At 46.4% G+C, this 144,179-nt stretch overlaps 5 protein-coding genes, 1 long non-coding RNA gene and 1 pseudogene across 8 annotated transcripts; 4 read left to right on the forward strand and 3 right to left on the reverse strand.

The window, feature by feature from the left end:
* Window positions 1-64,669: 64,669 nt before the first annotated feature.
* On the reverse strand, window positions 64,670-66,215 carry LOC112898139 (acidic leucine-rich nuclear phosphoprotein 32 family member E-like). The gene is made up of 2 exons (XM_025966527.1): window positions 65,951-66,215; window positions 64,670-64,803 (listed from the first exon to the last, which is right to left on the reverse strand). Exons 1-2 carry the CDS (start codon window positions 66,213-66,215, stop codon window positions 64,670-64,672), a joined length of 399 nt encoding a protein of 132 aa, XP_025822312.1.
* A 2,486-nt stretch (window positions 66,216-68,701) lies between these two features.
* LOC112897459 (WD repeat-containing protein 76-like) lies at window positions 68,702-72,090 on the forward strand. Its single transcript, XM_025965753.1, has 4 exons — window positions 68,702-69,474; window positions 70,207-70,610; window positions 71,397-71,495; window positions 71,585-72,090. The coding sequence occupies exons 1-4, from the start codon at window positions 68,812-68,814 to the stop codon at window positions 71,814-71,816; spliced, it is 1,398 nt and encodes a 465-aa protein (XP_025821538.1). The 5' UTR covers window positions 68,702-68,811; the 3' UTR covers window positions 71,817-72,090.
* Window positions 72,091-74,139: 2,049 nt separating this feature from the next.
* On the forward strand, window positions 74,140-75,371 carry LOC112897622 (zinc finger protein ZIC 2-like). The gene is made up of 2 exons (XM_025965969.1): window positions 74,140-74,414; window positions 74,710-75,371. The coding sequence occupies exons 1-2, from the start codon at window positions 74,325-74,327 to the stop codon at window positions 75,178-75,180; spliced, it is 561 nt and encodes a 186-aa protein (XP_025821754.1). The 5' UTR covers window positions 74,140-74,324; the 3' UTR covers window positions 75,181-75,371.
* A 13,513-nt stretch (window positions 75,372-88,884) lies between these two features.
* LOC112896624 lies at window positions 88,885-91,223 on the forward strand. Of its 2 annotated transcripts, XM_025964656.1 has the most exons (3): window positions 88,885-89,297; window positions 89,442-90,215; window positions 90,890-91,223. In XM_025964656.1, exons 1-2 carry the CDS (start codon window positions 89,214-89,216, stop codon window positions 90,150-90,152), a joined length of 795 nt encoding a protein of 264 aa, XP_025820441.1. In that variant the 5' UTR covers window positions 88,885-89,213; the 3' UTR covers window positions 90,153-90,215; window positions 90,890-91,223. The 2 variants fall into 2 exon arrangements, 1 of the variants encoding a protein (XP_025820441.1); XR_003229513.1 differs by lacking the exons at window positions 88,885-89,297; window positions 89,442-90,215 and adding an exon at window positions 90,269-90,368.
* LOC112896625 lies at window positions 90,654-93,954 on the reverse strand. Of its 2 annotated transcripts, XR_003229515.1 has the most exons (5): window positions 93,658-93,954; window positions 92,453-93,135; window positions 91,807-92,264; window positions 91,427-91,704; window positions 90,654-91,329 (listed from the first exon to the last, which is right to left on the reverse strand). It is a non-coding gene; the product is annotated as an uncharacterized LOC112896625 (long non-coding RNA). The 2 variants fall into 2 exon arrangements; XR_003229514.1 differs by having other exon boundaries at window positions 90,659-91,329; window positions 92,453-93,950.
* Window positions 93,955-95,635: 1,681 nt separating this feature from the next.
* LOC112898140 lies at window positions 95,636-98,379 on the forward strand (annotated as a pseudogene).
* A 1,165-nt stretch (window positions 98,380-99,544) lies between these two features.
* Window positions 99,545-105,003, reverse strand: LOC112897044 (alpha-soluble NSF attachment protein 2). Its single transcript, XM_025965229.1, has 9 exons — window positions 104,703-105,003; window positions 103,877-103,926; window positions 103,697-103,769; window positions 102,220-102,299; window positions 101,859-102,010; window positions 100,789-100,948; window positions 100,662-100,709; window positions 100,404-100,484; window positions 99,545-99,895 (listed from the first exon to the last, which is right to left on the reverse strand). The coding sequence occupies exons 1-9, from the start codon at window positions 104,845-104,847 to the stop codon at window positions 99,815-99,817; spliced, it is 870 nt and encodes a 289-aa protein (XP_025821014.1). The 5' UTR covers window positions 104,848-105,003; the 3' UTR covers window positions 99,545-99,814.
* Window positions 105,004-144,179: the final 39,176 nt, after the last annotated feature.

A 144,179-nucleotide genomic window follows, 5' to 3' on the forward strand; every position in this document is an offset into this window, starting at 1 on the left:
AGTTCAGGGTTAGATCTGAAAAATTCCACGGTGGGGCTGGATTGAGAAGATGTAATAGATCTGAGGGTTTTCTGCAAATTATGCAAGATACAGAAAATTACACGATAATTACAAAATTCTTCAGGGACTAAATTGCAAAAAGCTCGAAACAGTCAGCAATGGTGACCGGCGGCCACTGTTCTCCAAATTCCTGGCGATTCCAGGCGCGGGAGAGCGTGAGAAACGGTGCAAATGAAAGAGGATGACGAGGAGATTCGATTCCATACCTTACTTACCGCGGGGACGCATCATGGTAGTCGAATTTCACAAAGGAAGAGGCGGCGGCGGTCTGTTCACGGCAGTTCTTGGGCGGCGTTGGTCTGGGGCGGGGCAAGGGGAGGATGGGGCGAGGCACAGGGGAATGGCAAGGCATGAAGTTGGGCTAGGCCACAGGTGCAACGGGGAAAAGCGACAACGGCGGCTGTGCTGCGGCACTGGTGGCGGAGCTTCTATTCTGGGTAACGGTGCTGGGCAAGGGGTGGCCAGAAGGGGGAGGAAGGCGCGGCTGCGGAGGGGGAAGCGTGCACAGGGGCGGCGGCGCTGCAGCTGCGATGCAGCAGGGGCATGGCGGCGCTTGGAGGAGAAGAATGGGAGAGGAAGCCTGGGCGCTCGGGGAGAAGGATGCGGCGGCGGCGCTCTGGTGGTGCATGGACTCGGGCGCGCAGGGGCTCGGGCAGGGCGTTGGCGCACGGGGGGATGGCGACGTTCTAGTGGTGGCGCTCTGGGCAGGGGCGGTTCTGCTCGTCCTGGCGGCGGTGGGGTTGCAGAGGCGCAGGAGGATGAAGGGCAGTGGGGTTGTAGAGGCGCAGGAGGATGAAGGGCAAGGGCGCGAGGGAAGGCTAGGGCTGGCCATACGAGGAGGAAGGCGTGGCTGTAGTGTAGGGCAGAGAGGGTGCAGCGAACGTTTAAATAGACTTGGAGATATCGTGCTGGGCTCAAGCTCGGATGAGGATAAGGACACAGCGGCGCATCGGGCTAGGACTCGTTCTTGAGTCCGGATTGCCCACGGGAGACGAGATTGGGCTGACCAGCGAGTCCCACAATTTAGCGAGCAAAGAGAGGATAGAAGTGGTAACGGAAAGAGGAAACGAGAATGGCCGAGCGAGTTCAGTTATGGGCCGAAACAGGTTCGGGTGAGGGCCGAATATGAAAACAGGTTGATAGCGTTGGTCGAACATGGACGAGTTATTCGAGAGCGTGAAAAGAGAAGGAAAGGATCAGGCCAAGTCGTTGGAGCTGATTGTGATTGAACATCGTCGGAAAGACACTTAAGACAAGCCACGAGGCATCGTTTTCAAGCATGAATTGATCAGAAAAGAAAAGTTAGAGAATCGGGAGCTCGATGGGACATCTTAAGAATTCGGAGAGGACAAGGTTAAAAGAATGTACAACAAGGATACAGCTCGGTCCGACTACGATTAGAGTCAAAATAGAAATATTTTCCAGAACATATTTTTAAGCTTAAAATAAATCTAGAAAAGTTCAGATAAATATTTTAAACCACAAAAAATATATTCAGAATAACTCCAAAACTTTCTGAGGAAAACTTGGGAGATTAATTTGGGACTTGAGTATTTCCAATAAAATATTTAGGACTCAAGAAAAAGAATTTTAGAGCTTTTCAAATAAAAAAATGGATCTAGCTCTAGGATAAATAGAATAATTGCCAGAAAAATTTTTAAAATTCTCAGAAAATTCTATTGATAGATGAACGTATTGTAAGAGGTATTCATATTCTAAAATTAAATATTTTAGGGCGTGACAAGTATGAGGTCGCTGGACTAGGTGATAGATGTTGGTCCAGCTCAGCTCGTCCCGGCCTGCCAAAGCAAGCAACCAGCTTCATCGTTGTCATAAGCATCGTCTTATCGGCCACGCGGACTAGTTGTCAACTCGGCGCCATCTTATCCTTTAGTTTCCGGTGGCTCCACGTCATCGCCATCTTGGTCATCTTTACGTAATCCACATACACATGTTTACATGGCTCTGTGGGCCTTCTTGCTTATTCTTCTTGTATGCCAGCTTTCGGTTGGCTCCGACCCGGCGCAATTGCTGGCTCAAAAGCGGCAACGGCGAGTTGTCGACGATAGTCATCGAGTGCGGCCGGCGACACAGCGAGCAGGTGGCGGTGTGAGCGAGCAATGCTTAGCTCCAATTCCGGAGACAACTCTGGTTTTTGATGTTGCGTCAACCACTACGTGCACCGTGTGTGTAAGCCCATGAGTCCCAATCGGCTGGCCATGTACATCAAGTTGTATCAACCTGCCATGCATGGAATGAACTTTTGCTAGCTTGCTTCTATCTTCCTTTCGTCATCGGCTCTGATGACGTCAACAATTCTATCACCATGTCCATATTTGGTAAACAAGTTAACTTCAGTGATTCGATGACAATTCCATAGCCGATGAACATGGCTTCCCAAAACTGTCGGCCATGCCCCAACATCCCTCCATCACCAGAGCTGCTGTATTACTAAGCTCTGGAACAGTACCGGATCATCGTCGGCCTAGAATGTGATCTCCTTAAATCAGCCGAGTAGCTCCATGTAATCGTCACGGCGCACCGCCGCCGACATGTAATCGTCGAGTGACGACCCATTGAAAACGCGGTACCGGACGATCGGCAATTCTTGCAGGAGGGAATCCTCGGCGTCGGCTCTCCTGTTACACCATCGGCGACACCATCGCCATCTTCACCATGCGTGCCAGCATCCGGCCTTCATGGTGGCAGTAGCGCGCCAGCTCTGCCGTCGATCATCTCGGTGATGTGGGTCACCTCGTCGTCTGTGATGCTCAGTCTCGTCATCATCCTTATGGCCACACTCTGTCCCGTGTCCGTGTTGACATCGAAGGGGAAGTAGATGTTGGACCATCCGCCGGCACCGAAGCAGACGTCGGATCCCAGATAAGCACTAATAGCCTGATGTATCATTTGTGCCTTATAGGTTTAACCAGCACTAGTATCCAGTGAGAAAAACTAAATTGGCTGTTCATCCATCGTCAGTGGGATTGCCTTAGGCAAAAATACCATCTGAGTTAATTAATCCCACTTTTTAAAAATGTAGCCGATACAGCCATCTGAGATGTACCAAAGGAGTAATTTTCAATAGGCAACTAACTTCTCGTATTAGACCATGCTCCTTTTCCACCAACTCTATCGGCTATGACTCCATCGGCATCTTTATTACTTGATCAGCGGATGTGGCAACTCTGCAATAAATTAATACTCGATGATTGGATCCTGCTCAGCCTCTTTCGCCTCCATCAGTCGCAAAGTTATCCGTACAAGACCATGCGGCTTCATCGGTTGGTTTGTCATTGGCCGCAGGGCTGTCGTGCAGGTTGCCGTGCGACTCCGGCCGAATGTCATTGCATATTGTAGAGAACAAATACACGCACTAACGTACGCTGGTCTCGTATACGTGTCTGGGCGCCATAATGTAGTAGTGGCCATCCATCGGCCAACAAAGGTATTCCATCGACTGCAATATTAGCTCTATTATTAACTGCAGGAACGTTGTCGGTCAAAATCCACTGGCGAGCAGCGACAGGCAATACAAGAAGCCGGAAGGCTCCTGAGACTGCTGTTGGGCCCCGGTCCCTCAGTCAACGGTTTGAGATCCGGCACACGTCATGACTTCTGGGCTAGGCGTGCCACCTGACCTTATACCTGATCAGGAAGGTGTTATGTGTTAATTTTCTGCATGCACAGACACATGTAAACATTATTCCGAGCCGTGATCGGCTCATCGGATGATTTCCGGTATTGGCTGTAAAGAGCCGATTGTATTTAGTACCGGATCGGGCCTATAAAATAAAGCAAATATGTCCGATGGTAATATAAATCTTGCTCTGTAATCGTTAAGCTAATCCAATCTACGATGATTAAAGCTTTCACCACATAATCGGAACATCCTACACGTAACTGAGCCTAACAGATGCTGAAGGTAACAAAACAACAACCTAAACAGAGTCCTAAAAACCAACCAAAAGCCGATTCCTAGAACAATCCCTTTTCAAGCTGTTATAAAGTACCCAGAATACTGCTGGAACATTCAGTCCGTTTGAAGGGCCTAATCATGTAGATATTAAACTAAACCCTCGATTAACGAAGACTAACCATAACATATTAGATCTACTAAACAAGTACAAAGCAAAGCACTGCCCTTATACCCGAGATCAAGTACATGGACAGCCAGACGTTTACAGGAAACAAGCAAAGCATAATTAATATATGAATGAGCCGATGCTACCTTATAAACGGCAAGATAACTACTGTTACTCGTCATCTTTAGAATGAGGAACACGAAAAGTAAATAAGTAAGAACGATGCTGCCCCGATCACGCAGGACGTGATCGGGGCCGCACGGCGCTTACCCGAGAAACCCTAGAACAGGGGTGGCGATGTGCCAAGAGTTGTTGGTGAATGATTCAATTCCTTTATTATTTACCCGAGATACATATTTATAGTCCGTAGACTTTCCTCTCTTAACCAATCCTAACAAAACACGACACAAATCTTAACTATCTCTATCTAAACTATTTAAACATGCATACCTATCTAGATACACGGCCAACCCATGCCCAGAACACCTGCATGGGTCCGATTCGCAAGCCCATTATAACCATCCTTCAACCCATCTTGCTCCACGGCCCACCTTTCTGGCCCTCCTAAATTACGGCGATAACACATGCCCCCCTGGTTTCGGCAATAATTATTCCGAAACTATTTCCCTTTTAATCGCCTCATCTCTTCGACTTCTGAAATCCGTACAGGCGTGCCTCTTCAACTTTCAGGGGATGTGACTGCTCTGCATCAGGCTGCTTGGAAACCGTCATGGTGCCGATTCACCTTCCACTTTGCCTTTATAAACCTACCCCGGCAACCTTTTCTTAATCATCTTCTCTCTTCAGCCATTAGCAACCATATCCAACCCGATTTTTCTTTTTCTTGCAATGGCTTCTTCCTCTTCCTCTGCCTCTTCCGTCATCTCCTTTGAATCTGGATCCTCTCGAGAGCCTACTCCGGAAAATGATCCGATAGCCGCCTACGAGATCCTCGCCCCCCTGCATTGGGATGCGGAGGAATGGGACTTCCAATCTTGGTCAGAGGATGACGAATCCCTGACCAATAGCGAGGACCTCCTGCTACTCCTCGGTGATGAGCTGGAGGAAGATGACGAAGACGATGCATCTTGGGAAGAAGAGCTCTCCTCTTCGGAAGAAAGAGCCGATTCCTCCTCCTCCGAGGAAGATTCAATAGCAGGAAACTTCCTCCTTGGCGGATCATCGGAATATGTCAATGAGGACATTGAAGAAACCGAAGACGACGGCAGCTTCACCAGCGACAGCAGCGGAGACAATGATAGTGACGAGAACAGCAGCGGCGATGATAGCGACGTCAGCTCAGCTCCGCCAACCAAGCGTCACAAGACCTCCAGCGTCTACTAATGGTAAACTGTAGCACCAAGCCGATAAATCAGCTCTAGGAGCAATCAGCTCCCCTTTTGTACTTATTCCCTTATTGTAAATAATATCTTCTTTTTAATTGCAACAGTCTATCAAGAACCGATGGCAACGCATCGGTCCCCTTCCGCCAAATATGCCGATCCGGATTCGAACCGGTTCTTAAATTCACTTTATTTTCCGCCTGAATCCAGATCCCTCTCCAAAATAGATCTCTGAAGATTCCCCAAATCCAAGTTACTTTCCAAAACCCCTTTGCTCATAAACATGTCAGACCCGGGGCCACGGGGCTGCGTACATCAAGGAGTCCGTATTGGGCTAGGGGATAGGACGTGTCCTGTACCTTATTTATGTTGTATTCTACCCGCATGCGGAGTAGAACTAGTCGATACAGAAGGAAACTACTCGAGTTGTACTTGAGTACGGTTCCTGAGCTAGTATCAGGCTAGGATTCATGTAACCCTGTCCCCCTGGATATATAAGGGCGGGCAGGGACCCCCTCAAAACCAAGATCACCAGATCAACATCAAGGCAATACAAACCATCATACAGGACATAGGGCATTACGCATATTGCGGCCTAAACCTGTCTAAATCTTGTGTTGTCTGCACCTTCGAGTTCCTGATATCGGCGCATCCCAACCCAAAACCTACCACCTTGGGTATACCCCTCGGTGGGCTGCCGGATAAAACTCGACAGCTGGCGCGCCAGGTAAGGGGGTGCATCAGAGATCCGCTGGAGAACTCGATGGCTCTTTTCAAGTTCCCCAGTCCCGTGCTCCCTGAGGGCACAACTTTTGTTTTTGGCTCATGGGTCTGCGTTGCCAACGGCGCAGGCGGATTCCGTCGGCACATCGTCGACGACGCCATTAAGCTAAAAACACTCGCCGCAAGGCTCGATGACTTTGTCGATAATCTCGACGAGTTGCCTTTTTTAATTCTGCCAGGGAAACCGAGGCAGAATCTGTCACTACTGTTCCTTTCTCCGCGTTGGAGAAGGACTTGGACTCTCTGCTCCAGGCTAGGGGTTCCGATGCCACCGCATGTCGGGGGGCTGAGGATCACCTGGCCACTTGTGGGCTGATGATCACCACCACCTCCGAAGGACGAATCGTTCATTGGAAGGGGATGGATCTGTCTGATCTACTCGGACATGAAGATCGCTTGGTAGCCCACCTTGAACCTTTGCCTTTTCAGGAGGGTAGGGCGTTGGTTTCCATCACCGAGGGCTCGACTGAACTAGTCGAAGCCTCCTCTGAGGAACTCGCAACCCGCCAGGTGCTGATGGTGGAGGAGGGGGACGACGATGCCCTCATCCCCATCGGCGCACTTGACGGGATATCAGAAGACGAAGACACTGCCGATGCTGTCGATGAGAATGACGCCGAGCGCGACGCGCGGCGAGCCAGGAACAGAGCTCGTGCGGTTCGTAGAAGGCGGGCCAACGAGCGCATACGTTCTGCACAGCGTGAACTCGACGCTGAATTCGCCGCCGCAGATGAACGAGGCTTCAGGACTCCTGTGGCCAACATCGCTCGGGTAATAGTGCTACTCGAGCGAAGTAACGATCCCACCGTTCGACAAGCGCTCCGCTACACCCAACGGGCATGGATCCAGCTGGACCAGCAGACCCCGGCATCGCTCGTCGAGGACGAGCGCGTTGGAGACAGCCGGAGCCAGGCCCCAAGTCGACCAACAGGCGATCGCCCGCGACCCCAACGCAGTAATAACAATGATGGTGTGGGTGGGAGTCAGGTCACTGGAGGGAGGCGGCAGCCACCTCCGGCGAACAACCTGAGGCAGCCCAACCGCCCACGTCAACAACCGGACCTTCGCCAGAAGATCAATGACGGGCTCGACGTCCGGTCCGTCATCGACTCGAGGCGACGGGAACGCGAGGTAGCTGAGCAGGACGATGCTGACTGCAGCGATCGTTTTCCTGCGTTCACTACGAGATTCAACAGCTACAAGTACCCGGAGGGTTTCAAGCCGATCGGCATCACCAAGTATGACGGTAAGCAGGCCCCCCAACAATGGCTCCGCTATTACTCCACTGCCATTGAGGTGGCCGGCGGCTCCGACACTACCAAAGTCGTCTACTTTCCGATCGCTTTGGAGCCTGCACCGCTGACCTGGCTGGAAAGCCTCCCCAACGACTCCATCGACTCCTGGGAGGGCATCAAGAAGGTTTTCATCGACAACTTCCAGGGGGCGATAACCCGTGCAGGAACCCGACATGACCTCGCCCAGTGCAAGCAGGAGCGTAACGAACTCCTCCGGTCCTACACCCGTCGTTTCTTGGATGTGCGGGCCACCATCGCCAACATCACGGAGGAGGACATCATCGACTGCTTCTACAACGGCCTAACGGACCCAGGTATATATCATGATTTTGGGCATAACAGGCCGAAGACGGTTGCAGGACTACGTGACATGATGCACGACTGGTCCGAACAAGAAGAAAAGATGCGCGAGAGGTTTCCAAGACGCCCCGACCTCAACCAGAAGCGCAACAACGACAGCCGGGCTGACAAAGGCCAGCGGGACTTTTCGGGTTCTTCCTGAAAACGCAAGCCAGACGATCTCGTTGCGGCTGTGGAATGTCCTCCGCGGGGCAAGAAGTTGACCACACTGGAGCAGTTTGAAAAATTCCAGCAGAAGAAGTGCCCATGGTGCGTCAACTCCAAACACGCAGCGATCGACTGCTTTCAGCTCAAGCGCACCTTTGGCTCCCCTGGAAACGGCAAGAAGAACAAGTCGGCGGGCAAAGAGCCCAAAGACGAGGACTAAGAAGATAAATCTGAGACAGCCAAGTTCCAGGATACCTCCAAGACCATCAATGTTATCTTTGGTGGTGATGAAGATTTCTGTTCCAAGCGAGAACAGAAGTTGCTGCTACGGGAAATTCTATCCATCAAACCGGCGGTACCACGACCACTCCGATGGTCGGAGGTCCCCATATCATTTTCCTGTACTGACCAGTGGACCAGCTTTTCCGAGCCTGGGAAGTTTCCACTAGTGCTGGATCCCGTGGTCGCAGAAGTTAAGCTCACTCGGGTTCTTATCGATGGCGGGAGCGGACTTAATCTTATCTTCGCCAGTACGCTGAAGAAGATGGGTCTGGACCTGACCAACATGCTTGCTCCGAGCAAGGCTCCTTTCTACGATATTGTCCCTGGCAATGCTGCGCACCCGCTTGGAACAGTCGTTCTCCCAGTCACTTTCGGGACGAGGGAGAATTACCGAACCGAGTTTATCAAGTTCGAGGTGCCCAACTTCAAATCTTCCTACCACGCTATACTGGGGAGGCCGGCGCTCGCTAAGTTCATGGTGGTGCCGCATTACGTCTACTTACTTCTCAAGATGCCAGGACGCAGCGGCGTGCTCACGCTCCAAGGCGACTTGAAGAAGTCCTATGATTGCAACCAAGAGGCCATCCAGTATGCATCGACTTCCCGCGTGCCAGATGCTTCCGGAGAAGTACTCGCGGCCACACAGCAACTTCCTCAAGCCGAGCTGGACATCCCGACGAAGAAGGCGAGCCAATCAGGCGTCAAGTCGACAGGCGATGTGGCTCTCAAGTCGATCCAGCTCCAAGAAGGCGACTCATCCAAGACAGCCATCATCGGCGCGGGCTTGGGTGACAAATAGGAACTCGCGCTCATCAGTTTCCTGTAGGCTAACCGAGACATATTCGCATGGAAACCATCGGATATGCCAGGGGTGCCCAAGGAGCTGATCGAGCATAGTCTTAATGTGTACCCACAAGCTGTACCAAAGAAGCAACGACTTCGTCGTTTTGCCCCTGATAAACGGGAGGCTATCAAACGGGAAATAGCTAAACTCCTCGCGGCTGGATTAATAAAAGAAGTAATCCACCCAGAGTGGCTAGCTAACCCTGTTCTAGTATTGAAAAAGAATAATGAATGGAGAATCTGTGTCGATTATACCGATCTCAACAAGCATTGCCCGAAGGATCACTTTGGGCTCCCTCGCATCGATTAGGCTAAGATATGTATTTATCACTGGCATGTTACCTAAGTTGGATACTAGCACCCCCTATCACAGATGGATTTTTGGCGGTTGGCTGGGGCTTCATGCGGAAAAGATAGCGGAAAAGAGCCCAATGGGGCTCAATTCCAAGGAAGGCTTCACAGAAGTGGATGAAAATTGAGATGTGGCAAATTGAGTTAGGGTTGAGGTGTTGCAGCTCAATCCCATAGAAATAAAGAAGGCCACGGAAGAACGAACAAGTGGGGAGGGCTAGACCCCGTTTAGAAAAAGCGCAAAAGGATACGATCTCGTCGACGTTTTCCATCGGGAAAGGATCGCGAAGGGCAAGGCGCCAATTGATGAGATTTCTCTCTTGAAGCAGACCCCCCAGCACTAAATTTGCGAGATGGTGGCGAGAGCACTTACTAATTGACCACTCGCTGGTTGCTGCTTGCGCCTCTTTCAGTTCCTTCTGGTTGATTTTCTTCGGCGCCATTTCGGATCTGTTAAGTCAGGAGTTGTTCGCAAGATGCTCGGGGGCTATGGTCGACGGCTCGAGGGATTTCGACTATGCAGGGCGGTGCAAGAGTGGCAGCAGGGTGAGATTTAGTTGAGGTTTTTTGTTTTTTCTCTTGCAGCGGCATGAGATCTGAAGATATGGGAAGAACCCTAACTGACTGCGCAGTTAAATAACCAGCGGTCAGGCAGTGGTTTACTGTGCAAAAGGTGAAGCATCGCACAAGGGGAATACTTGGAATACGAGCGGTCTTTTGGTGGATTTTTTGGGCAGTTATTTGATTAACCATTTTTTCAGGGTTACTTGTCCCGAAAAAAGAGGTTTTTCGAATTTCGAGTTCAATTTCTGCCAATTACATCATCTTGGAATATATTTTCTCAACAGGGAAATTTTTGCCACGACTCTTGGGATCCTTTTTTCCAAAATTTGAGAGATTTGGATTCAAGGCTCGGGGACAGTGAGACACGTGGCATCGACTACTTATTTTTCGAAAGTGCTCGAAGGATAAGAAGAAAAAGACTCAAGACTAGTTTGACCCTCAGCTTGATTCTTCGATTCAACCCAAGGCTCGGAGGCTACTCCATATGGAGTGCGATTATTCATCGCACCCCATACAAAAGAAAGAATTCGGGGCATGAGCACCTCATAGCTTCGATGCAGTCAGAAAGGTACTCGAAGAGAAATTTCAAGACGGAGCTTCGAAAGAAGTCGAAGACTGCTTCAGAAGTACTCGAAGAGCCTGCAGTACTCAGCTACGAAGAGCTCGGGGGCTTGTCAGACCCGGGGCCACGAGGCTGTGTACATCAAGGAGTCTGTATTGGGCTAGGGGATAGGACGTGTCCTGTACCTTATTTATGTTGTATTCTACCCGCATGCGGAGTAGAACTAGTCGATACAGAAGGAAACTACTCGAGTTGTACTTGAGTACGATTCTTGAGCTAGTATCAGGCTAGGATTCATGTAACCCTGTCCCCCTGGATATATAAGGGCGGGCAGGGACCCCCTCAAAACCAAGATCACCATATCAACATCAAGGCAATACAAACCATCATACAGGACATAGGGCATTACGCATATTGCGGCCTGAACCTGTCTAAATCTTGTGTTGTCTGCACCTTCGAGTTCCTAATCTCGACGCATTCCAACCCAAAACCTACCACCTTGGGTATACCCCTCGGTGGGCAGCCGGATAAAACCCGACAAAACCCTAGCCACAAAATTCACCCTTAAGCCTTAGAACACACACTCGATCTTACGCTGCCAACCCTAGATCTATTCCCTAAGTCCTCGACTTCATCAAGGTTCCTGATGGCGGAGTCTTCGAATGCTGACGCGAATGTCTTTGGTCTGAAGGTAAAACTCCGACCTCTGTTAATTTAATGCAGTAATCATAAGATTCCTTGCGCTGTTAAATGGCCTTTTTCTGATTACTTTGTCCAATAATTATTTTCCGGACCAAAGTGGGAGGCAAATCCGATGCACCAGTTTCGGCCAGGCCTTGTACAGTCTCTCTGGCGGCAAGTTGAATCCTTTAGGCGCCTCACAATGGTTTAGGATTTTTTACAAGGGCCTGGACAACCCAATCTTCCTCCCTTATGCTGAGTCTGAAATCTTTGAAAGCCCAGCCACGTTCCGATTGGCTGACTTCGCCGATGATGCCGACACCCGGCGCCTGTACTCTATCATGATTCGCCCTTGCCTCCTCCCAGTCGGCATGAGCACTTCCAACTGGATCATCAAACTGGGATACGAGTTTTACCAGCCGGTTGTAGCAGCCCGGCAATTTGGTCTTGGGCAAGTTCCTCCACACTTCCTCCTTCATCATTTGATATCAAACAGGGTAGACCTTCCTGATGCCGTCACCACCCAGAGATGCTACAGTATGTTTTCAGACCTTTTCGTCCCAATTCCTATTGACCTCGCCTTCATTTCTTCGGCTGTCAGCTTCGAGGACTGGTGATTGATGTGGAAGACTCATGTTTTCCGGAGGGCCCTGGGGCCGATGCTGCAGCAGATTCACGCTGAGTATGAAATCCCTGAAGAAGAGGTATTACCGTCCGCCCATCGTTTCTCCTTTTGACTTCGCTGAATCCTTTTCTGATTCCATTTACTCTTTTTGCAGCAGGAGGATGGCCTGGAGCCCAAGAACGATGATGGATCTAACTTCCAGTTCTTGCCAATTGCCCCTATGGTTCTCTTTGGCAAAAACGCGCCTCCCCCTTCAAGAAGTATCATGCAGATCCAGCCCAGCACCGCAAAGCTGACCCCTAAGCAGAGTCGATCCTCTGACGTTGTTGCCCCCCGGGCTTATGTTAAGACGAGGAAGGTGCTTGTCAGGAAAATCTGGAAGGCAGCTGGGCCATCTTCCACCAGTCAATAAGCTCCAATTGCTAGCCAGGTTTGGATCACCTCTTTCATAATTGACCTTCTGCTCATGTACATTCTTCTTGATTACACTCCCCTTTCTTGCAGCCCGTCGTTGTGGACATTTCTAGTGGGGAGGAACCCCCATGCCAAAAAGACTCAGCTTCAGATGTTCCAAAAGACGTGGAAGCGCCTGTTAGTGCTCTGGTTACCCTTCAGGATCCTAACCCAAAAGCTCTGGAAGGCCCTACGGCACTGATTGATGCTCCAGTCGCCCCACAAGGTCTGCAGGAATCGGTTGTGGCCGCGTCGGTCGTTAGCTCCTCTCTGGAGGGGCCAGTTGTCGCCTCATTGACTCCCAATCTTCCTTTGAAAGGGGCGTGCCTGCAAGAGCCGACCGCTACTTTGTCGGCTGTCACTCCTCCTTCTGAGAGGGTGAACCCTCAAGAGCTGACAATCGCTTCTCCCGCTGTCAACGTTCCTCCTCCAGAAGGGACGCGTCCTCAGGAGCCGATCACTACTTCATCGGCTGTCGCTACTCCCCCCTCCCCCGGACAGGTATGTTTTATTACCAGATCATTTTCATCTTTTTCTGTGCTGCTCTACTCACATGCCTCCCTTCAGGGCCTGAACCTCTCGGAATTGCTCGTGTTTGATCCTGCATCTGTTGGATCGGCCATATTAGAAGCTGATGATCCTCAACCGGATTCGACCAGAGTCACTGGGCAGCTTCTCCGTGTGAAGGACCTTCTGTCATCTCCGATCGACGCCCTGGTCCAGGACTCCAGTGCTGTAAGGCAGATCCTCGAAGAGGTCAACTCTCAGCTTCCCGTGGCTCTTCAAATCAAGCTCGGGCCGACAGGGCACCTCCCTTTCTTTCGGGCAAGAGTAGCGCAAGCTCATCACAGGATTGAGACCCGTCGCTCTCAAACCTCCCTGAAGGCCAATATTGCTGAGAGGTGCCGGTTGGTTAACGAGAAGAAAGCTGTTCTGGACACCAAGGCTGACACGTCTGTGCACACTCAACGGCTTCTTCTTCTGGAGAAGGAACTAGAAGACCTCAAGAAGCGCATCCAAGAAGAAAAAGATCTTATTGCAAGCTCCAAACGGGAAGCAGAAGTCCTGACTGCTCAACTGAAGGTGGATCTGGCCGAGCTGAGTGCTCTGAGTAAGCAGTTGGTGCCAGGAGTGGATGAGGAAGACAAAGCAGTGATTGCTGAAGCTAATCGCGTCCATCTCGAGGCCATTGCTTCCATTGCTTCTTTAACAGATAAACTTGTATGTGTACATTTTACACTCTAAAGTCGATGGTCACACATCGGCTGTTCAATGGTCCCAATGTGTTGGGCACTTTAAAACCCTAGAGTCGATGGTCGCACATCAGCTATTCTATCAACTTAGTGTGCTGGGTATGAAGTACTTCTTTTTCCTCTTATATATGTAGGCTGACTGCACTTATCGGCCTTCTTTCCTTGCTCTTGCCTTGGTACACATCAGCAGTTTCGTATGTGCGGGCCATTGCGTTATGTCGTTTTATGCCCTCCCACATGGCCTCAGCTCTTTCTTATTCAGGCTCATTGGTCATATCGGCTTACAGCCTGATGTACAACATCGGCTTTACCGCTCACCATCCCACAAGCTCGGGAAGTATCTCTTGAGATGCTGACCGTTGACAGCCACCGGAAACTTGACGCTATCTAATTCTTCTAGCATATATGTATTCCCAGATAAGACTTGGTCAACTCTATAAGGCCCATGCCAAATTTGAGACCACTTGCCATACGCTGCATCTTTAGTCCCCAATGGTAGCACCGCTTTCCAAACTAGATCTCCAACTTGAAATTCCTTCGGCTTGACTTTCTTGTTGTATGCGCGGGCTACTTTGGCCTTATTTTCCTTGATCTTTTCAAGTGACCAAAGCCTGAGTTCTGTGAGGTCTTCCACATTATCATTCATCAAAGTAGCATACTCTTCGGCTGTCAAGTTGTTCTGGAATTCTACACGCCTTGAGCCGGCTGTAATTTCCCACGGTAAAACAGCCTCTTGTCCATACACCAGGTGATAAGGATAGGTTTTTTTTGCTCCATGGCAAGATATACGGTATGCCCACAACGCCTCTGATAAGACCTCGTGCCAACACCTAGGATACTCATCAATCTTTCTCTTGATCAACTTGATGAGGCTCTGATTGGATGCCTCAGCTTGTCCATTTGCTTGGGCATAATATGGAGATGACCTGATCAATTTAATGCCCATGTCGGCGGCAAATTTCTTGAATTCTTCTGAAATAAAGACCGAGCCTCCATCTGTTTTGATGGTCTGAGGGATCCCGAACCTATGAATGACATGTTCCTTGACAAAATTCATAATATCTTTGGATGCCACTGACTTCATGGGAACCGCCTCTACCCACTTGGTAAAGTAGTCCGTGATGGCCAAAATAAATTGGTGGCCTCTGCTGGATGGAGGATTAATTTTGCCGATCATGTCCATCCCCCAGCCTCTGAACGGCCACGGTTTGATAATGGGATTCATCACTGATGTTGGTACCATCTAAATCTTTCCGAACCTCTGACACGCTTGACATCCTTTATAATATTTGAAGCAGTCTTCAAGCATGGTGCGCCAGTAATACCCAGATCGCCTAATCAGCCACTTCATCTTGTGAGCCGATTGGTGAGTCCCGCAGGTTCCTTCGTGGACTTCATGTAAGAGCCGATTGGACTCAATCAGCCCTAGGCACTTAAGTAGCAATCGCTCCAAAGTCCTATAGAACATGTCGTCTCCTATCAGGACATATCTCAAAGCCTTGTAGCGTATCCTCCTGGGTGCCCCCCCGAGCCGAATCCTTCAAATAATTGAAGATATCGGCTCTCCAATCGCCTTGGTCCAGGAAGTGCACCTGAAGGCCAATTTCATATGTCATAGCCTTGTACCCTGAAGCCATCTGTGCCAAATCATTGGCTTCAGAGTTTCGCGCCCTAGGTATCCAGTAGAAATTTATGTACCTGAACTGGGTCATCAGCTCTTGGCATTGTACCCATAGCGGGAAAAGCCACTCGCTCTCACATCTGTAATCTTCTGTGAGCTGTGAGATTACCAATTTTGAGTCCCCAAAAATTTCCACTGCTTCAGCCCCGGCTTCCAGGAGCAATTCCATACCTCTACGCACCGCTTCATATTCTGCCAGGTTATTGGTGCAAGCGGTATGCAATCTGATTAAAAAAGAATACGTTGCCCCTCGAGGCGATACCAGCAAGATACCGATGCCATATCCACAAACTGACCCGTCAAAGTACATGGCCCATGCTCATATGGAAAGTACTGCTATATTAGTATTAACCCTCTCTGCAATAAGATCCGCCAATGCTTACCCTTTTACCGCCTTTGCGGGTTGATATCGGATATCGAATTCTGACAATGCAAACATCCATTTTCCCAATTGGCCTTTCAACACAGGAGCTAATAGCATATGTTTTATGACATCTGATTTGTAGATGATAATTACCTCGGCCGATAGCAGGATATGACAAAGCTTGGTGCATGTAAAAAATAGACAAAGGCATAACTTTTCAATATCAGGATACCTTGTTTCCGCGTCTAGCATCCTTCTGCTGAGGTAGAACACAACCCTCTCTTTGTTGTCATGCACTTGTATCACTACTGACGCGATGGAGGTGTCACCTACTGATAGGTACACATAAAATGGCCTATCTTGTTGGGGTGGGACAAGCACAGGTGGCTTCGACAGATACTCCTTGATCTCTTCAAATGCCCGCTGCTGCTCTGCCCCCCAGCGAAATTCTTCATTGGATTTAATTTTTACCAGCTCCATGAAAGGCTCAATCCGCCCAGAGAGATTGGAAATAAACCTTCTGATAAAGTTAATCTTACCAATAAGCTGCTGGAGCTCCCTCTTCGTAGTAGGTGGCACCATGGTGCGCACAGTTTCTTGACTTTTTAGGCCGATCTTGATTCCACTTTCATAAACTAAAAAACCCAAAAACTGACCGGCCGAGACGCCAAAAGCACACTTCTTCGGATTCATTCTAAGCCCGAACCTTCTAGTTCGTTCTAGAACTTGTCGTAAATTCTCCAAATGCCCTTCAACCGATGCAGACTTCACCATGACATCATCAATATAGATTTCCACCAGCTTGCCAATCAAGTCATGAAAAATGTAGTTCATAGCACGTTGATATGTAGCGTCAGCATTCTTCAACCCAAAAGTCATAACTACATATTCGAAGAGACCTACTGCCCCAGGTATTCTGAATGCAGTTTTGTTTATATCTTCGGGAGCCATAAAGATCTGGTTATAACCAGCATTGCCATCCATGAAACTCGAGATATCTGGCTTCAACTTCTTCCAGGCTGCGCAACCACTGAACCCTGCATTTCTGAGAATGATTGAGTCCATCAGGGCACCACCGCGGACGATGATACTTATCTTCTTCCTCCTCAAGGTCAACCCTCCTTTGTGGTGATCGAACCTGCTCTTGCTAAGTTGGAACAGGTCCCAAATGCCAAAAAACCAAGACCCCCTTGGCATCTGGTTTCACAAGTCCGCACTCTGGGCAGTCTCTGGTAGTAGGCAATCGACTCATGCCAGAATCCCAACAATACCTGAAGAACGGGCAATGCCAATGATCTCGCGCATCTTCATGTTTCTTCAAACGCTTTCCAGTATGGCGCTCATACTCTTCTTCCTCTGATTCTCGCTGGATACGCTGCTGGTACTGGTACTCGTACTTCTTGAGGAGATCAGAAGGAGTCAGGCGCTGATTCCTGACATACCTCACTTGTTCCGCTGTGACATATCCTTTTTCTTATTTTTGGGGCCGATCGCTATGATCAGCCTTTTTATTCTTGGTTTGGCGGTGTGGTGCCAACCTTGCCATATTTATGCCGAGCGTGAAATCCAATTGCCACCTTGCAGACCGATCGCAACCCTCTACCATGTTTAAACTCGAGACAGGTTGGGTATCGACCTTCATAGTAGTTTGGCCCAAGATCAATCGGCCCTGCTCGATAGCTGATTGGATCTGCCAACGGAGTTCTTTGCAGTCGCTTGTGCTGTGGGTGAAAGAGTCATGCCACTTGCAGTATGATCTCCCCTTCAGTTCCTGCGCTGTAGGAGGCTTATAACCCTCGGGTAACTTCAACTGTTTCTCTTTCAATAACAGATCAAATATCTGTTCGACTTTGCTACTTTCGAAGTCGAATCCCTTCACAAGCCCTTTCTGTTTCACCCATTTATAGGGAACGGGGTTTGCCCCCCGAGTCCATTCCGCAACTGCCACCTCCTGCTCATCCTCAGAGTCTTCAGCTTGTTCTGTGTCAACCAATGCCACTTCACGTTTGAACTTATCTTGATACAGCTCTGGGTGGCGCTGCTCATGCATTGTTAGCTTCTGCACCAGATGCGCCAAAGAAGTAAACTCCAATTGAAAAGCTAGATCCCTGATCGGCTTTAGCAATCCTAGAGATGCCAACTCGACCGCCTCTTTCTCTGAAATCCATGTCGAGTAACATCGGTTCTTCACTTCAGTTATCGCCATAATTTAGGCAGGCCAGAAAGGTGGGCCGTGGAGCAAGATAGGTTTGAAGGATAGTTATAATGGGCTTGCGAATCGGACCATTTACAGATGTTTTGGGCCAAGGTTGGTCGGGTATCTAGATAAAAATGTATGTTTAAACAGTTTAGATATAGATAGTTAAGATTCATGTTGTGTTTGGTTAGGATTGGTTAGGAGAGGCAAGTCTACGGACTATAAATATGTATCTTGGGTAAACAATAAAGGAATCAATCATTCACCAACAACTCTTGGCGCATCGCCACCCCTGTTCTAGGGTTTCTCGGGTAAGTGTCGTGTGGCCCCGATCACGCAGCATCGTTCTTACTTATTTACTTTTTGTGTTTCTCGTTCTGAAGCGTTGTAGATGGCGAGTAACACCAGTTATTTTAGCGTTTATAGAGTAGCATCGGCTTTTTCATGCGTTAATTGTGCTTTGCTTGTTACCTGTAAACGTCCGGCTGCTCATGTACTTGATCTCGGGTATAAGGGCAGTGCCTTGCTTCGTACTTGTTTAGTAGATCCAATCTGTTATGGTTAGTCTTTGTCAATCGAGGGTTTATAGGCTCTTCAAACGGATTGAATGTTCCGGTAGTAGTCTGGGTGCTTTGCAACAGCTTGAAAAAGGGATTATTCCGGGAATCGGATTTTGGTTGGTTTTCAGACCTCTGTTTATGTTGTTGTTTTGTTACCCTTAGCATCTGTTAGGCTCAGTAACGTGTAGAATATTCCGATTATGTGGTGAAAGCTTTAATCATCATGGATTGGATTAGCTTAACAATTACAGAGCAAGATTTATGTTACTATCGGATATATTTGCCTTATTTTATAGATCCGATCCGGTACTGAACACAATCGGCTCTTTACAGCTGATACCAGAAAACATCCGATGAGCCGATTACGGCTCGGACTAACGTTTACACATGTCTGTGTATGCAGGAAACTAACATATAACACCTTCCTGATTAGGTACAAGGTCAGGTGGCACGCCTAGCAACCAAGACGCCAGGATGTGTGCCGGATCTCGGGCCGTTGACCGAGGGACCGGGGCCCACCAGCAGTCCCAGGAGCCTTCCAGCTCTTCGTGTTGCCTGTCGCTGCTCGCCGGTGGGTTTTGACCGACAACAACTTCTCTGAAGCGTCGGATATATTCCGCCACGGTTTCCCCACGCTTCTGCCGCACTTGCGCCAAGTCGGCAATTCCTGCTTCTGCAGCTTTCGAATGATACTGAATATGGAATTGCTCCTCAAGCTGCTTCCAGGTGCGAATCAAATCAGGGCCTAATGATGTATACCACCCAAAGGCTGGCCCCGTGAGAGATTGCAAGAAAAACCTTACTCGCAAGGGATCCGACATCGAGATCATCCCTAATTGTGCTAGGTATCGGCTCACATGTTCAATAGAACTAGATCCTTCTGCTCCACTGAATTTAGTGAATTCAGAAAGTCGGTACTTAGGCGGTAGGGGAATTAAGTCACAATCACTAGAATACGGCTTAGTATAGCCGATTGCCCTCCTCTTTGGTAGAATACCAAACTGATCCCTCAGAATGGCACTAATCTGTTCCGCCGTCTGTGATCCTGAGGCCGAGTGCGCACTATCGTGACTCGGCCCAGTGGCATAGGTTGCTAGCCATGCTTGTTTATCTGCATCCATTCCAGGAACTCCTCCAGCTGACCTCTGTGCTGAATGTACCGGATTACTGCTGTCCAATACATAAGAACACATATATCCATGCGGGATCTCCTTGGGCGGCTCGCTGAAGAATCGGTGATCCACGGGATCACCTCCCACCTTGTAAACCATGTAGGCCGGAGAACCATGTGACTCTGCAGCCGCGAACGCATAAGGTAGTGGTGGCCTAGCTTGGAATGGCAATTTCCCTTTGTGGCTCCCCAAGGTTGGTCCCGTTGGAGAGTATTGATGCTTCATAATCTCCTGGACCACACGCAGGGCAACACGCTCGAAAGCGTTAACCAAGCTCTCAGAGTGTCAGCGTAGTGAGTGGGCCACCGCGTAGTTTACTTCTTGCCGTAGAGCTCTGGTACGGTCCTCCGATGGGGTGGATAGATCCACTCCATCAAGGGCACCTTCGGGTGAAAACCCCTTCCACTTGACGCCGTGGTGGTGGGTCCTCTCGAAAGAGCCGATGAGATCGGCTTCAAATTGAGCCTTAATCTCATCATATCTCTACTTATGTTCAGCAGGCAGCTCCTCGTAGGTGATCGGTTCATCCCTCGCCATCCCGTCAACAGCAGTCGATGGAGTCGAAGAAGATGATGAAGTCGATGAAGATGATGAAGATGGCGACGATGGTCCCACTAGGCGTGACAGAATGTGTTGTCGGACAAAACCCACCGGCGAGCAGCGACTGGCAACACGAGGAGCCGGAAGGCTCCCGGGACTGCTAGTGGGCCCCAGTCCCTCGGTCAACGGCCCGAGATCCGGCACACGCCCTGGCTTCTAGGTTGCTAGGCATGCCACCTGACCTTGTACCTGATCAGAAAGGTGTTATGTGTTAGTTTTCTACATGCACAGACACACGTAAATATTGGTCCGAGCCATGATCAGCTCATCGGATGATTTCCGGTATCGGCTGTAAGGAGCCGATTGTGTTCAGTATCGGATCGGATCTATAAAATAAAGCAAATATGTCCGATGGTAATATAAATCTTGCGCTGTAATCGTTAAGCTAATTCAATCTACGATGATTAAAGTTTTCACCACATAATCGGAACATCCTACACGTAACTGAGCCTAACAGATGCTGAAGGTAACAAAACAACAATCTAAACACAGGGCTAAAAACCAACCAAAAGCCGATTCCTGGAACAATCCCTTTTCAAGCTGCTATAAAGTACCCAGAATACTGCCGGAACATTCAATCCGTTTGAAGGGCCTAATCATGTAGATATTAAACTAAACCCTCGATTAATGAAGACTGACCGTAACAGATTAGATCTACTAAACAAGTACAAAGCAAAGCACTGCCCTTATACCCGAGATCAAGTACATGGACAGCCAGACGTTTACAGGAAACAAGCAAAGCATAATTAATATATGAATGAGCCGATGCTACCTTATAAACGCCAAGATAACTAGTGTTACTTATCATCAACAACGCTTCAGAACGAGAAACACGAAAAGTAAATAAGTAAGAACGATGCTACCCCGATCACGCAGGGTGTGATTGGGGCCGCACGGCGCTTACCCGAGAAACCCTAGAACAGGGGTGGCGATGCGCCAAGAGTTGTTGGTGAATGATTCGATTCCTTTATTATTTACCCGAGATACATATTTATAATCCATAGACTTTCCTTTCTTAATCAATCCTAACAAAATACGACACAAATCTTAACTATCTCTATCTAAACTATTTAAGCATGCATACCTATCTAGATACACGGCCAACCTTGGCCCAAAACACCTGCATAGGGTCCGATTCGCAAGCACATTTTAACAATCCTTCAACCCATCTTCCTCCACGGCCCACCTTTCTAGCCCGCCTAAATTACGGCGATAATAAGGACCATCTCCATCGGCTGTACATAATGATAGAAGAATAGGCAGCTAGGAAACAGCTGTTCCATGAGAACTGAGGCTGCATGTAATGGATGAGCTAATATGTTGTGATCAGCCGATAAGATCAATTATCTTTTCAGAGCCGATTGGGGTTTCCAGCATCAATAGAAGAAGTACGTTGTTGTTTTTTCCTTGGGTATAATTTCATCTTTAGAATATTCCTTCACCATAGCATGAGTCGTCGGCTCTTTAATAGCTGATAGAACTATATTAGCAGTCTAAGAGCAGGCGCCGATAAGTGCTTGTAACGAGCCGATAGTCAATGGACCGAAAAACAAAGAGTTACCGGCTGTGGGGTTCGATATGGCGTCAGCTTCTAACTTGTGTCGGCTATATTTATCCCATCAGTTATTCATATGTGAGAACAATAATATTTTATCTGAACATCCCTTGTATACTCTTGCACGTGTCTCTGGGCGGATGTCTTCATTAGCAAGACATATTCCAAGAGGTCAGTTTCTGCTCCCTTCATCGGCTACTCCATTGCCTCCTGTGTCAGCCAGCCAAGTAATCATAACCGAAGAGCACGTAGTCGATGATTACTCTAGATATATAATGTAGCCGACGCAGTCCGTAGCCGACATACTGCTCTTGTCAGGGACTTATCTCCTTTGGTTCCACCGGCCATTTGTCGGTCAAAACACGAGGAGCCGGGAGGCTTCCGGGACGGCTGGTGGGCCCCGGTCCCTCGGTCAACGGCCCAATAATCCGGCGCGCACCCTGGCTTGAAGTCGCTAGGCGTGCCACCTGATCCTGCACCTGATCAGGAAGGTGTGATGTATCAAATTCCTGTATGCGCAGACACGTGTAAAGGTCAGTCCGAGCCGTGATCGGCTCATCACTTCCTCCCCGGTATCGGCTATAGAGAGCCGATTGCATCAATACCGGATCGGATCTTTGGAACAGGCAATGTATATATATGCTTATCGACAAAATAAATCTTGCTTCATAAATATCAATCTAATCCAATCTACGACAACTAAGCCCTCATTGCACGATCGGAACATCCTACACGTGATTGATTCTAACGAATACATAAAAGTATCGGAACAGACAATCTAAACAGAGACCATAGAACCAGCCGGAGAGCCGATTCCTAGAGCAACCTCTATCCGAGCTACGATCCGATACTAAACATACTGCCGGAACTTTCAAATCGTTTGCAAGGCCTAATCATGCACATATTGAACCAAATCTCCAAATAAACAGAAACTAGCCATAACAGATCAGATCTACTGATAAAGACAAAGCAAGATGCAACCATCGTTTCCATGATCGAACATGACGATTGCTAAGCACACGTGAGCAACGAACAAAGCATGAACAGGATACACAAAAGATAATGTTACTCTATGCGCGCTAAGATAACCAGTGCTACTCACCATCTACAAGGCTTCAAAACGAGCAACACGTAAAACAAACGAGCAAGGGTGATGCTACCCCGATCATGCAGAGCATGATCGGGGCCGCATGGCACTTACCCGATGAAAAACCCTAGAATAGGGGAGGTGATGCACCGAGAATTGTTGATGAATGATTCTCTTTCTTGCTTATTCATGGTACATATTTACAGTCCGTAGACTCGTCCTTCTTAACTAACCCTAACCAAAACACGACACGAATCTTAACTGCCTATATCTAAATTTACATGGCCTTTCTGGCCCCAGTCACCCGCATAGGGTCCGATTCGCAAGCCTATCGTAACTGTCTTCTAGGCCCATCTCGCTCCATGGCCCACTTCTGGCCTGGTCAGATTATGGCTATAACACATGCCCCCCTGGTTTCGGCAATGGTAATTCCGAAATCAACCATTTAAAATCGCCTCGACCCTTCGGCTTCCAACCCGTACAGTCACGCCCCTTCAACTTCCAATGGATGTGACTGCTCTGTATCAGTCTCCTAGGGGAACCGTCATGGCACCGATTCACTTCACCTCTCTGTTTACCTTTATAAACTTACCCCCGGCATCTTCCCCAATCATCTTTCTCTCACAGCCATTAACAATTGTGCTCCTTCTTTTCTTTTGCCATGGCTTCTTCTTCTTCTGCCTCCTCTGTCATTTCTTTTGAATCTGAATCTTCTCGAGAACCTATTCCAGAATACGATCCAATAGCTGCTTACGAAGTCCATGCCCCCTACATTGGGATGCGGAGGAATGGGACTTCCATTCCCAGTCAGAGGATGATGAATCCCTGACTGATGGTGAGGATCTCGCACTCCTCTTCAGAGCCGACCTGGAGGAAGACGAAGATGATGCATCTTGGGGGGAAGACTTCTCCCCCTCGGAAGAAAGAGTCGATTCCTTCTCCTCCGAGGAAGATCCGATGGCAGGCAACTTCCTCTTTGGCAGGTCATCGGACGAAGCTTCCAACGACACCGAAGAAGCCGAAGACGATGACGGCTTCACCAGCAACAGCAGCGAGAATGATGACAGCGGCGACAACAGTAGCGATGATAGTGGTGCTAGCGTTGCTCCGCCGACCAAGCGCCGTAAGACCACTGGCATGTACTGGTGGTAGGCTATAGCACCACCATTAGGTTGTTTCAAGGAGCAGTCAGCTCTTCTTTTGTACTTGCTGCTTTGCTGTGAATAGAATCCTCTTTTGCATCAATAAATTTCTTGCACATAACAATCTGCTCAAGAGCCGATGGCAACGCATCGGCCTTAGAATATACCAATCCGGATCCGAAATAACCTTCCAATCTGCTTTACCCTCTGCCGGACCTCAAATCCAAAACAGACCTCTGGAGATTCTGGGATCCAGGTTAACTCCCAAACTTCTTTTGCTCATAAACCCTAGCCGCAAAAATCCTTCTTTGAACCTGAGACGCACACGCGATCCTGCGCCGCCAACCCTAGATCCACTCTCTAAGTTCTCGATTTGAGGCTTCCGATGGCAGAATCTTCGAACACCGCCGCCGCCGTCTTCGGTCTGAAGGTAAACTTCGACCCCATTAATTTAATGCAGTAACCGTAAAATTTACTGCGTAGTTAAATGACTCCCCCTTCGGCAATCTTGTTTTCTTGGGGTTTTTTCAGGCTTCCGATATCTTCTTACCGCACCCTTCTTCCCCCAATTCTTTCTGCCTCGGGCCTCGTTCTTACGAGAAGCCCATAGATCTGATTTCATCTGAAGCCAATCGGATCCCTTTCGTGAGTCACGACATAGATCTAGAGTCTTGGTCAGATAGCCTCCGCGCTTGGCCAAATCCTCCTGAAGGTTGGATAGTTTGGTATAACAGAATGACGGACGCCTACCAGCCCCTATGGGAATCCATCGGGATAGCCGATGCTCTATCTCTATCCCTTTCTCCTCTTAAAAAAGACGAGAACCTTCTGAAGACCATCGGCGACTTCTGGTCCGATGCCTTGAATTGTTTTCTTTTTGGGCATGGTCCGATGACACCAACACTTCTGGATGTTATGATGATCACTGGTTTAGACATATCATCAGCTTGCCCCTCTGCTTACAGGCTCTCTGTAGTCCCCTTCAAACTGTCTTTCAAAGCAGAATGTACTAACTGGAGTACATACTTGAACCAACACCAGAAGAGCAAGGGTCCTGTGTCGGAGAAAGAGCACACGGCCTTTCTACATTTGTGTCTTGAACACTTACTCTTCTGTGGCCCTTCCCTTGCTCCCACCAAGAATTACCTCCCTCTGGCTTACGAGCTGGCCAAGGGTCACCCTGTTGGCCTTGGTAAATTATTCCTTGGAAAAATTTACAGATACCTTCATCTGATGACTTTGAGCCTTCTTTCACAGAAGAAACTCAGAACTGGCGGTCCGTGGTGGTTCATCCAGTTATGGGCTCATCTTTACTTCCAGAGCTTCATCCCCAATTTCCCTTCTCTAGTCAGCAATTCTTTCCCTGACCTGAGTGGGAGGCAGATTAGGTGCACTAGCTTCGGGCAAGCTCTGTACAGTCTTCCTGGCGGGAAATTGAACCCTCCAGACGCCTTGCGTTGGTTTAGGATTTTTTACCGAGGCCTAGACAGCCCAAACTTTCTTCCGTATGTCAATTTTGAACTCTTCGAGAACCCAGCCATGTTCCGGCTAGCCGATTTTGCCTATGACGCTGACACCAGGCCATTATGGTTCGGCCCTGTCTTCTTCCGGTTGGCATGAGTACTTCCAATCGGATTATGAAGCCAGGGTATGAGTTTTACCAGCCGGTCGTAGCAGCCCGGCAGCTTGGTCTTGGACAAGTACCACCTCATTTCCTTCTTCACTTCCTGACATCAAATAGAGTAGATCTCCGTGATGCTGTAACCACCCAAAGGTGTTACAGTCTTTTTTCAGACCTTCCCCTATCTGTCCCTGCCAATCTTACCTTCACTTCTTCAGCTGTCGATTTTGAGGGGTGGTGGTCGATGTGGAAAACTCATGTTTTCCGAAGAGCTCTGGGTCCGATGCTGCAGCAGATCCACCCTGAATACGACATTCCTGCCGGAGAGGTATTGCCTCTTGACTAACGTTTCTTTTTTGACTTTTATTGAACCCTTTCTGATTTTGTTCTTTGTTTCTGCAGCAGGAAGATGGCCCAGAGCTGATGAACGATGATGGGCCGCCCTTCTGTTTCTTGCTGATTGCCCCTGTGGTTCTCTTCGGCAAAAATGCACCTCCTCCTTCGAAGAGCATAATGCAGATCCAGCCGAGCACTGCCAAGCTAACCCCCAAGCGGAAGCGATCTTCTGAAGCTGTTGCCCCCCGAGCTCGTTCTAAGACGAGGAAAGTCCTTGTCAAGAAGGTCTGGAAAGAAGCTGCACCATCTTCCCCTAACCCAGAAATCCCAGTCGCTCATCAGGTTTGGATCACCTTCCCTTTCTTATATGATCAGCCTTTTGTTCATGGCCGTCTTCTCTAATTTCACTCTTTCCTCCTGCAGCCTGTCGTCGTGGATGTCTCTAGTGGGGAAGAACCCCCACGCCAGCAGGGCTCAGCTTTGGAGGTATCGGAGGACGTGGACGTGCCCATTAGAGCTCTGATCACTCTTCGTGATCCTGATGCGACAATCCTGCAGGGTCCCTCTGCATCGGTTGACGTCCCGGCTGCTTCGCCAGGTTCGCAGGAGCTGGTCGTGACCGCGTCCCTTGTTAGCCCCTCTCTGGAAGGACCATCCACCGCCTCAGCCACTGCCGACCTCCCTGCGCGAGAGACACATCCAGCAGAGCCGACCGCTATCTCATCGGCTGTTGCTCTAGCAGAGCCAACCGCTATCTCATCGGCTGTTGCTTCCTCTTCTGGAGACGTGGCTCCTCTAGCCTCTACCGTCATCGTTCAACCTTCGGAAGGGACGCGCCCTCAGGAGCCGATCGTTCCTTCATCGGCTATCGCCACCTCTCTCTCGGGACAGGTATGCCTTATCCTTTTTAATTACTTCGGTCCTCTTCCGCAGTGCCTTGCTCACCCTCTTTTCCTCCATAATCTGGATCTTTCGGAGCTCCTTTCATTCGATCCTGCCTCAATCGGGTCGGCCATATTGGAAGCCGATGACCCTCCCCTGGACTTGACCAGCACTGCCAATCAACTTCTCCGCATGAAGAATCTTCTGTTGGGTCTGATCGACGCCTTGATCCAGGATTCCAGCACAGTGAAACAGATCCTTGATGAGGTCAACTCCCAGCTCCCTGTGAGCCTTCAGGTCAAGCTTTTGCCGGCTGGGTACCTTCCTTCTTTCCGAGCAAAGGTGGCAGAGGCTCGCCATAGGATTGAGACCCGGCGTTCTCAATTGCTCCTAAGGACTATCATCGCCGAGATGTGCCAGTCAGTTAACAAGAAGAAAGCCACACTCGACGCCAAGGTTGACACATCTGCCTCTGCCCAGCGGCTTCATCTCCTGGAGAGCGAACTAGAAGACCTCGAGGCTAAAGTTCGGGCCACAAAGCAACGCATTCAGGAAGAGAAGGATCTTATCACGGGTTCCAAGCAGGAGGCAGCAGTCTTGACCGCCGAGCTGAAGGCGGACCTGGCCGAGCTGAGCGGCCTGAGCAAACAAGTGGTGCCGGGGGCGGACGAAGAGGATGAAGCGGTGATTGCTGAAGTTGACCGCATCAGTCTCGACGCCATTGCTGCCATCAATGATTTCCTCCAGAAAACCTGCCCAAGATGAACTCTGTATTTTCATGTCGTGACCCTGAAGTCGATGGTCATACATCGGCTATTTGGTAACTTGTGGTGTTTAATTGCTACAAAAACTTCTAAAGTTGATGGTTTTACATCGGTTGTTCTAATGCCTTTTGTTAACATCTGGGCCGATCATACTCATCGGCCTCCTTTTTCATTTTTTGTCTTGCCAAAACGCCACCGACTTTGCCCGTGTCACCTTGCTTAACTTACTGGTCATATCAGCTAATTGGCTGATGGGTACCATCGGCTTTACTGCTCGTCGGCCCACATACTTTTGAAGTATTTCTTAAGATGCTGGCCGTTGACTGCCACTGGAAACTTGACGCCATCCAACTCTTCAAGCATGTACGCATTCCTAGGTAGGACATGGTCAACCCTGTACGGCCCGTGCCAGTTTGGGGACCACTTGCTGTATGCCGCGTCCTTAGTTCCCAATGGTAATACTGCTTCCCAGACCAAGTCTTCTACTTGAAATTTCTTCGGTTTGACCTTTTTATTATATGCACGGGCTACTTTAGCCTTATTCTCCTTAATCTTCTCTAGCGACCATAGCCTGAGCTCCGTGAGGTCCTCCACATTGTCACTCATCAGGGTAGCATATTCTTCAGCAGATAAGTCATTCTGGAATTCTACGCGCCTTGACCCGGCCGTAATTTCCCACGGTAACACAGCTTCCTGCCCGTAGACCAAGTGATAAGGGGAAGTTTTTGTCGCCCCATGACAAGATATACGGTATGCCCACAATGCTTCTGACAAAACCTCATGCCAGCGTCTGGGGTATTCATCAATCTTCCTCTTAATCAACTTGATAAGGCTCTGATTGGACACTTCGGCTTGTCCATTTGCCTGAGCATAATATGGAGATGATCTAATCAGCTTGATACCCATATCAGCGGCAAACTTCTTGAATTCTTCTGAAATAAAAACCGAACCACCATCTGTTGTAATGGTCTGTGGGATTCCAAATCTATGAATGACGTGTTCCTTGACGAACTGAATAACATCTTTAGATACCACCGATTTCATTGGAACCGCTTCCACCCATTTGGTGAAATAATCTGTGATAGCTAAAATGAACTGATGACCCTTGCTAGATGGAGGATTAATTTTGCCGATCATATCCATACCCCAGCCTCTGAACTGTAATATCCAGGTAGTTAGACAACTAGATATTAAATTGGATGTATTATATGTATGCATGTTATGGTGTATACAAGTGTACAAAGCATTAGGGGTATAATTGTAATTTAGGAATTATGTAAGTACTTGAGCATAATTATGTAAAAGTACTCTTAAGTGGTAAACCTAAATCATTATACAGAAGAACAGTGCAAAAGTTAAATAAAACATAAGGAAAATAGACTTTATTGGAAACTAAGGACCTATGTGTAATTAACACAAAGGTATAAGGACTTACATGTGAAATGGTAAAAAGATAAAAGTAAAACTCAGATTTACCTAAGGGCTAAAGTGTAAAAAGAACTAGTCATGATTACTGCAGGCAATCTTGCAAGAAGACCCTAAACATTAAAGCAAATTGTTTAAATTATAACCAAGAGTTTATAATTTGAGTTGTGTTCAAAAGATCAAAATAAAACTATCTCCTTTGAGATTTTGAATTGGACCCTAAAGCATTCTTGTAGGATTTGAAATTCTCTGCAACTTTGCTTTTGACATTTTTCTTATTAGGATTTTGTATCAACGGGAAACTTTAGTTTACAGACAGGTCCCTGAACTCTTTGGAAATCACGAACAAGTCCCCCTGACACCTCCCTGCTTCGTCTTCCTCTGGCACGCGCCGCTTCCCTCTCTGCGCCGCTCCTGCCACTGCCGCTCGCCGCCGATGCCGCGCCCCGAGCTCCACCTCCTGCTGACGTATCTTCCCACGCGTCATCCTCTCCCGGTCTCGACTTCTTTCCTCTCCCTTCCTGGCCGCACGCGCGCGCGCCACGGCGACCCGAACCCTCCGCCGGCCGCCACCTCCTCGTCGCCGTGGACAGGCCACCCAAGCGCCTTCACTCCTTCTCCCTCACGCGCAGCAACACCACTTCAATACCTACATTCTATTCTGCTACTCTCAGTGCCCAATTCCGCGCGTCCGAACTGCATTTCGCCGCCGACGTCCTCTTCCACTCCGGCCGCGCACGGCATCACCGTGGACAGCCCGCACCAGCTCACCCCCGCCCCAACCAACCCTTGCGCAAGCTTCCCCGTAGCTTGCTAGTGCTCCTCGACCACTCGTTGCCATCCAATTCCTACTGGAACTTCGTCTCCGACGAAGCGCCGCCGCCGCCACCTTCGGCCTCCACCGTCGGCAGCTCGCTCCGGGCACTCCCACGCCACCATGACCCCATAGCCAGCACCACATCATCTCTGTGAAGCTCCCCGACCCATCCATTGGCCTTCTAGTCCACCACCGCGACTCACCGACACTCGCCGGCGTTCTTCCTCACCGCCGCCGCTTCAGTCTCCGTCGATCCCCCTTGATCCAGCATGTTTTCATCCAATTGATTGCACGTACATGTTCTCCGGGACTCACTGGTTCTCGTGCACAGGTCCTTTGTCGACGTTCACCGCCGGAGCCTTGTCGTCGACGTTGACCCCGCCGCCGCCGTCTCGGGTCTCCGTCGAGCTCTACTCTTCCGACCACCCCAGCCCTCGACAAGTGGAGCAACAGGATCACCGTAAGCTCCTAAGCCTTTCCCTGCCCTTGGACCTCGCCGCCGGTGACCGCCGTCGCCGGAACACGGCCGCCTCCGCTTTGCTCTGTTTGGATCTCAGCCTAAGGGCCTCGTGTTAGAAGAATTGAAAGTCCAGGGTGTTTTCTGCAAAGCCATAGACTCAGGCAAATAGTAACCAGGGACCCCCATATGTAAATATTGCTGTCAATTTAGAAATGCTATATCTATTCGAGGAAAAATCATAAAAATATAAACTAAATTTTGTTGGAATCATTAGATAAAGATCTACAACTTTACTTAAAAGGTCAACTTCAGTTTCTGAATGTTTGATAATCAAATTTAATTGTTAATTTTAGTTACTTGTAGGCTTAAGAAATACATAGTAATTCATAGAAAAATGATAAAATAGTGAAACCAATTCTGTTAATCTTCTTTTAACATGTAGAATTGAAGAAAAATAATTGTTCCAATATTTTAGTACTGTTTTCGTACTGTACCAGTTTAATTAGAAATGAGGTATAGTTCACCTTTTATAATTAATTGTATAGATTCTAATTGCTCAAAAAAAATCATGAAAATATTTGTGAATACTGTTCTTTAATAATATGACATGTGATTAAATTTCCAACCACGAATTAGATGTCAAACATATTGGACATAACTTAATTAGTTCATAATGTAATAGTAATACCAAGATTATGTGAATAATTAGTATAGTCAATAAGTAAAGCTTTTGCATGTAATTATTAGGAACCACCCCATTTGTTGCTCCATGCCACTAGTTAGATAATTAGTGTAGCTAATCCTATTATTTAACGAGTTTAGATAAAACATATAATACCCGATAAATGACTGCCCAGTACAGGGTAGTTAAGTTGTTTGTCGAAGTATAATATTCCTTTATTTGGATTGCAACTTTATCGTGAATTAAAATGCAACCATTGAACTTCATCTTGCATAACATGTAGACTCAACCACTCTCGCTGACGGGGATTATCAGCTGATTCCGGATCAAGAAGGAGGTTATTCTGAAGACTCCGGAAATCTCGTCGCAGAATTCTCTGAAATCCCGAACCAAGGTTCGGAGGATATTAACTTGACTGACCCCAGCCCCACCAGCGAAGGCAAGCCCCGGATATAACCCCTACTTTATTACACTGCAACCTATATTATTTATATATATCTTTATGCATTAAGTTCTTAGGAGTTGTTTGAGAACCTTAGTTGCATAATTCCAGAAACCAATGTATTGTACACCAGAACTTGAGTCCGACTAGCTGCTATGCTTATAGGACCGGTAGAAGTCGAGTGATTTCCTGTCACTCGCGCGATATAGGAATTGTGATGTTTACATTCCTGTTATCATTATAAGGATGACGGACGGGATTTTGTGAGGTATCATATTAAGATGATACCCGTCTGTGTATGGAATTTGATAAGGTCGCAGTGTGTGGTAGCGGTGGTTAAGCGTTTGAAAGAACTAACCACATGCCGCGAAATATGGTAAGCGGTAAGCCTAGTAACCAATCGGCCCGAGGAGTGGACATACCACCCACCACATGTATTTGCTTCTTTTGGTTACTTTGTTCGACGTGTAGGCATATGTGTTGCTGGGCAACCAGGAGTACGGGTTTTGTAGTCGCGCTACAGACGTATGTCCTGCACTTTGGAAGTGCGTATGTCCTGCAGTCTCTTGTGGTGGCACTGATCCACGAGTCGGAATGAAAGGCAAACGGTTGCTTCGGAACAACCCTTTGGTGTTCCAAGCGTGTGTGTTAGGTTTATCCTTGCAAGGTTTTGAATCTCGATTCAGGAATCATCCGCCTCTCACGATGAATGAGACTGCTTACCCCCTTTACCACATAGAGTAACAAGAGTAACTTTGTGATTATGAAAGATTATGTTTGATTAAGAACTCTACCATGTTTTGATTAGCTATAGGTGCTTACCTAGAGTGGTTAATCAACTAGAACCTGAAAGCTAAAAGTTGAAAGTAAGGATCTACTCTTTGTTGCTTTTCAGCTGAAAACTCTACCAAAGCTAAAAGCCTGCATAAGTCTAGTTACATGGCTAAGTATACCATGAGACGGGTAAGCCTTGCTGAGTATTAGTATACTCAGCCTTGCTTTTGTTGATTTATCCCAGGTAATCTTCCTGATGAGCCAGCTTTCATTACACCGTGGCCCTACCCATTGCCTGATGGTTGGTCGGTAGAGTGGGATCCGTCCCCGACCAACACCGATTCCGTCGAGTGATATCATGCCAGGGCTAGCATGATGTCTGTAATAACGACGTGTACAATGTTTACGTTTTTCCAACTCCGCTGCTTTATCTTAAGACTTAAACTTGTTTTGTAATAATTTCCTTTGTGAGAACAAATGATGTTTTGTATATTATTGTACTATAACTGCCTGTGGTGTAAAATGTATTGGCATTATATCTCTGGACTCACCTTCGTATGAGGTACCTTGTTGGATCCTGCGTTCGGTGGTTTATCGGGACGTTACCCGACAGGCCAAAGGATTATACCGTTTGAAGCACGAAGTAGCCCTCCAGAGAGGACTCGCGTACTTGAGCCGGTGTAATTCAGGTTGGTTCTGCCACATGAACGGCCATGGTTTAATGATGGGGTTCATCATGGATGCTGGCACCATCTGGATCTTTCTGAACCTCTGACATGCTTGACACCCTTTATAATACTTAAAACAATCTTCAAGCATGGTGGGCCAATAGTACCCCGATCGCCTAATTAGCCACTTCATCTTGTGAGCCGACTGATGAGTCCCACATGTTCCTTCGTGGACTTCATGCAGGAGCCGATTGGATTCGACCGGCCCCAAACATTTAAGCAACAACCCCTCCAAGGTCCTGTAAAACATATCATCCCCTGTCAGGACATACCTCATGGCTTTGTATCGTATCCTCTTGGGTGCCACCCGAGCTGAATCCTTCAAGTAATTGAAGATATCGGCTCTCCAATCTCCCTGGTCCAGTAGATACACCTGATGCTTTAATCCATCGGTTTTGTACCCTGAAGCTAGTTTCGCCAGATCATTGGCCTCTGCATTTCGACCTCTAGGTATCCAATAGAAATTTATATACTTGAACTGGGCTATTAGTTCCTGGCATTGTACCCACAACAGGAATAACAGCTCACTTTCGCACCTGTATTCTTCTGTGAGTTGGGAGATTACCAATTTTGAGTCACCGAAGACTTCTACTGCTTCGGCTCCGGCCTCCAGAAGCAATTCCATGCCTTTATGCACCGCCTCGTACTCTGCAAGGTTGTTGGTACAGGTAGTAGGTAGTCTGATCGAGAAAGAATATGTTGCCCCCCGAGACGATACCAGCAGGATGCTGATGCCACATCCGTCTCCACAAACTGATCCGTCGAAGTACATAGCCCAAGCTTGTACGGAAAGCGCTGCTATGTCGGTATTAACCCTCTCAGCAATGAGATCCGCTAACGCCTGCCCCTTGACTGCTTTTGCGGGCTGATAACGGATATCAAATTCTGATAATGCAAACATCCATTTTCCCAATCGGCCTTTCAGCACAGGAGCCGATAGCATATGCTTTATAACATCCGATTTGCAAATGATGATTACCTCAGCCTATAACAGGATATGGCGAAGCTTGGTGCATGTAAAAAATAAGCAGAGGCAGAGTTTCTCCATATCAGGGTACCTTGTTTCTGCGTCCAGCATTCTTCTGCTGAGATAAAATACCACCCTCTCCTTGCCATCATATAATTGTACCACCACTGAAGCAATAGAGGTGTCGCCGACTGACAAATATATGTAAAATGGCCTATCTTGTTGTGGTGGCACCAACACAGGCGATCCCGATAAATATTCTTTAATTTCTTCGAATGCCCGTTGCTGTTCTGCTCCCCAGCGGAATTCTTCATTGGTTTTGATTTTCACTAACTCCATAAAGGGTTCAATCCGCCCAGATAGATTAGAAATAAATCTCCTGACGAAGTTAATCTTGCCAATAAGTTGCTGGAGCTCCCTCTTGGTAGTGGGTGGCACCATAGTGCGTACAGCTTCCTAACTTTTTAGGCCAATCTCTATTCCTCTTTCATGAACCAGAAAACCCAAAAACTGTCTGGCTGACACACCAAAGGCACACTTTTTTGGGTTCATCCTGAGCCCGAACTTTCTAGTTCGTTCCAGAACCTGCCGTAAATCATCCAGATGTCCCTCGACTGATGCTGACTTTACCACAACATCATCGATGTAAATTTCCACCAGATTGCCGATCAAATCATGGAAGATGTGGTTCATGGCACGCTGATACGTAGCACCAGCATTTTTCAAGCCGAAGGTCATAACCACATACTCGAACAGGCCCACTGCTCCAGGCACTCTGAATGCAGTTTTGTGTATATCTTCAGGGGCCATGAAAATCTGATTGTAACCTGCATTACCATCCATGAAACTTAAAATTTTTTGGCCGGCAGCGGCATTGATTAACGTCTCTGCAATAGGCATTGGGTATTCATCCTTCGGAGTGGCCCTATTGAGATCCCTGAAATCCACGCACACCCGCCATCGGCCATCCTTCTTCTGCACGGGCACAACGCTAGAGATCCATTCGGCGTATCTGCAAGTCCTGATAAATCCAGCTTCTAACATCTTCTCCACTTCTTTCTTCACTTCAACCAGGACATCGGCTTTCATCTGACGTGTCCGCTGTTGGAATGGTCGAAATCCACTCTTAAGAGGGAGCCGATGCTCAACTATACTTCTATCTAGCCTAGGCATCTCTGTGTAATCCCAGGCGAAGCAATCGGCATATCCCTTCAGCAAAGTTATCATGGGCTCTCATAGGAATGGGTGCAATTTCCTACTTATAAACATTGGTCATGGCTTATCCCCAGGACCAATATCTATCTCCTCAAGTTCGTCAGCCGATGTGAAACCATATCCTAGCTTCCCATCCTCCGTTAGATCAATGCTACAGATGGAAAAAGAAGATAGTAAAAAGAATTCCATCCGATCGTTAAGATTGGCCGTTCCACGCATCCCATTATTTTCCAAGTTTTTACAAAAGGAATAAGGCCGGCTGCCAGCGCTGGCCATCCCATAACAACAACGCAAAACACTTGACATCAAAAATTCATTTTTTTTGGGGCCGATTGCAGGAATCGGCCTTCATAACTCTGCTGTAACGTCCCGTTTCATGCGGCTCCTTTATTCTGTAAGGCCGGTGGATAAGACCAGCCTTACTCCATTTTTTGTAGCCTCGATGCGATCACACCCTTCTAAGCTCATCCCTGAAATCGGCTCCTGATCTTCCGCATCCCAGATGCTCATGGCAACATGCAAAATTTCAATCAAGTCGTCTGCCTGGACCACTTCCACCTCGTCTCCATCCCACTGGATCAAACATTGATGCATTGTAGAGGGGATGCAACAGTTAGTGTGAATCCAGTCCCTGCCAAGTAAAACATTGTAGGTACTTTTGCTGTTGACGACGAAGAACGAGGTCGGGATGGTCTTGTTTCCAATGGTGAGGTCTACACTGAGGACGCCCTGAGCTTCTGAAGTCTGCCCATTAAAGTCACTTAGCGTGATATTAGTCTTGTTCAGGTCTCTGGTGGACCGCCCCAAACGGTACAAAACTGAGTATGGCATGATGTTAACTGCCGCTCCCGTATCCACCAGCATTTTATTAACGGGCTGACCATTAATATACCCTTTAAGATACAAAGCCTTCAGGTGCTTGTAGTTCTTGGCTGGTGGCTTCTCGAATATCACCGGCCGTGGTCCCAAATCAAGCTGGGCCACCGATGGCTCCTCATGGGTCCGAGCATGGAACTCTGCAGGAAGTACAAAAATCATGTGTGTATCAGCCGATACCTTCTTATCGGCTTTTGTTGACTTGGGCCGCCATTCCTTTCTGGAAGGGCGCGACTCCTTCTCCTGCACATAATGGACTTGTTCTGCCAGATCCGGTCGTGCTTTTCTTAAGGTCTTGATGTACTTGGCCTCGGCTTCTTCCAAGCTACGTAGCCGCTGAACCCTGCGCTTCTGGGAACGATTAAGTCCATCCAGGCACCAACGTGGACGATGATACCTATCTTCCTCTTCATCTTCCCTTCATGGTGATCGAACCCGCTCTTGCCGGGTTGGAGCAGGTCCTAGCCACCGGAAAACTGAATCCCTTGCATCTGACTTCACTGATCCACACTCTGGGCAATCTCTGATAGTAGGCAGCCGGCTCATACCTGAATCCCAACAGTACCTGAAGAACGGGCAGTGCCAATGATCACAGGCATCTTCGTGCTTTCTCAAGCGCTTTCCAGTGCGACGCTCATACTCTTCTTCCTCAGATTCCCGCTGGAGGTGCTGCTGGTACTGGTATTCATATTTCCTGAGAAGATCAGAAGAAGTTGGCCGTTGATTCCTCACACACCTTACTTGTTCTTCTGTGACATACTCTTTCTTCTCTTTTTGGGGCCGATCGCTGGGATCAGGCTCTCTGTTCTTGACCTGGCGGTGTGATGCCACCCCCGCCATGTTGATGCCAAGCGCGAAGTCCAGTTGTCGCTTTGCAGACCGGTCGTAATTTTCTACCATGTTCACACCAGGGAAAGGTTGAGTGTCAACTTTCATGGCGGTCTGGCCTAGGATCAATCGGCCCTGCTCAATAGCCGATTGGATTTGCCGACAGAGCTCCTTGCAATCACTCGTGCTGTGGGTAAAGGAGTCATGCCATTTACAATATGATCTTCCTTTTAACTCCTGCGCCGTGGGAGGTTTGTATCCTTCTGGAAACTTCAACTGCTTTTCTTTAATAATAAGTCAAAAATTTGTTCGACTTTACCCACATCAAAGTCAAACCCCTTTGCAGGCCCAGTTTGCTTTACCCACTTGCAAGGTACGGGATTTGCGCCGCGAGCCCATTCTGCAACTGATACTTCCATTTCTTCCCCGGAGTCATCAGCCTCTTCTATATTAGCTAGCGCCACTTGACGCTTAAATTTTTCTTGGTACAGCTCAAGATAACGCTGCTCATGCGTCGTCAACTTCTGGACTAAATGCGCCAGAGAAGTGAATTCCAATTGAAAAGCCAGATCTCTGATCGGCTTCAATAATCCCAATGATGCCAACTCAACAGCTTCCTTTTCTGAGATCCGTGTTGAATAACATCTGTTCTTCATCTCCCTGAAACGTCGAACAAACTCTGCCACGGTCTCTCCACACTTCTGTCGTACGTGCGCCAGATCGGCAATTCCCACCTCTGCAGCTTCTGAATGATACTGAATATGGAATTGTTCTTCCAGCTGCTTCCAGGTACGGATAGAGTCAGGACCTAATGACGTATACCACCCGAAGGCCGGTCCTATAAGCGATTGCGAGAAGAACCTTACTCGCAACGGATCTGATATAGAGATCATACCCAACTGTGCCAAATATCGGCTCACATGTTCAATAGAACTAGAACCTTCTACCCCACTGAATTTGGTAAACTCAGGGAGCCGATACTTGGGTGGCAATGGAATTAGATCATAATCACTTGGATACGGCTTAGTATAGCCGATCGTTCTCCTCTTTGGTAATATGCCAAACTGATCCCTCAGAATGGCGCTGATTTGCTCTGCTGTTTGTAACCCAGGGGCCGAGTGCATACTGTCGTGACTCGGCCCGGTAGCATAAGTTGCTAGCCATGCTTGCTTGTCTACGTCGGCTCCAGAAACCCCTCGAGCTACTTTCTGTGCAGAATGTACCGGGTTATTGCTGTCCGGTATATATGCACACATGTAGCCATGTGGGATTTCCTTGGGTGGCTCGCTGAAGAACCGGTGATCCATGGGATCACCTCCCACTTTATAAACCACATAAGCTGGAGCACCATGTGATTCCGCAGCTGCGAGCGCATAAGGCAATGGAGGTCTGGTTTGGAACGGCAATTCTCCCTTATGACTTCCCAAGGTAGGCCCAGTTGGAGAATGATGATGCTTCATAATTTCTTGGACCACACGCAAAGCTACACGCTCGAAAGCATTGACCAAACTTTCAGAATGTCGGTGCAATGAGTGAGCCACCGCATAATTTACCTCCTGCCGCAAAGCTCTGGTATAATCTTCAGATGGGGTAGACAGATCTACTCCGTCAAGAGCACCTTCGGGTGAAAACCCTCTCCACCTAACACCGTGGTTGCGAGTCCTTTCAAAAGAGCCGATGAGGTCGGCTTCAAATTGAGCCTTGATTTCGTCATATCTCTGCTTATGCTCAGCAGAGAGCTCCTCGTAAGTGATTGGATCGTCTCTTGCCATTCCACCATCCACGATTGACGAAGTCAACAGCAATGATGAAGTCGATGAAAATGATGGTGATGATGATGAGGACGAAGTCGATGAAGATGGTCCCACTGGGCGTGCCAGAATGTGTTGTCGGTCAAAACCCGCCGGCGAGCAGTGACAGACAACATGAGGAGCCGGGAGGCTTCCGGGATGGCTGGTGGGCCCCGGTCCCTCGGTCAACGGCCCAGTAATCCAGCGCGCACCCTAGCTTGAAGTCGCTAGGCGTGCCAGCTGATCCTGCACCTGATCAGGAAGGTGTGATGTATCAAATTCCTGTATGCGCAGACACGTGTAAAGGTCAGTCCGAGCCGTGATCGGCTCATCACTTCCTCCCCGGTATCGGCTATAGAGAGCCGATTGCATCAATACCGGATCGGATCTTTGGAACAGGCAATGTATATATATGCTTATCGACAAAATAAATCCTACTTCATAAATATCAATCTAATCCAATCTACGACAACTAAGCCCTCATTGCACGATCGGAACATCCTACACGTGATTGAGCCTAACGAATACATAAAAGCATCGGAACAGACAATCTAAACAGAGACCATAGAACCAGCCAGAGAGCCGATTCCTAGAGCAACCTCTATCCGAGCTACGATCCGATACTAAACATACTACCGGAACTTTCAACTCGTTTGCAAGGCCTAATCATGCACATATTGAACCAAATCTCCAAATAAACAGAAACTAGCCATAACAGATCAGATCTACTGATAAAGACAAAGCAAGATGCAACCATCGTATCCATGATCGAACACGACGATTGCTAAGCACACGTGAGCAACGAACAAAGCATGAACAGGATACACAAAAGATAACGTTACTCTATGCGCGCTAAGATAACCAGTGCTACTCGCCATCTACAAGGCTTCAGAACGAGCAACACGTAAAACAAACGAGCAAGGGTGATGCTGCCCCGGTCATGCAGAGCATGATCGGGGCCGCATGGCACTTACCTGATGAAAAACCCTAGAACAGGGGAGGCGATGCGCCGAGAATTGTTGATGAATGATTCTCTTTCTTGTTTATTCATGGTACATATTTATAGTCCGTAGACTCGTCCTTCTTAGCTAACCCTAACCAAAACACGACACAAATCTTAACTGCCTATATCTAAATTTACACGGCCTTTCTGGCCCCAATCACCCGCACAGGGTCCGATTCGCAAGCCTATCGTAACTGTCTTCTAGGCCCATCTCGTTCCATGGCCCACTTCTAGCCTGGTCAGATTATGGCGATAACAGCAACATGACAGAGACGATAGATTAAAGGAATATCAGCCGATGCAAGCTTCATCAAAGCTAGGATAACTGTGATTCTACCACATTAACCAAGAGATCAAATGATGCAGCCTTACGAGATAAGGTAGAACCGATAACTTGTGTATGTGAGATAGAGACAGAGCAAGGAAGCCTAAAAGAACAACGTTACCAGATCTATTGTACGTTCGATAACTTGGGCCGGAGGAATCTTGGACTTACCCCTTCGCCGGAGATCGAAGCGATGCAGCCCCACGTCACGTGCCAAGTCCGGCTGGTGATAAAATAAAAATAGAAAAGTAAAGGGTGGCGATGCACCAAGTTGTATATAGAAAAGTAAAGAGTGGCGATGCGCCGAGTTGTATTGATCGTGAGATGATTGTTTACAGTAGTCGGGGGTACATACATATTTATACCCTGAACTTCCCTTGACGCCTACAGCCCAAAGGGCTCAAAGCTTCCTAATTACTAGACTCCTAGTAAGTCACGCCAACTAACTGATACATATTCTCCTAATTTAAAAGGGAAATATACTAAGATACATTGACTCTCACTTCCCTTACGTAGAGTCTTTACTAATTAATCTTCTTTCTCCTTTGAATATGTTTCGACCAAGGCAATTAAATTAGGAAATAGTTTATTCCCAACAGGCCAAACATCATCACATGGCTGCATCCGTGCTTCTTGTCTTTCAAGGTTACGTGCACCCTTTCTTGCACACGTATTACCATAAATGGGCTTCTTTATTCGGATAACCTTCACGTATGTACGCTGGCCTTATCCTCCTGTGTGATCATCACGTACTCCTTCATGCTCGTGTCGACTTGCTTCGTTAATTCTAATCCTTTCCAATTGCCAGCCGATAGACTAATCTCGGTCCAGCTACGCATCGTATTTGACACTTTTTGAACAGCGTCACATTCAAGAAAACATGTTGATCAACCATGTGTCCCCATGAGCTTCAACACATGGGTACATGACAGCCGGCTTTCCTCCAATCTAGATTTGCCTGTCAAAATCCGCCAATCTAGATTTGCCTGTCAAAATCTGGTGTCAACAGACTCGTAATATGCTGACCTGAATCACTATTGTGGCCGTGAAAGTTCTTGACAGGGAGGCAAGTATCAATTCTCAGGCTTCAGGGGGCAGGGGTGGTGCGGCGGCGGGCAGCGAGGGGCGCGGCCGGTGCTGGCTCCAGGGGGCAGGGGGGGTGCGGCGGTGGGCGGTGCAGAGGCGCCGTGAAGGCTCCAGGCGCCGGGGTGGCGCGGTAGCAGGCGTGCGCAGGGACGGCGGGGAGGCGGGCGGTGGCCGGCGCATGGGCCGCGGCGGGCGCAGGGGTGCCGTGGAGGTGCGTGGCGGTCGACGGCCGCTCCCGGGGCGTGCCCAGGGGTGCTCGAGGAAGAAGATAACGGGTGGACTTGTGCTTTATTTTATGGTTGCTTTATTTTTAGCACCGCATTACGGTGCTGTTTGGTTGGGGAATGCAAGCGTTAACGTAAACGTTAACCACTTACGCTGTAATCGGATACAAATCAAAAGATCACCCGCTTTGTTTGGTTCAGCTCAGTAATGGAACCGGAAGCAAAGGAAGAGAGAAGAAAGAGGGATACGATAAGTGCCCCGCCATGGAATTCGTCGATTTGATGATTTGCTCATGAGCCCATCTCTCAAATTAGCACCACGTAGCTCAACGTCTTCCTCTCCTTCACGTGCTGTCACTCAGCGTCCAACCATTGACTGCCGCCTTCAGTGGCCTGAGCGCCGCCTTTCGCACCGTGCCACACCGGCCAGGTACTCCGGTGCAGCCTGCCGGCGGGCGGTGGCCGGAGCCACCATTGCCGTCGCCACAGCTCAGGGCAACCTCCGCATGTGCCGTGTTGTCCTTGCTGCACGGAGGGGAATCGTTGATTCCATGCACCGGCCTCTGCTGAGAGTCGAGCGCGAAGTCCAAGCTTGACAACAATGGCAGCGATATCAGATTACGCTCAAGGAGGAGCGGTATCAGATTTCTGCATGCCCGTATTCGTTTACAGCGTGATCTGTTTCCAGGGTGCCAAAACAAACAGAATTTAACAAAATCAGTTACCGCTAGGATCTGATAACGTTACAAAAACCGGAACCAGACACCACTTTGGATGTGGTAGGTTCCAACACTTGAAGACAAATTTCATACAATGTCTATTTGGTTGTCGATGTATCCCTTATCCAAATGTGTATTTTTATTCTTAGTTCCATGTAATTTCAATTTGTAAGTGAATTTTAAGATGCACAGACGTATATATATGAATAATTGTTGATGATTACTGTTTTGCATGTATACGTGATCAGAGAGAAAACTATGATGTATGTATGGCCTATTTCCTGTTCTATTTTTCTTTTTTTTTGCTTTTTTAATTCATCATCAGTGACACGTTTTGTTAAAACGTGTCACCTATGACGGGTCATTGGAGAAGCGTTTTGGTAAAACGCATCACTGGTGATGAGGGTCATTGGAGACGCGTTTTGACAAAACGTGTCACCGATGAGTCTTAAAGGAGACGCGGTTTCTACTAAAACGCGTCACCGATGAGGAGTCATTGGTGACGCAGAAAAACACGTCACCAATTATGTTCATATATCAGTGACAAAAATTTGGTGACGCGAATTTTTTGCATCACCGATGTGTGTTGAGCCGCGCCTCTGATAAGGGTTTCTGGCATTGTGAGTTCTCACTGTCACCAACGTTCAACTCATGTTGAAGCAGCAAGGGGCAGGAACCGATAAATGCTGTGCAGCTAGCTAATAATGTAGCTTCATTTCATTTCCGGCGATGAGATCCAGAGCTAGGAATAGTTTTGGGGTAGGAGGTATGGTATATCTAGAGAGAGCCTTACAGAATGACATCATTTGGTCTCAGGTATAACCTCTGAAGCTTTCAAGCAGATTAGGTAATTTGGGCCACTCCGAATTACGAAGAAAATCACATCTGCTGGTTTTGAGTTCCAATTGCTCCTGTTTTGGCAGCATCAGCGTCAAAACAAAAAGGAAGAAAAAAAGATGTATGGGAAAAAAAACAATCCGTACGAGCCTAGCATGGTGAAAGTGGAACCATCACCCCCGATTCCAATCTGAACAATAAGTAGAGTACAAACCAAAACATAATAAGTAGTCGAGGATAGTCAGGTCTAGAATTGATTGGCACTAAAGTAAACATTTTTAGAGCCTTTCTTCCAGGCCACTTAAACAAAATTTGAGCTTGTTTAGAAGCATTGGTTCCCGCCACCAGGATCCTGTCCTGTTCCACTGGGTGGCTACCTAGCGCTAAATCAAGGTTCGCTGATTAAAGTCTACCTACCTAGTGCTAACCATCGTACTAGAATTTTGATGATAGCTAGCACATCAAATGGTCATCAGGTCTTCCGATCATCAACACATCAAGAGACCTCTGATCCTCAGTCTGGACTCTGGAGTGGACCAATGCATGAACGCCTGAACTGGCACATAACCAAATATCACTTCTTACTCGGTCAGATAGGGCATGTCCTCCGCATCCTGCTCCGGTGTCCAGAGGAAGTGAGGAACACCTTATTGCGTCCCACACAGGCAAGATGGCCAACTCGATATGGATGCACAGAAGACAGGCTTGGAGCCTCGTTCATGTATTCACTTTCAAGGCGTGCTTTGCAGGAAGTGGAGATACTATCATTTTTTAGATCAGTAGAGGTGATTTATATGTCCCTTTCGGTTCCAAGGAGAAGTTCGGAGTCATTAAATCCCCAGCTTGCCCTGCAACCATGGGATTAAGCATAGACGGATGCCGCTATCAAGTTGATTGCATAAACTATGCAATAAGGAAAAAATGCAAACAGAAACAGATCTGATTTACATTTTTTCTACTATCTTCATTCTCAAATAGATACCCTTCTTTAATATGTGCAGTCAAAGGATAAATGTTCAATTGCTAACATACCCAAAGTGCTGTAAATTTATCTCACACAAACGGTATTAGTAGATTTGTCATAAAAATACTTTTATAATCATTAGTAAAATACATTTACAAATGTTCTGACCAAAGATGTGTAATGGAGACCTTTACAGAAGGTTAAGTAGCGAAGTGCTATGAATGAATAAACAGCTACTCCACACATGTAAATGGTACTGTTCCAAATCTCTTACTGCGAAAGCTGCACCAAAAGAAGGCTGGCCAGTGTGGCCACGTCGCCTGCTGTTTCCGGCTGAGATTGCGTGAATTTCGATCATTTTGCAAAAAAAGCCTTCGACCTTAAGTACAATCAACCCGCAATCCGGCCTCCTCTCCAAGGTAATTTTGCGAAAAAGCGTATAACTTTTCTCAAAATCAACCCGCAGTCCTGTTATCGGTCAAAAACCACCGGCAAGCAGCGACAGGCAACACGAGGAGCTGGGAGGCTCCCGGGACTGCTGGTGGGTCCCGGTCCCTCGGTCAACGGCTCAGAAATCCAGCACACGCCCTGGCTTGGTGAAATGCTAGGCGTGCCACCTGACCTATACCTGATCAGGAAGGTGTAGAAGTCGTTATCAGTTATTTTCCTGCATGCACAGCCACGTCAAACATTAGTCCGAGCCGCGACCGGCTCTTCAAATGACTCCCAAGATTGGCTAGAAGAGTCGATGGAGCCTCTGCACTGGGTCGGATCTATCTTTGTATCAGGTTAGACCTTCGGGTAACTCTCAGAATCGGCTAAAAGAAGCCGATTGCCCCGTTTAACAGATCGGATCTATTAATATTCGAATGTCTTGTACGAATCCGATAGAAAAGATAAAAGCATGCTTTGTAATTACCAAGCTAATCCAATCTGCGACAGTAAAGGTTTTCACCGTGTAACCGGAACATCCTACGCGTGGTTAAGCCTAATGAACATAAAAGATAGCAGGATGCTAACCTAAAAAGAGGCCTAAAAACTAACTAATAAGCCGATTCCCGGAACAATCCCTCCTTAGATTACAATAAAGCACAAGACATGCAGCCGGAACATTCAACCCGTTTGAAGGGCCTAATCATACGGATATTAAACCAATTTCTTGTAGTACAAAGAACTACCATAACAGGTTAGATCTACTAAGTAAGAACAGAGCAAGACGCTGCCCTTGCACCTGGGATCATGTACAAGGGCAGCCAAACGGTTACGAACAGCAAGCAGAGCATGGATATATTATTAAGAATTAATGCAGTATCATAATCGTTTAAGATAACTAGTGTTACTCATCATCAACAACGCTTCAGCACGAGAAACACAAAGATAAGCAGATAAATGCGATGCTGCCCCGACCATGCGGTGCATGATCGGAGCAGCATGTCAGTTACCTGGAGAAACCCTTGGGAGAAGGGATGGCGATGCGCCGAGAGTTTGTTGTGAATGTTGGATTGTTTCTTTATTGAATCTCACGATACATATTTATAGTCCGGAGACTTGATCTTCTTAACTAACCCTAGCTGATTACGATACAGTCTCTTAACTTACTATTTTAAACTATCCTTACTAGATACACGGCCATTCCGGCCCTTAATACGCTCACACAGGAGCCGATTCGCAAACCATTACGATGATCTCCTTCAGCCCATGTTGCTCTCGGCCCATCCTTTGGCCCAGTCAAATTATGGCGATAACACATGCCCTCCTGATTTTGGCAATGATAATTCCAAAATCATTGCTTCTTCGACTTCTAAGACTTGTACATGCACATGCCGCTCCCAATGCCATCGGACGCACATGCTGCCCCCCAATGCCATCGGACGCGGCCCTTCGACTTCTCCCTCGGAAATCGTCATAGCGTCGCTTCGCCTTCCATCTCTGCCCTTATAAATTGGCATCAGCGGATCTGCTTCTATTCATCCCCTTCCTCTGTGCATTAACCGCACCAACATATTCTGCATCCCCCGGCAATGGCTTCCTTTTCCTCTGCCTCCTCCGATTCCTCTTCCTCTTCTTCCATAATCTCCATCACCTCTCTTGGCTCCAAAACCTCCAGAGAGGCTACGCCGGAGTTTGACTCAGTAGCTTCTTACGAAGCTCTCGCTCCTCTGCATTGGGACGTGGAGGAGTGGGACTTCAGCATTTGGTCAGAGGACGATGAGTCCCTAACCGACGATGAGGGCCTCCAGATTCTCCTTCATGGGGACCTGGACGAAGGCGACGAAGATTCCTGGGGTGACGACTTCTTCTCTTCCTCAGAAGAAGATGCCAAGGACACTTCCACCAATGACGACTCGGCAGCAGGAGGGTTCCTGTGTGGCGGATCATCGACTTCTGAAGACGACGGGAACGCCAGCGACAACGCCAGTCATAGCAGCGATGATGACACCAGCGCGTCCCCCCATACAAGCGACGCAAGTCCTTAGGGACTTACTGGTGGTAGTTTGTAGGGTCTTCCGCCATTATGCGCAGAGCCGGTAGATCGGCTTCTTTTGTAATAATTTCTTGTAAATGAACCCTTTTATTTCAGCGAGCCAATGTCTGAAAATCCAATCTTCTAAAGCCCGATGGCATCGCATCGGCCTTTCTCCTTGAATTGTCCGATCCAATCCCAGGCCTTTCTTTTGTTCCGGATCAGAAATCTTAGAGATCTTCAAGAACTCGAGTACCCTTCAAATGATCTCGCCAATAACAAGAGTACTCTGTCAAGATCCATCCCTACTTTTCTTTTGCCACCTGACTATGTGCCAAGGCAATTTGTCTAACTCTTCCTTGAAATTGGCTCTTTAAGGAAATAGACGTGCCCCTGTTGTTACTACTTTCCCCCAATCCCAAATCAAGTCGAAAAATATGATTACCAAGAAAAACCCGCAAAGAAGTCGAACCTTTTCTTTTAAGATCAAGAGACCCTTGTAGTTTGCCTGATTTGAGTCGCACTGCAGAATACATTATGCCGACCTTGATAAGACACCTGCAATCGACTTCTTTGCTTGTTATCGAAGCCCGGGACTTGCAGGGTCCGATTATTGCTTCTAAAGTCGATGGCTTAACATTGGCTATTCAATCTTCAGTTCCGGGTGCGGACCTGCACTGCAGCCTGATATGCCACGAGGTACCCAATCAGATCGACTTGATGTACCGCAAAGTACTCGATTATGTCAACTTGCAGCCCGATGTATCACATCGGCTCTCCTTACAAATACCCTGATTGTGTTGGTCCATAGCCTGATGCAATACATCGGCTTCATCACTCGTCTTCCCACATGCTCGGGAAATATTTCTTGAGATGTTGGCCATTGACGGCTACCGAAAATTTAACTCCATCCAATTCTTCAAGCATGTACGCATTCCCTAGTAGAACTTGATCAACTATATAAAGTCCATGCCAATTTGGAGACCATTTACCATATGTTGCATCCTTAGTCCCCAATGGTAGCACCGCTTCCCATACTAAATCCCCAACCTGGAATCCCTTCGGTTTAACCTTCTTATTGTACGCGCAGGCTACCTTGGCCTTATTTCCTTGATCTTTTCCAGCGACCAAAGCCTGAGTTCCATAATGTCTTCCACATTGTTGCTCATTAGAGCGGCATATTCTTCAGCAGTCAAATCATTCTGAAACTCTATCCGTCTCGAACCGGCCGTAATTTCCCATGGCAATACGGCCTCCTGCCCATACACCAAATGATATGGTGAAGTTCTTGTTGCCCCGTGGCATGAAACACGATAAGCCCATAATCTTCTGATAACACTTCATGCCAACGCCATGGGTATTCATCAATCTTCCTTTTTATCAGCTTGATCAAGCTCTGATTGGACGCTTCGGCTTATCCGTTTGCTTGAGCGTAGTACGGAGATGACCTGATCAATTTAATCCCCATGTTGGCAGCGAACTTTTTGAATTCGTCAGATATAAACACTGACCCTCCATCTGTTGTGATGGTCTGAGGAATTCCAAACCTATGAATAACGTGTTCTTTGACAAAATTGATGACGTCCCTCGATGTTACTGACTTCATAGGAACAGCCTCTACCCACTTGGTGAAATAATCTGTGATGGCCAAAATAAACTGATGGCCTTTACTCGATGGAGGATTAATCTTACCAATCATGTCCATGCCCCAGCCTCTGAATGGCTAAGGTTTGATGATAGGATTCATTGCTGATGCTGGTACTATTTGTATTTTCCCAAACCTTTGACAGGCCTGGCATCCCTTATAATACTTGAAGCAATCTTCCAGCATATCAGGCTAATAATATCCCGAGTGTCTAATCAACCATTTCATCTTGTGGGCTGATTGATGAGTACCACACGTACCTTCATGGACTTCATGTAAGAGCCGATTGGATTCAATCGGCCCTAAACACTTAAGCAGTAGCCCTTCCAGAGTCCTGTAAAACAAGTTGTCCCCTATCAATACATACTTCATGGCTCTGTAACGTGTCTTCTTTGGTGCCACCCGAGCCGGATCCTTCAAGTAATTGAAGATATCGGCTCTCCAATCCCCCTGGTAAAGCAGGTTTATTGGGAAATCAGCTCTATCCGCCGTATCCTTGAAACCTGAAGCCACCTGGGCAAGATCATTAGCCTCCGAATTTTGTACTCTTGGTATCCAATAGAAATTTATATATCTGAACCGGGCCATTAGCTCTTGACATTATCTCCACAAGGGAAACAACAACTCACTCTCACATCGGTACACTTCCGTGAGCTGAGAGATGACCAGTTTTGAATCTCCAAAAACTTCGACTGCTTCTGCTCCGGCTTTAAGAAGTAATTCCATACCTTTGTGCGCCGCTTCATACACGGCTAGATTATTGGTGCAAGGTGTTGGCAACCTGATTGAAAAGGAATATGTTGCCCCCCGAGGCGAAACGAGCAAGATACCTATGCCAGAACCATCTCCACAGACCGCTCCATCAAAATACATTGCCCACGCGCGGATGGAAAGCGCTGCTATGTATGAGTTGGTCCTTTCTGCAGCGCCTGCCCTTTGATCGCCTTCGCAGGCTGGTACCGGATATCAAACTCTGACATAGCAAACATCCACTTACTGAGTCGGCCTTTCAACACCGGGGCCGACAACATATGCTTGATAACATCTGATTTGTAGATGACAATTGTCTCAGCAGAAAGCAGGATGTGGCGGAGTTTCGTACAGGTAAAGAATAGACAAAGATATAATTTCTCAATTTCAGGGTACCTGGCCTCTGCATTTAACATCCTTCTGCTGAGATAAAAAAACAACTCTCTCCTTGCCATCATGCACTTGTACGATGACCGAAGCGATGGAAGTGTCACCTACCGACAGATAAACATGGAATGGCTTACCCTGTTGGGGTGGTATTAACACAGGCGGCTTGGATAAATATTCTTTGATATCTTCAAACGCCTGTTGTTGCTCTGCCCCCAGCGGAACTCGTCATTGGCTTTAATTTTTACCAACTCCACGAATGGCTCAATTCTTCCTGACAGATTGGAAATAAATCTCCTGACAAAATTGATATTGCCAATGAGTTGTTGGAGTTCCTTCTTTGTAGTAGGTGGCACCATTGTTCTTACAGCTTCTTGACTTTTTAGACCGATCTCAATTCCTCGTTCATGAACTAGAAAACCCAGGAACTGACCGGCCGATACACCAAAGGCGCACTTCTTTGGATTCATTCTAAGCTCGAACTTCCTGGTTCGTTCCAAAACCCGTTGTAGATCTCCTAAATGCCCCTCAGCCGATGCAGATTTCACCACCATGTCATCAATGTAAATTTCAACCAGCTTACCGATCAAGTCATGAAACATATAATTCATGGCCCATTGGTATGTAGCACCAGCATTTTTCAACCCAAAAGTTATGACCACATACTCGAATAATCCCGTTGCATCTGGTACTCTGAATACGGTCTTATGGATATCCTCTGGAGCCATAAAAATTTGGTTATAACCAGCGTTGCCATCCATGAAACTCAACATCTTGTGACCAGCAGCTGCATTAATCAACGTCTCCGCAACCGGCATCGGGTACTCATCCTTTGGTGTGGCTCTGTTGAGATCTCTGAAATCCACGCAGACTCACCACCGGCCATCTTTCTTCTCTACAGGCACAATACTGGAAATCCATTCAGCATACCTGCATGTCCTGATGAAGCCTGCTTCTAACATCTTTTCGACTTCTTTCTTGACTTCTTCTAGGACTTCGGCCTTCATTTGCCGCGCTCGTTGTTGGAACGGCTGAAATCCTGGCTTAAGAGGGAGCCGATGCTCAACAATACTTCTATCCAACCCGGGCATCTCTGTGTAATCTCAGGCAAAACAATCCGCATATTCTTTCAGCAACACTATCATCGGCTCTCGCAACTCTGGACTCAACTTCCTGCTGATAAATGTTGGCCGCGGCTTATCCCCAGGACCAATGTCGATTTCTTCCAGCTCGTCAGTAGATGTGAACCCATATCCTTGTTTCCCTTCATCCATCAAGTCGATGCTGCAAATAAACGATGAGTACGATGTAAAAGGATTCGGCCGATCACAGGGACCGGCCGACTTGTTCTTTTCATTAATTTGTGCCACTTTACAATCAACATATGGCCGGCTGCTTGAGCGGGCCTCTTTGTGATCATTATAATGATGTAACATGGTTGACAAAAACAATTCACTTCTTATTTTTTGGGGTCGATCGTAGGGATTGGCCTCTCCTGTTACCTTGGTACAGACTAACTTTGGCACCCCCTCTACTCCGTAAGGCCAGTGGATAAGACTAGCCTCACCCCTTTTTGTAGCTTCCACGCGGTCGCAACCTTCCAAGCTAATCCCTGGGATAGGCTCCTGGTCTTCTGCATCCCGGACACTCATGGCAGCATGTGAAACTTCAACAGAATCATCCGCATGGACTACTTCTACTTCATCTCCATTCCATTGAATCAGACATTGATGCATCGTAGAAGGAATACAGCAATTGGCATGGATCCAATCTCTCCCAAGCAGGACGGTGTATGAGCCCTTGCTGTTGACAACAAAAAATGAAGTAGGGACAGTCTTGCCTCCTATCATCAAATCCACGCTGAGGACTGCTTGCGCCTCCGAAGTTTGTCCGTTGAAGTCGCTTAACGTGATGTTCGTTTTAATCAAATCCCCAACAGAATGCCTCGACCGGCGCATCACTGAGTACGGCATTATATTAACCGCCGCTCCTGTGTCGACTAGCATCCTGCTGACAAGCTGGCCGTTTATGTAACCATTGAGATATAAAGCCTTCAGGTGCCTGTAATTCCTCTCTCGGGGCTTCTCAAATATGACTGGCCGTGGCCCCAAGTCAAGCTGAGCCACTGGCACCTCCTCATGGCCTGATGCATGAAACTCTGTAGGGAGAATAAACACCATGTGTGCATCAGCCGATGTCTTTACATTGGCTTTCGACTTCTTGCGACGCCATACCTTCTTAAAGGAACTCATCTCTGCTTTTTGAGGGCGGTGAACTTTCTCAGCCAAATCTGGTCGCGCCTTCCTCAGTATTTCCAAATATTGGGCCACGGCTTCTTCCAACCTGCGCAACCGCTGCACCCTCCGCTTCTAGGACCGGTTAAGCCCATCAGGGCACCAGCGTGGTTGGTGATACTTGTCTTCCTCATCTTCTGAATTTCCCCCTGTGCATGTTGACTCGGCTTGTCTATGGCGAGGCTGCTCAGGTCCCAAACGCTGAAACACCGAGGCACTTCTTACATCTTGCTTCTGAGACTTGCACTCTAGGCAATCCTCAAGGGTGGGTAGTCATTTCATACCAGAATCCCAGCAGTACTTGAAGAACGGGCAATACCAATGATATCGCGTATCCTCTCGCGTTGGAGACGCTGTTGATACTGATACTAGTATTTTCTCAGAAGATGAGAGGAAACCGGTCATTGATTCCTAACGTGCCTGACCTGTTCTTCGGTGATATAGTCCCTTTCTTCTTTTTGGGGCCGATCGCGGGAATCGGCCTCCTGCTTCCATGCATGCTGACGTAATGTATGTCCTGCCATGTTAATACCGAGCGTAAAATCCAACTGATGACGTGTTGATCGGTCGTACCCTTCCACCATGTTTACATTTGGGAACGGTTGAGTATCAACCTTCATGGCGTACTGCCCCAAGATCAATCGGCCTTGCTCAATAGCCGATTGTATCTGTCGCCGGAGTTCCTTGCAGTCACCGGTACCGTGAGTGAAAGAGTTATGCCACTTGCAGTATGATCTCCCCTAGAGCTCCTGAGCTGTTGGGATCTTGCAACCTTCAGCGAACTTCAACTGCTTCTCCTTCAAGAGTAAGTCAAATATCTATTCGACTTTGCTCACATCAAAATCAAATCCTTTTGAAGGTCCGTGTTGTTTCACCCACTTGCAGGACATGGGTTTTGCCCCCCGTGCCCACTCCACTACTGCTATTTCTTGGTCATCCCCAGAATCTTCGGAGTCTTCAGCGTCAACCATTACTACTTGACGTTTGAACTTGTCTTGGTATAATTCTGGGTGGCGTTGCTCGTATACTGTCATCTTTTGTACCAGATGTGCCAAAGAGTTGAACTCCAGCTGGAAAACTAGATCTCTGATCGGTTTTACCAATCCTAAAGATGCCAATTCCACCGCCTCTTTTTCTGAAATCCAAGTCGAGTAGCACCGGTTCTTAACTTCTCTGAAACGCTGGATGTATTCTGCCACCGTTTCTCCTTTCTTCTGGCGGACCTGTGCCAAATCAGCAATCCCAGCCTCTGCAGCTTTTGAATGATATTGTCTATGGAACTGTTCCTCTAGCTGCTTCTAGGTGCGCATAGAATCAGGACCCAATGATGTGTACCATCCAAAAGCCGGCCCTGCGAGAGACTGCGAGAAAAACCTCACTCGCAATGGATCCGACACCGAAATCATCCCTAACTGCGCCAGATACCGGCTCACGTGCTCTATGGAGCTGGATCCTTCCGCTCCACTGAACTTGGTGAACTCAGGCAGCCGATACTTGGGTGGCAGAGGAATCAAGTCATACTCGCTTGGATACGACTTGGTGTAGCCGATTGCTCGCCTTCTTTGGAGAATGCCAAATTGATCTCCCAAAATGGCACTAATCTGATCCACTGTATGAACTCCTGGGGCCGGGTGTGTACCTTCGTGACTCGGCCCTGTCGTGTAAGTAGCCAGCCATGCCTATTTGTCGGCATCGACTACAGATGTTCCTCCAGTTATTCTCTGCGTAGGTTGCACTGGGCTACTGCCATCTGGTATGTACGCACAAACATACCCATGTGGTACCTCCTTTTGGGGTTCACTGAAGAATTGGTGATCAGCAGGGTCACCTCCCATCTTGTACATGACGTATGCTGGAGAACCACGTTGCTCTGGAGCTGCAAATGTGTAAGGCACTGGTGGCCTGGCTTGAGAAGGCAACTCCCCTTTGTGACTCCCTAAAGCAGGTCCTGTGGGAGAGTACTGGTGTTTCATAATCTCCTACACCACATGTACCGCGACGCGCTCAAGGGTGTTCACCAAACTCTCAGAATGTCGATGTAACGAATGAGCCACCATGTAGTTGACTTCCTGGCGGAGAGCTCGCGTGCGTTTTTCTGTAGGAGTAGACAGATCCACTTCGTCGAGTGCACCTTCAGATGAAAATCCCTTCCACCTGATGCCGTGGTGACGGGTCCTTTCAAATAAGCCGATGAGATCGGCTTCAAAAGCAGCCTTTATTTCATCATACTTCTGCTTGTGCTCATTAGACAAGTCTAAGTAAGTAATCGGATTCTCGTTCGGCATCTTGACAACAGAAGTCGATGTAGCTGAAGAAAATGATGCAGTCGGTTGTAGTCGATGTAGTCGAAGTAGTCGATGAAGTAGTCGATGTAGACGATGAAGTGGTTGATGTAGTCGATGAAGTGGTCAATGTAGCTGATGAAGTTGTCCCACCGGGCGTGCTAGAATGTGTTGTCGGTCAAAACCCACCGACGAGCAGCGACAGGCAACACGAGGAGCCGGGAGGCTCCCAGGACTGCTGGTGGGTCCCGATCCCTTAGTCAACAGCCCAGAAGTCTGGCACACGCCCTGGCTTGGTGAAGTGCTAGGCGTGCCACCTGACCTATACCTGATGAGGAAGGTGTAGAAGTCGTTATCAGTTATTTTCCTGCATGCACAGCCACGTCAAACATTAGTCCGAGCCGCGACCGGCTCTTCAAATGACTCCCAAGATCGGCTAGAAGAGTCGATGGAGCCTCTGCACTGGGTCGGACCTATCTTTGTATCAGGTTAGACCTTCGGGTAACTCTCAGAATCGGCTAAAAGAAGCCGATTGCCCCGTTTAACAGATCGGATCTATTAATATTCGAATGTCTTGTACGAATCCGATAGAAAAGATAAAAGCATGCTCTATAATTACCTAGCTAATCCAATATGCGACAGTAAAGGTTTTCACCGTGTAACCGGAACATTCTACGCGTGGTTAAGCCTAACGAACATGAAAGATAGCAGGACGCTAACCTAAAAGGAGGCCTAAAAACCAACTAATAAGCCGATTCCCGGAACAATCCCTCCTTAGATTACCATAAAGCACCAGAAGCCGGAACATTCAACCCGTTTGAAGGGCCTAATCATACGGATATTAAACCAATTCCTTGTAGTACAAAGAACTACCATAACAGGTTAGATCTACTAAGTAAGAACAGAGCAAGGCGCTGCCCTTGCACCTGGGATCACGTACAAGGGCAGCCAAACGATTACGAACAGCAAGCAGAGCATGGATATATTATTAAGAACTAATGCAGTATCATAATCATTTAAGATAACTAGTGTTACTCATCATCAACAACGCTTCAACACGAGAAACACAAAGATAAGCAGATAAATGCGATACTGCCCCGACCATGCGGAGCATGATCGGAGCAGCATGTCAGTTACCTGGAGAAACCCTTGGGAGAAGGGATGGCGATGCGCCGAGAGTTTGTTGTGAATGTTGGATTGTTTCTTTATTGAATCTCACGATACATATTTATAGTCCGGAGACTTGATCTTCTTAACTAACCCTAGCTGATTACGATACAGTCTCTTAACTTACTATTTTAAACTATCCTTACTAGATACACGGCCATTCCGGCCCTTAATACGCTCACACAGGAGCCGATTCGCAAACCATTACGATGATCTCCTTCAGCCCATGTTGCTCTCGGCCCATCCTTTGGCCCAGTCAAATTATGGCGATAACAAGTCCAACCTTCCCAGTTCAGGGAAATTGCAAAGAAAACCTTGAGTTTTTTGAAAATCAACCCGCCGTCCTAGTCCTCTCTTAGGATTTTTTAGAAAAACTCTCGGATTTTGATTAAATCAAACTACAACCCGTTCCATTCGTTACTTCTACACGAGCAACATTATACATACAATTTGAACACCAAAATGCGTTAAAATCAAAATTTGTTTAATATAAAATTTGATAAAAAATTCAAAAACTACAACTTCATTATAGAGGAAACGCTTTTTGCAATTCGTTTAACCAAATGCTCCCTTCTATTTGCTGAAAATCAATCCGCAGTCCATAGTATTATTCTTGAAAAAAGAACCTCGATTATCTTACACAACTAACCCGCCACTATCTGAGGCCCTATTCTTGTAACGAAAAAAACGTTACCACAACAACATAAGATCCTATTTTGTTAAAAACATAATATCGTACCAACGTTCTTCTATGGCTTCTCATGCTACCTCCACGCAATAACATGCCATATTATAATATAGCCCTTACTTCTTTAAAGAAAATACCCTCACGTCTATTAATTGCCAAATCTCATGATTGAAAGTCCAACTCTCCTCATTTTGCAATTAAATTAAGCTTCTGGCTAATTATACTCCGCCCTCCCCAAAAAATAATTTTACCCCTCCTTTCACCACAACAAATATAGAAAAGAAATGTCATAGTTCCATTTTGATACCCAAAATAATATATTACCTAAATAATAGTGTCACGACAACAGAGTGCCCAAAATATATACCAAGTGCAACAACAGGCTTTAGACCATAACACCTATGCAAAAATAACGAAGCGACGGATTTGCCTTACCTATGTTGATTAAAAAAGTGTACATTTGCCTACATACAATAATTACTATATGCATGAACTAAAATTTATATCAACTACAGTACTGTGCCACGAAATACTAGCCAAGCGCGGCAAAGCCGCGCGCCTTTCTAGTTATAGATTGTTTTGGCTTTTTTTACATACATGATATTTGCTATGCATCTACGTATACGCTATGACGCTATGTCTAGATACATAGGAAGTACTGTGCATCTAGAAAAGCCAAAACTATCTATAATTTTGAACGAATGGAGTATTTCTAGATAAAGAAACAAATAAAATGTGATGTCATACCTGAATGTAGTCGAAGGACAAGAATGCTGTTGAAAGCATGAATTGTTGTAGTTGCGGACACTTAAAATTCCAACAGTACTAAAACGAGTTCCAACAGTATTAAAACGACGGCACAGATGAGAGTTTGTTAGCATATCTGCATGTAGTTATGCTAGAACAAGGGGTAAACCACGACTCTACCAAAGGAAGCACACAGAAAATGAATTATATGCCACATGACCATTTGAATGACATTCTAGCAGTAATGTGGTGGACAAATACGTCCAACCAGAAATAATTGATTCACAAATCACAAATCACATCCCACAGATGCATTATATGGAGAGTGAATAAACTTTGTGAAAAGTAAAACCTTGTTGTTGCAAGAAAGCTCCCGCTTGGTGAGAAATAAGCTGAATGAACACTATGTTCATGTTTGACAACCTTCAAGCTCTCTGGTTTCAGCACTTTCATGCGTCTTAAATACCATAAACAAGCCGTACTGTCCAATGAACTAGTTGCAAGCATATTTGGGTTCTCTAGATTAAAATCTATTGAGCCAATGCAATCATGATGCAGTAGCCACTTGCTTGAGACTTTACCCACTCTCTCATCGAAAGGCTTAAGCTGGCCATTCTCTTCACCAAAATACAAACAAGGGGCATTATCTGGTGCTTGGCAAAGGGAGAATGCAGCTCGCACAGATATGTCGCATTGAAAATCTCCTTCTCCACGTCCATGAGACAAACGCCACCATCATGGGTACAGCTGTAGATCTGGAAGACAAAATAGTCAATATGAAGGCACACAATGCTGAATTTCTTAGTTAGTCGCGGAAACATGAGAACCAAAAGAAAAGAACCCAATCTTTACTGCTAAAGAAGAGCATCCCAATATACACATGAAAAGTGGGATAGCAGTCCTCCCAATTCAAATCATTGAATACATTACTACATACAGCATCATATGGATTTCAAATGTACTACAAAATTATTAGAGAAATTACCGATTATAATATTGTGACATCACTTTCGGACATTAAAATCACACAAGCACAACATGTTTTCATCCTTACTATTTCGTGTTGGTGAAGAGTACCGTTCGGAACGAAGAAGCATCACAACAGCCCATGGAACACCAGCGATGAAAGCTAACAACCAAGACACCTTTGGAGCGGAAATCAAATTTCTATTCAACTGGGATCAACCGTCCCATCAGTTATAGTTACATGGGTACTTGTAGGGAACTGTTCACCTACCCCTTCCATTATTACACCTTTTTACCCTTCAACGACTATATTCCTCGAATATTCCGGGGGCGTACATTAATTTCCTCTCTGACCCTACTTTACAACTCAGCATGCCCCTCCGAGTTGGCCTTCAATCCCGAGGCTTCGGTAGGATATCAGCGAGTCGTTCGACCCCGTTTCCTCCAAGGGGCTTCGTCAACTCCGACCTTCGGATAGCCCTCGGCACAAACCCTTCGGCCTGCCACTAAAGCCCCTCACGCCTTGGGTCGCCCGGCTGACAGTTGACCTTGACCTTCGGCTCGAACCCTTTGGGTGGATCCGAAGGTGGCGTGCCCAACGGTAGCCCCTCAGGGACGAGAGCCCTCCTTGGGAGGCCTGAGTCCTCGATACTTTGGCGCGTGCAACGCGGCCTGAAGCGCTGCCCTTCGGATCTCCTGCCCTGAAGCTGTTGCTTCATGGGAAGACCCGCAAAGATCCTGCCATGGACAAGAAAAATAGGAAAAAGGATAAGAAAAAAATGAAGAACAGAAAATGGTAGAAAAATCAACGGAGGGGAGGAAAGGACAATGGAAGCCCCTCAGCAAACCCTCAGAATCACACGAGTTGTAGCTAGTGACGGTTATTTTTGAGTGGGCAAGATTGTCTTTTTACTGTTTGAATCACACTCGTGACTATATAAGCCCCTCCTATAGCTAATTTTACCACACACCGCCCTATTTCAATCCCTTCAGAGCTCTCCCCCCTATTGCTTGTCATCCGCACTCTCGCGCCCTTCGTGATCTCTTGCTTCCCATCGGGATCATAAACCAAGACCTCACTTCATTCTTCTTAACGCTGATGACTCCGAAGGTTGATCGCCCGAAGCCGTCTCTGACTACTATTCTTGGTTCGAGCTCGATGACCAAGACCCTTGTTGCCAATATGGTAAGTTGAGGCTTGATTGCCGATGGCCTCGGCCATGCTCCCCCGATGCAAGATAACCACCAACCCCGGATGGATGAAGTCGTTGTTTATCGTGACTTCTTCTTCATGGGCCTTCGGTTCCCTATGGACCCAGCGCTAGTACAGATCTTGCAAGCATTCAACATATACCTTCATCAGCTGACACCCAATTCTTTCGTTCATTTGAGCTATTACTTTTAGCTAGCAAAAACCTATCTCCTGCAATCGGTAGCCGAAGGCTTTGCCTTTGCTCACCGTGTTCATTATCAACCGAAGACAATCTTAGTTTCGACCGACAGCCAAGTTTCATCTTCTGAAGGCTAAGAGTCTGAGGCACAATATTGTTGCTACAACTTTATTTACCGTGACTTCATGTCCAGCTCCATGACGCGTATAAAAACAAGTGGCCTTCGGAGTGGACCTCGTACTGGTTTTACCACAAGATCTCACCCGATGCCTCCGGCAAGATCCTCTCCATTGTTGTCAAGAAGATCGAGAACTTGCCGATGGTCACTCCCACTTTCGACCTAGAGGAGAAACCGGAATACCAGGCCTTCATCGACATGATTCCCGAAGCGTTGAAAGTATTCAGTACTTGCAACCTTACCAAAGAGTATGTCGCGTGCCGATTCTGGCCTCTGCGAATCGGGTGGTCCATCTCTGAGTGGGAAGATGGTGATGAAGGCATCCCTATGCCAAACTTCAGCTCCTCCTTCGGCTTCACGAAAGAAGGTACTTGGTGCTCTTCGTGTGTTTTCTTTGGTTACACTGCTCTTTCCAAAGACGCTTCTCTTGCTTACATAAACTTTTGCTTGTCGCAGCGGTCAAAGTCAAAAGCAACGAATGATGGGCTGACGAGATTCTCGGCGCTGAGAGCATAGGCGAGTACAAAAACATTCTTAAGAAGTTGGGTGGGACATGGATGAACCGCATGTTCTAATTTTTCAAGATCAAAGCCCCCAGCGCGCCGCGGCTCTGAAGCATCGGGAGGCGGAAGAGAAGAAAAAAAAGAAACTTGCAAAAGGGACGAGGGCCTCCGAAGGTGCCAGCGGTTGCTCCTCCACCGCGGCCCTTGAGAAAAAGAAGAGAAGGGGTGCCCCGAAGGCTGGTGGGAGCAAACGATTGCGCCTGGAGAAACTTATCTTCCCTAAGTCCCCTCTTCGAGCCACGGGTGACTCCAAAGATGCCATGGATGTCGAACGGAGTCCCATTGCTGACACTCATGTCGCTGCCGCAACCTCAATCACTGATCCTTTGGTGATCAAGAGCGATCAAGAGTCAGAGAGGGATGATGAAGCCGCTCGCATTTCTGCCGAGGTCATTGTTGATTCGCCCGCGCCGGCTACAAGGCCTCGTGAGGCTGGCTCGGTGGAGGTTGCACTGAGCTCACGCCATGCCTTGTCCAGTTCTTTGAGTTCTAGCTCATCATACTCGTCCAGCAGCAGCCAAGGGAAAACCACTTCATTTGAAAAGGATGCTGCTGCAACATCCGCAAGCCCCACGCATGAGGCTCCAAGGAATGACGATGCTGCCCAAGGAGAACTACGAAGGACGGACAGGGCTTTCACCACCTGCCGCCTACCACACAAATCCGTGGGGTGGAACACAACCCAAGGTAACTATCAAACCTAGGTACCATGCCTAAACTATCTAGTCACTTACTCCTACCTCGCGCTAAGGTAAAGAGCACACGCAAATAAGTAGAACTTGCTACTTACGCCGTCAAGGGATCCCGCAACTAGAGAGATCAAGTATTCAAGTACTAATAAAGTAAAGGAGAGAAAGCAATATTACCGACGAAAGAGAAGGAAATTACTCAAACCGAAGCTTCATTCTTCGGAGGTACAAAGTTGGAGAGGGGCTGACACTCCAGCTCCTCTCCGGACTCTCACCTCGCCTCTCTCCCTATTTTCTAAGGATATGTCGGCAGTGCTAAGCTTCACCTTGGACTTGCTTCAATTCTCCGTGCTTACAAATGGATTGATGCATCATTTTTATAAGCTAAGGGAGTGAGGAGATACTTGCAAGCAAAGGGCAACGCAGTTGGCAACAAAGTGGGGCTAGCCGGCCTAGGCGGGGCTGGCCAGCCATCCAATTCACCGACCTTGGATCGTGCCGCCTGGCTTTTTGCTTGCAACGTCGGTTGGACTAACTGCCAAGTTGATTTGGTCCGAACAGCCGAAAAGTGAGGCCGGCCTGGGAATTTGTCTCCAGGCGTTGGATCAACCACCATTGTGTGATGGACGGTGTGGAGTAGCTCTTCCAAGGCAGTTTGAAGTCGGTTGGACGTTATCCATGCGAAAGGTGGGTCCTTTGATCCATGTGACCAGTTTATCCATCCCTCCACTTGTCTTAACTTCCATGCAATGGGTGGTATTGATCCTCTTTTGTGTTTCTTTGCATGCAGATGTAGGTCCAACTGTAACACCCTAATGTAATTTTCCCTAATTTTAATGAATTTATTTTGGCTCAAATGAAATTTCCAGGGTTTTCTTTAATTTTGTGGCATTTAAAGTAATTTTATAACATAAGAAAATAAAATTTTAATATAAGATCAACTTGTTTGTGCATTCATGATGGTGCATGGTTTTATTTGTCTGAGTGCTAGGAGTTTGAGTTCAAATTTCATTTGAATTCAAATAGTTTGAGTTGAGTTTGAAAAGGAATAAGAAATGGAAAAGAGAAGGAAGAGGAAAGCAACCAAATCCAGAAAAAACCCAACCCGGCTCTCCTCTTCTTTTCCGGGCCCAGCCCGCCTCCTCCACTTTCCCTCCCGCTCTGGCCCAAACCTCGCTCTGGCCCAGTCCAGCGCCAGCCTAGCCCAGCTCCTCCGATCCTCCTCTTTTCCTCCGAGACCCAGCAGGCCAACGGCGGCCCGGTTTCTCCGATCTCGTGTGGAACGCTCTCCTCCTCTCTCTCTCTCCCGCTGACAACTCGGACTCACCTGTCAACGCCCCTCTTCCTTTTGCACATGCTGTAGTGTCGCGTAGACCACTCTAGTGGCCGGAACACCACCCCGGCGCTCCGTCGCCGCCGCTCGCCGTGGCGAGACCCAACCCGGCCCCAATCCGCCGCACTGACTGCCCAGACGGGTTCGCCGTCGTTCACTCTCTCTCCCCGACATAGTCCCGACCACCCAGAACCCCCGGAGGACCGAGTCCGGTCGACTCCGATGAATTTCCGGCGAAGCCCCGCCACGAAAACACCTCGCCGGCGACCCATCCGGTAGGCCCGAGCTGGCGTCGCGCGAGGGCCGTCCGATCGGTGTTGAACGCGTGAGATTAGATCGGCTTACCGGTTCGGCCTGCCAGAATTGCTAAAGAACCCCTACGCTTTTCAAGAATCAACCCGCAGTCCTATGCCATTCAAAAGTATTTACGTTTTAGTCCTGTTTCTTCTGTTCAGCCCCCTGTAGTTTTTCAAAATTGAACCCGCCGTCCATGCCGTGAGTTTTAGCAAGTTAGACCCCAGATCTACCCTTATTTATGTTTAGGTCCCTGGTTTTTTGTCCAGAAACCCCTGAAAGTTCTGTTTTCTCGCAGAAAAGCCCCTGGACCTTGTTTTAACCCTAGATTTCGCGTCTTAGCTCCGTTTTAGTTGATTCTTGCGCCCACGCGATCGTTGTAACGCGTAGAATAGCTCTAGACTAGTTTTGTATGTTGTTTTCTTGTATTGGTGTACTGTTTCTTATAGTTTGCTATTGTTTGCATGTGTGTGCATGTGTGGACCATGTATTGCTGTTATAATCGTGAGTAGACGTCGAGCCACCGGAGCAGTACCAGGAGCCATCATCTTCTGAGCAGTTTGAGCAGCAACAGGAGAATTTCGAGGAAGGCAAGTATGACATGAACCTCCTATCACTTTTAAATACAAATTTCATATTGCATTTTAATTCTGTATGCCCATAAGGATTTCCTAGCCACCTTTATCCTTATATATATATATATCCTTGGGTTGCATTGTGGTTAGTTTTGCTAGGTGCTGCGCTCTCACCTATGTTGGTCCTTTTTAATTAAATTTGATTAATGAATCTATACAACTTAATCCTAAGAGTGGCCCTCTGTGCTGTGTGCTTGAGTGGCTCACGTCTCCTTAAAAGATGTTTTTGATAGAAACTTGGTTTAGGGGGCCAGCACGGTGCTTAGTGCTTGGTCGGCCACTCTCCATAAGGACCGGTTCATAGAGCGACAACCTGGGACAACCGCGCAACCACAAGACTGGAATGGGACGGTCTTGACTTACTAATTAGGTCGTGTTGGTTCGGGAGTAACTTATCTGCGTGGGCAAGAGGGGTGGTAGGCTTCAATGGTCCCTGCTCCTCTGGCTTAGTCTGTGCTGTGTGCTTGTACCCCCGGAGGTGGGCCCCATCGTCGCTGATCCAGAATCCTTAGCGGTTACAACTTACCAACGTGATCCTTTGTAACGGTCTTGTAGTGTGCTTGCTAGCCATCTCACCTAAGGAAGTGTGATGAACAACTAGCGTAGCTCACGACTTGTGGGTAAAGTTGTGCAACCTCTCGAGAGTGTAAAACTGATATATCAGCTGTGCTCACAGTCATGAGCGGCCCAGATCCTCCGTCTGATTAGTGGGGTTTACCTTGGTGGTTTGGTTGGTTTTCAGTAGTCTCATGATTAATTCTGATTAATGATTATGTAACTTGGGTTATGGTAATTCATTCACTCGTAGTAAATAGCTTTGATAAAATTTGCCAAGATTAAAAGCTAATGCAGTTGAGTCAGCTAACCTTAGAGCCTCATACTCGTGTTATACTTGTTGAGTACAAGTTGTGTACTCACACTTGCCTCTTCCTCTCTTCTGTTCTCTTTGGGATATCTTCGACTGCTGCTCAGTACCAGGCGACGTGGAGAACTACATCAGCAGACTCGACGATTTCTAGGCGTTGTCTCCCAGTTGACGTCCCTGTGGCGCCCTATTCTTCATGTATTTATTTTACGCTTCCGCATTCCTTGAACTGATTCTTGATTCAGTTATAATAAAGATATTCATTTATAATTTATACGCATTTATCCGAGATACGTGTTGTGATATCTTGATGATTCTGTTGTATATATGCGTGACTTGATCCTGGCGCATATATGATTGCTCGATTTATGTTCTTATAAATCGGGTGTGACACCAACCTTGCATGATCAGCCCAACTTCAACTCGCCACTTCAGAAGCCCATTGGAGGGAGTATATGAGGCCTTCCGGCCTTAGCTTCGCTTTCAGCATGTCTCCCAAGTGTTTGGGGTCCATTGGTGAGTCCCCAAGGGTGTGATGATGAACGGGAAGTGTTTTGGGAAGGTCAATGGCCGGCCGGCCTAGTTCAGGCCTGTCAGCCAGGCAAGGTCGTGACGGTGATCTTCCCGGAGGCATAACTTTTTTGTTTGGACTCCAAATTGGGTAATCCAAGTGTCCATTTCGATCATCTCGAAGAGCTCTTCCACATGGTGCAGTAAAATATGCAATTTGAGTAACCTTTGCACCATGTCCATGTGTCCTTTGTGTTGAAATGTCTAAATGAACCTTCATTCATATGGCCTCAACTGCTACTTCACCAATAATGGTATTTGTGCACCATATTACCTATATTCCTCGCAAAATATGTTGGGACACAAAACTTGTGGAACTCATTAGTTGAAATAAAACTTTATGTCAGCACTACTTCAAGTTCCATCATTATTTGCAATGGTTGGCGGCCAAAATGGCGTATAATGGCCGTCAACAACTATGAGGCACATATTGTAGCCCCGTGTACTTTGGCCAGTGGGATGGATCAAGGTAAGGTTCGAAACTAGGCTCCCACACTTTTATGGTGTTGGACCTTGCATATAAGGGACTTAAATAAGTGGGCTTGTGAAAGAAATGCAGCTTGACCTGCACGCGGTTACTAGGTGAGAACACAGAAGGTGTAATAATTGTGGTGCTCCAGTTCTTAGGTCCACTTTGCAATGGCGTCCTCCGTGGCTCTCTCCTCCTGTATTTGTCCCACCCGCCCCTCTAACCTCAAAAATCATTCTTTGTGGACCGTAAGGCTGTCCAAGCTGGTTTACAGATTTGGACTCAGCATCTTTTAGATGTTCATCCGCTATCGCTCCCCAATGTTGACCATTATCCAACAAGTTCCGTGCTTTCTGCCATCTGTTAACAAATTACTAGTTGCATTTTTCAAATGAGTACTTCACAATTCCTGCAACTGGTCTTGACCTAATACCTTTGAACACATTGTTCAGTGACTCTGAGTTGTTAGTGGTCATGATGCCTTACCGCCTACCTCCTTCATCGTAAGCAAGAGCCCATTTGTCCTTATCCTCCATTTCTCCCTTCAACCACTCCTTAGTGTTCTCGTTCAAGTCCTTTTCCGAATCTGTAAGTTTCTCTTCAAAAAACCTTCTCACTGCGCACAGAACACAATAACTTAAGCTTCCCAATCACTTCCTTCTTTTTCTGATGCCTGCACATATTGGGCGCGAAGTGACGCATGGACCACCTATGCACAAGAGGTGGAAAGCCTTCCATATGATCTTTTACACATTTAAGGAGGCCACGATGGATCAGAAATCATACAAACTTACCTTGATGGACCCAATACATATCGTCGAAGTAACTTCATATACCATGACCAGCTGTTGTTGTTCTCTCCTTTGATCAAAGCAAAAGCTAGAGGGACAAGTTGCCTCTCTAGATCCACCGCAACTACCATCGTGAGTGCACCCTTATATTTTCCCGTTAGAAATATGGCACCCACGAGAATCATAGGTCCGTAATGTTGGAATGATTCGGCACAATAGGGGAGACACCAAAACACCCTTTGTAGAACATGCTTGTACACTCCATTGTGAGGAAGCATCATGTTTCCAGTGTACGTGAACCATCGGATGCCTGGATTGAAATGAGACATACCGAACAACACCCGCGGAACCCTGCCGTAAGACTCCAGCCAATCTCCCCACAAAAGAGCCGTAGCGTGGTGCTTTGCATGCCATGCTTTGGAGTACTTCACCCGGTATCCACTAAAAGTAAAGATCGACTCCATAAGGGAAGGGGCCAATGTTTTGCTATCCTTCTGAACAATAACAAGAATCCGACAGCCCAGATAACGTGCGGTGCACTGTGCATTAACTTGCTTCGGCTTAGAAGAAGAACAAGTGTGAGGTTGTCTTACATTGGTGATCTTCCATTGACTCATGCCTCTAACTATCCAAGTCCAAGCACCCCAAAGACATCCTTGCTTGCAGAGTACATCATAACAAACTCTTTTGTCCGAATGAATCACATTAAATGGACGATGGTGCCTCACAACATAATTAGCCAAGAAAAACTGCAACTCTTCATGGGAATAAAACTTGAGGCCCTTACGAATCTTTGGATTCTCACTATCAATTACAGACTCACTTTCAAAAAAAAAAAATTAGAGTCACAAATGGCTCTATGGATCATGCTAAAGTCCTTAGCATTTGAAATCGTCGGAATCTCAACATGTGCTTGCTTCAACAAGCGTAACTCTTCGGCGGTATAAGAAAATCGTCCATCATCATGATTGCCATAACTAGGCATTGACCCCTCTCTAAACTCCTCTTCCTCATCATTTTCCTCATCTCCATCTTCTTCTTCTACCTCCACCTCCACCTCAACTTGGCCTCCAACTATGTTGTCCTGCGTTTCTTCTTCCTCATTGTGTTCATCATCAACATCATCACCAATATCGTATTCATTTTCCTCTGAATCTAAAGAAATATCACCATCATCCATATCCACCTCCTCTTCCTCAAAGGTACATTCATCAAAATCATCGGAAGTGACGGCCATATCAAAATCCAAAGCACAAACCCCAGAAGAAACTATTGGGACATCTTAAGAGATGGTAGAACCCTGAGTATTGAGAATATGGATTTTATCTACTCTCTGAACTGTGTCATGTGTTCTAGTTCTACTTCGACAACCACCTCCCTACAAACCACATTTGCATGATCAACTATATCCTTGTACTCCTACAGTTTGTCTCAGATTCTAGTTTCATCAAAACATAATGTGACCTAGCTTTCCCATAGTCAAATCGGCCTCTAAGAGAAATTTTCTCAACTCCAGAACAATGTTTGGCCATTACACGGTCTATCGAATCTTTGAAGCATGGAGAACTATCGAACAATTCAACATCTTCATTCATATCCTCAAACTCTCCATTTTCCTTAACAATACCGCCATGAAACAATCGAACTAATCGGTCCATCTACAAAATATAAACAAATCCTTATACCTTGACTCATTGCAATGCAATGAACATCTACACAAACCTACCCACATTGCCTATTGTTCATGAATCAAGCCTACATTGGCATTTACACTACACAATTTCATAAACTACATAAATCAACACATGCCACTACTTCCACACGTTAAATCGCAGGCAGAGTAACATCTACGTACTACCTAAACATCCGATCCAAACTAATCATTCATCCACAATCCTATTTTTCAAATCAAAACACCAAACCCTAGCCAATACTACCCACGAATATCTAAAAATCTAACCAGTGAAACGAGGAGAAAATGATGGCAAAACCTTCAGGGAAGGGGGGATCGTTTCCCCACTTTTCCCACCCTAAATCGCCGGATTTGGGGGGATTTGGGCTAGCGGCGGCAGCCGACGGCGGAGAGGTCTCCCCTCGGGCGTGGGCGGGTGAGGGAAAGAGTGGGAGGGAGACTTGGGTGGGCCAGGTACATTAAGCCTGTCACGCTAGCCCGCCTAGCGCGACAAGGTCTATCGCGCCACTGCATGTGGCGCGACTGGCCCGCCACGTAGACGCCACACTGGCACGGGCGGCCAGCGTGGCACCCCTTTCGCTAGTGTATGCAGTGGCGCGATAGCGGCTGCCTGTCGCGCCATCCATGCTGGCGCGGCCAAACGAGCTACGGGGTGCAAATAAAATTTCAACCGGGTTACATTTAAAAGTATCTTTTAAAAAGGTTAAAAATTGAAAAAAAATCTAAGGTAGCAGAGGATAAGGTCGCGGAGATGTCCGATTTTTTTACTGGCTGCGGACGGCGGCCGTATAGAAGCATTATTACAGTAGAAAGTTTAAGTTTTAAGTAGATTTCATATAATCTCAATGTTTTGAGCGAGTATCATCTTTATCTCTGGAATTAAGAAATTGGAAGGTTTAAGCAAGTACCATGTCCTTGAAAAAAGAAGTTCTGCACATGTTGAATCAAATTTTAAAAAGAAGTTCAAGATAAAAGTAAAACTAGAACAAGTTCGTTGAGTTTCTGGAATTTCTCCTATTGAAATAAAAAACTTTGGAAGTTTTTATGATTCAATTGAAAGAACATAAATCAATGAAATCACAAGATTTACCAGTTTACAAAAATAATTAGTCAGGGTGATGATTTTGCAGTAGAATATAGACATAGGGTTTAGTCACTAGTGTATGTAAACATATGAATTGTTACGCATCATGATCATATTAACTTTAAGATGCCATTTTAGATTTTATTTTTCTCCTTCAATACCTATTTTCTCTCCTATAATAAAGTGGATTCTATTAGTATTAGTGCATTTTTTAGATGAATTTGTACTAGAAGTTCAAAACAACTGAGGTGGAGCAATTGAGTAGTCACTCGAGCACCTCGAGTGGAGAAAAGAAAGTAAAGCCAACGGAGAAATAAAAAAGGTTGGAGGCAAAGGGAGATAATGTAGCCGTTGGACTCTCTCCCACGCCATCAAACAGTGCCATGTGAATTCAAATACACATGAGGATTACTTTTATATAAAATAATTTGATGATATATTTACTCAAATGATTTTCCAATGGCGGGGTATTTTATTATACTCAGGGGATCTAGTCCTGGCAACCCTGGGCACCTGCCGGGCTACGACGCTGCGACACAAAAGACTGTAAGGCGCTAGGTATTAAAGGCGGAGATGTGAAGGTGGAGCTACTGCGAGCTTCGCTCTCTCGTTCAGCCCGAAGCTCCCTCGTTCAGCCCATTGTTGTACTTAAATATAGTCTAATCTTTCTCTGTTCCAAAAGGGTCAAGGGGTTTTTAAGTGTTTTCTTTTAAAAACACTGTTCCTATAACTGTAGTGATATCGAAGTTGAAAATTGTAGTTTGACGGCATTGATGCTACTGTGGACTGTGGCTGGACCTTGGGCGCACTATCTTCGAGGCGGTCTGTTCCTTGCATCACTGTTTTGTGGGCCCTTATCGTGGTCCAGTTTCCCGCCACTCTCCTCCCAGCGCCGCAAAACTTCCCGCCATCCCTCGCAGCACCCGCCGCCGCCTCACACCCCAAACAACTGCCCACGACCGCCGCGCTCAGCCAGCCCCTCCCTCCACGCGTCCCTCCACTCATCCCTCCCCACCACCGCCTCCAAAAGCTTCCAGAAAGAATCCGTCCACCGACATGGCGTCGCCACCGGCGGAGGCCGGCCTCACCGACTACGAGCGCCGCCGCGAGGAGAACATACGCCGCAACGAGACCATCCTCGCCTCCCTCCGCCGGAAGGCCGCCGAGCTCTCCGCCTCCGTCCGCCCCTCCCCCAGCCTCAAGCGCCCCAAGAAGGAGCAGCCCCGCGCGAGGCCGGCCGGACCCGTCGTCCTCCGCCGCTCCCTCCGCACCCGTGGCATTGCCCCCGGCGAGCCCTCCGCCTCCACCGGCGCCAACACCTCCCCGGCCACGCCGCCGTCCCCGACAAAGCCCCGCACCACCCGGTTCTCCTCCTCCCTCGCCTCCGCCCTGCGAGAAGCCACCGCCATCAAGCCCCCGCCGCGGTTGGAGGGCGGGATCTGCGCGGCAGACGGGTTCGACGCCGGGAGGGAGCTGGTGCTGCGTTCCGTGAACGTGAGGAGAGTGGTGCCGGAGCGCATACTCTCGGTGCGGATCCTGCCATTGGCCGACCGGACCGTGGTGGCCGCTGGGAACAAGCTTGGACACATCGGATTCTGGGATGTGGATGGTCTCGTGGAGGATGACGGGGACGGAGATGGTGCAGACGGGGTGTTCGAGTATTTTCCCCACAGGGGTCCTGTCGGGGGTATTGTGATGCACCCTGACGCGCCGAGGAAGGTGACTGTTTTCTTCTTCTTTGCTCTCGTGCTTGATTTTTAGTTATTATTTTGCCATTTTTTTCCTGTGAACCTATTGGTGCATGATTCGGTGGTTTAACTAGGTATTTTGGTCTAACATCCTAAATCCTAATTGGTTTGGCTTTCCGCAGTTCCTAAGGTTTTACTAATTGATCAATTACATATTTGCTGATCTGAAGTGCTGAAATGTGGATATGTAATTTTTTTATTCCAATCTTGTTCACGTGGATCACAATTTTGAGCACAGTTACTGCATTGGGATTAACTAATTGAAAGGGAGTGTTGCTACTGTTTAATTGTAACTATATGCTAGAACATGGAGCGAAAGAGAAAAGCCAGGAAAGTGGGTAAAGCAAGACTGTGCAATGGTGCTATGCTGCTATGACTCATGGAGATTAAATAGCCCTTAGCACTGGCAGCCAACCTTCCTCTGTATTAGATAATTTAAAGTAAAGCTCTTTTTCCTAGAAATATCCGATAGGGATGTATTACAATAATTCTGCTGTGCTGTTCACATACATGCCCTCAATAGAATCACCGATTTCTGGCTTGTATCTGGCTTCTCACAACACAGATGACAGGTTGAACAAATAATATTGGCATGCATATAAGGACATTACAGTTTTGCTAAATGGCAATTTTTTTCATGTTTAATATTTCGATATTCATTTGGTGCTCTGACTCTTTTATATATGACAAACTGGACCTGCAGATTTACAGTTGTAGTTATCAAGGTGAAATTTGTCTTATGGATGTTGAGAAGGAGAACTTTAATATGATCCACTTGTGTGACTATCCCATTTTCTCGCTTTGTCAAGCACCAAATAGTCCCAGCTCCCTATATTTTGCTGAGGGAAATGACTTGAAACTTTACGATGAAAGGACGGGTAAGGTGTCAGCTACATGGAATTTACATAACCATAGAATCAACTCAATAGACTTTCGTCCGGAAAACCCATACGTGTTTGCCACAAGCTCAACGGATCGAACAGTATGTATTTGGGATATGAGAAGCATGAAAAAGAAGGGTCTGGAGAAGTTGAAAGTATTGGAGTACAGCAGAGCCATTCAATCAGCTTATTTCTCACCCAGTGGCAATATGCTTGCAACAACCAGGTGCCCATTTTCTTTTTTCCAAGCTGTTTATATTTGCTTCTTTGGCTGGCTGTAGTATGAGTCATGCCCTTTCTAATTAAAACAGATCTATCTATTTGGTTTAACAATGAACATGTATCTTAAATTGAGATCATGGCTAAAAGCATATTCATCTCACTGTCATATGTAGTCTGATTGTGCCAATCAGCATCACTCAGACACCTGAGTATATGAAACATTTGCAAAGTCAAATACCTGGATCCGAGTAAGATTATGACATTTGTGTCAGATTTCAGTGACATTTCCATGCCCTATCAAATTTTGACTGATTTGGACTCTAAAGTCAGTGTTGCACTCCTACTCTTTCCATGACCATGTAACGTGGGTGCTGATAGACTGCATGGTTTTTATTGTTAGCTCATTAGCATTATCTTGTTAATCTTTGCTAGATTTGAGCTTCTTATTTTACTTTTAGCCTATACTGTATCCTGGGATGTTTAGCTTGGGTGTAGTACTTGGCATGAGTAGAACCTGACTTCAGTCTCTAGAAATTGTGCCTTTGTTATGCTACTATAAATATCTTAGCACGTTCACTAGCAGCATCATAGCAGATCTGTTTCTTGGAACTATATTAAGAACAACTTTTTCATTCTCTAATACTCAAGACTGCTTATTCCATTTTCTGGTCCACCATAGTTTCTATGTTGCTATCACCTCAACTTGTATTTCTTGTAATCATTAAAGATACTTTGTTTTACCATTCACATGCTTTAATGGTGTAAATGACCTTATTCTTGCCATTTGCAGCCTTGATGACACTGTCCAAATTTTTAACACGGATAACTTTGATGAGTCATGTATTCTTAAGCATGATAACAGGACAGGCCGATGGCTGTCCACATTCAAGTAAGATGTGCTCCTCACCTGTAGTTTCGCAATCTTTCGCAACTATGCCATCATTATTTTCAGTGATGAAACTTGATTCGTGCTTGCAGGGCGATCTGGAGCTGGAACGACAACAACCTATTTGTTGGGAACATGAAAAGAGCAATAGATGTTATCTCAGTTGATCACAGTGGGAAGAGCCTCTCGGCTTCATATGCGGCGTTTCTTGAGAGTGAACACATGACAGCCATCTCATGCCGGTTTTCGCTGCACCCCTACAAAGTTGGCCATCTGGCTGGTGCAAGCTCCAGTGGTAAGGTGTTTCTCTGGACCAGAGCTTGAAGGATCCAGTGGTAAGGTGTTTCTCTGGACCAAAGCATATGAAGCAACAAGATCTTCACGGACGGACCTGTGAAATCTGTTTGCCTGTCCTGCTATGCCCATGTTCCTGACCGGGGAGATCCAACTCGTGGTTGAGTACAACACCTGATGCTTGTTTAGCATCATCGTGCTATCAAATGTATAACAGTGAAGACCGCATAACCATTTGGTATTGTAATATGTGATGGAGCTGATGCCTTATCTAATTATTAACTAGCCAATTTACCCATGCGAATGCACCGGCTACCATCAGTCTGTTTTATCTTTAATTGTTTGGAAGTTTCTTGTTGAGGATGATTTCGAGTACGCCTTCCTAATGATTGTTACTTATGTAAATAAAACTAGCCAGTCTACTGAATCAAGCCTGCACCATACTATGCATTTCCGTGTTACTCTGTCATTGGATGGAAGGAGAAGCGTTAGGTGATGAGCTAGCTACTCGAAGCGCAGCTGCATGGACAGTGCCATCTATCTATAAACTCTAAAAGCAAGCAGAGAAAAAGAAATTGCAAGGTGGGACGATTTGCTCCCATGGAATTTTGTTCTCACATATACGCTTTCATAAAGTTGGAAATCAGTTTTTTATATGAGCAATGAAATAACCAAGATCAGTGAAACAAGTACTTAGAAGGAAGGGCTAGCGTTTTCATTATATGTTTGTATGAAAATTTAGGTATTGCATATGCAACAGTGGAGCGCATACAATTGCATTATGATTTAATTTTCTTTGCGAATTATTTTAGCGATTCCAAATTATAGGCCACTTTAGTTTTGTTCTAAGTCAAGCATTTCTAACTTCGATTAATTTTTTACAAAAATAAATTAACATCTAAAAATGTCAAATAAATGTGATGCCAATAAGTGTTTCATGTTGGATTTGCTAAATTAATTTGATGTTGTAAATATTAGGAGGATTATTTTTATAGATTTGGTTGAAGTTACAGAAGTTTGACTTAGATAAAATTAAAATAACATAATTTTGGTGAACTAAATGTAACTTGTAAGGTTCCTTGTGGGGAACATATCCACCCGGGTTCGAATCCTCGACTCGGTATGAATATTCATATTTTCTATATTTATTTTAGAATTTAACCGGCATCATTATTTTTATAGTAGTAGGATTTGCATGTGTGTGTGTATATATATGAGTTTTTGCTTATGCACAATATTTTTTTAAAAAATAATATAATTTGAATCGGAGAGATCAGAATATCCCGGTCAAGCATGCCGGCTTGGCATGCTTTGCTCGCTTGATCGCCACTGGCCGTGCTGGCGCGCTGGTCCTCCATCGGTCGGTCTAGCACATGGATTGACGTTTGCCGCCTGTCCAAGTAACGGTTCATTTCAAAGCAATTGACTACTGTTTTAAAGCTGGAATACTTACCGTGGCGGTCGATACAACCTCTTGTTGGGATAAACGTACGATGCACTAATTAATCCCTCGTCTTGTCATGAGCACTAAGAGAAATATCCACCAATAGATATGCAGCGGAATAATAACAATCACATGTACAAAAAACACAACGATTTACATGGAAAAACTTCTTCAAGCTAAGAAGTAAAAGCCCACGAGACCAATCGGTCCACTCCAAGCTTCCACTATAGTCAACAAATAGTTACAAGTATTCTTCTCTAGAGGATTACACCGGCAGTAACACATTTATCATGATGCAACTTGGCATCAACAACAACAACCACAACGTCTAGCAACATGTATGACAGCTGTCAAATAGAAAAATTACAGATTCTGCCCCCTTTGGTAATTAGTTTATGTCTCACAAACTACAGGTCCACTGTGCACAAATCTAGGTAGGCAAGTAGATCCACGAGTTCCCTAACCGCTGATAAAGTTTCAGCTCAATCGAACATTGTTTCACCATCTAAACTGCTCATCTACCGAAACTGCTTTGTGCTTATGGATGAAAACGGGATGGGAAAATCCCATACCGACTGGCACCGTATCCCATATAAACCGACCGTATACCATTTTGGCAGGAAAAACGGGAACTGGAAAAAAGGGGAAAAAATAGCGGTAACAGGAGCGGAAACAGGGAAGGTCTTTTCCTGACTGTTTTCGTGGTTACTGTATTTGATCCGGGAATTCCCGTTGGTTATTCCCGTATTATATGGACCTCCACCTCATATTGAGCCCACGTAAACATTCAGCCCAAACCAGTCCCACGCTCCCTCTCGGTCTCTCGGCCCGCGGCCTCCCAACGCCTCCAGTCCAACAAAACTCAACACTCGACAGACCACAGCCCCTCCAAACCCTAGCTTCCCCCCACTCCTCGTCTCCCCGGCCCTAGCTTCCATTCCACTGCCGCACGGCACGGGCGCACGCACGCCTGGCCGCCTCCTCTTCCACCGACCGCCGCACGGGCGCACACCGTAGCACCCCCCCCCCACTCCGTCGGTCCAGGGATCCACAGGAGGAGGCGGCACCGGCGTGGCGGCGCACCAGGCTCAAAAATGCCACCGACCGGAGGTGGTTCTGCTTCAGCTGCTGGCTCGTCGGCGTCCCAATGCTCGCTCATCCTAGAGCCGCCATTGCCATTGATGGTGCATACCACCACTCTTGCTCCTACTCCGACATCACGTACCACCACTCTTGCTCCTACTCCTAGAAGTGTAGAACGTGTGAATCTGTGAAATGTGATGCTGTGAGCCTGTGACCTGTGAATCTGTGAACTGTGATGCTGTGACTTGTGAATCTATGAGTAGAATGTGTTAGTAGATGAGTAGAACGTGATGCACTGATGACTGATGTAGTGTAGCTTGAAAGATATAGTCTGAATTGAAAGATATACTCTGACTATTGTCTTCATTTCTTTTATTTTTGTTGGCTGGATCTAAGAGGTCAAGGTCAACCAATGGAAGCCCTCCCCGTAGTCAAGAACATGGCTTGTGTTTGTCTAGTGCAACTCCTGCATCTAGCCCAACACCAATTGCTGCATTTTCTTTGCCAAGTGGAGGTAGCGGCAGTGGTGGTGTTGGTGGCAGTGGCACTGGTGGAGCAGCTGGTGGTGGCAATGGCGGTGCAGCTGGTGGCAGCGGCAATGGTGGTGCTACTGGTGGGCAGCAAGGTACAGATACTGCAAATCCAATCATTGTTGAGGGTGATGAGCCTCTGCCAAAGGGAAAGAAGCAGAAGAAGTGCACAAGTGCACATCTGATGTATGGCAGTATTTTACCAAGAAGAGGCTGGTCATCGAGGACAATGGGAAGACATATGTTCAGTTGTGGGCTCATTGCGATTTCCCAAGATGCAAGCACAAGGGCAGACGTGAGAGCAATTATGGAACAACGGGATTTTGGACCCATATGAGGGTGGCACATAGTATAGTGAAGGGCCAGCAGCAGCTCAAAGCTGAAGCAGACAATGGAAAAGGTGTCACTACTGTGGTACCATACAGGTATGGTGAAGAGGATAGCCTCAAAAATTTTTACTTGGCAATAGTGATGCATGAGTATCCATTTAATATATCTGACCATGAGTATTTTGTTGAGTTTATCAAATCCCTGCGTCCTAGCTTTCCAATCAGATCTCGGGTTACCATTAGGAAAGAAATTATGAACATGTTCTTAAAAGAAAAGGAACAGCTATATGCATACTTCAAATCTGTCTCTTGCCGGTTTAGTGCCACCATGGACATGTGGACTTCAAATCAAAACAAGTCTTACATGTGTGTCACGGTACACTGGATAGATGACAATTGGTGCATCCAGAAAAGGATTGTCAACTTTGTGCATGTAGAGGGGCGTCATACTGGGACCAAGTTGTCTGAGACATTTACTGAACTCATGGTTAAGTGGTATGTTGACAAGAGATTGTTTGCTTTGACCCTAGACAATGCATCAGCAAATGAAGTAGCAGTCAAAGATATCATCACTGATTTAAGGGCCAATGCTAGTGCTCCATCTTTGGTATGTGATGGACTGTTTTTTTCATGTGAGGTGTGCTTGTCACATACTGAACCTAGTTGCTCGAGATGGTCTGAGTGTAATCACACCCACAATTGAGAATATTAGGCAACTTGTACTTGCTGTCAAAGGATCTCCATTGCAATAGGAGGAGCTCATGAAGCGTGTGTAACGCCCGCGTTTTTATCTTATTTAAATTACATTATCAATCACTCGCTTAAAAATCTTTTAAACCTTTTCCGCCGCTTGAGCTCCTGAAGCCCACCTCCTAATTTTCCACCGTTCCGACATCGCGCAGTCTCTTCCTCTTTTTCCGCGGAGCTGTCCGCCCCTTTTCCTTTTCCACCAACCCTGCCGTCCTGTTACATCACCATCGTGTCGTGGTCGGCCGCGTGCGCCTGCCCGGCCGCGACCGTCAGCGCCACGCGCGTGTTCTATCTTTTCTTTTCTCATATTTTGTTTAAATCCATTTTATTTCTCTCTTCTAATTTTTTTCCCAGACTCTTTTTTTTTTGCGCTGGCTTCCTCTTTCTTTTCTCCCCTGTGCTGCCTGCTCGAGCTGTAGCCCGTTCCTTGCGCGCACGCGCGGGCCAGCGCACGACCCGCTGCTGCCCGTGCACGCCAAGCCGGCGTGCGGCCCGCTGCTGTGCCGGCCTGTCCCGTCCCGTCCCCTCACCCTCGCAGCTCGCGCTTTGTCCCTGAGCATCCCGGCCGCCATTAATGGCGAGGCTCCTGTACTGCCCGTGACCCCCCCCCCCACGCCGGCCACCCCCCCTCTTCCTCTCGGCCTATAAATCAGACCCCAAGCCGCCCCTCACTCCGCCCACACCGCCCCAACACCTCTCCCCCTCTACCTCACGCTGCAGCTCGCCGCTGCTGCTCACCATTGCCGCCCACCACCTATCACCGTGGACAGCCCTCCGTAGACCGTCCCCGCACAAGGTGAGGGCCGGAACCGGACCCCCTCGGCCTCCTCTCTACTTTTTCCCCCTCCCCGGGTGTTGCCATGCTCCAGGGGGCCGGCGCCCATGGCCTGGCCGCCCCCCTCCTACTATTCCCCTCCCTCCTGTTCGGTCTCGAGGAAGAAGGAAGGCAGACTTGTGCATAACCCCCTCAACTTTTCCTTCTTATGCAGTCCGCAGCCCCCATTTCATGCGACATTACGTTCTAAATCGATTCCAAACTCGACCACGCATCAAATATTCTCTCCAAGTCCCAAGATCCACATCCAACAAATATAATAGCCTCCTCTATTTTTAATAGAAGCTCTCTATTTCCCTTTTTAGCTCATCGGCGAACTTTGTTTTATTGTGTGATTGTTTGTGTGTTGTAGCCGACGGTGTGACCGAGGAGGAGCAGGACCGCGAGCCGGAGCCCGAAGACCCATACCTCGAGGAGGAGCTTCCGGAAGGCTTTGAGGATGGCAAGTCCAATCCCATCCTTTGATGCATATTTATCCCAGTTTTATAAACGCAACCTATTGGCCTGTTTTATAAAATGCATGTTTTATTGCAAGAGAGACATGGTTGGATAGCCACCCCTTGATTGTTATAACTATTCCTTGATGACCTAGGTTAATGTCTATATAGGATTTGCCCTGTTGGACGTTAACTACTGCTAGAGATGCTTATTACCTTTTATTCCCTTAATTATATTTTAATCATGACCATAAAGCGCTTTACCGAAAATAAGGGTGTGAGTGTTTTAAAAGATAAAATGGGATTTTGGGAAAATCAAATAAAGATATAACCCGATGAGATGGACGGTGTTTTCTGTGTGAAATGCCACTGGTGTGCTTGTACCTTTGTGGTTGAGCATGGTTGGGAGATGTCCGTCTTGTCAATGTAAGGATGAACTGAGGTGTCATCTTGCCTAACCCACTTATCGTACAACCACTCGACCGTTGTGTGGGCAACGGCTTAGCATAAACCCCACTAGTTGTCCTGCTAGCCAAAAGGAGAGCGGGTGAGCAACGGGAGATTATGGAGAAGGGATACGATCTGTGTGAGTTATGTCCCGGTTATGACTTTGTTGATAGGTCATTGACCCCATGGTTGCTTCCGTGTTGGCTAGTTAGATTCAGCTAAGGTGGGTAATGGCTTTGTTAGGATCCGCCGCGACATTAAGGTGGTCGTAGTGCGGTACCCTACTTGTGGGTAAAGTGTACAACCTCTGTAGAGTGTAAAATCTATTCGAATAGCCGTGTCCACGGTATTGGACGAGCTACGGCATGGTCACTTCAATAGACATTTTGGGATGATTGGTTTTGTGTCGTGAGTTGTTTTGAAAGTGTCCGGCAGTTGTGCAGTGAACTACTGTGGATGAGGAGTCCGGTAGTATTAAAACTTGGATCCTTTGTGTAGGATCAACCCCACTTATTATTCGATTACTATAGAAATGTCTTGAGAAAACTCTTTTATTAAATGAACCCTTGCATGTGTAAAACCTCGCTTTATCGCAAATGAACCCTAGCCTCCTCCTTGATATATCCATGCATGATCTTTCTTATTCCCCTCCGCGGGTGTGGTTGGATTTGTTGAGTACGTGTATACTCACTCTTGCCTAGTTTTTACAGAGGAGGATCCGAACTTCGTCCCTGAAGACGTCGAGTAGGTCGTCGTCCTGCACCCAACCTTGCCTGTGGTTCAGGGTCTCCACAGGAAGCTTACCATGGCGCAAGACTCTGATGTTATCTTAGATTTCGTTGGCACTTTGGTTTGGTTTGTAGTCCTTATGTTGTCCCTCTTGATAGTGGCGCTTCAGTGCCCGCTACCTCGACGGTTTGTACGGTAATGAACCATCTGATGTAATAAATGTGTTATCAGCCTCCTGGGACTGATATTTGTATCACATTTAATCACCTCTGTTGAGGGGACGCTTCAGCGTGCAACTAAGTGTGAGCTGGATACAAACAAGGGTCTTTCACTTGATGTTTCGACAAGATGGAATTCAACCTATTTGATGCTTCGAGATGCCTTGTACTATAAGAATGCATTCATGAGGCTGAAATCATCTGATCGTCGAGAGGTATGAAAAAATTACTCCATCTCCTAGTGAATGTACCATGGCATTCAAACTTTTCAAATGCTTGAAGAAGTTCTTTGATCTCATTGAACTATTGTCTGGTACTTTGTATCCCACTGCAAATCTGTTCTATAGATAGTTTTGTGAGACAAAAATTCTGCTAGATGATTGGTCTATTAGTCAAGATACCACTATTAGTGCAATGGCTACTTCTATGAGTAGGAAGTTTGAAAAATATTGGAAGAAGTCATCCACTACACTAGTTGTTGCTTGCTTTTTAGATCCTAGATATAAGAAAAGGCTTAGTTCTACATGAGAAAATTCTATGGCAATGCTTGTCAAGTTCATGTTGATGAACTTGTTGATGTCATCAAGAAACTGTACCAGTTCTATGCTGCTGAAGCACCCTCATCTTCAAGGCCTAAAAGTGGGTCAAATGAGCCTAGGGATACTGATACAGCAGACCTATTAGTTGACAATAGAGATGAGGAACTAGAGAGCTTCTTGTACGAGTCTAGTGGAGCTAATGGTGATGATATGAATGAGATGGAGAAGTATATGGCAGATCAGCCTCTGAGGCTTAGTGGTCAGTTTGATATCTTGGCATGGTGGAAGAACCTGAATGAAGAGTATCCTGTTCTTGCAAAAATAGCTCATGATTTGCTGGCTGTACAAGTCTCAACTACAGCTTCTGAATCTGCTTTTAGTGCTGGTGGACGTGTAGTTGATCCTTTCCGTAGCCGCCTTGATCCTGAAATGGTTGAAGCGTTAATATGCATGAAAGATTGGGTTGCTGCAGGAAGAAGAGGTTAGAAAAGCTCCTCAGTTTGCTATACAGAACTATAATATGAGTTTATGACCAATGTTTGCTAATTTATGTGTCTTGGTTTAACTTTGATTTTCAGATAAGAAGGTTGGTTCAATTGTTGGTGATCTTGAAGTTATTGAGGCCCTTGCTTCAAAGCTGAGGTGTGAGGTATTGTGCCTGCCAAGTTCCTTTAGAAATTTGATATTTTTCTTCTTGTTAGTTCTTGAAGTTGCTGTATACAAATTCTACCAAGAATATCTATATTTTGCTTCATGTGATTCCTGTATATTTGACTAATTGACTCTACTTGTTAACTTGTAGGACGATGATGTCGCAGACAGTGATGAAGAAGTTGATGGGCCACTTGCTGATGATCTGGATCTCAATGACTACTAGCAAAGTTGTGATCTGTTGGCTACTAGCTACTTCTGCCCAATGTGGCATGTATCTTTTATTTTTAATTTGGACCTTTGAATTGTGATCTGATCTGTACTTGGCCTGTTGGTGACTTGACTCTTGAAGTATGTTGCCTGTGTCGTGTGGGTGTGGCTCCTGGCTCGTGGCTTGGTTGTTCGTTGCTTTTCTGGAGACTTGAATGTTGCATGCATGTTTGTTTATCAAATTATCTATTCTGTGTATTGTTTGCATATGAATGATGCATGGTTGTAACTATTGTATCGAGCTTAATGTTTTGTGTGGTTACATGTGTTGGTGTTCCAAATTTGAGTCATCGATTCCCGATCGTAATCGACATGTTCCCGATCAATATGTTCCGTTCCCGATATCCCATAATATTGATTTCATTTTCCCGTCTGCCTTTCCCATTCCCGCTCCCGTTCCTGGCAAAAAATACAGGAGTAGGAACAGTTAGGGGGTTTTCCCGACCGTTCCCGACTGTTTTCAACCCTATCTGTGTTGCGGTCACCCAAACTGAAAAAATCCCTCTCAAATCTGATGCTCTGTTCAACCAATTCCCAAACCAACTGATCAGATCGAAGCACTCTAAGTGTAGAATGAGCTCACCAAGTTTTCCGCAAATCCAAGCACGTTTGAGCTCCAATCACTGACTTGAAACAGATCGGTTCAGAGTCACCAAATCTGGGCAGACCTTCTTCTCCTTCTTCCTCTCTTCTCTCAAGTTGTGTTGTGTGTGTTCTGCTCTCCCCTCCCACAAGTGACGTCTGGAGCTGGGGGATGGAGAGGAGCTAGGGTTTTTCTTATACTTTATACTTCCTTTTGAAGTCACCTCAACCGGTGGATCAAGCACCAAATCAACGGTGCACAAGCACTAGACTTGTGGGCTGTTTTGCTGAGTTTGATGGGCTCCAAATCAATATGCTTTGACCTTAAGTGAAAGGTTGCATTTTTACTCAAGTGGATAGCATTTTGGTTGTCATAAAACAGTACATACTTATCTTGATCAAACCCAGGTTCATTGACAAACTTTTTCAGCCACAATAGCTCTTTGCTTGCCCGTGTCGCTGCAATGAATTCAACTTCAGTTGTAGACAATGCAACACATTTTTGCAACTTGCTTTGCCATGACACTGCTCCCCCTGCATAGGTAATCAAATGCCCTGAAGTAGACTTTCTGATATCAGCATCCCCATCTATATCTACATCTATTTATGCAACTAACACAGGCACACTTCTCCCAAAACAAAGCTTTAGATTAGTGTTGCCCCGGAGGTACCTCAAAATTCACTTCCCAGCTTCCCAATGTGGTCTTCCTGGATTAGATATAAATCTGCTCACAGTACTAACCGCATGAGCAATATCAGTTCTTGTACACACCATAGCATACATCAAACTTCCAACTGCTGATGCATAAGGAACATGCTCCATTTCCTTCTTCTTCTCATCAGTAGTATGGCACTGCTTAGTGCTTCACTTGAAATGAGCTACAAGTGGACAGCTCACAACTTTTGCATTGTCCATCTTAAATTTGCAAAGTACTTTCTCAATATACTTCTCTTGTGATAAGTACAATTTGTTGGTACTTCTGTCTCTCTCAATTCTCATCCTGTGAATTTGCTTTGCTGGCCCCAAGTCTTTCATAGAAAAAGACTTGCTCAACTATTTCTTCAACGCTGCAATCTTTAAGATATTCTTACCAACAATCAAGATATCATCAACATAAAGCAACAAGATGATAAAATCATCACCTGAAAATCTCTGAATATATACACAATGGTCTGAGCTACTCCTCTTGTAGCCTTGCTTCCCCATAACTGAATCAAATTTCAAATACAATTGTCTCAGTGCTTGCTTCAGGTCATAAACACTCTTTTTTAGTTTGCACACATAGTCTTGTTTGCCTTACACAAGAAACCCCTCAGGCTGCTCCATGTAAATGTCTTCCTCCAAATCACCATGAAGGAAAGCTGTCTTCACTTCCATTTGCTCAACCTCCAAGTTGGGTCTAGCTGCCAAGCCAAGGACCACTCTAATTGATGTCATTTTTACCACAGGAGAAAAGACTAAATCAAAATCAACACCTTTCTTTTGGCTGAATCCTTTCACAACAAGCCTGGCCTTGTACCTTGGATGTGGCGTGTGCTCTTCTTGCTTGATTTTGTAGACCCACTTATTTTTCAAAGCCTTCTTGCCCTTGGGCAACTTCATCAACTCATATGTATCATTCTTATGCAAGGAATCCATCTCTTCTTGCATAGCTTTCATCCACTTCTTTTTATGCTCATCTTCCATTGCATCTGAAAAACACTCAGGTTCCAAACCGTCAGATCGTAACACCACATACTAATCTGATGAATACCTGGTGGAAGGAACTCGATCTTTGCTGGATCTTCTGAGTGGAACTGCTGGTGGATCTTCTAGTACTGTGGCTACGGATTTGGATCATCAATTTCAGCATCAAACTCATGCTGCTAGGGAGCATTTTCATCACCTGTACCATGCACATCATCTTGTGCATCATCTGCAACATCACCTTCAGCTTTTTGTGGAGCTGGAGCTACAGGAACTGGGTGTAAATCAACCAATGGCTCTTTGCTGAGGAACCTGCACCTCTGTCTTCACAATATCTTCAATTGTTTGATCTTCAACAAACAAAACATCAGAGCTTCTCACAAACTTCTTTGCTATTGGATCAAATAGTTTATATCCAAACTCATTCAATCTATAGCCAAGGAAGATACATTATCGTGTCTTAGCATCAACTTTCAACCTTTCATCCTGAGGAATGTGAACAAAGGCCTTGCACCCGAACACTTTCAGGTGATTATAAGAGACATCCTTGTTATACCAAACCCTGTTAGGAACATCTCCCTGCAAAGGATAAGATGGCGAGAGATTGATAAGATAAATTGCAATCATCAAAGCCTCACCCCAATAGCTCTTAGGTAGTTTTGCATGTGACAGCATGCATTTCACTCTCTCCATAATTGCCCTGTTCATCCTCTTAGCAATACTTTTTAATTGTGGTGTCTTTGGAGAGGTGAATTGGTGCCTAATCCCTTGCTCGTTGCAATATGCATCAAATGGCCCAATATACTCTCCTCCATTATCAGTGTGGATGCTCTTGATTTTCTTCTCAGCTTCTCTCTCAACTGAGGCTTGGAATTGCTTGAAAACATCTAGCACTTGATCTTTGGACTTCAAGGGAAAAGCCCAAACTTTCCTGGAGAAATCATCAATGAAAGTGATAAAGTATTTAGCACCACCAATTGATCTTACTGATGTTTAGCAGACATCTGAATGCACAAAGTCTAGTAACTCTGGCTTCTTGTGAGGAGGTAGACTCTTAAAAGCAACCCTGTGTTGCTTCCCAGCTAGACAATCTGTACATTTGTTCAAATGTACACCCTTCATCCCTTTCAACAGATTTTTCTTCACTAGCACGGTCATGCCCTTCTCACTCATATGCCCAAGTCTCTTGTGCCATAGAACACAAGGTCTTCTTTCTCTAATGCATTGACAGAAACTGTCGGTGTTTTGTTCACCAGCTAGTAAATTTAGCACCACACTTCTCCATGGCTCAGTGGCTAACAATCAAAGGCAAGGATTTAGACTGGTTCGGGCAATCACCCTACGTCCAGTATGGGGTGGTGTTCTTCATATTCTTCACGTTCAAATGCTAGGTGCTTGCAATGGGGCGCTTGCAAGCGGTGTGCGCATGTGTGTGTTTTCACGTGTTGTCTGCTAGAGAGAAGGCCCAGCTCCCCTTTATATACGTGGTGGGCTGAGCTACATTGCATGAGAGAAGGGGGTGTCCCGAGCCCTAGGGTCGACGCCCTGGGAGCGAGGTCGGCTGATCTACACGTGTCCGTCTAGGGGCCCCTCCGGTGGAACGTGCTCCGCCGCTTCCCGTATCATGACCTATCCGCACAGATCGCGGCACCGCCTGGCACGTCCTTGGGTCCGCACGCCCCTCCCCGCGGTAGGGGATAGCGACGTCGTACTTGTGGCACGCCCCCATCCTGATGCGCCGGTGGTAGCTGTAACACCCTAGGTGATTAGAATACTAAACAAAAAGATCATGAACTTAGCATCATAATTAAATTTGGGAACAATGCATTCTTGCATATGTGTATGTGCATGTGTATGTATGTGTGTGTATAAGACTTTTTCATATTATGTTTGTAATCTTTCATGCTCCACTTGTCATGACAAATGTAGTATAAAAACACACTTATATTGTAATGCTTTACAAGTTTACTTCAAAGACCATTTGCAATTTCAAATTTTAAACCCATAAAATGACTAGAAATTCAAAGCCTAGTAGTCATAATTTTAAAATAACTTTTAACCACTGCTCAAACAAACTTTTACATAAAATAAAAGTTGTAGACAAGGAATAGCTGACATGGTTTGACTGCGATAAGCATTTTTAATTGACCAAGTTTTAATAGCAAGCATTAACTAAGTGTAAGTATATGCCAACCCTTAAATAAATAACAGAGATAACTAACAACAACATAAATAAAGAACATCAATTTAAATCATCTTAAATTCAATTATCATGTGAGGATCCAAGCCGCTCTTAACCGTGAGCACGGCTGATATATCAGTTTTCACTCTGCAGAGGTTGTGCACTTTACCCACAACTCGTGTTTTCCTTAACGCCTAGGTTTGCAAGGCCGTTAAACACTTCCGAGGTGAGTGGCACAGAGTCACTACGAGGTCTTTACAAAGATTCCCTAGCTTATGACAATCCGCTAAGGTTTCAAGTCAAAGCGGTCACAACTCTCCCTAATGAGGCAGACGCCTTAACCAGGACCATATCATACCCTCAAGAGGACCGAGCTATACCCCGACGATGCAACCCCTCTTGCCCTTTCGGTAAGATTATCATAAGCTAAAGTTTCTAATTAATTAGCCAAGACCATAGCCATTTAGTATTGTGGTTGCATTGTCTTCCTGGGTGGTTCTCCATGTTCCAATTAATATAGTGATCTTAAAGTTATCACCGAAAAAGGTATTCCAGAACATGAAGTAAAACCAATGTAGCGTGATTTTTAGGTTATCCAACCAAAGTCTAAGTAAAAGCAACTAGCGTAGATGCAACATTAATATAAACACCCAGGTTTAATCAAGGAAGTTAAAAAAAAAACTAGACATATCCTTAGTTTGGGATCCATCATATTATAGATACATGCATGCATATAAAGTAAAATGTGTGTATTTAGAAAGTTATTAGGACCGGAATATGATCAAAGGCTACTTGCCTTTCTCAAAGTATAGCTGCTGCTCAGGGGCGTCTTCAAAGCCTTGCTCTTGCGGACCCTCAAACTGCGCACCGTCTTTCGCAACACACAGGTATATACAAACAAATAAGTATAATAAATAAGAAACAGTACACCAAACAATATGAACAGCTCAAAACAACATTATAAAGCTATTGTATACGTCGCAAGGGTCGCGTGAGCGCGAGAATCGATGAAAACGGAGTTAAAACGGAGAAGTTATGACTAAAACATGATTCTAGGGGCTTATTTATAAAAGATTTGAAACTAGAAGGGCTCTGAACAAAGAAATCGAGGGCTAAAACATAATTAAACCTTAAATCTAGAGGGGCTAGGGATGGCGGGTTCTATTTTAGAAAAAGATAGGGGCTTAAACAGAAGAAAAAGGATATATTCGTGAATACTTTTGAACTGCCGTGGACCGCGGGTTGATTTCGGTAAAGCTCAGTGTTTCTTTTGCAAAAAGGCCTAGGGTTTGCGCGGGTTTTGGCTCGGGTTAGATTAGATCTAACCTGTCAGATCGGGATCCGACGGCTGCGCGGGGCTGGGGTGGCACGGGCAGCGGCGCTGGCGCCGGCGGCGGATTCACCGGACTTGGCGAAAAACGGCCGTCCGAGCTCGATTTCGAGCGTGGGCTGCACGGGAAGAACGCAGGCGCTACAGGGATCGCATTTAGGGGCTCGGGTTGGCGAGACAGGGGTGAAGAGGGGCGCATGGCAGCAGCGCGCGGCCGCGGAGCTTCGGCGAGGAATTGCGCATGCGGGAAGGCGAGGAAGAGGGGGAAAAGGGGCTGGTGATGCTCCTTACCGCAATGCGGAGCTCTTGGGGCACTTGCTCGATGGCGGAAAGCGGTGGAGCGGTGGCGCGTCGGGCGGCCGAGGTGCGGCGGTGGCGGGCTTGCGCGGCTAGGGTTGGCGAGGCGAGGACGGCGGCTGCGGGTTGAGGGGATCAAGGGTGCGGGGCGGCGGCTTTATAGGGGCGGCCAAGGGGGCCTCGACGTGCGGGCTCGAGTCGCCGCGCGGGCGGAGGCGGCGTGCCGTGGCAAGACTCAGGGTCGAGCCCGAGTCTAGCTCGAGGTCGGGGAAGGACCCAACGGGCGATAAGGGAGAGAGGGAGAGAGGAGCACCGGCTTGGGTTGGGAGAGAGGGGGTGACGCGGCTAGGCCGGCTGGGCCGCGCGGGGGTGGAGAAAAAGAAAAGGCCTCTTGGGCTGGGCCTTGCGGGAGGAAGGGGAGAGAGGGGGGAAATAGAAAGAGAGAGTGGGCCGGTTGGGCCACGGGGAAGAAGGAAAACAGAGAGGAGGAGGAGAAGGAAGTGGGCCGGGCTAAAAGAGAAAGAGCGGGAGAAAAAGAAAAATATTCAAATGCATTTGAATTTGAATTTAAAATTTAAATTCAAATGGAAGACAAGAACAATGCAATGCGGCATGAAATGCACAAGACCTATATTTCCTTATATTTCTTTTATGGTTAAGTAAATTACTGTTAATTCACGGTAAATGCTCTAAAATTAAAATAATTTGAATAAAAATCTTATGAATTCTGAAAAGAATCTAGCAAAATTTATTTAGATTCCTAATTTAAAAATTAGGGTGTTACACAATACTCTTTGACATAGAGTAAATTCTCCATCTCACCCTTCCACGCTTGGTAATTTGTACGATTCAATGATATCATTCAGCTGGTATTTGCTTCCATCTTCAACACAAGCCAAATCAGCAAGTAATCAAGTTGAACACAAGCTGAAATCAATATGAACCAAAAGCTCTAGTACCACTCTGTTAGGATAAAGGTAGCAGCGATGCACTAACTAATCTCTCATCTTGTAACAAATATTGAGTAGAACATCTAAGAACAGATATGTAGCGGAATAATAACAATCACATGCATAAAGGACACAACGATTTACGTGGAAAAACCTCCTCAAGGTAAGGAGTAAAAACCCTCGATCCACTTCAAGCTTCCACTATAATCAACAAATGGTTACAAGGAATCTTCTCTAGGATCTATAGATGATTACACCAGCAGCAACACATTTACCATGATGCAACTTGGCATCAACAACAACAACTAGCAAAATGTATGATAGCTGTCAAACAGAAAAGTCACAGATTCTGCCCCCTTGGGTAATTAGTTTATATCTCACAAACCACAGCTCCACTGTGCACAAGTTGTGGTAGGCAAATAGATCCACGAGTCCCCTAACCACTTACAAAGTTTCAGCTCAATCAGACACCGTTTCACCATCCAAACTGCTCATCTACCGAAACTGCTCTGTGCTGAAACTGCAGTCACCCAAATTGACAAAACCTCTCTCAAATCTGATGCTCCGGTCAACCAATCCCCAAACTAACTGACCAGATCGAAGCACTCTAAGTGTAGAACAAGCTCACCAAGTTTGGCGCAAATCCAAGATGTTTGAGCCTCCAATCACAGACTTGAAACAGATCATTTCAGAGCCACCAAATCTAGGCAGACCTTCTTCTTCTTCTTCTTCTTCTTCTTCTTCTTCTTCTTCTTCTTCTTCTTCTTCTTCTTCTTCTCTCAAGTTTTGTGTGTGTTCTACTCTCCTCTCTCATATGTAAGATCCAGAGCTAGGTGATGGAGATGAGCTAGGATTTTTCTTGTACTTTATACTTTCCTTTGAAGTGACCTTACTTTATACTTTCCTTTAAATACTTTCCTTTAAACTGACCTCAATCATTGAATCAAGCACCAAATAAATGGTGCTCAAGCACTAGACTTGTGAGCTGTTTTGCTGAATTCGATGGGCTCCAAATCATCCTCCATATGGAGGGATAGCCCAACACCTCTCAGTAGAAACCAAACACTGCAGTCCACTAAAAATATATCCGGAGCGTGGGGTCTGGTTGCTATGGACGACGCTCGCCGTCGTCTCGCTGACCGGCCTCGGCCGCAATGCGGATTATCTACGCGCGTGCGTTGCTACGCACGCAGCAGGCGCCCTTGATCGGTGGTGCATTGAGATTCGAAAACTGTAGCATTAAATCTAGCTAGCTTTCATTGTGGAACAAAGCTGTTTCGCTGTGATAGAAAAATTAGCTAGGAATGAGGAGATGAACGTTCACACTATCTGACACCCAAGTTCCGGTTCTCCAGTGGTAGAGTTAGGGCCTGTTTAGATCATTTTGCAAAAATGCAAAAAAATTTTTTGCAAAGGAATCTTACCAATTTGAAGTACTAAATAAAGTCTATTTACAAAACTTTTTATATGGATGGGTTGTAAATCACGAGACGAATCTAATGATGCTAATTAATCCATGATTAAGCAATAATTAGCGGATGGTTACTGTAGCATCACTGTTGCAAAACATGGATTAAGTAGGTTCATTAGATTCGTCTCGCGATTTACAACCCATCCATGCAAAATGTTTTGTAAATAGACTTCATTTAATACTTTAAATTAGCAAGATTCCTTTAGCATCTTTGCGTTTACAGCTTTTTTGCGTTTTTGCGGAAGGAACTAAACAGGCCCTTAGTAAAAAAATATTGCACACGCATTTAAGGTATTGGGCGGTGGAGTGGGCCCTTTGAACAGTGGTTCATGCAAGTCGCGCACGAGCTTGAAAAGGTAAAAGGGGAAAAAAAGAGGGCCTAGCCGGAGCGAGGTAGGAGTAATTGGCTAGCCGAAGTGGGATTTGGGTGGCTCGATCTAGCAGCTCTAATGCTGCGATGCTCGATTTAGATACAGGAAAAACCGCATCTGCAACCTGATTTTACCCAGGGCACTCGTGATTCGCTTTGCGGGAGCAAGAAAAGGGAAAGGGTAGAAGGCAATATCGCTGTTGGGGAATCCGCTGCAAGAGGTATGAGCTAGACCACCTGGTAGAAAGGGGGCGGGTGGCCTGTGGTCTACGTATTGGGCCAAAATTGGCCAAGGCATGGATGATAAGAGGCTTGATTCCTCACTGACTGGCTCCAAGGCATCTCAATCATGGTCTTCCGACTCTGGATGCCAGGGTGAGGTGCGTTCTCCCATGAAGTTACCTGCTGTTTTTTGATACAAATTGCTGAGAATTACATACACCTTCGATGCATTATGACTTCGACCATTTACCAGGTAGTAATAACAGACTCAGGTCTCTTGGTTTATGCGCTTGTTTGGCCAGGTTGTTCCGAGAAAGAGACCGAGAAGTGGGGTAAACCTGTCAAACATAAAGGAAAAAAATGGTAATGAAAATGTACTGGTTTCTTCTAGGTGCTCAATCAGCCACCTGCATGATTGTATTGCTGGGTTAACTGACCGGAAGAAGGAATTGGTGAAGTCAATAGGCTTTGAAGGGTTGCTCTTATTTCCAAACATCAGGCAGCTAAATAGGAGGTTCATTCTCTGGTTAATGAACAAAGTTGACCCACTCACACCAGCCATGGTAATTGGCTCGACAAGAAAGATTGTGTTTGACAAAGAGGATGCTGCCCGGGTATTTGGAATCCCAAGCCAAGGTTTATCTGTTGCAGACAATGGGAAGCCGGGGAATGAGGTGGTTGCCTCAATAAAGAGGGCGTATTTGGGAATAGATCCAAAGGACAACCATAGCATAAAGGCTGCTCAAGATGTGATCGAAAGGAATTACGACAGGTCAATGACTGATGAAGACGAGACAGCGTTTAAGGTGGCCTTCGTGATCTACGTCATGGACACGCTCTTATCCCCAGGTGCCAAGTATGACTACGCACCTGTAGACTACTGGAATTGTCTCCAAGAACCCTCAAAGATACCAGCATTTGACTGTGCCATGAAGTATGAATCGAACTGGAGTAATTTGTGCCTGTTTTATTGGCACATTCAGTGGGGATTTGAGTGTCCCGTGGTCGCTTGAGGTGTGTGAGTTTTCCGGACCTGGACAACAATCCATGCTTCTGTTCAAAAATAGTGAATTCATGTAAGTCTCTCATGCCTGTGTTGGAACAATTACTTACATATATCAATTAATATCTGCAGTTGGGAGTAGATGATGCAACGGCATGGTTGCTAAAGGAACTAACTCAGTTGTCCGGTAACGAAGGGGTTCTGCCAGATACTCTTAAATGTTGAAGTAAGTTTCGCATGATACAAAAACTAAACAACACTCCTTATATATATTAGCTTAAGACCTCTGAGTTGTTAGAGATAGGTTTCCAAAATTGGTAGAAGTTGTTAAATTTAAAGACATACTCCATAAGTTCAACAAATTAGCAGTGGTGCTGCAATGCGCCGCCTATTCTAATGAAACAAACAGTAATAACATAGAAAGCTGATAAATTTACAAATTCAGCACTAGATATGATAATAGACCTACATCTATGTTATATAATCAAACCGGACAAAAAAGTAATAGTAATCAAGGGGAAAAATTAGCAATGCTTATAAGTTGCTGCCTAATCATTCGTCCTTATTGAGGTTTGAACATACCAACTGCTAACACACAACCACTGCCCAGGAGCAAAGACAATGAGGGTTTTTTTTTCAAATGGACCCAGAAAGCCATTTAATACTAGTGGAAGCCATACAAGTTCATGCCACTGACTTAACGCTCTTATTACATAATATCATTTACACGCTTTTTCTTTCTATTAGGTGGGTTCCCCTTGTCTAGCCAGTCCGCTGCGGGTATACTAGCTTCTACAAGGTCTTGCTTCTTCTTCTTCTTCTTTTGTCCAGACAACCAAGACTTAAGCCCTGTGTTAGGAGGTCTTCGGCCTTGACAGTCCTAGGAGGACAAGCAATGGGCATCACTCCAATATTTGATACATGTTCTATTTGCTGTGGAGCCTGGATTTCAGACGCTGCTTGTGATGCTTCAGCGCTGGTAGACAATGCTTGTATAGCATGCAGTATACCTGACTCCGTAACTGATGCCTTGCCACTAATCACTTCAATTGTCTTGGTTAGGAGAACCTTCTTCAGCAAACTTTCTGCATGCTCACCACCTATACATGTGACCTCATTTTCCACATGACACTGCGCTGCTTGCTTTGTCCACCTTTTCTTGTCCACTTATCCAACAAGACCAGGACCTGTAAGTTAATACAAAGGGTCACAGGAACTGCATTTTATATATATCCTACCCAAACTCACGTGTTCATTTATAAAAGTATGTTTAGATTATAGTACCTTTATTATATGCCGACAAAGCATGCCCATGTGTTCAAATAACCCACATTCACAGCATATGTCATCGTCGCTCTTGTACGCAACCGTAACCATTTTTGGGTCTATTAAGGATTTGTCTTTGTTCTTGACCAAGACATACTTCCATCCATCTTCAATCGCATGAATAGCATACTTACCTGACTCAAACAACTCATCATAAAATTTTTCATACATTGCTCTAGTATAAACCTCCTTTGCATGCTCTTCAAACGGAACCCTACTCGCAATTGCCTTCTGACCTATTGGATTTGATTTGAAGCAAATTAAAAAAGGAATTACATACTCAAACAATGAAGCTAATTTGAATCAAATGAATTTGAAGATAAAGAAAAACAGCATACCAATTTAGTGACATGCTTCTCTCTTCCTTCTTCGTCTTGTCTGTCCGACTGGAATTCATTGAATTTACTTACAAACCGATGCATGGGCGCTGCCCTTTGAATGAAAGGCTTCAGCATATGATTAGCACTTTCACTACGTTGCGTGCTAGTCATTCCGGCGCAAAATGTAGTCATAAAATACGGCTTCGCCCACTTTTGTCTATGCTTGTACAACCGCTTAAGAAATTTATTCTTCTTTAAACGGTACTTCCCAACAACTTTTACCCATTGAGCTTCTAATCTTTCTATGCATATCTCATCTGTTATAAGATCATTGAACTCCTATTTGAATGCTTTGCGTTTTGAGTATACGGCTCCAAGTTTATCCTTTGCGTTCTTCAACACATGCCACCTACACCAACGATGCCTGGTGTTGGGCAACTCCTCCTTGATTGCTTTGGCCATTGCCGCGCATTGGTCTGGCCACACAAATGTGAGAAAAACTGAGAACATACTACAAAAATGTTGATTTCAAGCTTATAAAAGACCATTTAACCTGAAGTTCTGCTTTACTAGACAATCCTGGATTATAAATATAAAGAACTGGAAAGGTCTAAGTGTAACATATTAATATAAAATTGCAAAAACAAGTGAAACTTTTCCGAACCTGTAAGAATAGTTAATGGCGCCACCCCTCCCATTAAGTCCACAAATGTCCTGAATGTCCATTCAAAGTCTTCTGTCTTCTCAGTGGTCAGCAAGACAGCTCCAAATAATCGACTGGAAGTGGTTGTTAACGCCAACAAAACTTCCAAAAGGTAAGCTATATAAGTTTGTTCTATACGTGGTGTCAAAGGTGATGGCATCCCCAAAGTGTCAGTAGTCTAATCTATTTTTCCCAGTGACCCAAATCATCAATGTTAGCATACCATGGCTGTCCACTCTAAACTTAACTGACATACCAGCATCCCTGTACATCATATCCTGCAATAATTGAATTGTTTTGGCCAAATCATCTCTAAAAGTATCTTGAGACATTCTTGAACAAACAGATCTAATGCATTCTCTGCGGATTGATCCAAATCTTGTGTTACCGTTGTTAATTATATTGCATATCCTACCAAGACTAATGTTGTTCTCTTTCAAACGCCTAACAAAGCTGACTGTTACCGCATCCAATTCACTATGTGATTTCCATTGTTTTTTCTCTGCACAGGTTTCAGAAAGAGCATGATTGTGTTGGTCAATAAACTTGCTTATATACCATCCATGATCTCCTCTTCTTAACAATCGAACCATTGCTTTGCAGCCTATGCGCAATAATGCAGAGTTGTTGTTTTTGTCAAACCCCTGTATTAGGAAAGTAGTTAGCATGCAACAAAAAATGAACAATGTAAGACACATAACAAAAATAGCGCTGCTGGAATTGTCCCATCAGACGGTCCGTTGTAACATAAAGAAATAAAATCAACAACATTCAAACGTAACTTTTGTAACATCACTAACTTTTAATCTTGAAAAAAATAAATTCCCACCGCAACAAATACAAATGTTTCAGGTAACATTGAAATTCAATCAGAATCCTCTCTTTTTCAGTAAGACAATTTTGCAAATCAGTTGTTGAAACATCCAAAAATACCTTATGCAACATCGAGAAAAGGCTAAAGCAACACCACTTGTTGCAATATCAAAAAAAATCTGTAGCATTTCATACTGATTGTTGCAACATTAGCAAATACTAATCCCAACTTCTCAAAATCGTTGAATGCGTCGAAAAATCAAACATAGAACTGGACATCTCAAACCATCATGCAACATCAAAGATCATCGAGTGCAACATCAGCAAACACTAATCCTAACATATCCAAATACCAGCTGCAACATAAAGACTCTCAGTGCATCGCGGCTTGCTGGAGCATCTTAGCGTGGAGTCTTCTTCCTCCTCCAGCATGGTAGGAACTTCTCATGTCCTCCTCTTCGGTAGGCACGGGAGTAGGAGAAAGCGCGCGGCTCACCCGTCACGCGCAGGAGCAAGCGGCATGGCGCCCAGCGTGTCGCAGCAGCGAACTTCTGGTGCGAATGGGATGAGCTGAATGGGCAAGGGGAGCAGCTTCTCGTGTTCTCGTGGAAGGAACGCTCGGAGTCAAAGGAGAGGGAATGAAAGGATAAGGATGGGCGAGCAGCTAAAATATGTGGTGGAGAGATATTATATTTTTTAGACATGGATCCATGTCGATATTTTCACCACAACCCCGACGGCCGGACCATAGCATTACCGTAACGAAGAATACCTAAAATTACAAGCAAACTCTTCTAATTTCTCACATGATAAGAACTTGAGAATCACCTCGCATGAACAAACAATGTCTTGCCCTAGCCTGTAGTTATTTCGACTTCGACCATACCGAATTCCAAAACCCTTCTCCCAAGAGTACAAATTGTAGAAATCATTAGCTCCCTCGCAGCTGCTAAAGTCAGTACCTACCCTGGGGTAAAAGATTGGAAGGGTTTGATCGGATGAGGCATTTTGCAAAGCTTTCATAATAGCACTCTCTTGGATTCCTTCCAATCAAGCATCAGGGCCTTTTACGCCGCCGAACTTACCGAAGATATCATTTGTAGGGATGGAAATGTAAATGCGGATATCCGATATCCGTATCCGCCGAAATATCAATATGGATATCCGTATTCGTATTCAAAATTAATGTGATAGTAAAGTGGATACATCCGAATTTGATTTTTATTGTTTTTCTCTATCCGATTTCATATCCGTATTCGACAATATCCGACACTATCCGTATCCATTTTCAATAAAACTATTAAAAAGTTATATTTATTTCCTATAACCAATGTTATTAATTTTTATAATAAAGACATAAGAAGATTAAGTTTACTTATACATATTCTTGTTTTATCTATTTATGGGTGATATTACTTTTATAATTTTTTATTATATATTAATACAAATTGTTTATATATTTATTGAAAATACATTTTTATTTCTAGTTTTATTTTTATGTATTTATTTATTAAAATATTTTTAATAAATAAGCTATTTTTGACTAGCTATCTTTGTTATATTGTCGTACTTTAGTTTGTACTTGTATAACGATTTTATATTTAATAAACGTTAGCCTATATATCGAGTAAATATCCAAATTCGAATCCGAATCAAAGCATCCGTTTTAGCTAAACGTCATCCTATATATCGCGTAAGTATCCAAATTCGAATCCGAATCGAAGCATCCGTTTTGTATTCGTATTCGAGATTATCCAAATCAGTATCCATATTCAAGTTAAAATATAGTAAAAATTGCTATTCGAATCCAATTTTATACATATTCGATCCGCTTCTATCCTTAATCATTTGGATTACTTTTCAACGTGGAAAGGCCGATAAGAGTTTCCGTCCAAATATGGATCATTCGCCAGCATCAAGGTGGGAATCCCAGTATCCAGCCGACACGGTGAGAAAAACGAGAAAAATTACCTTGATTTCCTCATTAACGCCACCAGTTCGTCTCTTCTTGGCTCCATCGTCAGTGGCAACACTCCGATTTCGTCAATTGCAGCTTGATATGAGGATTCCGTCAAGGTTCGGTTACAACCTCCACGGAACGAAGCACTAGGCTCGATTGGCTCTGAGCTCGAGTTATCCATACGGCGGTTGCCCTGCTGAGCCTCAACAGCACTGAACCGGAGTTTCCGTTCGTTCTTGAATGATTTGGGAGAGCTCTTCACCAGCACGCCATCGAGTTTAAGTCGGTGCATACTACGGTTCTACAGATTCATGGGCAGCTACAGTATGTGAACTGAAAGTTGCAATTTTTTTGACCGATTGATGTCCGTCATGCGTCTCTTCCACCAGCACCTCGACCCGGTGTGGAAAGGTCATGCGATTAGGCTTGTCACGTTGACTGATTTTTCTCTATCCAGGACTATTTACGGGAAGCTGCCTTCACCCCTCGACATGCATCGAAATCGTAGCCGTCAATCCCTTGCAATCCTAACCGTCCACCACCATGCGTTAAGGATTACATTACCGGCAATGCAACATTTATCAGTTAGCTCCGGTAACGATAATCGGTTGAAAATCGGTAAAAAATCGCCAAAATCGATCCATAAAGAGACCTAAATTCAAAAAAAATAAAATCAACAATTTATCATCGATAATCGATGCAAACTGAACGATTTATGGCTTCGCCTACTGAAAATATATTTTAGTAGTGGAAAAAAATAAAGGTTTGATAGCATTTAATTTTTTAGATTATGTATTATATTATATTAGATAAATTACACATACATGCACAATTTTGCATATAGAATTGCCTAAGAAATAAACATATTTATATATTTTGCCCATAAAATTGCATAAAGCACATGAATTTGCACATGTATACAAACCATGAAGTGCATAGTTCATATAAACAAACGAGTGCATAGTCCATACAAACTTCATAGTTCACAAAAACAAAAGAGTGTATAGTTCATACAAATCTTATAGTGCATAGAAATAAGAGTACATGGTCTATATAAGTCACGTACAAACTAGCAAGCACATAGTCCATACATGAAGGCATTCAGCGTATCAATTTAATCATTCTTCGGTCTCTTCGATTATCGACGCCACGATCAGCTCCCTCGCTCCCAGCTGCAGCATCATCGATAATCACCGCATATATATTGGTTATCGGCCTTAATCGCACGAAAATCGGCCTTAATCGCATGGGTTAGTGGATGGTAACGGGTAGTTAGATAAAAATATTTTTTTCCTAAGTAAATAATTGTTGCTTTCAACATGTGACAATATTCTGAAATCAAGAGAAGGTCTAATTTTTTATAAAAATAAGTTCTCTACTTTTTATAATTTTTTTTAAATTTTTGAATTTTCCATTGAAATCCAGCGAAATTCCAATCAGTTCACGTTTTCATCTAGCATCGGTAACGATAAATTTCACCGATAATTGCGATTATCGAGCGGTTCTGTATTCCGTGCCATGCGTAGCTGCGCACGTAGGTAGGACAGCATTCGCGGCCTCGGCCGCCGCCGCTCGGGCCTCCGACGACGACTGCCTCCGCTCTAGGTCGCTCCCGATCATCGGCAACGCGCTCGACATGCGCCCACGGCGACGTCATGCGCCTCCAGCTCGGGCAGAGCGGCGCGGCCGTGGTCGTCTCCTCGTCGGGCGCCGCGAGGGAGGCCTTCGCGCGGCACGACCAGCGCCACGCCGCGCGCAACGTCCCAGACGCCGACCGCTCCATGATCTGGCTGCCGAGCTCCGACCCGCGGTGGAAGGCGCTGCGCGGCATCGTGGCCACGCACATCGTCTCGCCGCGGAGCCTCGCCGCGGCGCGCGGCGTCCGCAAGCGCAAGTTGCGCGGCCTGGTCGATCACCTCCGCAGGCGCGCGGGCTATCCGCCGCCATGCTCAACCTCGTGTCCAGCAGCTTCTTCTCCGTCGACGTGGTCGACATGGACAACACCGAGTCGGCGCGCGGGATACGGCACCATGTGGAGGAGGTCGCTAATCTGATGATCAAGGCCAACGTCTCCGACCTTTTCCCTTCCTCCGGCCGCTCGACTTGCAAGGGCTGCGTCGCAAGGCAACGAGGCACTTAGGAGAAATCTTCCGCATCCTCGATGGCATAATTGACCGCCGGTTGGCCGAGACCTCCTCCTCCAAAAACAAGCACGATGACTTCCTCGGCGCTCTCATGGACCTCATGTCCACGGGCGAGATCTCCCGCGACGACGTCACAACCATCAGGTTCGACGTCATGGCCGCCGGGAGCGACACGACCGCGGACACGGTGGAGTGGGCGATGGCCCTGCTGCTCCGCAACCCGGGCGCCATGGCCAAGGTGCGCGCCGAGATCGACGGTGCTCTCGGGGGCAGGGAAAGCGTCACGGCCGATTCCGACGTGGCGAGGCTGCCATTCCTCCAGGAGTGGTGAAGGAGGCGATGCGGCTGCACCTGGTGACGCCGGTGCTGATCCCCCACAAGGCCATCGAGGACGGCATCGAGATCGGCGGGTACGCGGTGCCCAAGGGCTGCACGGTGATCTTCAACGCGTGGGCGATGATGCGGGACCCGGCGGCTTGGGAGAGGCCGGAGGAGTTTATGCCGGAGCGGTTCTTGGGCACGGTCGCGGAGGTGGACTTCAAGGGGAAGGACTACGCTACGAGTTCATCCCGTTCGGGTCCGGCAGGAGGCAGTGCCCCGGCCTGTCGCTGGCGGAGTGCGTCGTGCCGCACGTCCTAGCGTCACTGCTGCGCGCGTTCGAGTGGCGGCTGCCGGACGGCGTGTCCGCCGAGCAGCTGGACGGGAGCGAAAGGTTCAACACCGCCAACGTCATGGCTGTCCCTCCCAGGGCCGTGCACCACGTGATTACCAAGTCGCCGGTGTAAGAGTCCCCGTCGCAGGTGTTGTCTGAGTTCGCATAAATTTCTCGGAGACTTTGCCTTACTTTTTTTTTTTTTTGCTTCTTTTCAGTGGTCGTGGTGCGGTGGTGGCGAGTTCTGAGCCGCCCGGCCGTTTCTGTTGCTTCCCTCGTGCCGATTCGCTGATTGATCGGGTACTGGAAACTTTTGGACCTCTATATATATGTCTTGGAAAAAATGGAGATGGTTCTACACCTTTGTGTTTATAAGCATTTTATAACTATATAATATACGCTTCTATTTATCTATGATGACGAAAAAGATGTCCGCTTGGCCCATCCGCAATTCTAATGGTCTGTCAGGAAAACCCATACAAGTTCTGTTTCTTCATATCATTACCCCACCTGCAAGTATTGTATTGTTAAATAACCATATCGATCGTGCAGATACTTATTAGTTAGCATGCAGGCTGTTAGATTGACCAACCTTGAGATGTTGGTGGTAAGGTTGTTATTTCCCTGGATGCTATCAGTTGGTCTTAAAGTGGTTATGGGCAACATCTTTAAACTGGTTCCCAATATGTGCTGTGGTTCACTTGGGACTGCCAAATGGTTGGATTGAGAATGCTGTTTGTGCTGCATGTATCCACCATGGTGTGAGTTCAAAAGTCAATATGCCTAATTTGGCAAGAAACAAGGTAAATATGCTTCACTAAATAATTAAATAAATCATTACAAATGGTTTGCTAGGGTGCTCCTTTTCCCCCCTAAAACATAATACACACGCAAAAGGTCAACTCGCGCATGAAGTCTGATGGTACAAGTATATGGGCGTGGAGTAATTCAATATCAGTACTCAATTTGTGCATATTTTTCAAGATTAGGAACTTGGTGCGCAAAAAAATGTAATTATTATATACCATATACAGGAAATAAATGGTCAAGCACAGCCTACATAAGATTAGTCAGTTTTTGCAATGTATAATCACAGCCTACATAAGATAAGTTGGTTTTTGCAATGTATAAGTGGATACGGTAACCACCTGTTAGCGATGTGATGGAGACGGCGACGATAACCACCTACCAGAGTTAAAATTCTTATTTGGCGCTCGTTTGCTACTAACGGCTGGCAGTTCGAAAGGTGGTGGAGGCCACCTCGTTTGGTCCATAAGCAAGGTGGCAATGTCAAAATGTATAAAATTAGAAATGGACAATGAAAGGATCAGCAACTTGCAAGTGGGTTTCAGGGCAATGAAAATTTGAAGCTTCTTTGGTGCAAAAAGCAACATTGAGAAGGTTCACCATCTGCAGGCACGCTGAAACTTACAAAACGGTGACACAACACAGTCTGAAACAAACATGATGTAGTACCGCCAAGATAATAAATAAGAGGTGTATACTGTGTAAGGACTATCATAGCAAATAAGATCGTCACAAATGTTGAAACAACCAAGTAACAGGAACCCCAGAAACAAGCATTCGGTACTAATTTTCATTCTGACAGCAAATCAACAGGATTGCCCAAATTGAAACTCTGTACAACCTGACCAGGTATTGATATCATGATGCACATTTATAAGGAACAAGATGCCTCCACGATGAAATGCAGGCACAAACCAAACCATATCATATGAATTTTACAACAATGCTTATGTTAGGTCGTCCTCGTCGTCTTCCTTTTTCTTCAGCTCGTTCTTTGCCCTGAGCAGCAGGGTGGTTTTCCAAGGATCCTGAGACAATATATTATACATTAGATACAGGGTAGAAAGGATCAAATGAAGTAAACATGGTGTGCAATCATCCCTTCTGGAGCACTTTCTAAGTTCAGAAAGATCTGTGGCACCTTGTGTTGCAGAAGCAACTCATGATCTAGCAAGTTAAAAGCTTGAAAATCCTACAAAACACTGGCCCCTAAAATTGCTGAGCTAGGCTGACAGCCAGGGCAAGTGCAAAAGTACCACAACACATTGTCATTCTGCAGCCGTTGGTGATTGGGAAACAGTAGAATTACCATGTGGTATAGACATTTTCATGTTTGCTGATATTTTCCCACCCAAATCAAGATGCGAGGCCAAAATTGTATACTTTATTCTCAAATCCAACTAAGTTAACCCACCTTACATACAATACAATTGTAAAGCATAAAGTTACAGATACACAGGTTACCAACAAAGACTTGAAAAAACACCCACAAACGGCTCGAAGTTACAAAATAAAACATAGGTTGACTAAACATACCAGACGTGTCATGCTATCAAATTCTTTGATGGCATCAGTGAATTTGGCAATATCTCCTTCATCCATCGATGCAGCAAGATCCTGACATAAAAATACCTGACTGTATAAGCTCCATTGGAAACATCCTAGGATTGGATGATCAATTTAGAGTAACGGTTTAAAATTATATTTTAGGGCTACCACTAGAGATAATGTTATATTCGGGTCAGGCATGCATTGAACAAGAATCAAGAAAAAAGGGCAAATAAGTATCCTTACGGCTAAAAGCTTGTATTCACGTGTCCCAGAGAAAGTTGGGTCAATTTCCTGAAAAATAGTAACAGAAAATCTTAATAATGATGACAATGACACTAACTCGTTAGGATCTGAACAGAATAGTACACACCTGGTATCGCTCCAATGAATTTGTGATAGCAACAGGATCACCTCTACATAGTTGGCAAATGCCAGCATTAAGGAGAATGCCTCTGACGCCATACTTAAGAAGATTATTATTGATTGACTGACGAGCAATCCCTTCAAAGATCTCAGTTGCCTTTGGGTACCTAAAAAATAAAATTTGCATGAGAAATATCTAAGTTGTAATGATGTAATTCTGCAATTACTACGACAATGTATGCATGACCCACAGAAGTTGATAATGATGGAAACAATTAGATAGAGCATGCTACCACCTTGAACAAGGATATAACATGTTTGATTGTATAATGCCAGTTTGAACAGGAAATAGATAGAACAGAGAAGAACAAAAACAAAGCGACCCAATCAAAACATGATAATTGGCAAATCAATAGGCTTAATTACTTCTGAACCCACTAGCAACAGCACTTGCTTCAAGTTTTGAGATTTTTTTTATACTGAATACATAAACAAGTCAACAGATAATCTCTATAACTGAAGCAAAATATGACATTAATGAACAAACAAATTTTTGAGGACTTCACCTTCAAAACCACTGATAATCTTAATAGGAATTCTTGTAGCTCAGACGCAGAACACTTTTTGCTGCTACCCATTATCTAATCCAACTATTGAATATAACATATACATTCTCCAGTAAGAATAATATTAATATTTAGTCACCAGCAAAAAGGAACCCAGAAAACAATAAAAAACATAATAATAATACTGTTACTAGGGGAGGGGGACACCTAGTTCATGCACAGGGACATGGGTTGCTGATGGCATGCAGTAAAGACCCCAAAAAAACATTATACCTCCAATTCCAAATATAGGATTATAGTCTGTCAACATTTTTAACTTGACCCATCAACTTATAAAAGCATTACTAGATTCATTGTGGAAATACTGTCATGTTATGTAGTTCTCTATTTAAAAATAGTAACTGTTACAAAAATTGCAAGTCAAAATATCATATTGGAGACCAGCGACTTACATATGGGATCAGAGGGAGTAAGAGGTAATTACTACCAAGTGAAATAAAGTTAATCTTACTGTTCCAACTGAGCAGCAATTTCTGCTACTTTCTGCTTGATGGTGTTTGCTTGAGATGACTGTCCCTCACTGTCAAAAAGGTCAGCCGCTCTTTCCAGGTAGTCTGTAGCCTTCTCTAAATCTTGTTCTTGCTGATATATCTCACCAATATCCTGAAAATACATCAAATTTGCACCAATATAAATGATATGTTTCCTTTTAAACAAATCATCCTTCTTTTTGAACATGACATTGGAACAAAAGACGCAGAAAAAGGATGCTGGTTATTTTAAATCATCAATCAAATTGCCTGAGATAAAAATGAGACAGTAGCATGTAGTACCATTTTCCAAAACAAAAAACAAAAAAAAACTTTATTCACCTTGCTGTATCTTGCGGCCATGTTCAACCTACCAATTTCCAAGAAAAGATTAACAGCTTGATTTAGCGCCTGCGCAGCTTCTGCATTAAAGGGGTAATGTACGCAATGAGAGCTACTTAGCTAAGCATGTTCACAAAAGAAATTAAGAACAAAATCCTAGAGAAGAGTGAAAGGCTACGAATGGTCAAGGATATGTTATAATAATCAACTTCGCAGATGAATGCACATGTAAAAATCTACTACCTCCGTTTCATAATGTAAGACATTTTATTTTGTCCTAAAACAAACTTCATTAACTTTGACCAAGTTCATTCTAAGATCTACAGAATAAAATAAATGTACTATCAAGGTATATTTTATGGTGGAGTTAATGTAACTAATTTGTATAATTTGGACAAAAATGAAGAAGTTTGACTTAGGGAAAAACTATAATGTCTTACATTGTGGAACCGAGGGAGTAAATCATAAGTTCCTAACATTTGATATTTCAATATAAAATTCATGGCTATGTACAACTAAGATAGTAACAATTGTGGAAGAAGATTATTGATCCCAGATATAGAGTATGTAGCCCTAATGCATTTGATTCCCAGCTGCACACGAATCACAGTTTTGGATGAGGGTCACATGGGCCAGTAAAGCATCTAAAATGGATACAAATGGCAGGAAAATAAATTTTGGGGAAGACAAATTGGTAAGGAACTCGAGCTTAGCTGTTTTGTTATAGGACTTGTAGGTGGATTGTCAATAAACAAAATGCTGCGATTGCAGACTTGTAGTATAGTGTGAATTTAGTGTGTACATTTAGTAGACGCCTGAATCCTTCACTCAAATGTACACAGTTATTGATGGAAATATGCCAGATAGCTCAGAAAACTAATTTTCCTGATGATCAGGATTGTTAGTTTGGCAATACAATTTATTTTTGGGTATTTACAGTTCTTACTTCTTAGTCGCATATTTAATCATGATGAAGGGGAGCAATTCCCTCCTCCCATCCCATCACACATTTTCCGATACCAGGACGTTGTTTCCGTGTTTGAAAAATTTTAGTAATGTAAAGGAATTAGCAGCAATGTTTCTGTTACTACTTCTAAAACTCAAAAATAACAAGTTCCTGGAGAAATTATAGAAACAAGAATTCTAGCTCATTTCCAAGGTAATCAGGATGATTCACATTAAATTAAACTTCATGTCAGTGGTTTTATTTTAAATGTTAGTAGACACTTAGATGGTGGTATAAAAATACAGAAGTAGAATGCTTAAAGAACCAATAGGTGACCAACAACGGGGAAAAAACAGTCAACATTAAGCAAAGCAGAAGTGCAGCACAAAATAACAGAATTACTTATTTCGTGATTGACACAAGACAACTCACAAAAACCTGCGCGCAATATACGAATTATAGTGAATAAAGAATACAAATTCACAGACAATTAGTGGTGGAGTATGCAAGATGCTCAGAAAGTGGAGGTACCCTGAGGTGAGAATTTTTTGTAGCAATTTGCAGCCTCAACATATGCTGAGGCAGCCTCATGCTTGCTATCTCCCTGTTCAGAAAAGTGATAAGCACAATAAGCATCATACCATTTCAACAGCATGAATTGCCAAAATGGCAAACTAATCATTCAAAAGATAAGCAAAGCAATGAACCAACCTTTAAATGGCAGTTAGCAATCTTGATGTACACTGATGCAGCTCTGCTCCCTGAACAACAAATTAATGATTTTAGTCACTGAAAATAATAAAATCATGGCACACTGACATGTGCAGGTAAGTTTACTATCAATCTCTTGAACAAAACTTTATTCTACTATACTGATGAAATGCAGTAAGTACACCCAACAAAATAAAAATAAACCCTATGAAATGGCAGTCCATGGATTCCTGACACACTACAATAGTTCAAGCATATAAATGCAGTCCGGCTCCAAACTCACCAGACTGCACAATAAGATGACCGAACTTACATATGCATTTACACCAGGATACAGAGGACCGAACTCATCAAAGAACATAATTGGATCCAATACAGAGGATACGCAAATAAAACAATCTGATCTGAAATGGAGGGGGGGGGGTTGCTGGATACGACAGGCACACGACTGTCTTTCAGGAGAAGCCGCTTAGAGAAGACGCCAAAGATTTAGTATCCTCCTACAGCAGTCGGAGACAAATAAGCACAATCTTTGTGGTCATGGAATCTATTCATGCAGCAGTAGCTAGCATCCTCAGACGAAACCTAGCGCATCTAAGATCACGCGGCGCGGCCGTAGATCCGCGGCCCAAGATCCCACTCCCCGTCCTAACCGCTCCGCTACTGCGCCGAACCAAACACCGCGGCAGCGATCCCGGGCCCCGATCGGGAGGCAGATCTAGCGGCTGGAGGCAGCAGCGACAATCGAAACAAACAGATTGGGGGCGGAAGTAAATGGGGGAGAGGGCGAGGCGAGAGGGGGATCTGCGCAGCCAGGAGCGCTCACAGTTCTTGGCGAGCTTGAAGGAGTTGGCAGCCTTGTCGAAGAGGTCGGCGGCGTCCTCGTACTTGGAGCCGAAGATGCCCCAGCCCGTGAGCTTCTTCTCCGCCTTCTTCTCGAAGTCATCCCCGCGAGCCTCGTGGTCGCCCATCGTCGCCGCCGCCTCCGCGATCGGTGTTTCTGTCCCGCCTACTCCTCCGCGGCGGTCGCCGGAGAGGGGAGAGGCCGGAAGAGGAAAAGGGGAGAGGGGGAGGGGGAGGGGGGAGGGGAACGACGCACACCCACGCGGAGAGGTGGGATGTCTGTTGGGTCGGGTGTCTCTGCTTGCTTCGTCGTGCGGTCTGTTGACGGGGTCGGGTCGGGGGGTGCGCGGCAGTGCGGGAGAGGGCCCGCCGCGCTGTTGAGTTTCTGCATGTGACACGGCGACAGCAAGGGATACACGCGGCGGATGAACAGCGCCATGTTTGGTTCGGCTCCAGTCCATGGATGCTGTTGTAGATAAATATGTAATCGATGGATGCTGTTGTAGAGAAATGTGTAATGTAAATGAACATAGTAGAATAGGAATATAGGGATAGGAAAAAGTGAATTGAGCTCTCCTTTATTGACGATCTCAGTACATATTTATAGGAAAAAGAGGAGCAGAATGGCCACGACGTCGGGGTCGTAGGTGTTGTCGTCCACGACATACCGTCTCAAGAAACTCACAGTCGTGGGTGTGGACGCAGTCGTGCGTGCGTATGGGCGGGATTTCCCGCCCCTTTTCATTTGGCCATTGTGGATGAGGCCATCCACCTTTTTATTTGCAACACTCTCCCTTGGCCGAATCCACATTTGAGATTAATTCGTCCAAAACCTTGAGATCAATCAAATGATTAATTCCTCTAAAAATCCTATAGGGAAAATATGAGGAAATATATATGTGTATATGCCACTAAAACTCCTTCAAATCTAGTGAGAAAATAAGGAGAAAAATGATATGGCATATGTGACCATAACTCGATCAAAACCCGTAAAACTTTAGAGTGCAATGCATGTCTTTGATATCCTTTAAACAACCCGTCGGTTCCGGAAATGGCCGGCAGCTAAATCTACTTGAAGTGTATGTTGCGCGTTGTGACCAGAGGTGGCCTAGCACACAATGACTCAAGATTTATACTGGATCAGACAATCGTGCCCTACGTTCAGTCGAGGGTCGGTCGGATTATTGCTTGAACCTGGGTGCTCGTGAGAGTTTGGGGAATTACAAGCTTTCGAGTGAGGATAGATGATGAGTCTACTTCTGGAGCCATGGCCCTTTCCTAAGCAGATGATCCTCGCTTTTATAGTCCAAGGGGGCCATCCTTACAGGAGGACGAGTATGTCGAGAGAAAGAGAGAAAGAGAGAGAGTGTTTTCTTGCCCCGTCGGTCGGGGTCGTCAGCTCAGTCAGTCGGGACCGCCAACTCCATTAGTTAGAGTCCTTGTGCGGCCACCGCCCAAGTCCTGAGTCATGGAGTGGTCGTCTTGTTATGTCCTTGTACGTCGTGCTCTGTCGGTCGGGGGCGGGTGTACGCCGATAAGTACGGTATGGCAGTCACGCCCCGTCCCTAGCGTTACGCCCTGTCACTCCATCGTGATGGAGACGTGTTCGTCGTATCATGTTGACATCACTCCCCGTCCCTTCGCGAGGACGGGCAAGTGGAATAGTGTCCCCCTGTTGTGGTAGCAAGGGGGACTGTAACCCCTGTGGAGGGAGTGGTTGGCCCTGTACGGTAAGTTGACTTCAGCATGCATCCTTATCTTACGCACCTGCTCCCAGAGCCTGCTAGTACGCAAGGTTTAGTTGGCCTCAGCCTCGCCGGTCGGGGATAGTGACGCGTGTAAGGTGGAGCCTGGTCGGGGATCTAAGTCGGAGCCATGGTACGGACCTAGTCCCCGGCGTCCCTTCGGTCGGGGACGCAAGCTAGGTTTCCTCCGACCGGGCGGCCGGTTAGGATCACTAGCCCAGGCGGTCTGGACGAAGTCACGGCCCACGAGGACGGTCATCTATTCCAGGCGCGATCTTGGGCTAGCCAGAATACCAGTGGAAAGTGGGCCCATTGGGGACTCTGAAGCGTCCCCCCACCAGGGAAGACTTAAAAGTGATGCTTTATCAGTCCCAGGAGGCTGATAACACTTTTATTACATCAGATGGTACATCACCGTACAACTCTACGCGGTAATGGGCAGTGAAGCGCCACTATCGCGAGGATTACAACTAAAACCCACACTACTACACTAGCTACGAAAAGAGGGTCATCAGAGTCTTGTGCCATGCGGAACTCCAGCGGTGGCCCTAACCACAGGCAAGACTAGGTGCAGGACGAGACCCTACCCGACGTCTTCGGTGAGGTAGTCTGGATCTTCTGCTAAAAAAAAGTAAGGATGGGGTGAGTACAAACGTACTCAGCAAGCCCAATCACACCCACGGAGGGGGTATAACAGAAATCAATGCACAGGACAATCCAAGGACAAGGTTAGGGTTCATTTGCGGAAAACTCGGTTGTATGCAAAGGTTCGTTTAGAAACATTTTTAAAACAAGTTTTCTCGTATCAAGGAACTCATGATGTTGATCCACGCAGGATCCAAGTTTTAAGCTGCTACCGGACTCCCCGTTCGCCGTAGCACACGGCACAACTGCCGGACACTTTCCAAACAACCCACACCAGTTCAACCATTCCGGAGAGAAAACACTAGTTATGTGACCACACCATAACTTGCCCAATACCATGGGCACGGCTATTCGAATAGATTTTAACTCTGCAGAGGTGTGCAACTTTACCCACAGGTGGGGTACCACAGCACGATCACCTTAGTGTCGGTGCAGATCCCAACAAAGCCATTACCCACCTTAGCTAGACCTGACTAGCCACCACGGGATCCATCAAGGGGTCATTCGACCTATCTCCGAGGTTTAACCGGGGCATAAGTCACACAGAGCTTATCCCTTCTCCTTTGATCACCCGTTGCTCTCAGCTCTCCTGATGGCTATCAGACTAACTAGTGGGATTTATGCTAAGCCGTTGCCCATACAACGGTCAAGTGGTTTGCACGACAGGAAGCTAGGTGAGATGACACATCAACTCGGTCCTTAGGGGTGACAAGATGGATATCTCCCTTCCTTACTCAACCACACAGGTACGAGCACACAAACGGCAATTCGCACAGAAATGCCATCCATCCCGTCTAACTCATCTTTTAAAACCACATCTTATCTCTTCCCACACACACACACATTTTTATTTATAAAACAGGTAGTCAAGGAATAGTCATCACAAAACAAGGGATGGTTATCACAAACAAGGGTGGCTATCCTACCATGTTTTCTCAAGCAAAACTATGCATTTTTATAAAACAGGCCAACGGGTTAGGACAGAAACATGCATCAAAGGGCGGGATTGAACTTGCCATCTTCAAATCCTTGCGGGAGATCCTGATCGAAGCACTGTCCCTCGGGTTCGGGGTCGCCAAACTGGTCCTCGTTCACTTGATCACAGGTGGGATCTCCCTCGCTCACACCGTGTTCTACGACGCATGCAAACAAACACACGATCAAGCAAAAGAAATAAAAGCTTTTATTGTTGCGTTTGAATCGGAAACAGCTAAGGTATAGGGCTAGGAGTAATATTTTCAGGCGGTTCCCTGATGACATGGTCAAAGCTATATTAGAAATGGCGTGGTAAAGTTTCAGGTCGATCGGAGGTCGTTTGGCGCATAAAATGATAGGTTCTATAAAGGTTTAAGGGTTAAACAAGGAGTCAGGGACCTGTTTGTAAATGTTTTAGAGGAGGCAGGGCTTGGTTATAACTCCAGAAAGTACTTGGGGTATACTAGAAAGGTGTAGGGACCTAATTAAAATTAAGTTTATGAGACGGGGGTTTTAGTTTCCTAAATAGCTAAAAGCAGAAGGGCCTATAAGCAAAAGTGGCACAAGGGGGTTCTTTAAAGGGAAAAGGGAGAAGGCCAGGGGGTTTTGTGGCAAACCGCCACTTTCTTCCTCCCCTCTCTACGGGAAATAGAGGAGGGGGTGCAGGGCGCCGGCGGCGGTCAATCCGACCAGCCCGAGGCCCGGCGTCAGCCGTGGAGGGAGGGAAAAGGAGGAGGGAGGCGAGCGGGTCGGATTCCCCCACTCACCTTGGATTGGGACGCGGCGAGGAGGCGGGGCCGCGGTGGGGGCGGTGGCCGGTGGTGGCGTGCGTGGCGGTGGTGCTAGGGGCAGGGAGGCGAGGGGCTAGGTGGTGCTGCAGGTTGTGGGGGCACCGGGGGCGCTCCTCGGCCCCTTTTATAGGCGCTCGAGGCGGTGGAGGCCGAGGCGCGGCAATGGTGGTGCCCGGCGGGCACCGTGGGGCGCCATAAATGGCGCTCCAGCCGCTTGTTGTCGTCGCGGAGCGGCGCACGGGTGGCGAGGTGGATGCCAGGTGACGGGACGCCTCGGGCGGGTGGTGAGCGGCGCGGGCAGCGGGGTGCGGCTTAACGGCGGAGGGTGCGGCCAGCAGTGCCGCGCGTGGGCGTGCACAGGGGCGGTCGGCGGCGAAAGCGGGGCGCGCACGTGGGCTTGCGCGCTGGCGGACGCGGGGCTTGGGCGCCGAGGTAGGCGAGCGGCCCAGCGACACAGCGAGGCGGGGGCGCACGGGTGGCCGGCGTCGTGCAGCAAGCGACGGGCAGCGCGGCCGCGTGATTCACGCGCGGGTGGGTGCGCGTGTGCATGCGTGTGGCTCGGAGAGCCGGGGGCCGGACAACGCGGCCGTGCGGTGCTCGGGTGCGTGTGAGCGTGGAGGAGGGGATGGCGCGGGCTGAGCAGCGCTCGGGAGCAGAGGAAGGAAAGAGGAGAAGGGAGGAGGAGGGAAGGAGAAAAAGAAAAAAGGAAAAAGGAAAAGGGGAGGGGATCGCGTCGGCGCTGATCGCGCAAAGGCGGTCGCGCGTGGTTGACAGACCGCCGAGTGGTGCGGGATGGGACAGCGGTCAAGTTCGGTGTCGGTCGTCAGGATGGCGGGAAAAACGGAGAGGGTTATGGCTAGGGTTTTAACGGGCTTTGACGACGAACAGTTTTTGAACGAAACACTCTAGCGCGTGATTTATTTTTGGTGAATTTTCGGGGTGTTACAGACCCCGGGCCCCTGGACACGTCAGAGGCCCCGAGTGGCTTTGCGATTTGTTTAATTGTGAAGGCGCTTCTTTTGTCGCATTGTGTCTTAGCCCAGAGCTAGAAGTCGCATCGCGCTGCTTCGGCTGTAGGGAGGCATAGCGTTTGATTGACTCCCCCTTATGACTGTGGGTTCATTGGGGTCGCTCTGATCTGCCCGTGGAATGAATGCACCACAACGGCGCCAGCTGCCCATCTTTGATGCAGAATATCGAGGCCTGCCTGTTCCGTCACGTCGGCTCGTGAGAGTTTCCATCCTTTTGAGGTGGAGCTATGCGCCATGCAGCGAAGCCGATCCGCGGGACAAGAAAGTGCCCGAGCAGCTATAAATGGAGGCCTTGAGGACCCCGTGTTTCAAACTCATCATGAACTTGAGTCGTGGGTGAGCTTGGTCTTGTATAATGGAGCTGCTCTCAGCCCGTGTGTGTCCACCTGACGGAGCTGGTGGTTTTTTTCAGCATCTGGTGCTAGAAGAATGCTTGTGAGCGGCATAGGATGGCACGCGGGCAACGCTGTACGCCCGGGCCTCTCCCAAGCTCAGTCCTCCGAGTGCTCCGCTCAGATGATTGAGGGGAGCGGGTGTGCAAGCAGGTCACCATTTCCGACTGGCGGTCGACGCCATTTCCCCAGGTGCCTTGGGTGACTACGGGGGGAGCGTAGGCCTCGGGCGGTGGATGTGTTAGTGTTTCCATTGGCCGGGCCCTAAAATGGGGAGGAACTCCTCGTTCTTGCCTGCTGCCGAGCGCGCCCGCGAGGGCCGCCTGGGTCCCGAGCGGGTTTGACTTCCCCGTGTTCCTCACCCCCAGTTAGCTTTATGAGGAGTCTTGTCCTTCCTAAGCGACGGGAGATGGGGAAGAGCTCCTCGCTGTCGTTCGAGATGGTGAGGGAGTTGTTGTCGGTCAAAACCCACCGACGAGCAGCGACAAGCAACACGAGGAGCCGGGAGGCTTCCGGGACGGCTGGTGGGCCCTGGTCCCTCGGTCAACTGCCCAGGATCTGGCACACGACCTGGCGTCTGGGTTGCTAGGCGTGCCACCTGACCTTGTACCTGATCAGGAAGGTGTAGAAGTGATTTATGTTAGTTTCCTGCATGCGCACACATGTGTAAGTATTAGTCCGAGCCGTGATCGGCTAATCGGATGATTCCCGATATCGGCTGTAAAGAGCCAATTGTCTCCCAATATCAGATCGGATCTGTATATATGAACGAAGTGCGTATAACTGATACTAAAACAAACTTGCTCTGTAATCAATAAGCTGATTCAATCCACGACGGTCAAAGCTTTCGCCGCATAATCGAAACATCCCGTGCATAATTGAGCCTAACAGATACGAAAGATAACAAGACAACAACCTAAATAGAGGCCTAAAAACGAACAAAAAGCCGATTCTCGGAATAATCCCTCTTTAGATTGATTAAAAGCATCAAATGTACTGCCAGAACATTCAACCCGTTTGAAGGGCCTAATTATGCGGATATTAAGCTAAATCTTTGATGAACAAAGACTAACCATAATAGATTGGATCTACTAATTGAAACAGAGCAAGGTGCTGCCCTTGCACCCGAGATCGGGTATAAGGACAGCTAAACATTCACAGGCAACAAACAATGCATGAACACAGTATAAAAGAGCCGATGAGATCCTGTAAACGCTAAGATAACTAATGTTACTCGCCATCAATAACGCTTCAGCACGAAAAACACAAAGATAAATAGATAGGCGTGATGCTGATCCGATCACGCGAAGCGTGATCGGGGCTGCATAGCACTTACCCGAGAGAAACCCTAGAACAGGGGTGGCGATGCGCCGAGAGTTGTTTGTGAATGGTTGTTGATGATATTCATTCTAGTCCAAGGTACATATTTATAGTTCGGAGACTTGCCTTCCCTAACCAATCCTAACTGACTACGACATGAATCCTGGCTATCTCTATCTAAACTATTTTAAACGCACACACCTATCTAGATACATGGCCAATCCTAGCCTTAAACGCCCGCGCAGGGGCCGATTTGCAAGCCCACTACGATTATATTTTAAGCCCATTTTGCTTCGCGGCCCACCTTCTGGCCCAGCTAAATTATGGCGATAACACATGCCCCCTGGTTTCGGCAATAATAACTCTGAAACCATTCTTTTTCTTTCCATCGCCTCGCCTCTTTGACTTTCAAAATCCGTACATGCGTGCCTCTTCAACTTCCAGGGGATGTGACTGCTCTGCATCTAACTCCTTGGAAACGTCACGGTGCCGATTCATATTCCACTCCATGTTTATAAACCTGCCCCGGTAGTTTTCTTTCTCTCATCCCCTTCCTTCAGCCATTAGCAACCGCACCTAATGCAACTTTCTTTCTCTTGCAATGACTTCTTCTTCCTCTGCTTTCTCCGCTATTTCCTTCGAGTCCGAGTCCACTCGAGAAGCCACTCCAGAGTACGACCCTATTGCTGCCTACGAGGCCTACGCTCCTCTGCATTGGGATGCAGAGGAGTGGGACTTCCAGACCTGGTCAGAGGACGACGAATCCCTGACCGATGGTGAAGACCACTAGCTTCTCCTCAGCAGGGAGCTGGATGAAGATAACGAGGATGACATGTCCTGGGAGGGGAACTTCTTCTCCTCGGAGGAAAAAGTCGATTTCTCATCAACCGAGAAACCGAGAAGGACTCGGTGGCAGGAGGCTACCTGCTTGGTGGATCGTCGGAGGATGATGATGACGATGATGATGATGAAGAAGCCGAAGACAGCAGCGGCTTCAGCAGCGACATTAGCAAAGACGATGGCGGAGACAACGACGACAGCGACGACGACATTGACGTCAGCATGGCTCCTCCGATCAAGCGCCGCAGAGTCTCCGGCACCTACTGGTGGTAGATCGTAGGATTAAGCCGATGGATCGGCTTTAGGAGCAATCGGCTCCCCTTTTGTAATCATTTTCCCTTATAAATAAAATCCTTTTATTTTAAACCGCAATTTGTCAAGAAGTCGATTTCTCAGGAGCCGATTGCAACACATTGGTTCCTTTTCTTAAAGTGCCGATCCGGATCTGAGTCGATTCTTAAATCAATTCCATTTTCTGTTTAAATCCGGAACCTTCCCGAAACAGATCTTCAAAGATTCCCCGAATCCGAGTTACTCTCCAAAACCCTTTGCTTATAAACCCTAATCGCAAAGACTTGGACCAAAACCTTAGAGCACGAACTCAAAACTTGCACAGCAAACCCTAGATCTAGTTTCCAGGTTCTCGATCTTCGTTGGGGTTTCAGATGGCGGAATCTTCGAATGCCGATGCGGGCGTCCTTGGTCTGAAGGTAAAATTGTGACCTTTGCTAATTTAATGCAGTAATTATTAGATCCCTTGAATCATTAAATGATCTTTTCCCGGTTATTTGGCTCTTATTGATTCTTTAGGTTTTAGATATTCTTTTGCCGCATCCTTCTTCCCCCAATTCTTTTTATCTTGGGCCTCGTTCTTATGAGAAACCCGTAGATCTGATTTCTTGTGAGGCCAATCGAATCCCGTTCGTGAGCTAGAACATAGACTTAGATTCCTGGGCCGACAGCCTGCGTGCTTGGACAAATCCTCCCGAGGACTGGGTGACCTGGTGCAACAGAGTAGCAAAAACCTACCAACCCACATGGAAAACCATAGGGATAGCCAATGCTCTATCTCTGCTTTGTCCCCTCTTGAGAAGAACGAGAACCTCCTAAAAACCATCGGCTACTTTTGGTCCGATGCCTTAAACTGCTTCTTATTTGGCCACGGGCCAATGACTCACACCCTCCTGGACGTAGTGATGATTACTGGTTTGGACATCTCATCATCTTGCCCCTCTGCTTTCAGACTGCCCGAGGTCCCCTTCAAATTGTCATCCAAAACAGAGTGCACAAACTGGGGTGCATATCTGAACCAGCATATCAAAACCAAAGGCCCTATGACTGAGAAGGAACATACGACCTTTCTAAATCTTTGGTTGGAACACTTCTTATTCTGCGGTCCTTCCCTTGCCCCAACCAAGAACTATCTCCCCTTAGCTTATGAATTGGCCAAAGGTAGTATTGTTGGCCTTGGTAAGTTGTTCCTTGGGGAAGTCTATAGATATCTCCACCTGATGTCTTTGAGTCTACTTACCCAAAAGAAACTCAGGACCGGTGGTCCCTAGTGGTTTATCCAGTTATAGGCTCACCTATATTTTCAGGACTTCATCCCAAACTTTCCCATTTTGGCTAATAACTCCTTTCCAAACCAGAGTGGGAGGCAAATTAGGTGTACCAGCTTCAGCCAGGCTCTATACAGTATTCCTGGTAGCAAGTTGAACCCCTCACAGGCCTCAAGCTGGTTTAGGATTTTCTATAGAGGTCTGGACAACCCTATCTTCCTGCCTTATACCGATTCTGAAACCTTCGAGAACCCGATCACCTTCAGATTGGTTGACTTTACCGATGATGATGGTACTTGGCATTTATACTCTATCATGATTTGCCCTTGCTTCCTTCCAGTCGGCATGAGCACCTCCAACTGAATCATCAAGCCTGGTTATGAGTTCTACCAGCCGGTTGTGGCAGCCCGGCAATTTGGTCTTGGGCAAGTTCCTTCCCACTTCTTCCTTCACCATCTGACAACAAGCATGACTGAGTTGCCCGATTATCTCACCAGCCAAAGATGCTATAGCCTACTCTCTGATCTTCACCTTTCAATCCCCGTCGACTTATCATTCACTTCTTCGGCTATTGGCTTCGAGAGTTGGTGGTCGATGTGGAAGACTCATGTTTTCCGGAAGGCCTTGGGGCCAATGCTACAGCAGATTAACGCTGAGTATGTAGATCCTGAGGAAGAAGTATTACCATCAGTTCAGTACTTCTTTATGACTCCACTTAGCCCCTTCCCTAATTCCGTTTGTTCTCTCTGCAGCAGGAGGATGGCCCGGAGCCCAAAGACAATGATGACTCCACTTTCATGTTCTCACCAATTGCCCCCGTGGTCCTCTTCGGCAAAAATGCACCTCCTCCATCAACGGCCATCATGCAGATCCAGCCTGGCTCCGCGAAATTGGCCCCCAAGCGGAAGCGAACCTCTGACATTGCTGCCCCCCCGAGCCCAAACTAAGGCGAGGAAGATAACTGTCAGGAAGATTCGAAAAGAAGCTGGACCATCTTGCACCGATCAAGAAGCTCCGGTCGTCAACCAGGTTTAGATCGTCCCTCTTATAATTGATCCTCTGAACATGTATATTTCAGCTTAACTGCTCTTTCCTTGCTTGCAGGCTGATATCATAGATATTTCCAGCAGGGAAGAGCCAGCACGCCAGGAAGACCCAACTCCAGCGGCTCCAGAGGACCCTTTGTTGATGGTCAACGCCTCAGTCAACCTTCAGGATCCAATCCTGAAGACTCCAGAGAACCCCGCAACGCCAACCGGTACTTTGGTCGGCCTTCAAGATCTGCAGGAGCCGATCGTTATCGCGTCGGCTGTCGGTCCTTCTCTGCAGGAGTCAATTGTCACCTCGCCGGTTACCAGCCTTCCTCAAGAAAGGGGGCGTCTACAAGAGCCGATCGCCACTACATCGGCTGTCACTCCTCCTCCAGGAAGGTTGCGTCTGCAGGAGCCGATCGTCACTTCATCAGCTATCACTCCTTCTCCAGAATAGGTATATTTTATCACCGAGCCGTTTGCATCTTCCTTTCCCTGTGCCGTACCAATTTTATGTCTCTTTCAGGGTCTGAACCTCTCAGAACTGCTCTCATTCGACCCTGCATGTGACATCCAGGTAATAAGATTCATAAAAATTAAACCTTGGATGTAATAGACATAGATGTTAAGGCTGTATTTGAAAATTTTCATACACTATAAGTCTTTAAGTGTAAGGTGTGTGTTTTGGATATGATCATAAGGAGAAATAAGCCCTTAAGTAAGGATAAGGGCCTATATGTAAATAAATACAGGTTATAGGGTCTTTTGTGCAAATAGTTGAAGAATAAAAGTAACTTTCATGCTTACCTGAGGACTTATTTATAAAATTACTTGTCATCATGACCTTTCATGAATATTTGCAAACATATCAAAACTTTGGTTAAAATCTCTTTTGGTAAGGACAGGGGTGATTTAAATTTTACTTTGCTTAAAATTCAATTTATAAGGTTGCAAATTTTGAGATTTTGAATTTGAGTCTTAAAGCAAAGATGTAGAGCTTGAAAAACTCTACAACTTTCATGTTGGGCTTTTTCTCAGAAAACCCCTAGATCAGTGGGAATTTTTAGTTTACAAGTAGACCCCTGAGCTTTCAAGGTTTTGCAAATCAGTCCCTGGTTTCTTTTCCCCTTCTTCTTCCTCTGCACCCCTTCTGCTCCCCTGCTTCCGCTCTGTCACCGGCGACAGAGCATCCCCCCTGGTTCCTGCTCTGCCTCGCCGCCGTTCAACTCCTGCTACTCCCTCTCCACGCGTCACTCTACCGCTGGCCGCCGCCGTAGCCCCCTCCCCGGTGTCATTTCGCGCGTGTGCCATGGTGCCCCGAACGTCCGCCGGCCGCCACCGCATCGCCGCCGTGGAGGACCCCCGAGCGAGCCCTGGAACCTTTACCTTTCATGCGCACCAGCACCGCCAGAACTTCTATATCCTATTTCCCCGTTTTTCCTTAGCTTTTCCTGAGTTCCCAACCCACATTCCGCACTGCCTCTCCCTCCCGACTCCGGCCGCGCTCGGCACCGCCGTGGGCAGCCCTCACCGAGCACTCCTTGCCCCCATTGATCCCCGTAATTGCTTCCCCGTGACCTACTGATGCTCGCCAACCCCTCGGTGCTTCCCAATTCCGGTCGAAACCTGGTTACCGACGAAGCGCCGCCGCTGCCGCCTCGGCCTCACCGTGGAACCCCCTCTGCCGGCCTCTCCTAACCCAAATTGACCTCGGCTTGAGCTTTCCTACATCCCTAGGAAGCTTTTCGAACCTTCCACTATCATCCTAGAGCACCGAAGCACCGTCCTCGACATTGCTCCTCATCGCCGGCCGCCGATCTTGGTCGTGCCACTGCTGCAAGCCTCTCCATACAAAATCCCGGTGCTTACAGGTGCGCCAAAGCTCACTGTTGCCTTTCCTCCCCGTGTCCCTCATCGCCGGTGATCACTGCTGACAGAACGTGCCGGTCAATCGTCACGTATCCTCTTTGACTGAAGCTAGGGACCTCGGATTAGAAGGAGCTAAAACCTGAGGGGCTATTTGTAAACCGAGTAGTACGTGCATACATGATTCATTGATAAACAAAAGAATGTACTGTATGTTTCAGTTAGATAAAGATGAGTAATATGTTGTTTATCCTTAATATGGGTTAATAGGGTTCTTAGGGTAGTTTGGGATAAGAACCTTAAGCTTGCTTTCGGGATTTAGATCTTGTTGTCAAATTCAATCGTCTTGCTTCATTTACCTTGTGACTTCATAGCAAGGTAAACACATCTCACCATTTGCAATCTTGTTGCAGATGGCAGCTCCTTCTAATGTCTTTTGGGATCCGGAAGGGCATCTTCATACCAATGCTCTTCATTGGGAAGGTTTTCCTCATCTACTCTGGGAATCCTTACAGTCTTTTCATTATACAGAGCCTCCTCAGTATGATGCTGTCGAGTTTGTGGAAGATGGAGTTCATAGAGCTCATGTTAGAATGACCATTCCACAGCATCCATTTCACTCCCAATGGTCGCCCATTGAAGTTAACATGATGGGTTATCGAATTGTGGATATTGTTGAAGGAGCGGCATTAGAGGCAATCTATCGTTTCTGCATTCAGCATCCGAAAGAAGTTGCAGGAAAGCCCATCGGGTTATTCTCAACGACAAATCCCGATGAGCCAGAATGGAACCTCCGAATCGTCCCTGAGAGTCATAAATTGGATGGTCCCCCGGAAGAAGCGCTCCAGGGAATGATGCGGTTTATGAATGTGCAATACCATTATCATCTGCTTTTGCGTTGTGAGTTGGGTCGGGTGATCTATATTGCCCGAGGTCACTACAGAGAGGCTGATAGACAAAATACTCAAGTGGATCAGCTTCAAACTTTAGTGACTCAAAAGGACGAGATTATTGCAGCACGGGACGAAACTATTCATCACCGGGAGGATCAGATCAATGAGAGTGATCACATAATCACCCAACGTGATACTGTTATTGAATTCCTACAGGCACAAATCCATGATCTGATACTTGCGGTTGATGATGCTCAAGCTCAAATTGAAGAATTGCAGCAGCCCCCGATCCCTCCCGTTGCACCTGCAGTACCTGAGGCTGAAGAAGAAGATCCGGAGGAGATTGAAGGAGTCTCAGAACTTGATTCTGAGTATGGTGATCCTGTTCTTAGTCCTCACCATTCTTCTTCTGGTAGTCAGTCTTCCGTAGGCAACCTCGACGATTTCTAGTTGTCAAATCGTCGACTTTCTTTTAGTTGTACTCTCTAAAGAGTGAGGTGCTCTAGTTAAGGTGTAGTTTGTTTAGACCTAGTACCATTTGATGTAATATAGATGGCCGGTTTGCAGGTCCTATAACTATGTAATGAGAAGAACCCCTGTATCCAGGTTGTAATATAAGTTTCATGTTTTTATCTCTCTAATCTTTATCTTGATATGTTGATATGAGATGATTGAATGGAATGTGTGCATGGTATACCTGGATGATGCATTTCCTGAAAACTAGGAGTAAGATTATGTGATTATTAACAGACGTCTTCTTTATTTCAGATGGTGGGAGCCACGCGTGGAACCCCAGAAGGTTTCCGGGCAGATCGAGCCAGTGGTTCTCAACAGCCGCCCCCGCCACCTCCCAATCTAGCTGAGGTGATGGCACGGCAAACGGAGCTTCTTAATCTGCTGGTACAAGCACAACAAAACCAACAGCGTCAACAGTTTTGTGGAGGTCGTGACGACCTTCCCCCTCCAGTAGCCAGTTATCAGGACTTCCTTAGCACTCAACCTCCGTTCTTCAGTAAAGCTGAAGAACCTTTGGACGCTGATGCCTGGCTTCATATCATTGAATCGAACTTCGCCCTCCTGACTATACCTTGTGCGGACTCAAGTAAGGCTTCTTTCGCTGCTCAGCAGCTACGCGGTGCTGCTCGTATATGGTGGGATAATTTTTACGCCATGCAGCCCACGGGACATATTATCTCCTGGGATGAGTTTCGAACTGCCTTCAGGGCACATTATATTCCCGAAGGATTATTAGAGCGGAAGTTGAATGAGTTCTTGGCAATTACCCAGGGTTCCAATACGGTATTGCAGTATGCACAGATATTTAATCATCTGTGGCAGAACCAACCTGAATTATACCAGCTCAAGTACGTGAGTCCATTCCTGGGGCTCCAACGTGCTTCAAACGGTATAATCCCTTGGCCTGTCGGGTAACGTCCCGATAAACCACCGAACACAGGATCAATAAGGTTACCTCACACGAAGGTGAGTCCAGAGATACAGTCACCATCATATTTTACATCATAGGGGATTACATTACAAGAGTTTCCAAAAGTAGTACGAAGTTTCAACGCAGAGAGATTATTACAAACTGTTAAAGTTAAGGTACTTAGCAGCGGAAAACATACGCGACGATTCACAATACGTTGTCAAGACGGATGTCATGCTAAGCCCGGGCACGACATCACTCAATATCATCAGCGTTGGCCGGGGACAGATCCCATTCCATGGACCAACCTCCTGGAAAAGCACAGGGCCAAGGCAGGGGAAGAGTAGGGTCTTCAAGGACTATACCTGAAAAACATGTAACTAGCAAGACTGAGTATACTAATACTCAGCAAGGCTTACCCGGGATTGGGTATACTTTAGCCCATAACTAGACTCATGAAGGCATGGTAAAGGTTCTGGGTTTATTTTCAGCTGAAAAGCAACAAAGAGTATAACTTACTTTCAAGTTTTAGCTTTCAGATTCTAGCTTGATTAGTCCTCTAGGTAAGCACTTATACTAAGCAAGCAATGTAGATATTCTCATCCATCAAAATTATTCCATTGAACATTACACTTTTTACTCGATGTGGTAAAAGGGATAAGCAGTCTCATTCATCGTGAGAGGCGGACGATTCCTGAATCGAGATTCAACCTTGCAAGGTAAACCTAACACACACGCTTGGAATACCAACAGGGCGTTCCGAAGCAACCGTTTGCCTTTCATTCCGGGTTGTGGACAGGGCCACCACAAGCGACAGCAGGACCATACGCACACCCTATATGTGCAGGACGTACATCTGTAGCGCGACTACAAAACCCGTACTCCTGGTTGCCCTTGCAACACGTATTCCCACACATCGAATCAAGTAACCAAAAGAACCAAATACATGTGGTGGTCAGTATGTCCACTTGCTGGGCCGATTGGCTACTAGGCTTACCGCTTACCATATTTCGCGGCATGTGGCTAGTACTTTCAAACGCTTAGCCACCACTACCACATGGATCGGCCTTATCAACTTTTAACAAAACAGACAGGGTAAAACTTCAGGTCATGATACAACACATGACCCTGTCCGTCATCCTTATAGTGGTCGCAGAATTGTAAACAAGCAACTCTTATATCGCGCGAGTGACAGGAAATCACCCGACTTCTACCGGCCTTATTAGCGGAGCATCTAACCGATAAGGACTCAGGAGCATTACATTGGATTCCTAGTATCCATGCATCTAGGGTTTCATTACAACTCCTAGACTTAATGCATAAGTATAGATTGATAGACATAGATTGCAGTGTAAATAAAGTAGTGGGTTATGTCCGGGGCTTGCCTTTACTGGAGGGGCTGAAGTCAGTAAGGTTAAGATCTTCCGAACTTTGGTTTGGGGCTTCAGTTAATCCCTTGGTGACGTTCATTTGGTCTTCAGGAACATCCTCTGTAGACTCCGGGGAGATCTCGCAGGTACTGTTGTCGAAGTAGTCGTATCTACATGCAATGCGACATTACATTCAAAGTGTGCACATAAAACTATCTTACTTCTCAATACAGTTACAATCCAACACTCATATAATACACAATTCACATTACACCCAAAAAGATCTAAAACTAAACTTAGATAGAGCTTTAGAGGGATAACTAATTAGAATCGGTTACTTGTTGAGGGGTACAACAGAGCCGATTGGAAACAACGGGGGTTTAGCTGATTGATTTTCTTAGGTCGTGCCTAACAGAGGCGTGTCGACTGTGCTATCTTACTGATCTAGGGTTGTGTATTTTGGTCTGGGTAGCCGATGGATAAGTGCACCGGTTTCTTGATTGATCGATGAAAACATCGATCACTTTGGCAGAGGGATGATTCCTAAAATAGTTGTGTCTTAGCTGAGATGTGTTTAAGTGTTATCCTAGATAACTAGGTGTGGTTGTATCGACTCGATTACGTCAGTACAATTATTGAGTGACGTACAGCCGATTGGAGTGTGGTTAAGGGTATGTGACCGATAAGTATAAAGCCGACCTCTCAGTCGATAAATCGACTGATAGAAGTGTGTGGATAAGGATGAGGAAATTAAGGATCGATCGGCCATGTTTGACCAATATTGAAAAGCAACCAAAATCAGCTTGGGTCGGCCGATGGCAAGAACCCTAAGATTGTGGGTACATCTTCGATGCATCGACTATGTGCAGCCGATGTAGGACAGAACAAAAGAGGGGTATCGGCGGTAGCCGATACTAGAAAGGTAACAACCGTATCAGCTAACCAACCGATGGTAGGAACATATCAAAAGAAAAGCATCGGTTGACAGTTGTTACACAGAAACATCATAGACTTAAAGAAAACGGATGCTAAGTGGTTGGGTTGATAACCTGACACTCAAGCATAACTGTCGAGATGTATTAGCTAAGCAATAGATGCACACGGACTAACAAGGATCTATATACGACAAGGAACTTAAGGAAACAGCAATCAAGATGAGAACAATGTCTTGATGGTAGGGATATGAGCACTAGGGTGATAGGATTAACTAAACATCACACATCTCTATTTAAGACATACATGCTATGGCTTACTTTCTAGCTATAACACAAGCATACAATATAAAGCACCATAAAAACATTCATTCCCTAACATTTGACCTAGACCGCACATCAAAGACTTTCACTCAAGATCACCACATAAAACTTGCAGGGTTGGACTTAGGGTTTCAAACAAAACTGATTTTACATTTTTATGAACTTCCTATGAAAATCTATGAAATGTAGAAGTTCACTGATTTGAAATAAAGAAAGCCTTAGAAATTTTACAAAGAACACCCTAGAACTTTTTAAATCAAAGCATTTAAGTCCCTGGTGGGGAAAACAAATAATAGGAAGATAACGGTGATGTTCCGGCAAAGGAGTCGCCGGCATTAGGAAGATTCAGTGAAACAGGGCAAACCTTGGGGTAGCCTTGGTTGTGGAGAAGAACAAGCGGAAAGTGAATTTCCGCGGTGAACAGGATCGGGGATGAGAAGTGCTCGACGATGTCGAAATTCTGTGGATGATGAAGAAGCTTGCCGGGAATGGTTGCCGTGGGTGGAAGATGGCCGAAGGGATAATCCCTGCGGTGATTTGTGGTCTTGCTCGGCGATCGACGAGGAATAGGAGCTGCTGGATGCCGTGGATCCCTGGGACGAAATGACAGAGCCGGATTGGTTCGCTAGGACAACTCCTCCACGAACCTCCAGGGTCCAACTGCTCACGAGCTAAGTCTTCTTTTGCTTACGCACGGGTGCCACAGATACACGGTCGACACACCCGCGTAGCCCCCTGCAGGACTGCCATGCTTGGTTGCATCGAGGCTCCTCCGAGCTTGTCACGCCTAACTGCCGCCTTTGCTCCGCAACTTCTCCGTCCGACTTGCCGTGCCTTAAGCGCTTCTCCGCCTCCGCGAGGATCGAGGTTTGCTCGCACCTGGCCACCTCCAAACTCTCCACGAGCAGTCCGCAGTAATGCCGGATTTCGCCCGTTGCCTTCTTCTCGACGGCCTCTAATGCCCATCACGCGCGACCCTCCTGCACACCAACTCGGTCGCGGCCTGAGCTCGCCCAGCGGGAACACCGTCATGCGCTGCACGCCGCCACTCTGCACGTCGTTGCCCTGCATAGCTCTTCCTCCTTCTTCCGTTGTTGGTCACGCGCTCGCTTCGGCCTTGCCGCGTCGCAGGTCCCTCCGCGGCCGTCCTTGCCAAGGTACTGCCGTGTGCAGCCTCGCTGCCCTCCGTGCGGGTCTGCCTCGAGCCGCCACGCTTCAACTCCATCCGCGCATCTCCGCGCTACCAGCGCCGCGCGCTGCCACGCCTCCACGCGCTTGCGCCACTCACTCCAGTGCCTACCACGCGCGCCAAGCTCGCGCGCCCACACTTCTACTCCGGCCGCCCAGCGTTCGCACGCTCCTGCTGCCACTTCAGCCGTCACACTGCTTCCGCTGCGCTGCGCCCAGCTTCCGCGCTTGCTCGCTGCTGCCGTCTGAGCCAGCGCCTCATGGGCTTACGCGTCCGCGCCGCGAACCTCTCGCGCGCCTGCCTGCTCGGCCTCCGCTCCACCTGCGCGCGCTCGCTCGCGCCACTGCCGCACCCTCGCCGGCTCCCTGTGCCCGCGTTTCACTTGAACCGCTCTGCATCGTTGGCGCCCCGCACGTTCTTGCCCAGCTCCACGCCCGCCACCAGCGCCACGCCCGAGCCGCCCCTGCTCCGTTCACCGCCGTGCGTCAGCTCGGGCCGCCGTGTCCCGCTTGCTGCCGCTCGCCTCCCACTCCACTTCCCAACTGAGCCGCCCGCCACGCCGCCCGAAGCCGCGCCTAGGGGCTCCTGCGGCCGCCGCTCAGGGCCCACGCCTGCGCTCGCCGCCCTTGCTCCCGCGCGCGCCACACCAGCGCACGGTCCGCGCGCGTCGGCTCCGCACCTTGGTCCGCTGCTCGCCCCGCGCCTGGGCCGCGCGCCGCCCCTAGGCCCGCCTAGCGCAGCGCCTCCGCTCGCCGCTCGGGCCCCCGTCGCTCTGGCGCTCCCGCCTGCGCGCGCCCCACCACCAGCTCCTGCCGTGCTGCGCTTGAAGGAGACACAGGGGAAAAACAGGGAGAAGGAGAGGAGGAAAACCGGAATGGAGATAGGGATAGAGCCAGGAAGAGATATGCTGCCGGTGGGGAAGGGATAAGGGCGCCAGGGAGAAGAGATAAAGCAGAGAGAAAAGAAGAACAGAAGAGGAAGGGAAAAAGAACTTCCCAAGAACTTATGCGCAATTTCAGAAAACTGCAGGGACTTGTTTGTAAAGTAAAATTTCCCGTTGATTTAAAACCCTAATGAAGAAATGCCCAAAACGAAAGTTGGAGAGTTTTCAAACTCTACAACATTGCTTTAGGGCTCAAGTTCAAAAACTCAAAATTTGTATCTTTGCACGTGAATCTTTGAACAAAAGTCGGATTTGTATTGCTTTTGTCCTAAAGAATGAAATTTTATAAAATTCAGGACCTAAATGCAAGCATTTATGACACGTCATGATGACGGGATAGACTCGTCATTATGATTGGATAGACATGTCATGATGACTTGCACTTTTTACACTTTAGCCCTAAGTAAATTTTGAAAGTTACTTTTGTAAATCAAACATTTGCATAAAAGGACTTGTACTTTTATAAAATCACATAAATACCCTTATTTTTACCACTTTACCCAAAATTTTTACACACTTCAACGCACACATTTCAAATGCAACTTTCGGATAAATACATAACTTTTTACAGGGGATAAATTGTATGAAAAACACGTTTGCAAAACCACCCTTCACTTATTTCAAAATTATCCTTCTCCAAATACATTTTGCAAAAACAACCCTAGGTTTTTCTGTAATTACAACAATACCCTTTTTACTTGCACCTTTAAATTTTTAAAAGTTTCACATAAACACGCACAAGCTTTACACTAACAAATACACACTTCACACTAACAAATTATTTGCCTAGTTTACAAACACATGAACTGTCACATCATCTGTGCCAATATGCTGGTTATCATGCTGATAATGATGCCAAGAAACAAGACCGTTTTCGTCGTGGCCTTAATACCAAGCTCAAGGAGCGCCTGAATCTTGTTAGGGCTACTAATTTTAGCGAGCAGGTTAATATGGCCTTAACCCAGGAGGAGTGTATTATAGCACATCGTGCTGACAAGAAAAGAAAGACCCCTACAGGATCCTCGAGTGCTCAACCACCAAGATATTGGGTCGTTCCTAACGCCCAAATAAGAGCACCACAGAGGAATGCCCCATTCGGTCGATTGGTTTTTAGGCCGCCCCAACAACAAGGAAGATATAGACCTTCTGCACCTCCGCAGCAACAACAGCAATATGGCCCAAGGCCAAATGTGCGGCAAGCTCCACCAAAAGGCAGTAACTACCGCTGTTTCAATTGCGGGAGTGCAGATCATTTCATCAGGGAGTGTCTGTGGCCTAAGAAACCTAACCAAGGGCAAAGCTCTAACCAAGGTAATCAGAACAAGGGTAAAAGGCCGCTGATGCAAGTCTGGCAGGGGCAAATTAACTTCACCACCCTTGCGGAACTTCCGGACGGAGCCCCTGTTATGTCGGGTACGTTCTCTATCCATCATCAGCCAGTTGTTACCTTATTTGATTCTGGAGCAACTCATAGTTTTATTAGTAACAACTGTAGTACCCGAATAGGACTTGATCCTTGCCCCACCCAAGGATCATATATGATTTCCACTCCTGGAGGCAAGATTACCTCTAATCAAATGGTTAAAAGTGTGCCAATCCGATTAGGCAGCCAAATAATTAAAACTGATTTGGTCTTGCTAAACCTAGAGGGTATTGACGTTATACTCGGGACAAATTGGATGACTGAACATAGAGTGCTACTGGATATTTCTTCCCGAGTCATTGAAATTGATTCACCATATTATGGAGCCATTACCCTCTATCTGCCCCAGCAGGAATATCTCTATTCTTGCACTTATGCTATCACAGGCCTCAGAGTAAAAGATATTCCGGTAGTCTGTGAATATCCTGATGTCTTCCCAGATGATTTACCTGGGATGCCACCTGACAGAGATATTGAGTTCATTATTGAACTCCAACCGGGCACCGCTCCTATCTCAAAGAGACCATATCATATGCCCCCAAACGAATTGGCCAAGCTTAAAATTCAACTTCAAGATCTTCTTGATAAAGGTTTCATACGCCCAAGTGCGTCACCTTGGGGTTGTCCCGCTCTCTTCGTCAAAAAGAAGGACAATAGCCTAAGGCTATGTGTGGATTATCGTCCACTCAATGCGGTCACTATCAAAAATAAATATCCACTTCCCTGCATTGATATTTTGTTCGATCAATTGGCTGGAGCTAAGGTCTTCTCAAAAATTGACTTACGCTCTGGTATCATCAAATCAAAATCAAGCCTTGCGACATTCCAAAGACGGCTTTCTCAACCAGATATGGGTTATATGAATATCTGGTTATGTCGTTTGGACTTACTAATGCTCCGGCATATTTCATGTATCTTATGAATTCAGTTTTCATGCCGGAACTTGATAAATTTGTCGTGGTCTTCATTGATGATATCCTAATATATTCCAAAAATAAGGAAGACCATGCCAATCATCTACATATCGTTCTTCAACGATTACGTGATCATCGTCTTTTTGCCAAATTTTCAAAATGTGAGTTTTGGCTGGATAGTGTGAAATTTCTGGGACACACTATCTCTAGTGAAGGCATATCGGTTGATCCAACTAAAGTTCAGGAAGTTATGGATTGGAAGCCCCCAACTTCAGTCCATCAAATTCGAAGTTTTCTTGGATTGGCAGGATATTATCGCCGATTCATTCCAGATTTCTCTAAAATAGCCAAGCCTATGACTGAGCTACTTAAGAAAGAAGTTAAATATCAGTGGGACGATAAATGTGACGAAGCATTCCATACCTTGAGGAAGCTTCTAACAACTGCTCCCGTGTTAGCTCAGCCAGATAATACCCAACCTTTTGATGTCTACTGTGATGCTTCTGGAACTGGTCTTGGTTGTGTTCTAATGCAAAATGACCGAGTCATTGCTTATGCATCCAGAGCACTTCGAAATCATGAACAGAATTATCCAACTCATGATCTGGAGTTAGCAGCAGTTGTTCATGCTCTTAAAATTTGGAGACATCATCTTATGGGTGCTAAATGTAACATTTACACTGACCATAAGAGCCTCAAATATATCTTTACCCAAGCGGATTTGAACATGAGGTAAAGACGATGGTTAGAATTGATCAAAGACTATGACCTTGAGGTATATTACCATCCTGGTAAAGCTAATGTGGTTGCGGATGCACTTAGCCGCAAGACACATTGTCACTGCTTATCTATAGCTGCTATCAGTGACACTCTCTGTAATCAGATGAGAAAACTCAATTTAGAAATCATTCCTCAAGGCAGTCTAAATCTTTTAGCTCTAGAGAATACCCTTCGGGACAAAATTATTATGTCACAGCTACATAATGAGGGTATCAAAATTATCAAATCGAAACTATCTCAAGGAGAGGCCAAATACAAGTGTTTCCATACTGATCCTCAAGGAGTCTTGTGGTTCAACAAACGCCTTGTTGTACCAAAAGATCATCAGCTTCAGAAGCAAATTCTTGATGAAGCTCATCTATCCAAATTCTCCATTCATCCCGGTAGAACCAAAATGTATCAAGATCTACGACAACATTTTTGGTGGACCAGGATGAAAAGAGAAATTGCTAAGTATATATCTGAGTGTGATACATGTCAGAGGGTCAAAGCTAGTCACCTTAAGGCCTCTGGTACACTCCAACCATTAACCATTCCATCATGGAAATGGGAAGACATTAGTATGGATTTTATTGTTGGTCTTCCTAATACATCTTAAAAACATGACTCCATATGGGTAATTATCGATAGACTCACAAAAGTGGCTCACTTTATTCCCGTACATACTACTTATTCCGCCAAGAAATATGCTGAAGTCTATCTTGATCAAATTGTTCGGTTGCACGGTGTTCCTAAGACCATCATTTCTGATCGAGGAGCACCATTCGTTGCACGCTTCTGGGAACAATTGCAGTCCGCTCTCGGCACCAAACTGATCCGAAGCTCTGCATATCATCCTCAAACGGATGGACAAACTGAGCGAGTCAACCAAATTCTTGAAGACATGCTCCGAGCTTGTATCATTCATTACGGAACGAGTTGGGACAAATATCTTGCCTTGGCCGAATTTTCTTATAACAACAGTTACCAGTCCAGTCTTCAGATGTCACCTTTTGAAGCATTATATGGTCGGAGATGTCGAACTACTTTGAGTTGGTCGGAAACCGATGAGCGCAAGATTTTTTGGACCAGATTTAGTCATGGAAGCTGAGGATAGGGTCAGAATTATTCAAGCCAATCTTAAAACAGCCCAATCTAGACAAAAGAGTTATGCGGATCGAAGGAGGAAACCCTTTTCAGTTCCAAATAGGAGATTTTGTATATCTCCGAGTATCTCCTACCAAGGGTGTTCAGCGTTTCGGCATAAAAGGAAAACTAGCACCCCGATATATCGGACCCTTCAAAATTCTTGAAATTTGTGGCCCAGTGGCTTACAAACTTCTCCTTCCACCTCAAATGGCTACTGTTCATGATATTTTCCATGTCTCTCAGCTCAAAAAGTGTATTAAGGTACCTACGGAAATCATTGAAACCCCAGCCATTGAAATCGAGCCCGATCTATCCTATGTTGAACAACCCATCAAAATCTTGGATACTAAAGAAAGGGTCACCAGAAGAAAGACAGTTAAAATGTATAAAATCTTATGGGATCATCATACCGACGAAGAAGCAACTTGGGAAACAGAATCTTATCTTCAACAGAATTTCCCGACCTTTCTTTCAACTAATTCCCAAATCTGATCAATCAATCATCTTCTGCCTCCGAATCTCGGGACGAGATTCTTTTTAGGGGGGGAGGCTGTGACATCCAGGTAATAAGATTTCTAAATAATTAAACCTTGGATGTAATAGACATAGATGTTAAGGCTGTATTTGAAAATTTTCATACACTATAAGTCTTCAAGTGTAAGGTGTGTGTTTTCGATATGATCATAAGGAGAAATAAGCCCTTAAGTATGGATAAGGGCCTATGTGTAAATAAATACAGGTTATAGGGTCTTTTGTGCAAATAGTTGAAGAATAAAAGTAACTTTCATGCTTACCTGAGGACTTATTTGTAAAATTACTTGTCATCATGACCTTTCATGAATATTTGCAAACATATCAAAACTTTGGTTAAAATCTCTTTTGGTAAGGACAGGGGTGATTTAAATTTTACTTTGCTTAAAATTCAATTTATAAGGTTGCAAACTTTGAGATTTTGAATTTGAGTCTTAAAGCAAAGATGTAGAGCTTGAAAAACTCTACAACTTTCATGTCGGGCTTTTTCTCAGAAAACCCCTAGATTAGTGGGAATTTTTAGTTTACAAGTAGACCCCTAGCCTTTCAAGGTTTTGCAAATCAGTCCCTGGTTTCTTTTCCCCTTCTTCCTCTGCACCCCTTCTGCTCCCCTGCTTCCGCTCTGTCACCGGCGACAGAGCATCCCCCCTGGTTCCTGCTCTGCCTCACCGCCGTTCAACTCCTGCTACTCCCTCTCCACGCGTCACTCTACCGCTAGCCGCCGCCGTAGCCCCCTCCCCGGTGTCATTTCGCGCACGTGCCACGGTGCCCCGAACGTCTGCCGGCTGCCACCGCATCGCCGCCGTGGAGGACCCCCGAGCGAGCCCTGGAACCTTTACCTTTCACGCACACCAGCACCGCCAGAACTTCTATATCCTATTTCCCCATTTTTCCTTAGCTTTTCCTGAGTCCCCAACCCACATTCCGCACTGCCTCTCCCTCCCGACTCCGGCTGCGCTCGGCACCGTCGTGGGCAGCCCTCACCGAGCACTCCTTGCCCCCATTGATCCCCGTAATAGCTTCCCCGTGACCTACTGATGCTCGCCAACCCCTCGGTGCTTCCCAATTCCGGTCGGAACCTGGTTACCGACGAAGCGCCGCCGCCGCCGCCTCGGCCTCACCGTGGAACCCCCTCTGCCGGCCTCTCCTAACCCAAATTGACCTCGGCTTGAGCTTTCCTACATCCCTAGGAAGCTTTGCGAACCTTCCACTGTCATCCCAGAGCACCGAAGCACCGTCCTTGACATTGCTCCTCATCGCCGGCCGCCGGTCTTGGTCGTGCCACTGCTGCAAGCCTCTCCATACAAAATCCCGGTGCTTACAGGTGCGCCAGAGCTCACTGTTGCCTTTCCTCCCCGTGTCCCTCGTCGCCGGTGATCACCGCTGACAGTACGTGCCGGTCAATCGTCACGTATCCTCTTTGACTGAAGCTAGGGACCTCGGATTAGAAGGAGCCCCCGAGGGGCTATCTGTAAACCGATAGACTCAGAGGAATAGTGTTGATCAGGGACCCCTGTGCAAGAGTTTTTGTTATTTTATGTGGTGCTGCTGTTATCTTGTAAAATTCATAACAAACCATAGAAAAATCCAAAAATTGCAAAACTAATTTTGCTAGAAACTAGATTTTGAACCCTACAACTTTGGTTAATAAGGTTTAGTGTGAAACTAAATATTTTTGGATCTAGTTTAAATTCAAAGTAAAATGATAAAGGGTACATAACTTTCACATGGTTGCCTTGTTGCTTATAATTTTTGGTATGCAACATCCATAAGTTATGTGTGAGCTTAGATAAAAATTTCAAACTCAACAATGTTTTGTAGACTGAGTTCTTTTAAACTTGGGCATTTCAATTTGAAATGTTATAAATTTAATTAAGTGTATTCCTTAGGTTTATTTTAACTAGATCTTTTTACCATGATTTGATATGCTAATAACCAGTGTCTAAATAAATTCTCCAGACTTTATAATTCTTTTGTCAGAAGCTTAAACTTAATTTTGAAATTGGTATTCAAATATTTTGGCTCCTATTTCAATAATTTTGATACTGTAATCATAATTCAAATATGAGTGTTAACCCAAAACTAAACCCCTTTGTTATATCCTAAGTTCATGGTATTTCATGTATGTTAGCTATTTAGATTGCAACCTTATTATGAAATAAAACAAAAAGAATATGCATTTCGTAACCCTATAATTTTTGCATATCATATATAGAACCGTTCACTCTCGCCGACGGTGACTACGAGTTGATCGCGGACCAAGCCGAGGAAACTCCTGTAGATCCCGGAGACACCGTCGAGAATCTAACTGAAGCTCCGAACCAAGGTTCGGAAGACCTCGATCCTACTGCCCCCAACCCTACACAAGAAGGCAAGCCCGGACATAACCTACTATTTTATTACACTGCAATCTATATCTATTTACGTATTCTATGCATTAAGTTCTTAGGAATTGCTTGAAACCCTAGTTGCATTTCCCTAGGAACCAATGTATTGAATATTAGCACTTGAGTCCGACTAGCTGCTATGCTAATAGGACCGGTAGAAGTCGGGTGATTCCCTGTCACTCGCGCGATATAGGAGTTGTAATGTTTACATTCCTGTTATCACTATAAGGATGACGGACGGGAGTTTTATGAGGTATCATGGTTGAGGTGATACCCCGTCTGTGTTGTTGAATTTGATAAGGTCGCAGCGTGTGGTGATCGGGGTTAAGCGTTTGAAAGTACTAACCACATGCCGCAAAATATGGTAAGCGGTAAGCCAAGTAGCCAATCGGCCCGAGGAGTGGACATACCTCCCACCACTCGTCTTGCTTCTTCTGGTTACTTATGTTCGACGTGTGGGAATACGTGTTGCAAGGGCAATCAGGAGTACGGGTTTTGTAGTCGCGCTACAGACGTACGTCCTGCACTTTGGAAGTGCGTATGGTCCTGCAGTCGCTTGTGGTGGATCTGATCCACGAGTCGGAATGAAAGGCAAACGGTTGCTTCGGAACGACCCTTTGGTGTTCCAAGCGTGTGAGTTAGGTTTACCTTGCAAGGTTGAATTTTGATTCAGGAATCGTCCGCCTCTCACGATGGTTGAGACTGCTTAATCCCTTTGTCACATTGAGTAATAAGAGCAATCATATTATTATTATCAAAAATGATGAATGATCAAAGATTATACCATGCTTGTATAGATTTAGATGCTCACCTAGAATGGATATTCAACTAGAACTTCAAAGCTAAAAGATGAAAATAAGGATCTACTTTTAGTTGCTTTTCCGCTGAAAATTTCTCCCATGACCATTACCAGATTTCATGAGTCTAGTTATATGGCTATGTATACCATCACCGGGTAAGTCTTGCTGAGTATTAGAATACTCAACCTTGCTTTGTAACTTTTGTTCAGGTAATGCTCCTGCTGATCCAGCTCTACCTGTACCGTGGCCCTACCCTCTACCTGATGGTTGGTCCGTGGAATGGGACCCGTCCCCGGCCAACCCGGACCCCTTCAAGTGATGTCATGCAAGGGCAAGCATGACATCTGTACTGATGACGTGTATTATACCATACTTTAAATTCCACCATTTTACCTAAAACTTATGTCGGTTTGTAATAATTCCCCGGTTGGGAAGGTTATGTTACTTTTAAACTCTCATGTAATATATCTGCCTGTGATGTAAAATGTGACGGCCTTTGTATCTCTGGACTCGCCTTCGTGCGGGGTACCTTGTTTGATCCTGAATTCGGTGGTTTATCGGGATGTTACCCGACAGACCAAAGATTATACCGTTTGAAGCACGTTGGAGCCCTCAAGAGTGGACTCGCGTGCTTGAGCTGGTGTAATTCAGGTTGGTTCTGCCACACTGCATCTGTCGGCTCGGCCATACTAGAAGTGGATGATCATTAGCCAGATCCAACCGGTGCCGCCAGCCAACTCCTCCGTGTGAAGGGCCTTCTATCAGCTCCAATTGATGCCTTGGTCCGGGACTCCGATGCAGTGAGGTAGATTCTTGAGGAGATAAAGTCTCAACTCCCGGAAGTCCTTCAGATCAAGCTCTGGCCAACCGGACACCTCCCTTTCTTTCGGGCAAAGGTAGAACAAGCTCAGCACAGGATTGAAGCTCGTCGCTCTCAAGCCCCCTTGAAAGCCGACATTGCCGAGAGGTGCCAATTGCTTAATGATAAGAAGGCAGCTCTGGATGCCAAGACTGACACATCTGCACTCTCAAAGGTTTCAACTCCTAGAGAAGGAGTTAGAAGACCTCAAGGCTAAGGTCCGAGCAACCGAGCAGCGCATCCAGGAAGAGAGGAATCTCATTGCCAGCTCCAAACGAGAAGCATAAGACCTGACTGCCCAACTGAAGACAGAACTCGCAGAGCTGAGCGCTTAGCGCTTTGAGTCAGCAGGTAGTGTCAGGTGAGGACAAGGACGATGAAGCAGTGATTGCTGAAGCTGATCGCGTCCGCCTTGAGGCTATCGCAGCCATTGATGAGTTCCGTCAGTAAACTACCTTGTAATCACTTCTTGTAAGATAAACCTGCTTGTATCCAAATTAAAACTCTAAAGTCGATGGTTGTACATTGGCTATTTGGCCAACTCAGTGTGTTGGGTATGGAATATGTTATATATATATGCGGGCCGACTACACGTGTCGGCCCTCTTTCCTTGTGTCCAGCCTGATGCGTAACATTGGCTTTTACCTGCACGGGCCATCAGGTCATATCGGCTCATAGCCTAATGCGTAGCATCGGCTTTCCCTTGTACGGGCCAACTGATCGTATCGATTCACAGCCCGATGCGTAGCATCAGCTTTATTGCTCATCATCCCACATACTTGGGAAGTATTTCTTGAGATGTTGACCATTGACCGCCATTGGGAACTTGACACCATCTAACTCCTCAAGCATATATGCGTTTCCAGGTAGGACTTGGTCAACCCTATAAGGCCCATGCCAGTTTGGAGACCATTTGCCATACTTTGCATCCTTAGACCCCAATGGTAGCACCGCTTCCCAAACCAGATCTCCAACTTGGAATTCTTTTGGCTTGACCTTCTTATTGTACGCGTGGGCTACTTTGGCTTTATTTTCTTTGATCTTCTCAAGTGACCAAAGTCTGAGCTCCGTAAGGTCCTCAACATTGTCGTTCATCAGAGCAGCATACTCCTCAGCTGTTAGGTCATTTTGAAACTCTATGCGTCTCGAGCCGGCCGTAACCTCCCATGGTAACACAGCCTCGTGTCCGTAGACCAGGTGATAAGGAGATGTTTTTGTTGCTCCGTGGCACTGTTGTCGGTCAAAACCCACCGGCGAGCAACGACAGGCAACACGAGGAGCCGGGAGGTTTCCGGGACTACTGGTGGGCCCCGGTCGCTCGGTCAACAGCCCAAGAGTCCGGCACATGCCCTGGCTTGGTGAAGTGCTAGGCGTGCCACCTGACCTATACCTGATCAGGAAGGTGTAGAAGTCATTTGTCAGCTATCTTCCTGCATGCACAGACATGTTAAACATTAGTCCGAGTCGTGATCGGCTCTTACAATGACTCCCAAGATCAGCTAAAGAAGCCGACGGAGTCACTGTACTAGGTCGGACCTGTCTTCATACCAGGTTGGACCTTCGGGTACTTATCATAATCGGCTAGAAGAAGCCGATTGCCATGTTTAACAGATCGGATCTACTAAACATGTGAACGTTTGCACAAATCCGATAGAAAGGATAGAAACATGCTCTGTAATTACCAAGCTAATTCAATCTGCGACGGTGAAAGCTTTCACCGTACAACCGGAACATCCTACGCGTGGTTAAGCCTAACGAACATGAAAGATAACAATATGCTAACCCAAAAAGAGGCCTAAAAACCAACTAACAAGTCGATTCCCGGAACAGTCCCTCGTCAGGTTATCATAAGGCACTAAACATGCAGCCGGAACATTTAACCCGTTTGAAGGGCCTAATCATACGGATATTAAACTAATTCTTTGTAACACAAAGAACTACCATAACAGATTAGATCTACTAAGCAATAACGGAGCAAGGTGCTGCCCCTGCGCCCAAAATCGAACATAAGGACAGCTAAATGATTACAAGTAGCAAGCAAAGCATGGATTTACTGTTCAGAATCATTGCACATCATAATCGTTTAAGATAACTAGTGCTACTCGCCATCAAAAACGTTTCAGTACGAGCAACACAAGGATAAACAAATAAATGCGACGCTGCTCCGACCATGCAGGACATGATCGGAGTAGCATGTCGATTACCTGGAGAAAGCCCTTGGAAAGGGGTGGCGATGCGCCGAGAGTTTGTTGTGGATGATTGATTCTATATTGATTGAATCTCCCGATACATATTTATAGTCCGGAGACTTAATCTTTTCTAACTAATCCTAGCTGATTACGGTACAATCTCTAACTTACTATATTTAAACTATCCTTAGATACACAGCCATCCTGGCCCTTGACACGTTCGCTCAGAAGCCGATTTCAGATTATTACGATGACTTCCTTCAGCCCATGTTGCTCTCGGCCCATCCTTTGGCCCAGTCAAATTATGGCGATAACAGGCATGAAATACGATATGCCCATAATGCCTCTGATAAGACCTCATGCCAACGCCTAGGATGCTCATCGATCTTTCTCTTGATCAACTTGATAAGGCTCTGATTAGATGCTTCAGCTTGTCCATTTGCTTGGGCATATTATAGAGATGACCTAATCAGCTTGATGCCCATGTCAGTAGCGAACTTCTTGAACTCCTCTGATATAAAGACTAACCCTCCATCTGTTGTAATGGTCTGAGGAATCCTGAACCTATGAACGACATGCTATTTAACAAAATTAATGACATCCTTAAATGCTACTGACTTCATAGGGACTGCACCCACTTGGTAAAATAGTCTGTGATGGCCAAAATAAACTAGTGGCCTTTGCTAGATGGAGGATTAATTTTGCCGATCATATCCATGCCCCAGCCTCTGAACGGCCATGGTTTGACGATAGGGTTCATTACTGACGCTGGTACCATCTGTATCTTCTCGAACCTCTGACATGTCTGACATCCTTTATAATATTTGAAGCAATCTTCTAGCATGGTGGGCCAGTAATACCCTGATCGTCTAATCAGCCACTTCATCTTATGAGCCGATTGGTAAGTCCCACAAGTGCCTTCGTGGACCTCGTGTAAGAGCCGATTGGATTCAATCAGCCCCAAGCATTTGAGCAACAAACCTTCTAAAGTCCTGTAGAACATGTCATCCCCTATCAGGACGTATTTCATGGCCTTGTAACGTATCCTGTTGGGTGCCCCCCAAGCCGAATCCTTCAAGTAATTGAAGATATCGGCTCTCCAATCTCTTTGGTCCAGTAGGTGTACCTGAAGATCAGCTGTGTCCGCCACAGCCTTGAATCCCGAAGCCATTTGTGCAAGATCATTGGCCTCTAAATTTTATGCCCTAGGTATCCAATAGAAATTTATGTACCTAAATTGGACCATCAGCTCTTGACATTGTACCCATAACGGGAAGAGCAACTCGCTCTCACACCTGTACTCCTCTGTGAGCTGAGAAATCACCAACTTTGAATCTCCGAAAATTTACACTGCTTCAGCTCCGGCCTCAAGAAGCAACTCCATACCCTTACGCTTCATATTCCGCCAGATTATTGGTGCAAGCGGTAGGTAATCTGATTGAAAAAGAATACGTTGCCCTCCGAGGCGACACAAGCAGGATACCTATGCCACATCCATCTCCACAAGCCGATCCGTCGAAGTACATGGCCCATGCGCATATGGAGAGTGCTGCTATGTTAGTATTGATCCTTTCTGCAATGAGATCCGCCAGCGCTTGCCCTTTGACTGCCTTCGTGGGTTGGTATCGGATATCAAACTCTGACAATGCAAACATCCACTTTCCAAGTTGGCCTTTCAACACAGGAGCCGATAGCATGTGCTTGATAACATCCGATTTGCAGATGACAATTGTTTCTACTGATAGCAGGATATGATGAAGCTTTGTGCATATAAAGATTAAACAAAGACATAACTTTTCAATGTCAGGGTACCTTGTCTCCGCATCTAGCATTCTTCTGCTGAGGTAGAACACAACCATTTCTTTGCCGTCATGCACTTGTATTACTACTGAAGCGATGGAGGTGTCACCTATTGATAAGTACATGTAGAATGGCTTATCCTGTTGGGGTGGAACTAACACGGGTGGTTTTGACAGATACTCCTTGATCTCTTCAAATGCTCGTTGCTGCTCTACCCCCCAGCGAAACTCATCATTGGCTTTAATTTTCACCAACTCCATAAAAGGCTCAATCTGCCCGAAGAGTTGGAAATAAACCTTCTGACAAAGTTGATTTTACCATTGAGATGCTGGAGCTCCCGTTTTGTAGTAGGTGGCACCATTGTTTTTGTAGCTTCTTGACTCTTTAAGCTGATCTCGATTCCTCTTTCTTGAACCAAGAAACCCAGGAACTGACCGGTCGATACGCCGAAAGCGTATTTCTTTGGATTCATCCTAAGCCCGAACCTTCCGGTTCGTTCCAGAACTTGCCGGAGGTCACCCAAGTGCCCTTCAACCGATGCAGACTTCACCACGACATCGTCAATATATATCTCCACCAACTTGTCGATCTGATCATGAAAAATGTAGTTCATGGCACGTTGATACGTGGCGCCGGCATTCTTCAACCTGAAGGTCATGACCACATACTCGAACAGCCCTACCGCCCCGGGCATTCTGAAAGTGGTCTTGTTTATATCCTCCGGAGCCATGAAATCTAGTTATAGCCAGCGTTGCCATCCATGAAACTCAAAATCTTTTGACCAGCAGCTGCGTTGATCAATGTCTTTGCGACAGGCATCGGGTATTCGTCCTTTGGAGCAGCCCTGTTGAGGTCTCTGAAGTCCACACAGACTCGCCATCGGCCATCTTTCTTTTGCACAGGTACGACACTTGAAATCCACTCGGCATACCTGCACGGCTTGATGAATCCTGCTTCTAGCATTTTCTCCACCTATTTCTTGACTACTACCAGAACTTCAGCCTTCATTTGTCGCGCTCGCTGCTGAAATGGCCGAAATCCCTTCTTGAGAGGGAGCCCATGCTCGACTATGCTTCTGTCCAACCCAGGCATCTCCGTATAATCCCAGACGAAGCAATTTGCATACTCCTTCAGGAAAGCTATCATCAGCTCTCGTAGACACGAGCTTAATTTTTTGCTGATAAATGTTGGTCGTGGCTTATCCCCAGGACCAATGTCAACTTCTTTGAGCTCATCAGCCGATGTAAACCCGTATCCTAACTTTCCATTATCTGTTAAGTCAACACTGCAAATGGACAGAGAAAATGACAAAAACAGTTTTGGCCGATCGTTAAGATCGGCCGCTTTATAACCTTCATTGATCTTTGAAACTTTACAATTGAAGTATGGCCGGCTGCTAGAGCGGGCCTCCCTGTAACTGCTATGATCATGTAAAACACTTGCCATCAAAAGTTTACATTTTATTTTTTGGAGCCGATCGCTGGGATCGGCCTTGCCAAGTGCGTCAGAACAGCTCGTGTCTACTCTGTAAGGCCAGTGGATAAGACTAGCCTCACCCCATTTTTTGTAGCTTCGACGCGATCACAGCCTTCCAAACTGATCCCTGAGATCGGCTCTTGATCTTTCGCGTCCCAGATGCTCATGGCAGCATGTGAAATCTTGATCGAGTCATCTGCGTGAACCACCTCTACTTCATCTCCATCCCATTGAATTAGACATTGATACATTGTGGAAGGGATGCAGCAGTTGGCGTGGATCCAATCCCTGTCAAGTAGAACATTGTATGTACTCTTGCTGTTGACGATGAAGAAAGAGGTTGGGACAGTCTTGCTTCCCACGATCAGATCCACACTAAGGACGCCTTGTGCCTCTGATATTTGGCCGTTGAAATCGTTCAGCGTGACGTTGGTTTTGATCAGATCTCCAGTGGACCGCCCCAACCGACACAGCACTGAATAGGGCATTATGTTAACTGCCGCTCCTATGTCGACCAATATCTTGTTGAGAGGCTGGCCGTTTATGTAACCCTTGAGGTATAAAGCCTTCAAATGCTTGTAGTTCTTTGCTCGGGGCTTCTCGAATATAACTGGCCGCGGCCCCAAATCAAGCTGGGCTACTGGCAACTCTTCGTGGCCTTGGGCGTGGAACTCCGTGAGGAGTACAAACACCATATGTGCATCAGCCGATGTCTTTGCATAGGCTCTTGTTGGCTTTGGATGCCACTCCTTCTTGGGAGGGCGCAACTCCCTTTTCTAGGTATAATGGACTTTGTCCGCCAAATCTGGGCACGCCTTTTTAGTGTCTCAAGATATCTAGCCTCAGCTTCCTCCAGACTGCGTAACCGTTGTACCCTGCGTTTCTGGGAACGGTTAAGTCCATCAGGGCACCAACGCGGCCGGTGATACTTATCTTCCTCTTCTTCAAAGTCCACCCTTTTGTGCGGTGGCTGAACTTGCTCGTGCTGGGGTGGCATAGGTCCCAAACGTTGAAACATCGAGACCCCTTCTGCATCATGCTTCCGGGATCTGCACTCCAGGCAATCTTTGGTGGTAGGCAATCGGCTCATGCCACAATCCCAGCAGTACTTGAAGAACGGGCAATGCCAATGATCACGCGTGTCTCCCCTCTTCTTCAAACTTTTCCCAGTGCGGTGCTCATATTCTTCCTCCTCTGTCTCACACTGGAGATGTTGCTGGTACTGGTATTCATACTTTTTGAGGAGATCGGAAGAAGCCGGCCGCTGATTCCTAACATGCCTTACTTGCTCTTCCGTGATATACCCCTTTTCCCCTTTTTGGGGCCGATCGCAGGGATCGGCCTCTTCATTCCTATTGCGGCGACGTGGTGCAAACCATGCCATATTAAAGCCAAGTATGAAGTCCAATTGTCGTTTCGCAGATCGGTCATAACCCTCTACCATATTCACACTTGGGAAAGGCTGGGTATTGACCTTCATGGCATTTTGACCTAAGATCAATCGGCCTTGCTCAATAGCCGATTGGATTTGCCGACGGAGCTCATTGCAGTCGATAGTGTTGTGAGTGAAAGAATGATGCCACTTGCAATATGATCTCCCTTGTAGCTCTGGTGCTGTAGGAAGCCTGCAGCCTTCAGGTAACTTTAACTGCTTCTCCTTCAATAACAGATCAAATATCTGTTCAACTTTGCTCATGTCGAAGTCAAAACCTTTTGCAGGTCCCTGCTGTTTCACCCACTTACAGGACACGGGATTTACCCCCCGAGTCCACTCTGCAACTACTACTTCTTGGTCATCCCCAGAATCTTCAGCATCTTCTGCGTCGATCAATGTTACTTGACGCTTGAACCTGTCTTGGTATAGTTCTGGGTGGCGCTGTGTAACACCCTAAGGAAAAATTTCGAGATTTATAATGAATTTAATTGGGCTCCAAAACTTTTCTAAGGATTTATTTTACCTAGCTTGCATTTATTTTTAATTTAATTCGCAAAGAATTAAAACTTATTTTAGGTTCAACATGTTTGTGCATTCATGCTGGTGCATAAGTTTTAATTGGTTGAGTGCATAGGAGTTGAATTCAAATTTGAGTTGAATTCAAATAGAATCGAGTTGGTTTGAAAAAGAAAAGGGAGGAAACAGGAAAGTAGGTCAGTCATTCCTTCTTTCTCAGTCATTCCCCCAGCTCGACCCCACCTGCCGGCCCCTTCTTCCTCCTTCCTCTACCGGCCGCGCAACGACCGCCCGAAATCTCCGGCGAGCCCTCGTGCCAGCCCGCATGCCGAGGTTGCCCCATCGTCCCACAAATAGGATCCCCCAACCCCCTGCGCCCTTACCCCTACCCCGCTGCAGCCACCCCGAACCCTAGCGCAGCCGCCGCTTGCTCTGCCGCGCAAAGCTTCCTGCTTCACCGTGGACCGGCTGCCCTGCTGCGCCCCAGCCCCAGCCAACCCCCACTTGAGCTTCGCCTCACCGCCAGGAAGCTTCCCAAGCTCTTCCCTCGTGACCCCGGCCCGTGCACTTGCCGGAATTTGAACGGGACCCGCCGCCAGTGAGAAGCTCCGCCATCTCGATTCCTCGTCGCCGTTAGGCTGTACTAGCTGCTCTGCCTCTTCAACGATATCTGGACCAAATACCTGCCTCTCGCCAATCTGATCCCAATACAGCGGAGTCCTGCACTTCCGACCATACAGGGCCTCGAAAGGAGATTTCTTCAGACTGTCCTGATAGCTGTTGTTGTATGAAAACTCTGCATACGGCAGGCATTTATCCCAGCTGGTACCATACTAAATAGCGCAGGCTCGAAGCATATCCTCCAACACTTGGTTGGTTCTCTCTGTCTGCCCATCTGTCTGAGGATGATAAGCGGTACTGAAGTGTAGCTTCGTATCCAGCGAATCATGCAACTGCTCCCAGAACCGTGAAGTGAACTGAGATCCTCGGTCAGATATGATCTTCTTCGGAACACCATGCAGACAGACTATCCTGGAGATTTACAACTCTGCGAGTCTAGCACCGGAGTAAGTAGTGTTCACCGGAATGAAGTGGGCAACCTTCATCAACCGGTCCACTACTACCCATATAGAGTTGTACCCTTTCTGAGTACGAGGCAATACCACAATGAAGTCCATAGTGATCTCCTCCCATTTCCACTCTGGAATCTTCAACGGCTGCAATAGACCCGCTGGTCTTTGATGCTCTGCCTTGACACGTTGATAAGTGTCACAGATAGCCACGTACTCCGCAATTGAACGCTTCATCCCATACCACCAGAATCGTTCCTTCAGGTCGTAATACATCTTCGTGCTGCCCGGATGAATGGAATATGCCATATCATGAGCCTCACTCAAGATCAGCTTCCTGAGATCCGCTACATCTGGCACACATATCCGACCCTTGTACGACAAGGTACCCTGATCATCTTCTCTGAAATGAGGTGCCTTGCCAACCTTGAGCAGTTCACGGATCTCCTGCAGCTTCTCATCTTCTTTCTGATGCTGCCTGATCTCTACCTCTAGAGTGGGTTCTGCCTCGAATGATGTACCCAAGGTGTGATGCAAGAAACCCAGACTCAACTGCTCAAACTCCTCGCATAACTCCTGAGGCATCTGAAAAGCCACGGCCATGTTGACATAACTCTTCCTGCTTAGAGCATCTGCCACAACATTGGCCTTACCCGGATGATAGTGAATCTCCAGGTCATAATCCTTGACCAACTCTAGCCATCTTCTCTGCCGCATGTTCAGCTCATTCTGAGTGAAAATATACTTGAGGCTCTTGTGATCAGTGTAAATATCACACCTTTGCCCAAACAAGTAATGCCTCCATATCTTCAGAGCATGCACAACTGCGGCTAACTCCAAATCATGAGTGGGATAATTCAGCTCATGCCGGCGCAACTGCCGCGAGGCATAAGCTATCACTCTGTCTTCCTGCATTAGAACGCAACCAAGACCATCTCTCGAAGCATCACAATACACTGTGAACCTCTTGCTCTGGTCTGGCAGAGTAAGGACTGGCGCCGTAGTCAACCTCTTCTTCAGCTCCTCGAAGGCCTTCTGACGCTCACCAGTCCAAGAGAAATCCACACCCTTCTCTAGCAAGGAAGTCAAAGGCTTCGCAATCTTGGAGAAATTCTCAATGAACCTCCGATAATATCCTGCTAAGCCCAGAAAAGAGCGGACTTCCTTCACTGTCTGTGGTACCACCCAGTCAAGCACATCCTTCACCTTTCCGGGGTCCACAGCAATACCTCCCTTGGAGATGACATGACCGAGGAATGGGACCTCGTCAATCCAGAATTCGCACTTGCTGAGCTTGGCATACAGCTTGTGCTCTCTGAGTCTCTGCAACACAAGCCTCAGATGCTTCTCATGCTCTGCCTCCGACTTGGAATATACCAGGATATCATCAATGAATATCACGACGAAAGTATCCAAGTAATCCATGAAAACCTTGTTCATCAAGTGCAGGAAGAAAGCTGGAGCATTGGTCAAGCCGAAAGACATGACCGTATACTCATAAAGGCCATACTTGCAGGTGAATGCCGTCTTCGGGATATCCTTGGGACGAATCTTCAACTGATGATAACCCGAACGCAGATCAATCTTCGAGAATACACAAGCACCCTGAAGCTGATCAAAGAGATCCTCAATACGGGGCAATGGATGCTTGTTCTTGATGGTGACTGCATTCAGATCCCGATAATCGACGCACATTCTCTTCGCTCCATCCTTCTTCTCTACAAGCAAGACAGGAAAAGCCTAAGGAGAGAAACTGCAACGGATATAGCCCTTGGCTAGCAACACGTCGATAGTCCTCTTAACTTCCTCATGCTCAACAGGTGCCATACGATAGGGCCGCTTAGCAATCGGAGCTGTGCCAGGTAAGAGATCAATAGAAAACTCGATGTCGCGATCAGGCGGCATACCTGGCAAATCATCCGGAAAGACATCCGGGAATTCAGACACCACGCGAATACCATCTGTGGGTCTAGCCTCCATCTGACAAAGAATTCCAGAAGGCTTCGAAGCACTGACTGTGACCTCCTGTCCATCTGGTGCCGACAAGTGGATAGTCCTCTGAGCACAATCAATCTTGACACCCCATCTAACAAGGGTCTCCATTCCCAAGATCACATCGATACCCTTGGTGTCTAGCACCATGTCACACCCGATTTATAAGAACATAAATCGAGCAATCATATATGCGCCAGGATCAAGTCACGCATATATACAACAGATTATCAAGATATCACAACACATGTCAGGAATAACATTAATATAAATTGTAAATAAATCATAATGAATTATTTTATTACAACCGAATCAAGAATCGGTTCAAGAGTTGCGGAAGCGAAAAAGGAATACATGAAGAGCTGGGCGCCACAGGGACGTCGACTGGGAGACAAACGCCTAGAAGTCGTCGAAGCCGCTGACGTAATCCTCCACGTTGCCGGGCACTGAGCAGCAGTCGAAGATATCCGAAGTAGAACAGAAGAGTAGAGAGACAAGTGTGAGTACAAACTAGTACTCAACAAGTATAACACGAGCATGAGGCTCTAAGGTTAGCTGACTCAACTGCATTAGCTTTTAGTCTTGGCAAATTTTATTAAAGCTAATTACTACAAATGGATGAGTTACCATAACCCAAATTGCATAAGAATTAATCAATATTAATTAAGAACTACTGAGAACCATCCAAACCAAACCACCCGGGGAATCGCCCTCGTCAAAGGTTGATAACCCCACTAATCAGACGGAGGATCTGGGCCGCTCATGACTGTGAGCACAGCTGATATATCAGTTTTACACTCTCGAGAGGTTGCACAACTTTACCCACAAGTCGTGAGCTACGCTAGTTGTTCATCACACTTCCTTAGGTGAGATGGCTAGCAAGCACAC

The sequence above is a fragment of the Panicum hallii genome, chromosome 6, assembly GCF_002211085.1.
Source record: "Panicum hallii strain FIL2 chromosome 6, PHallii_v3.1, whole genome shotgun sequence".
NCBI classification, from domain to species: Eukaryota; Viridiplantae; Streptophyta; class Magnoliopsida; order Poales; family Poaceae; genus Panicum; species Panicum hallii.

Bases quoted from the DNA above. Each gene is read 5' to 3' on its own strand.
- LOC112897622 (XM_025965969.1), top strand. From the start codon at position 74,325: ATGCCACCGACCGGAGGTGGTTCTGCTTCAGCTGCTGGCTCGTCGGCG. The intron at 74,415-74,709 runs GTGCATACCACC...GCTGGATCTAAG, and splicing joins AGCCGCCATTGCCATTGATG to AGGTCAAGGTCAACCAATGG.
- LOC112898139 (XM_025966527.1), bottom strand. From the start codon at position 66,215: ATGGCCGTCACTTCCGATGATTTTGATGAATGTACCTTTGAGGAAGAG. The intron at 64,804-65,950 runs GCAATCATGATG...TTCTGTGCGCAG, and splicing joins GGGGTCAATGCCTAGTTATG to TGAGAAGGTTTTTTGAAGAG.
- LOC112896624 (XM_025964656.1), top strand. From the start codon at position 89,214: ATGGATGATAAGAGGCTTGATTCCTCACTGACTGGCTCCAAGGCATCT. The intron at 89,298-89,441 runs GTGCGTTCTCCC...TTGTTTGGCCAG, and splicing joins ACTCTGGATGCCAGGGTGAG to GTTGTTCCGAGAAAGAGACC.
- LOC112897044 (XM_025965229.1), bottom strand. From the start codon at position 104,847: ATGGGCGACCACGAGGCTCGCGGGGATGACTTCGAGAAGAAGGCGGAG. The intron at 102,300-103,696 runs GTACCTCCACTT...CCTTTAATGCAG, and splicing joins CAAAAAATTCTCACCTCAGG to AAGCTGCGCAGGCGCTAAAT. The intron at 100,949-101,858 runs GTAAGATTAACT...TTTATTTTTTAG, and splicing joins ATTGCTGCTCAGTTGGAACA to GTACCCAAAGGCAACTGAGA.
- LOC112897459 (XM_025965753.1), top strand. From the start codon at position 68,812: ATGGCGTCGCCACCGGCGGAGGCCGGCCTCACCGACTACGAGCGCCGC. The intron at 69,475-70,206 runs GTGACTGTTTTC...CTGGACCTGCAG, and splicing joins ACCCTGACGCGCCGAGGAAG to ATTTACAGTTGTAGTTATCA. The intron at 70,611-71,396 runs GTGCCCATTTTC...TGCCATTTGCAG, and splicing joins AATATGCTTGCAACAACCAG to CCTTGATGACACTGTCCAAA.